Here is a 122,154-nt window from a genome sequence, read left to right as displayed (position 1 = left end):
TTTTTACAAACTGCTTCAGGGGGCGAGCTCAGCCGGAATGCAGGACCTGCCAAAGTGGACACCTGTTCAATTAGCACTGGCATGAGAGTCAGACCTGAAGTCATTTTATTTTTTAATCATGATGAAGTATCAGCCCCCCTGCCAGACATCCCCCAACATGTTGCTCTAACTGTTTAAATAACGTGGCAGTCATTTCTTTTCATTGTTACCATTCTGACAACTTTTTACATTTATAACATCAAAGTCTGTTTCAAATCTCTTTTCAAAATGTCTGTTCTAGTGCACTGGGATTTGATATCTGTCCTCTAAATCACAGGATGTGCGATTTACAAAAATGCTCCGTACCACATCATTGCTGTGTTACCTGTTAAAAATGAAAAGAGAAATTACAGCCACTTTATTTAAACGTGATTGTCGACGTTCGTGATTGTATTAAAAACATTTGCTTCGGTGACTGGTAATAGCTAAATGCTGAGCCTGAAGAGGCCGTACGACGAGCAGAGCAATGAAAACTAGTTAGATATTCCGAACTTGGCTTTAATCAAGCAGGCTCCTTCAGAGGTCACAGACTCCATTCTACAGAAATGCCAGGCCCCTGCACTCTCACAATAGATCTTAAAGATTGAGCAGCACCTCAAAAGTCATTAATAAAAGATACCTGACTGCAGATTGCTTGCGCAGCTACATGTATCCCTGCCTTTAAATTTGAGCCTTGAAATAGTGCAGTAGCGCCACGATTGTCCGTGCAGCCCCTTGTCATGTCAACCTGCTGTGGGCTGTGCTTTTCTGCCTTGTTGTGGTCTAGTGGTGAAAGAGAAGATCTTGTAACCAGGAGGTCCCCAGTTCAAATCCCAGTTCAGCCACTGTGGGACCTTGAGCTGCAATTCGATTATCGGAACAGTTTAATTATTTGAACACCGCTGGTCCCAGTTAGTTTGGATAATAGAGGTTTTGCTGTATCTAGTTAAGTTGAAGTGTACAGTAGTCCATATCTGGGGTGGTACGCCTTGCAAAACAAGACACGCTGTCAAAAGATTACTGAATTTGTAATACAGTAGTGTGCAATTTTCTTAGAACACCTTAAGATTTGTCATTTGAATATCCTTTATACACTTACCTGCATGAATTTTCTGTTCCAGTGGTTTGATTTCACACGCACAACCAGCAGTGGGGTGCTGTAATAAATGTGCGCACTGCTGTGTAATACTGAAATGAAATGTAAATAAGTGCGTGTGTGCATGTTTTTTTCTTTTGCATTTCTTTAATTTGCAGACACAGCATTGAGTGGAAAAGCCCTGATCTGCAACTTTACTAAATGGCACATATAAATTTCATACAAATAATAAAATATGTGTAAGTCATATTTAAAGTGTGCAAGTAATTAAAGGAAACAAATCTGTACTGCACGAATACCTGCTGTGCAGCAAGGATGGAAATTAGACTCCTATTGCATAGAAGTTTCCCCTGTTTCAGGCTTTGCAACGAGCTTCATTGGCCCCAGCCTTATTAAACTCCAGACTTAAAAGGGGGTGGGGGTTAAGTTTCATAACCCAGTTTTAGTTCAGCCTTGCCCTCTTCCCTGTGAATTGCACCACAGCATCGTGCCTGCAAGGAAGGGCACTCGGTCCTGGGTTTCACTTCTCTCTGTGCTATGTTACCCTTTTATAAGTGTCCCATGGTAAAAGCATAGCAAAGTGTAGGCAAGCATTGTAAAGAATAGCAAGGTATGGTAAAGCATTAATAAACATGGCTAAACTATGGTAAGTGCCTAGTGTGAGCATGGGAAACGCATATAAAGATCAGCGATCCGTTCGAAGTATTGATTGTAATCTGTACTGCAAAGAAACATTAAAAAAAGTCTTGCCTGAAGTCTCTTTTTGCTCTGTTCAATACAGTCTGCAGGTTCAGTGATGTTACGTATACAGTGTTTTCCTTGTTTTATATCCAATTCTTTTGTGTGTGCGATTCAGATAAGGCTATTGGCTTCAGCCCTCCCAATTGGGCAAGAAGTGGGGGCTGGAGAAATACTGATCAAAAACAAAACTGAAATAAAATATGAACAACATTGAGGGAATCACCTTTATCTGAAGGCTGGATTTTTAAGGGCATAAGGGCTGCATTGGAACTGCAGGGATGATAAATAAAGACACCAATTCTATAGCAGTTTGAGCCGTTACTTATTAGTTTATTAAGATGCACCCAAGCTTGTTAACTGTACACTGGGGCTAATCAAGCTCGCATTAAAACAGGGAATGGGTGAAACTGCTATTTCCATCCTTGAAGTGTCGTTTTTGTTCTTTAATGCAAGGGACAAATGTACATCACTCTGACTGCAAGAGTTCTAGATAGAACACTTTGAATTTATAGTGCAGAATAAACCCTGCATCACCTTGGGGCCCTTTCCTTCCTCATACGACCCCCAAAGCATTACATGGGCAAATTAAAAAAGTATCTTAGGGTTCTGGCTGCCCAGGATAATACATATATAAATCTTCCCATCTTCTGTGTAAGAGGTAGGTCTTGCTGGGAGCGTCAGCACTCGGCTACTTCGGAAAATAAATTGGACACTTTCTTGTTAATATTTAAACATTCTGTGGACGGTCATTTGAAACTGTAGAAGAGGTTTTTGTATCCAGCAGCCATCTGGTGTCCCTTATCACTGAAAGGGTCTGACAGTTTATCTTCCTATCTTCCTTGCAGAAAGGGCTGGAGCAGCTACTGGCTTCCTCACAGCAATGGGAGATAAAAGCAGGAACCCACAGGGATGGGCTCCCGTTGCATAGAAGTTTGAGCCATTCCTGGTTTTACTTATGGTTTTACTATTGGCTTTAGCCTGCTTGATTGCAAAGAAGCACAAGAAAACTAATTGCGGGGATGGAAATAAGACTTACATTGCATAGCAGTTTGATCCATGACGCCTTAGTTTAATAATTGTAGTAAAACCGGGAATGGGTGAAACTGCTATGCAACAGGAGTCTTATTTCCAGCCCTGCCTATATACACAGGGTGTCGACACAGACTGAAGACTGCATTGTATAGGATTTTGGGGGGGGTGTGACTGGAGTGTTGCTCGGCAGAGACCGTTTCAGTGGGGTGGGGCTGTGCAGCGCCCCTGTCAGGACTAGACCAGCAGACAACACACTGCCAAACTCCGGACCCCGCTACTGCTGCAAGCGAGACAAAAGGGGAGGGGAGGGGGTCTGGATGTCAGCATTGGCTCTGGCTATTGGACTGTGCTGTGTTGTTTAGGGGATGAGCTGCGTTTGGGTTTACTTGCTGAAGGTTTTCTTCAAAAGAGAGCTTTTGTGAAATTGAGGTGATCAGCCACAAAAAGCACAGGCAGAACCTCATGAATTACACCCTTGCTGGTGTGCAAAATTGATTAAGTGAGGGTTTTTTTTCTTTTGTAAATGAGTTTTAAACTAACCGTCATCTTACCAATAAATATCTGTAGAAGTGCTGTGTCTGAATTTTTCTAGAGAGAGGGGGGAGATTAAACCCCCCATAACTATATATATATATATCATATATATATATATATTATATCACACCGAGCGATATATATACGAGTCACCCTATTACACCGGCGAGCTGTCTAAGAGTTCGGCTCGGTCAGATTAGTGTGCCACTGCTTCTGACTGCTGTGCAATGGGAGTCTTACTGAGGCTGCAGAGTTGAAAAACCTGATCTGATTGCCGTCCCCTCACCTTGTACTGGACTTCAGGTTGAATCAAACTAGGTCTCCCAGAACCAGGTTTCAAGTGACTGTTCCTGAGAAAGTGGCTTTGCGTTTCCTCAGTTTAAGGGTTGCTTTTTAACAGAAGTGTTCCTTTAAGGACTCAATATATTGCTGTTGGGAGTCTAAAGTTGGGCTAATTGTTCGTTCTTTCTTTCTTTCTTTCATTCAGGAAAACCCGGTTGACCAGGACACTAAGTGCCTTCTCTCCTGCCTCCTTCAGCCCCGTCTTCACAGGTAAGAATCCTGCAACGTTTTTAAACCCCGTTAATTCAGCTCGACTGAGTCACCTGTCCTTGTCACGTTACACCTGGTGTCTTGAAAAATCTCACCCTCCACTCTTCCAGTTATTGCAAACCAATGATCTGATGTAACCTGTATGTGCACCCTTTTCAGCAGTCAGCCACACACAGCAGGGATTAACTGCTACATGACTGTAATTCACCTCCGGCTGCTGTGGGAAGAGAGCAGTGTTATGGCTTGATTTAAATAAAATAAAATAAAATAATAAACATGTGAGAGAGAAAGAAACTTACTAGGATTTATCAGACCCTGGTTGTTGTTAGCTGATAATTCATTGAAAATATATTGGATTATTAGAATTGTTAATGCAGTTCCCTTTTCACAGTCTTATCGACTGGCACATGTCTTGAGAGCAAGCCTATCCGCTTGTCAGGATTTCTAACCTTGTCCCCTCCTCTGTATTCAGGTGAGACGGTCTCGCTGGTTGACGTGGATATCTCTCAGAGGGGGCTGAACTCCCCCCACCCCCGCTGTGGGGGGGGGAGGAGGCGGGTCTCGGCGTCGGAGTCGGACGAGCCATGCCTAGGGACAAAGTGGGGGGCCGACCCCCAAAACCGAGTGAGACGTAATCGCGTGTTCGTTACTCGACCCGTCGACAACGACGACACAGAACAGACAGACAGAACATTTCTAAAGATTATCTTGATAGGGAACTACAATGTATGAGACACATAATAATAATAAAAATAATTATAATAGTAATAATAATAATCATTGATCATCGAAACTTTGCATTCTGAGGGAACGTGTCGACAAAACTAGGTAAAACACCAAAATGTTCCTCAAAATTATCTATGTTCTGAGTGTGTTGCCTATGCACACTGTGGCTCCTCAAGCAGGTGTGAAAACCTGGAATAGGTGACACTGCTGTGCAATAGGAGTCTTCTTTCCATCCCAGCGTCTTGCACATGGTGTTTTAATGTCTAGTGAATAGCTGAGTGTTTTGGTGCTGTAGCTGAAGGAGGTAAACAGAAGCTGGTACACATGAAATATTGACAGGACCTGCTCAGGGGTGAAAGGGTTGCCGTGGCTGCTTCTCGCTTCTGCTAGTGCGCAGTTGTTTTGGGTTGACCGTGGCTGCATCTTTATTGTGTGTTAATTCCAGTTGTGGGTTTATTTATTTATTTATGTATTATTATTATTATGTTTATTTTGTTTTTTTTTAAAGGCTTAAATGATGATTTGGAGTTAAAAAAAAAAAGCTTTGATTCTAAAAACTCGATTTGTTAAAGCAGTAAGGAATTCTGCACGAGCCACACGTTGAAATGAGTTCATTGCGGGCTGGTGTAAGCGAATGCCTCTGTGCCCTAGCTTTGGACTTTGTGTTTTTTGGTCAATTATAATTTAACGGGAGTCAACGCCATACCTTCAGTGTGCTAAAAATCGAAACCTGTCACTGTGTGAATGTGTGTGCGTGCGTGCGTGCGTGCGTGCGTGCACAAGCAGTACTGTATGCAGGTGTTTGCTTTGTGTGCGGGACAGTCTCTCCCCCTGCCTGCCTGCCTGCCTGCCTGCTATCGCTGGGTTAATAGAGAGGGAGAGGGAGAAACCATTTTGAAAGTGTGATAACATTTTTTTATTTCATGTATTTATTCATTCTTTAACTAGGAATACACCCATTGAGACTGAGGTCTAATTTGCAAGGGTGTCCTGGAGAGGACCAGCAGTAATTTCACAGCACTATTCCCTTCTCTTACTTGTGGTGGCTGTAGGCTTTTCAGCTCCGGTCATGGGAGCAGAGTGTAGGGCTAGAACAATGTAATCAGAATGTTGTTAATGAATCGCGATTGTTAATTAATCGTCTTTCTTACAGTTATCTAAAACTGAAGTGGATTAGCAACACTGCTAGCAGGATTTTGGGTTCCTCGCTAGCTCTTTTCCTGCATACAGCCCTACTTATCCTAGATTTGCCCATAAAGAGAATCTGGGAGGGCGGGGGAAGGGGGTGATAGTGTTAAATAAGGTCTATGTAATTTAACACAGGGGGGAAATTACTGTGTCCTCCCCTTTTATGTTGGGAGAGAGAGCAGTGGTACAGTATGATTTTAAAAAGGCAGTTTGCAGAAAGCAGACAGGTGGAAAAGGGCAAAAGAAGGAAAGAAAGAAAGATCTATTAACTAGGAAGACAGACATAATTATAAGATGCGTTTTGATACTTGGTCTATTGAAAAGTGATACAAACACTCGTTTTAAATGTTTTTTTTTTTTTTTTTTATTTAAATGAAAATCCAAAAGCAAAGGTAGCTGCTCCAAGGCTCTAGCCGTGATTTTGAAATTGTGAACTCTGTTCTGTTACAGATGATATAAACGGGCCGCAGCCTGGGCCTTTCCTAGCGGGCTCTATGGGGGCCTCCCTCCAGTCTCTCCCTCTGCCTCTGCCTCCTCCTCCTCCTTCTCATGCCACCATCCAGCATAGCCTCAGCCTCAATGGTAAGATTCTCTAACGGGGGTAAATACATAAATAAATAAATAAAGCCAAAGCACCGCCACGAAGGCAGGAAGCACAACGCTCCGATTTAGCAGATAACAGAGAGTTTGGCTCCGCGAGAATGACTGGCAGCGTGATTTTCTGCTGAGTTCTGTACAGCAGGGCTGGAAACGGGAATTCCATCGCAAGCTGGATTGACCCAGGAGTTTCCATGTTTGAATTCCAACGCTGGGTGCAGTCCACAAGGACGCTGCCAAAGAAGACCCGCCAGCATGCGGACTGCCTAAAGTTGAGGGAACACAAACCTGCTTCTTCAGGATCAGAGGCTTCCAACCTGGTTCCAGGACACCTTTGCTGTATCAAACCCCCAAGTCTCCCCTGGTGTGCCGTGCAGTGGCTGAAAACACAAAGTGGCTTTGTGTTCCCTCAGCTTTAGGGACGTTGCCTTGCAGATCTGGGTGACTTGGTCCGTAAATTCTCTTCTTGTCTTCTTGGCTTATCAGGCTTTCTGATTCAATGTTAAGAGTTCTAGAGGGATGCTGCGTTGGCGATCGAATCTGAACACCGTGGTGGGGGGAGGGGGAATCTCAATGACCAGGGTTTGCAAAGGGTTAACATGAGTAAACTACCTTTTATAAAAGGGTGGGGAAAACCACATGTCCTGCATCTAGTCGTGTGTGTGTGTGTGTGTGCGCGTGTGTGTATGTGTGTTTATGAGTTTATTTAAACCACTGTAGAGACTAGTAGACACACTGACAAAGGCGTTTACCTCAAGGTTCGTTACTTCATTTTTTTCAGTATTTATGATTCATATGTTTTTTTTTTTTAATTTATTTTCTGTTTGAACAGAAGACGCTGAATAAAGTCTTCTGCAAAACAGCTAGCTATCTTAAATCCCTGCAGACACAGGTGCTGTATTACTGGCTTGATTGGACTCACGCAGTAAGTCCTGGGCCAGTTTCACAAACCACATCACTTTCATTTTACACAGGAGAAAGAAAAGAACATGCATGTGTACAAAGCCATACTGGGTTCTGTCTTTTCACTCTACCGTTTCATGACTCTGAAACTGTGCAGCGATGCGTCAGAATGAATAGAGTCTACTATCTAGCACACCCCAGCTCCGGGGTCACCCTGGGGTGGCCCCCGCAACAAAGGAATGGACCAATCAGAGCACAGCTTTAATGCACATGGACCAGCAGGGTGAAGCCGTATCCAAAATGAGGAAAAAATCATGTATAAATAGTGTGATGACCTTTTGTCACAAAAATTATAAAGATGCAGATTTGAATGACAGTGTATGGGAGTCCAGACCGTAGCAATTTTTTTTTTTATAAGTTTTTTTTTTATATATAGTTTATATTCGCATTGCTTCTGTGTCGCTTCTAGTGACAACCCTGTTGTTTTGACAGAGAGGCTCAGTTTACGAGCTGCTGTTCATTAAAGCCAGGAGAGTAGGGTGCTTTGCGTTTGCTTTGGCTTTATTGTCAGGGTGGAGGTGTAGCGAGAGATGGGATTGCCTGTGGTGGGTGTCTCTTACTCAAGATATGGGTGTTGTGTGTTTTTTTTGGTTTTGGTGGTTTGCTGCAGTTGGGTTGCAGTTTGAATTCATTTTTTTATTTTGATGTTGGAGTGGGATCCCAGCTCTGGTCCTCGCTCAGTGTGATGAGCTCCCTGCCAGTGTGTGGTCTCGCTTCTTTTTGCAGTAACGTCAGCTTCAATGCAGGGTTATCGTGGCACAGCAGTTCAAGCAGCTCAGTGCTTTACTCTGAGCTTGGTGCCTTTTTTTGCTAGACTGTGGGAGTCTTAGTTAATTCAGTTTTGGAAAGTCAACAACTTTCCAATTCTAAAAATAAAATTCTTGTGACAAGTGTAGGCTTTGCATCATTATAAATCCTTGGGTTTATTTATTTTTTATTTTGTTTTAAGTTCTAATCACAGAGTCACGCCTGTGTGTGTTTTTTTTTTTTGCTCGTTTTAGACACGTTCCTGAGGGCGCTGCCTCGCTCCTCCTCTTCCTCCTTGCAGGGAGACGTCCAGCCCCCCGCCACACAGCCCCCCCCTGCCCAGGCGCTGCACTGCCCGCTGAGCAGACCCGACCCCTGCAGCTTCGCAGCCAGCCTGAGGGAGCTTGAGAAGGTAAGAGAGAAACAGCTGCCAGGCCCCCAGATAGGTAGATCAGATAGATAGATAAATATAGCTATATACACAAAGATATAGATGTAGACATAGATATAGATAGATAGATGGATCTATGTAGTAATTTTAAGAATGCTGACATTTTTTAAAATCTCATTTACACTACTTATTTTGATAGCACTAGTTGATCATAAACAATTACATCAATGATTGTGGCGGTTGGTGGGGTGGGGGGTGGAGTATACACTGACGTGCACCGACCCCCACCCCCCCCCCTGCAGTGTGGCTGGTACTGGGGTCCCATGAACTGGGAGGATGCGGAGATGAAGCTGAAAGGGAAGCCGGACGGCTCGTTCCTGGTGAGAGACAGCTCGGACCCCCGCTATATCCTGAGTCTCAGCTTCCGCTCGCAGGCCATCACCCACCACACGCGCATGGAGCACTACAGGGGTAAGCCTGGGGCTTTACTGAGGGACAGGGGAACAGGGCTGGGCATTGCAGAGGAACAGGGGGACACAGCTAGGGTAGGGGTGGGTATTACTGAGGGACTGGGGAACAGGGCTGGGCATTGCAGAGGAACAGGGGGACACAGCTAGGGTAAGCCTGGGGCTTTACTGAGGCACAGGGGAACAGGGCTGGGCATTGCAGAGGAACAGGGGGACACAGCTAGGGTAAGCCTGGGGCTTTACTGAGGGACAGGGGAACAGGGCTGGGCATTGCAGAGGAACAGGGGGACACAGCTAGGGTAGGGGTGGGTATTACTGAGGGACTGGGGAACAGGGGGACACAGCTAGGGTAGGGGTGGGTATTACTGAGGGACAGGGGAACAGGGCTGGGCATTGCAGAGGAACAGGGGGACACAGCTAGGGTAGGGGTGGGTATTACTGAGGGACTGGGGAACAGGGCTGGGCATTGCAGAGGAACAGGGGGACAGAGCTAGGGTAGGGGTGGGTATTACTGAGGGACTGGGGAACAGGGCTGGGGGTATCATTGTGGGTATTACCAAGGCAGTAGGGAATAGGACTGGGGTGGGGTATTACTGAGGGACTGGGGAACAGGGCTGGGGGTATCATTGTGGGTATTACCAAGGCAGTAGGGAATAGGACTGGGGTGGGGTATTACTGAGGGACTGGGGAACAGGGCTGGGGGTATCATTGTGGGTATTACCAAGGCAGTAGGGAATAGGACTGGGGTGGGGTATTACTGAGGGATAGGGGAGCAGGGCTGGGCATTGCAGAGGAACAGGGGGACACAGCTAGGATAGGGGTGGGTATTACTGAGGGATAGGGGAACAGGGCTGGGCATTGCAGAGGAACAGGGGGACACAGCTAGGGTAGGGGTGGGTATTACTGAGGGATAGGGGAACAGGGCTGGGCATTGCAGAGGAACAGGGGGACACAGCTAGGGTAGGGGTGGGTATTACTGAGGGATAGGGGAACAGGGCTGGGCATTGCAGAGGAACAGGGGGACACAGCTAGGGTAGGGGTGGGTATTACTGAGGGACAGGGGAACAGGGCTGGGGGTATCATTGTGGGTATTACCAAGGCAGTAGGGAATAGGACTGGGGTGGGGTATTACTGAGGGATAGGGGAGCAGGGCTGGGCATTGCAGAGGAACAGGGGGACACAGCTAGGATAGGGGTGGGTATTACTGAGGGATAGGGGAACAGGGCTGGGCATTGCAGAGGAACAGGGGGACACAGCTAGGGTAGGGGTGGGTATTACTGAGGGATAGGGGAACAGAGCTGGGCATTGCAGAGGAACAGGGGGACACAGCTAGGGTAGGGGTGGGTATTACTGAGGGATAGGGGAACAGGGCTGGGCATTGCAGAGGAACAGGGGGACACAGCTAGGGTAGGGGTGGGTATTACTGAGGGACAGGGGAACAGGGCTGGGGGTATCATTGTGGGTATTACCAAGGCAGTAGGGAATAGGACTGGGGTGGGGTATTACTGAGGGATAGGGGAGCAGGGCTGGGGGCTATAAGCCCCTTTCTTTAACCATCGGTTGGGTAGATAAGACTTGGGATATCGCTGTGGGATGTGGGGGAGGAGCCTGGCTTGAGGAACAGGAAGCAGTGTGATGCCCTGTGGGTGAAAGTGTCTGAGGTCCTGAGGGCTGGCTTTCATGACATCCCCTGTAAAGTGTAATTTGTGGTAAAGTATGCCCTTTGCGGGGTGGATATGCATTTTGTTATTTAGGGCTCTGGGGTAGCGGTAACTATTCCTGTTTGCTGCACACAGCAGAATGTTCTCGAGGAAGGCTGAAGTAAACAGCTGAAATGTTATTTTGAACTTTTACAGCAGTTTATGTATACGCCATATATTTTTAAGAGGCGTCAGGCTGAACAGTATTGCTAATATTTGCAGTAAATATAAAACTGCGTGCGCGTGTGCATGCGCACGCGTGTGTGTGTGTGAGTGATTGTGCGTGTGCAGTGTGTTCCGAACATACTCTGCATGTCGTAATTTGAAAGTTGGCCAAAAGTATATTAAAGTTAGAAAAAACAAAAAAAACAACATTGACAGCTTTCTGTGTACCCTTACACAAGCTTACCATCTGAATTTTGCATGGTATTTTTGCAGTTTTTCCAGTGGTGATACTTCACGTTTCCCATAGTCTGCCCTGGTTTGCCATGTTTATTCATTTGCTTTACTATACCTTTACCAGAGAGAGAGAGAGAGAAAGAGAGAGAGAATCAAAGACAAGACTTTTTTTTAAATAAAATGCTAAAGATTACAATCAGTGAGAACTGAACTGGCATGGATTAACCAGAGACTAGTTATTTAACTCCTTTTATATATTCATAGACTGGGGGCATTCGCTTCAGAATCAGTGCCTTATAGGTCCACACTTATAACAGCAAGACATTTCCATGCACACCAAGATCTGCAACATGTAGCTGTGTTATTTACAGGTTGACAGAAAGGCATGGTGCTGTATCAGCATATAGTGTGGCCCACAAAAAAAACCCTTGATGTTTAATTCTATACACACCGAAACCTAGGAAGTGCAATGTCTCTAGTTGTTTATTAGACTGTCGTATGTAGGAGTGTGCAGTGCAGAACGCAGGATATTCTGTACACAGTACATACTGCTCCCACTTTGTGTGTGCGTTCATTTGATTGTGTGTGTTTGATTGCGTGTGTGTTTGTTTGCGTGTGTGTGTTGGATTAATTGTGTGTGTTTGATTGTGTTTGTGTGTGTTTGTTTGATTGTGTGTGTTTGTTTGATTGCATGTGTGTTTGTTTGATTGTGTGTGTGTGTTTGTTTGATTGATTGTGTGTGTGTTTGTTTGATTGTGTGTGTGTGTGTGTGTGTAAGTGTGTGCGTGCGTGCGTGCGTGTGTTCTTCAGTGTGAGAGGTCTAGGCGCCAGTCGATTCTGTGGTTTCTTGTTTTGCGGGGTTCTCTCGTTGCCTCTTCCTGTCCCTCTGTTGCTCATTGCCAGTAAAGCCTGAGCTGTACGGTCAAAGCCTGGCCTATCAGCTGTCGTCAAAACCGCAGGCTGTCTCTGGCACACAGCTGTCCTTATTACATCTTGAAATAGTTCTCAGCATTTAAAGGCACGGCTTTTCTAAATGGGACTACATGCTGCTTTCATCTAATGATCTTTTTTATTTTTAGCACTCTGCTGTACAGGCCAAAAATAATCCAGGCATGCTCAATGACCAACAAAGCAACCTCAGTGTGACCGAGGGGTCCTTCAACTTGGAAAGCCATGACTGAGAGCCAGAGGAACTAGAGAAAGGGTGCTCCCTCTAGTCCAGGGCAGGCCTGAGGCATGCAGACTGAACTGCTCCCTCCCTCCCTCACCCCCCTAAGAGAAAGGGTGCTCCCTCCAGTCCAGGGCAGGCCTGAGGCATGTAGACTGAACTGCTCCCTCCCTCCCTCACCCCCCAAAGAGAAAGGGTGCATAAAAAACAATGTTTTCTCTCAGTTCCAAATAAGAAGACGTTTCCATGTAGCCCAATAAAACTGCCCAGACGATGCTATCGCTCAATGTTTTAGTCATCAGTCAAAACTCTGTATGTTTTTTTTTCTACTTTGTTTTTCATTATTGCCTTTAATCTTGCCTTTCATTGCTTGCTTGGGGGTTTTCTGATAACGAGTGCTGAATTCCACCCACTATCGACCAGCTGGAAAACTTTAAAACATTTTTATTTATTTTATGTAATAAATGTGCCTCTACAACAGTGAATCCTACCCACCAAACTTTCAATAAAAAAACACTTTTTTGCTTTGTTAAATTTAAAGTTTAATATTGATCAGACTTCACCAGACTGAACAAACCGATGCAAAACCAAATCTTCTTTACATTTAAAACAAAACATATATAAATACATTGTATTGTGTTGCACTACCTTGCACTATACTTTCTGTCTGGTGTTTGTGGTCAAGACCTCTATAACAGTAAGAAGATGAATCAACCATCAGCAATACTTACCTAGTTGTAGATCATTTCTTGGGCTAGACTACAAAGGGTTAAATATTTAAACATTGATTAAAGATGAAAAACAATCCTAAACAGTGTAGTATGCTTTACTAGACTTTTATCCAAAAATGTCTTGCGATTGTAAATAGATTTTTCACCTTTTTTTCTTCAAAAAGTTGAATAATTTCTAGTGTCTTGATGCTTTTGTAAAATACTGTATTTTCATCAAGTAAAACATATTTCTGTGTTTATATATATATATATATATATATATATATATATATATATATATGGTGACATATGAAAGACGCAAATACATGATGACCTCATGAGCTGGATGCTATTATTCCCCCATATAAAGCAATGGGACATTTCTGTTTTAAATGTTGAATGAGAAATGTATTTATTAGGTGTCTAAAACTCCTTTTGGTTTTTCCAGCAGTTTCCAGTATTGAAAGGGTAAAGCAGGTTTGTAACTGTGTATCTATGTATCTGCAGGGACCTTCAGCCTGTGGTGCCACCCCAAGTTCGAGGACCGCTGCCAGTCGGTGGTGGAGTTCATCGAGAGAGCCATCATGCATTCCAAGAACGGCAAATTCCTCTACTTCCTGCGCTCCAGAGTTCCCGGTAAGCGGGAAGAACGAACATCCAGGGAAAACTTCCCCGGTTAACGCTATCTATAAAATTCAGTATGTTAACATAACATTACATAGTGTGATGCAAAGCCTTTGGCCATAGCTGTATATTGTTGTTTTGTTGGTGACGGAAAGCAGAATTCTCAGAAAGAGACGACTCTGCTCAGTGCTGTGTGTTCCTGAGCTTCACAAACCATCACTCTGCTTGTTTTTTTCTGGGGGGTTTTCTGTGACGTTTCTGTGACGTTTCTGAGACTGTTCTGCCCCCCCCCCCCCCCCCCCCCCCCCCCCCCATCAGGTCTGGGGGGGGTGGGGTCACTGCCCCCCACCCCAGTCCAGCTCCTATACCCCGTGTCTCGGTTCAGCAACGTGAAGTCCCTGCAGCATCTGAGTCGCTTCCGAATCAGACAGCTGGTGCGGGTCGACCACATCCCGGAGCTGCCCCTGCCCAAGTGAGTCAGTCTGTCTGTGTGGCAGTGTGTCTCTGTCGCGCCCTTTCTTTCGTCCTCTCTCTCTCTCTCTCTGCCTCTGTCTGTCTGTGTCTATCTCTATACCTTTGTCTGACCTGTCTGGGACAGACTCTCCTCTCCTACCTTTGGAAACTGACAGACTGACTGACTCTTACCTTTGTCTGTCTGTCTGTCTGTCTATCTTTCTACCTTTGTGTCTGTCTCCCTCTACCTTTGTCTGCCTGTCTGTCTATCTCTCTACTTTTGTCTGCCTGTCTGTCTAGCTATCTTTGTCTGTGAGTTCATCTTTGTCTGCCTGTCTATCTCTCTATCTTTGTCTGTCTGTCTATCTCTCTGCCTTTGTCTGTATGCCTATCTCTCTATCTTTGTCTGTGTGTCCCTCTACCTTCGTCTGTGCTTGGATGCCAGTGCTGCCACCCATAAGTCCTCCCTCCCCCTCCCCACACACCTTCACCTTGACCTCCCCTGACCTGTGCTCTCTTGCGCCCTCTAGGCCCCTGATTGCATACCTGCGGAAGTTCTATTACTATGACCCAGAGGAGGAGACGCATCTCTCTCTGAAGGAGGCTCGAGGCAGCCTGAGTCCAGAGCAGGAGGCAGAGGCCCAGACGTAGAACCGAAGGGGCTCTGCAGCCTCGAGTGAGTTCAGGAAACACAACTTTGTGGTGTTTTTTTTTTTCTTTAAAGTACAATGATTTAAAAAATACTAAAATACAGAGGCATTGTTTTTCAAATTGTGTGCATGAATAAACAGAATGTTAGCTATATCCACTAAAACAAACAGCAATAGCGTGCCTTAGAATTGTTATTGTCTGATCTCAAAGAAGGAACAGGAATTACTACGGCCTTTACCTCGTACGTTCTGGTAACGTGCAGCAGCTGGTGTCCGCTTTGAGACTGCTGTTGAATGGAAAGTAGGTTAACGGTGAGATCTGTACAGTAACACCCACTGAAAAGAACGAATAAGTGACTGCAATTCATTATTCATTTTGATACCTCTTGTGCTGCGATAACGCACCTGAATAAAGGAACCAGAGCTGCGTTTACCTAAGAAATGATCTTGCTATGATTTTCATGCGCTCATTTTTCTCCTGGCCTCCTGATAACGGATCCGCTCTGGGTCTGTGTTAAGATTCAGATTTATGCTCTCGTATTCACTGGGAGCCCTTTAAACGCTGCAATTTGGCAGGGAATTGGTGATGGGTGGGTGGCAGATTTAAATGAACCAACTTCCTTTGTGAAAAGCAGTGGTTGTAATACGCTAGACTGTGTATACAGATTGCTGTTTCAAACTGAATCCAACGCTGGGGAAAAGAAAAGGAAATCTATATGTTTGTGTCTATCTATCTATCTCTCCTATCTGTCTATCTATCTCTCTATCTATCTATGTTTTGCATCACCTAAAATGTTATGATTATATATATATATATATATATATATATATATAGATATATATATATATATATATATATATATATATATATATATATATATATATATATTAGTTATAAATATATTATATAAATGTTCCCTTGTAATAAGTCGTCGAAAGTAACCTGAGATACTTCCGTTAGCGTTAGTAAAAGTATCGCTCTACGTTATCAAGTAAGATATAGCGCGACGTTTTATAACCATATATATATATATATATTATATATATATATCGTATATATATATATATATATATATATATATTAATAAACGTGGTTAAGAGACGTAGTAAAGTATTAACAGTAAATAATCATTATAAGATCAATAAATAATAACGATAAAAAATCTAAATAAAACAATTGAAGAAAACAGCAAATGAATAAGAATAATAAACACAAAATTACAACAACAAGGGAAGTAGACCCGTCTCTTAATACGGCGCCTGCATGAATTCCCTGTTCTGCAAACATGCATTGTGTTGCAGGTTCTGTATTTCCCCACGCTGTGGCGCTGGTTGTCTCTTTCGATGCCTCTGGTTCTGTATTTCCCCACGCTGTGGCGCTGGTTGTCTCTTTCGATGCCTCTGGTTCTGTATTTCCCCACGCTGTGGCGCTGGTTGTCTCTTTCGATGCCTCTGGTTCTGTATTTCCCCACGCTGTGGCGCTGGTTGTCTCTTTCGATGCCTCTGGTTCTGTATTTCCCCACGCTGTGGCGCTGGTTGTCTCTTTCGATGCCTCTGGTTCTGTATTTCCCCACGCTGTGGCGCTGGTTGTCTCTTTCGATGCCTCTGGTTCTGTATTTCCCCACGCTGTGGCGCTGGTTGTCTCTTTCGATGCCTCTGGTTCTGTATTTCCCCACGCTGTGGCGCTGGTTGTCTCTTTCGATGCCTCTGGTTCTGTATTTCCTCACGCTGTGGCGCTGGTTGTCTCTTTCGATGCCTCTGGTTCTGTATTTCCTCACGCTGTGGCGCTGGTTGTCTCTTTCGATGCCTCTGGTTCTGTATTTCCCCACGCTGTGGCGCTGGTTGTCTCTTTCGATGCCTCTGGTTCTGTATTTCCCCACGCTGTGGCGCTGGTTGTCTCTTTCGATGCCTCTGGTTCTGTATTTCCCCACGCTGTGGCGCTGGTTGTCTCTTTCGATGCCTCTGGTTCTGTATTTCCTCACGCTGTGGCGCTGGTGTCTCTTTCGATGCCTCTGGTTCTGTATTTCCCCACGCTGTGGCGCTGGTTGTCTCTTTCAATGCCTCTGGTTCTGTATTTCCTCACGCTGTGGCGCTGGTTGTCTCTTTCGATGCCTCTGGTTCTGTATTTGGCAGCTGTGGCGCTGGTTGCCCACGTGACTGACATGCTTGATGATTTTTCTCTCTTTAGGTTTGGACACTTGTTCGTTTAAAACTTCCACTGAAAGACTAGCTTTGGGGGTGTCGACTGGACACAGACCACAATGGATAGGAGTGGACACTAGACTATCCTGCTGTGAAGACCACCATGCAGAGAGAGGCCATGGCCCCTGCCACGCTGGAGCCAGTTAGGGTCCTGTGGTCCTTTTTCCGTTTTACAAGCAGCTGTCATCAGTCTCACTGATGGGGTTGACATGGTATTTGATCGCTACGGTAACCATGGCGAGGAATAATTCTAACCCCGCCCCCTTGTCCCTTTACCCCTACTCCCCCAACGCATGCACTGGAATTGAGGTTTCCCTTACATTGATCTCCCCAGCCTTACCAGTCCCGGAGAGACCTCCCTCAAACTGGAGTGAACTGGTTAAACTGGGACTGCCGCAAACTGGAGCTGAGCTGAGCTTGAAGACTTGAAAATGAATAATAATAATAATAATAATAATAATAATAATAATAATAATAATAATAATGCAGGTTCGAACTGGTAACTCTCACTGGAATCTAAAAAGGACTGGAGTATTGCTTGTTAATGTCGTAATTTTTCCTTTTTGTTTTGAATTTGTTTTGTTGTTTTAAAAAAAAAAAATGGGGCAGGAGGCTGGAGAATACAATGTAGCGGCAAATTGAGTTATACCATTTGTGTGCATGGATCCCAGAAAACATTTGGGTTTAATTTATTGATTTGACTAAAACAAAAAGTGAAAACCAAACTGGGGTCAGTCTTGCCTGTCTGAATAACAGGGTTCAGTACAGGCCTTTAAAAAGAAATTCCCTGCTACTGTTAAGACGATGGTACCCATCAGCGGTTCAGAGTCCAGATTGCTTTTAATAAGGGAGGGGCTTCTCTTCAACTGACGCCCTGAAATGCAAAAGAGCAATGTGGGGCTACCAGCAAGCCTGCATCTACAGGCCTTGTTGCAGAAGGAGTATCTTTAACGTCAGTTAGATAGATTACGTTTACAATTGGGCATGGTCAAAATTCAAAGGTACAGCCCTGCACACAGTCACGATAAAGAGTTTGTACAGTTAACATATGTGTTGACTGGTGAAATACATTTTAAAGCTGCTGCACTGTGTCCACTGTTTGTCATTTCGAATCTTTTCACAAAACAAACGTGTAACAGGAAAGCGTAATATCAACAGTGAAATAAGAGGCCCGTTGCATAGTAGTCTGGGTAAAATTGCTACGCAATTGGAGTCTTGTTTTCATCCCTGCGTGTGGGGATTAACCCATTAAAAACAGTGTTGCCAAAAACATTATAGTCTTCTTGAGTTTTATAAAAGGAGTCCTTGAATTAGTGCTGGGTCACTGCACAGCGAAGTGCAGCACAATTACGCACGAGAATCACCGTGACCATACTAGAAATGAACTGGGCTGGGGAATCCACACGCATGCACAGAATATTAAACAGACAGCGCGAGGATGGGTACCATCTCTCCTCAAGGAGAGCCATCGTTTTTTTTTTTTTTCATGGACACGATTTTAGAATTAGGACAGATTAATTAATACATGAGGCACATTGCTTAGTAACTCTGTGACACTGTAGTGTTGAGGGTGGGTTACTGGTTTTTAATCTAAGAGATTAAATATATCAACAATGAAGAAGAAAAGTAACTGATCAACTGAAAACTCACTATTAATAACCAGCTATTGTATCAGTTTATTGATTTACTTTTCTTAAGTATTTAGTATAAATCTGTTTGCTGTTTTTCAATGCTCTGTACCATATATATATATATATATATATATATATATATATATATATATATATATATATATATATATATATATATATATATTTATATATACTGTGTCAGGAACACAAAAAATGTGAAGACTTTAACAAAATCTGTTGTATTAGGATACATCAGACCACAGGCCCTCCTTCGCTGGATGAAAGAAGCAGCTGTTATATATGGTATTGTAGGGTCAGGTTGCTTATCTGCTCTATTTGGGGAAGCGACTTTGCTGTGGGAGATGAAACTGCTGTTACTTTAACAAGACAGACTGTTTTTGATGCATTCATGTTTTGATGTATTCTTTGCTGATTCCCTGTGGGGTTTTTGTTTCTTGTTTTGGCTACTGCTTTGTGGTGTTTGAAATGTAAATAGTTGTTCTATAAATACCAAAAAAGGAAAATGCAAAAAAAAAAAAATAAATAAAAAATAAGGGGGGGGGGGGGGGGGGGGGGGTAGGGGTAGTAGTGACTCGTTATCATAACTGCTGTGGGATCGCTTGTAAAGATCTTGTACGTTTTATTTTCATCTCTGAACATCCAATGTACTGGAACAGAAAAAAGTGAAAAAGTGCAGTGTGTTTTCAGATAAAATAGGCTTTCCGTTTTTTTTGTTTTATTTATTTATTTATTTATTTTTGGTTTTTAAAAAAATAAATACTTACAAAAATCACGGTGGAATGGGTCATTTTTATTTAACTTCAGTTTGTGCGGATCTTTGTTATGCTGTTTTGTTTATGCAATAACAAGTTTGACTTCCTTTTTCAGGTGATGAGCGGTTTTTTTTTTTTTTAAACAAACTTTGCATAAGAAAGAGTTTTGCATTACTCACTGCGCTCTGACTGGTTATCATATTATTGATGATAACACAATGAATAATCCCCTCTCAACACCGAAACCCTAACCCTATGGTGAGCATCCTGTACTGCAGCCGTTACACATCTAAGGTAGTTCATGTTTGGCAGTGAAGAAGCGTTGTGGTTACTTTAAAAAAATAAAAAGCCTCCCGGAGGTGCTGACTTCTTCAGCTGTCCTGACAGGAACATTTCGTGGTACATTTGTAGGCCCTGCTCAAAAGGAAGCGGTTCATTTTCCCGGTTCACTTCAAAAAAAATTCTGAACAACTCACCGGGCTTACGTGGATAAAAAAAAAAAAATCGTCCAGTCTTCATATTTTATATGGGGGCATAGGGAAGACGCAAATACATGATAGTCTAATAATAATAATAGTAATAATAAATCAATGAAAAATATATCTATTATGTGTCTAAAACTACTTTGTTTTACCTATTGGGAATATTTCATGCCTGACACTCACACAGAGCAAAGTGTCCTGCCGGTGTGCGCTTTGCAGCACAGCGCAGCGAGACACGGGCTTTGATGGATTAGATGGCAAATCATTTATTTATAAGAAGTTGCAAATAAATAAATAAGTAATGTGCAGACCTGCGACAAGTAAACAGCTTCAATTTAGATTCCAAAAGTAATCTGTAAAACAAAAACATACCCAGGTAAAGACTGCGTGAAACAATAAATGATTTATTTATGAACAAAAAACCAAACAGGACTCGATCGGGTTCAAGGATAAACACGCTCGTGTTGTGCACCCGCTTGGATAGGAGTAATTCAATTCCAGCAGGTTCTGTAACCGGCAATGTATCTAATAGAATCGCGTTTCAAATAGGAATGCCACTCCTGAGCCCTGAGGCGCAAAAAAACGGGACCTCGGAACAGAGAGGGGGGCGTTAAAAGATATATTCATCCAGTAGGAAACGGTGATAATATTTCAATAGCATTGAGAACCGGTTAATATTGTCGTTTCTTGTAGTGATGTTGGATCCTGATTTATCTGCTAAATTTATGATGCTGGCATTTAGTGTCCCGGAATTCAAACGGATTTAAACGCGACCCGAAGCAATGACAATACACCGCCCTCTGGTGGTAACAGACACAACTACAAGAGCTGGCTCGACCTCCCGGTGCAGAATGCACATATAGGAATCCATACAGAATGCACATATAGGAATCCATACAGAATGCTCATATAGGAATCCATACAGAATGCACATATAGGAATCCATACAGAATGCACATATAGGAATCCATACAGAATGCTCATATAGGAATCCATACAGAATGCACATATAGGAATCCATACAGAATGCACATATAGGAATCCATACAGAATGCTCATATAGGAATCCATACAGAATGCTCATATAGGAATCCATACAGAATGCACATATAGGAATCCATACAGAATGCTCATATAGGAATCCATACAGAATGCTCATATAGGAATCCATACAGAATGCACATATAGGAATCCATACAGAATGCACACATAGGAATCCATACAGAATGCTCATATAGGAATCCATACAGAATGCACATATAGGAATCCATACAGAATGCTCATATAGGAATCCATACAGAATTCTCACATAGGCATTCATACAGAATTATCATATGGGCAGCAGGCAATGGAAAAGATTTCGTCAGCGCGTCTGTGTTTAAATCGTCCTGAAAGGGTTACAATAGAGGCGACAGGCTGTCTAACTGATACAAATAAGAAACGTTTTATTTATTTATTTATTTTAGCATAAATGAATTCCTTAAGATACACAAATAATTCTTTCTAAAATGCATTTAATACAGCTGAGAGTGACGCGGGTATCACGAGGAGGAACAATAAGGAGGTTAGCATCGTGATTTATTTGTGAGAGTCACCAGGACTCTTGTACCATAAAGCGTTACATAACACGGCGGTATTAAAATAGACCGCCAACAGCCAGAAACAGCGCGCATGCTGCTGTCTGATCCGGCACGCAGCCAATGAAACTATAGCACTGTTACCATGACGACAGCCCCCCATGAATACACGAACGCGGCAGTGTTCCTCTTGATGGTACCGCTGTCCATTCCTGGGATGAGATTATATTACATTCAGGATTGGGTGGCTGTGCTAATGATACATCCGCACAACAATGCAATATTGACAGTTCCTAAGGCTAAAGGAAATACTGCTGCAGTACAGAGACACACACACACTGAGACACGCCTACCCTACACACACACACTGAGACACGCCTACCCTACACACACACAGACTCACTATGTGTGGTGTGTGACTCTTGTGGGATGTGTGATGGGATGTGTGAGACGCCTCACCTACACACACACACTGAGACACGCACACTCATGTGTGGTGTGACTCTGTCTGCGGATGGGGATGTGTGTGTGGACTCTGTGGAGGATGGGACCCACTGTGTGTGACCTCTGCACAACACACACTGAGACACGCCTACCCTACACACACACACTGAGACACGCCTACCCTACACACACACACTGAGACACGCCTACCCTACACACACACACTGAGACACGCCTACCCTACACACACACACTGAGACACGCCTACCCTACACACACACACTGAGACACACCTACCCTACACACACACACTGAGACACGCCTACCCTACACACACACACTGAGACACGCCTACCCTACACACACACACTGAGACACGCCTACCCTACACACACACACTGAGACACGCCTACCCTACACACACACACTGAGACACGCCTACCCTACACACACACACTGAGACACACCTACCCTACACACACACACTGAGACACGCCTACCCTACACACACACACTGAGACACGCCTACCCTACACACACACACTGAGACACGCCTACCCTACACACACACACTGAGACACGCCTACCCTACACACACACACTGAGACACGCCTACCCTACACACACACACTGAGACACGCCTACCCTACACACACACACTGAGACACGCCTACCCTACACACACACACTGAGACACGCCTACCCTACACACACACACTGAGACACACTTGGAGGATGGGACGTGATGGACACACTGTGTGACTCTGTTGCGGATGGGATGTGTGTGTGTGACACTGTGCGGATGGGACCTACCCTACAAACATGAGTGCGGATGGGATGGGTGTCCTGTGAGAGACACACCTACCCTACACACACACACACTCTGTGTGGATGGGATGTGTGTGTGTGACTGAGAACACGGCTGGATGGGACACACACTGAGACAACTGTGTGACACTGGGTGTGGTGTGTGGTGTGTGTGTGACTCACACAGGGAGGGTTGTGTGTGTGACTGATGTGACTGTGCGATGGGATGTGTGTGTGTGACACTCTGTTGAGGATGGGATGGTGTGTGGTGTGACTCTGTGCGGATGGGATGTGTGTGTGACACGACTATGTGTTGTGTGTGTGGACCACACACACACTGAGACACACACACACACAGAGACACACCTACCCTACACACACACACACACACACACCCCTACACAGACACACCTACCCACACACACACACTGTTCTCTGTGTGGAACTGGATGTGTGTGTGTGCTTCTGTGGGATGTGATAGTGTGTCAGACACACACACACACACACACACACTCACTCTTTTTCACTGTGACCTTCGACTCCAGGTGGCTGGCGATTGTTCCCACGGCAACGAGGTGGGGAGAAAAGGAACTGTGGGGACCAGAGATAGCTTGATACAGCAAGGTTGCCTCAAACCGGTTTGCCCAGTCTTTCAAGCCACTGTTCACCTTCAGCAACGACAAAGAATGAGTAGAAATGACATCACAATGGATGTGAAATACTAGCACCCTGCTTCTTACTTCAACATATTTGCACTTCTGGGATTTCCCTTCAAGGCTCACTTGCTGACCCATCTGATTAGAATCGCTACATTAAATATATACAAATTGCAGCTACAGTGCACCACAGTTAAAGCCTAGCATAAGCATGGGAAAAACAAAAACTGCACCTGCACAGGGAGAGCACTCATCTTTTATTAAATCGCCATTAGAGTGCGTTTATTAGTGCTTTTTACATACACTTTCGATTACAGCCCCGCAATGCTAATCCTCGTCATGCAAGCTGCGTCTAAGTTCTTGGGTCTGTGGCATCATCGACTGCTAACGCTAACAGAAAGAGGCCATTTCGACTACAATCGCATCGTATTTGGTCTGAAAGAATTTTGGTCTCAAGCCATTTCTTGAAAGGAGAGAACAGAGGTCACTGTTTATCAGTGCCTGCGCGTCTATGCATCTGGCGCCCTCTTGCGGCGCAACCATGACTTGCAGTCCCTTCATTTTAGGTCGGTAAATGACAACGGAGTAAAAATATTTTAACAAGAAAAGTATTCCACTCTGAAGAATACACACACACCCACACACACACATATATATATTCTATTAAAATAACTTTGTAACACTTGTAGGTAATCCAAATGTCTAGTAAAATGTTAGCATGCTGTACATTTCCCGCGTCGACAAGGCAACGCACATGTTTTTATTATCTATGTGTATATAATTTTAATTAAGCCACTATCATCATGTTTACCATGTTGATTTTCGATATGTTGATGTGCTTTCACTTTTCATCAATACATCAATCACGTTTAAAACGGCAAATTCTTGATTACTTTAAAACACGCCCCTCGCTGGAAGACAACCGCAATCTGGTTGGGTATACTTGGCTGTCAGTTATTTCAAACAGACCAATGGAAAACGGTGTTTACCTCCCATCCCGCCTTCCTTCTTTCGAGCTGGACGCTGTCGATCATTCTAATTGAAAAGACGTCAACATTTTCCGTAACCAACCAAATTGCGACGACGACTTAAACCCGCCTGCTTCTCGCCCTGGATTGGACACAGGTGACGTCGATCCAAATTTGAGTGAAAGCTAACTCAGCACTATCATTGGATGGAAGAACAGTCTATCAAAATAGACTAGCTTTTAATTGGTCGCCATCCTATCAATCCGTTCCCCCTTGGCCCACCTTTCAAAGCCTTGAACTCGGTATTCTATTGGATTACATTGACGTCAATCGCTGAAATGCAGGCTTCGGCGCAAACTACTGGTTCGCTTCTTTTCAATCACCGGTCTTCTCTTCTCCCATTGGCTAGCTCTGTCGTCACTCGGGCAACCAGTCGCTCCGGGATTGGCCCCCGTGCGCGGGCGGTGTCTGTCGCTGGGTCGCTCTCGGAGGCTAACGGTGAGCGAGTGTCGTCATGAGCGGTGGGTAGGAATTAAAACGTTGGTGTTTATATTACAATTGACTTCGTAAAAACAATTGTTGTATTTTTTGGGTGTTTTTTTTTTAAACAAAACATAGAGTTGCTTTTATTTTCGGCTATCCTAAAACATCTGTGAAAATACCCGTGTGTAACAGTTCCCGCTGCGCGTTTCTGTGTGCTGCTAAGTTTATATATCATTCTGTGTTTTGGGTTTTTTTTTTTTTTTTTTTTTTTTTTTTAATACATGGACGACTCTGGCAATTTTACGCGAATTAAAAATAGCACTAATAAATACTGATAATAAAATAGCGTGTTTGGTGTCGAGGCGAACTGAATGCGTTACGCGTGCGTGTGGTAGTGAAGGGAGCGTTGCAGTCCAGGCGTGCTCGTTGCATCTCTTTTATTGTTGTATAATGCGATGGGTGTAAGACGCTGCAGTCTCACCGTCGTTTCCCTTGCAGTCTCTATGGCGGTGCTCCTCATATTTGATGGCGGCGCTGTTTCTGGTCTAAACTACTGTACTTTAAAGGGGCAGGCGCCACAGCTCGGTGCACGGCGCTGTAGTACACAAACTAAAAAAAAAAAAAGATCTTGTTGCGTTTCTTTTTCTTTGTAGTTTGTTAATTGGGAAAACCTTCCGTGACAAACGGTGAATAACCACCTGATTCGGAGTAGAAGTTTGCCAGTGATCTTGCGTAAAATACAGAGAGGGTGTTCCGTATTCGGTGAAATGTTTAATTGCAATGTTTTTGCAGTCGTTGTTACCGGATTATACTTTTTTTTTTCCTCCGTTTGTCGTGCCTGTGTCTTGTAGAGGAGACTGTTTTATTTTATTGGTAGCTGTAAACCTGCTTCCTGGTTTGTGACTTTTTAGATTACGCTTTTGAAACACGAGAACCGCAGTTCTGGCCAAACGCTTTGCACCACCAGTAATTTTAGGATTGACACATAATTTAAATAAATACTAATAAAAACAACACATGAACATCATTTAAATCTTTTATTTAACGTCATGTGATCAGATAAGCTACATAATGATATTGCAAAAGTCTACCCACAAGCATAGTACAGTTTCCTGTTAGATTTTGAAATGTAGTGTTGTCTTGTTTTTTCGAAGTACAGTATATGATGGATTGGATAGTGGTAGTGGTAGTGGTGGGGGGGGGGCACTAGCAAGCGGTATGCAATTCAGTTTGTAAGGTGACATTATTCAGCCGGTTTCATTCGTTAATTCTGTATATAGGGTGATGAAAAACTTTTGACCATATCTGTGTATCATGCAGCATCAGAGAACGTTTGTGTTCCTAGCAAATTAAGCTATAATCAAAGATGATTGAAATCAATATTGGACAGTAAAGTACGATGTTGGGGTTGAATAGCTAGCTGCATTTTTGTTTCCCCGTAATCGATGTTTACGGGTTGCTAGAAATTGCATAGCTGTTTTAAAATAAAACCTTGCATGCGCATGTTGACAGTTGCCAATGCATTTTGGTGTTTGCTGTTGTGTGTGGTGTGGACATATATATATAAATATTATATATAATATAATATATATATATATATATATATATAATAATACGTATATATATGCATATATATATATATATATAATATATATATTATTTGTATATACTACTATGTATGTATGTATGTAAAATTAAAAAAAAAAAAACACACCACAAACCAAATTCCTGAGCAGTAAAAAGAGCAAGTGCTTGTGTGTGAAGAAACAGCCCCTCCGAGACCAGCACGTTTTAAGGAGATGCATGTTATCTCTATACCAGGGGTGTCAAACTCTAGTCCTTGAGGACAGCAGGGTCTTCTGGTTTTCATTCCAGTTTCAAGCGCTCAGTTAACAGAACTGAGTATTTGTTCAATTGGACATATATTTCTTTTTTTTTTTTTTCAAGGTCTTTACAGATCATGCCAGGGTTGGGGGTTAATTCCTCTTTCTCAATTCCAGTTCTTTTTTTAAAATCATTTCCCAACTCCAGTTGGTATTCTAGAGACGAGATAATAACAGTTGTGATTGTTCAACTGCTTTCACTCGAAGCCTATTTAATTGGCTCTAACAGGCGGTGACTTCAGTTGAAGTAATCTGTTGCCACTGTGAGAAGCTGCTTCATTTTGTACCAGAATGTTGCTAATTGCATTTTTGATTGCAGTGGTGCGTTGGGATTGATTAAAAGGGAATTGGAATCGGGAATTGATCCCAGTCTTGGATCGTGCTGTCTTTGTGGAATCCACAGACACTGGATCAAATGCTTCGGACCCAGAAAACTAAACTTAAAAAAACCCCAAAAAATCCTGCAGACAAACACCAGTCACGTAGTGTAATCTTAACGAACTCATATTGTTTAAACATGCGTAATAGTGCATTAGGGATACACACATCTCTGCTTGAAACAGAGATAAGTAAGATTGTAGGTCAAACACATTTCTGTGTTTCTGACGTGCTATAGTTACCGTACCACAGGAAGCCAGTATCTCTTTAAAAGCTGCTGGTTCAGCGCATTTCCTCCCACATGTTGTCTTCAAGACTACCAGATATATCTTTCGAGGCTGCAGGAGAAAAAAAAAATCTGATAATGTCCCTCATTTTTTTATTAAAAAATAAAATAAATGCCAATTTAACTGAATTGCAGATACTACTGTATTTCTGTTTTGAGATAGTAGTGCTCATGTTTTTGAAAGGATGTTGTGAGAGTGTGTGTAGGTAGGTATTCTCTTTAGATTAATTTCTGCTGACCTTGATGTTTTTTCTAGACGGTTTATCATTTTTTTAGGAGGTTGTAGCCCATGCAATGGCCCGTTAGAGAATGTAAACAAGCGGGACTGTTAATAGCGTCTTTTTGATATGTATATTTTGGATTTTTTTTGTTGCAGCTTAAAAGTGCTGTGTCAGGCTTTTTCTACATAATTTATAAACACCCCTCTGGTAGAATTTGCTGGTGACCTTTACCTCCGACCAAGCACTTTGATTAATTCACTGCCATGAAATATGGTACAGAGCTGGATGGTATCGGTCAAGTCCTGTTTGTTTAGTAGTGTCTCCCAATAAAAAAAAAAAAAAAATGAAAAAGCCAGATTTTTTTGCTTTTTAATCACTGTTGATCATCAAAAACCTCTAAGCTCTCAAACTGTTATTATTATTATTATTTTTTTTTTATTATTATTTTTTTTCCATAAAAAAAAAAAAAAAAATTATTATTTTTAAAAATGGACTTGAACGACTAATGTGGAAATGGAACCTTGAGCTTGTACGTGCACAACTTGACAAAGCCATTTCACATAAAAAAAAAAAAAAATATATATATATATATATGTGACACACTTTAAATGTTACACTTGCAACGTTGGCAATTCTCATTTGCCATTTCTTGTAATTGCAAACTGATCTGCCCTCCTGAGTCAGCGAGCTGCTCTCTGGTGCATTGTGCTGCTCCGCTTTCATTCCACTCATGATTCTGCCTCGCTGAGCAGCCTGTGATTTTTCCATCGTAAAGCAGGCTTCAAGCAATTAAAAAAAAAAAAAAAAATTCATACACAGTCTTTAAGCTTTGTGTAAATTGCTAGTATTTTAAAACCAGTACTGTGAGCTGAAATGGAGACAGGGTTGTGTTAAAAAGGGAAATGTACGTGCCTGTGCCTTTCCGGTTTATTTTAATTTATCAATAATTCTGTTGTGATATTATGCCTCTGCTCAGTGACTGTTGAGGTTATTTTTCAGGGATTCATCAGAGAGGTTACTGTAGATTACTCCTGCTTAATGCAGGGAAGAAAATCAGACCCCCGTTGCATAGTAGTTTCTATCTATTCCTGGTTTTAATCTGAGGTTAATAAGACAAGCCTCAGCTTGTTACCTGTACACGCTCAGGCTAGTAAAGCACATATAAAAACCTGGCATGGGTCAAACTGCGTTGCAATAGGAGTCATATTTCCACCCCTGTGACACAGGCTTTGCTTAGTTTGTGTTTTGTAAGGTTCCACACATATGAGTCAACTTTTTCTTTTTTTCCCCCTTTTTTTATTTGGTTGTGGGTTTGCAGACCAACAGGATAGCATGGCAGCCACAGCAGCTGTAAGCCCTAGTGAGTACCTGCAGCCGTCTGCAACAACAGCACAGGTATGTAAAAAAAAAAAAAAAAAAGATATATATCATCAATAAAAAGTTGAGAATTCCACAGCAGTTCTGTTTTTTCTTGTTTGTACATCCAGGAAGTTAATTTAATACGTTTTTTCAAAGCCATGGTTGTAATAATACACCCCCCCCCCCCCCCCCCCCCCCCAAAAAAAAAAAAAAAAAATCTAAAACAAAACCCCCAAAAAAGTAAGCTGGTAAAAGGAAAGTTGAAATTTTGTATGGTTCGATATTTTATTTTTAAACACTGAAACTCAAAATGATCAAGGTGACATTGGTTTTATGTTGGGAAATATTTTTAAGAAAAATAAAAAACTGAAATATCTTGCTTGCATAAGTATTCAACCCCCACACATTAATATTTGGTAGAGCCACCTTTCGCTGCAATAACAGCTTTAAGTCTTTTGGGGTAAGTATGTACCAGCTTTGCACACAGTGTGGGAGTGATTTTGGCCCATTCTTCTTGGCAGATTTGCTCCAGGTTGTTCAGGTTGGTTGGACGACGCTTGGGGACCGCAATTTTCAAATAGTGCCACAGATTCTCAATGGGATTGGGATCAGGACTTTGACTGGGCCACTGTAGGACATTCACCTTTTTGTTCTTGAGCCACTGCAATGTTGCTTTGGCCTTGTGCTTGGGATCATTGTCCTGCTGAAAGGTGAATTTCCTCCCAAGCTTCAGTTTTTTTAGCGGACTGAAGCAGATTCTCTTGCAGTATTTTCCTGTATTTTGCTCCATCCATTCTTCCTTCAATTGTAACAAGATGCCCAGTCCCTGCTGATGAGAAGTATCACCACAGCATGATGCAGCCACCACCATACTTCACTGTAGGGATGGTGTGTCTTGAGGCATGGGCAGTGTTTGGTTTGCGCCACACATAGCGCTTTGAGTTTTGGCCAAAAAGCTCTATCTTGGTCTCATCTGACCACAAAACCTTTTCCCACATCACAGCTGGGTCACTCTCATGCTTTTTGACGAACTCCAGACGTGCTTTCAGATGGTACTTTTTGAGTAACAGCTTCTTTCTTGCTGCCCTCCCATACAGGCCAGTGTTATGCAGAGCTCTTGATATGGTTGACTGGTGCACCATTACTCCACTCCCAGCCACTGAACTCTGTAGCTCATTCAAAGTGATTGTTGGCCTCTCTGTGGCTTCTCTTACAAGTCTCCTTCTTGTTTGAGCGCTGAGTTTTGAGGGACGACCTTTTCTTGGCAGTGCCTGGGTGGTGTGATGCAGCTTCCACTTCCTGATTATTGATCCAACTGTGCTCACTGGGATATCCAAACACTTGGATATTATTCTGTACCCTTTCCCTAATCTATGCATTTGTATTACTTTATCTCTAACTTCTGTAGAATGCTGTTTGGTCTTCATTTTCCTTCAGATTTACAGCCTTACCAATGATCCTTCAACAGTGGGTTTTTTTTTTATCCAGAAAATGTGACTGCAACTTTAATGGTTCACAGGTGGAGGCCAATGGTAAGGTAATTGTGTCCTCGTTTGGGCAATTTTTTTCATTGGTACAAACTGGGAGCTTCCACAGCACAGGGGTTGAATGCTTATGCAAGCAAGATATTTAAGTTTTTTTTATTTTTCTTTAAAATGTTTTCCAACATAAAACCAATGTCACCTTACAGTAATTGATTCTGAGTTTCAGTGTTTAAAAATAAAATATCAAACAGAACGAAATTTCAGTGTACCGTTTGTAATTCAGTAATATGAGAGAATTGGTCAGGGGTCTGAATACTTTTGCAAGCCACTGTGTGCATATATATATATATATATATATATATATATATATATATATATATATATATATATATATAATGCTATATATTAGTAAATATAAGTATAGTGGTAATATGTATACAGGGTCGTCATATGTCCCGGTTTCCAATTAATTTTCAAAAAAGGTTAAAAAAGTTTTAGTTAAGGGTTCCAAGTTGAGCACGGTAACCAGGGCAAAATGCAGAGTTGTCTGTAACAACTTCCAACACATTGTTGATCAAAATGGAAATTGGCAGTATTCTGTTAAAATGAGCTTCTCGCAGTCAGTGGCAACAAATGACTTTAGTTAAAGTTGCTTTTTGTGAGTCATTTAAACTGGCTTCCAATGAAAGCAGTTGTGTTACTAAAATAGCGTTTCCAGTTCCTTCAAAGGAATTGAAAATCAGGAATGGATCTCAATCCTTAATTGTGTTATATGTTGTTTAACAGTAAGTCATGGGTTAATAATGTGAAACAATAACTCTGCATGTTATTAGAGCCGTAGGTGAGCTGCCAACCTAATTATTATCATTTTATAAGTCTGTGCGTGGAAATCTTTGCCTGTGTCAGTGCATTTTTAATTTATTTTAACAGCAAGATTCCCAGCCCTCTCCCCTTGCTATGCTGGCAGCGACATGCAGTAAGATAGGACCTCCTGCAGCTCAAGCCCCAGCAAGCACCACACCAGCCCAGCCCGCTACCAGGAGACTCCACCCCATCAAACCCGCCCCCATTGCCCCGGCGCCCCCTAAAAACTACGGCTTCCTGTCCGCCAAAGGGAACGTCATACAGATCCCCGCGGGCCTGGGCGCCTCCAACACAGCCGGCGCTCCCCTTGTGTTTACCATCCAGAACCCTCCTGTGCTGGGCAAGGGCACGGGCTCCAACGCCAGCATCCAGTACCAGGTGGTGCCTCAGTTTCAGACGGCCAGCGGGCAGACGATACAGGTTTCCGGCGTGCCCCAAAGCGGGCACAGCCAGATACAGATCATTCCCGGCACCAACCAAGCCATCATCACCACCACGCAACCCCCTCCCCCCGGAGCCCAGCAAAAGACAGTGGCTATCAAGCCCTCGCAGAAGGGGCAGAGCTCCGCCGGCATGGTCAAGCTGCCCTGTGGGTTAACGTTGCCCCTCAACAGCTTCATCGGGGACGGAGGCACGACCCAGTTCATCACGGAAGCTGCTCCCGTTTCTCCTGTTAAGACAACAAGGAGGTCTAGGAAGAAACTGGCGGCGACACAAGCAGTAGCCATGGCTCAGCCTCAGCAGCAGCAGCAGCAGTCTATGGCTGTAGCAGAGCAAGTGGAGACCTTGCTGATCGAGACCGTGGGAGATAACTTCATCCAGGTAGGGTTTGTATCTGTTAGTTTATGCGTCGCTATCGTTACCTGTTTTTATATAGATAGATAGAGAATTTAAAAAAAAAAACATTTTAACCTCTTCTTGCATAAATATTAAATAGCTTGAAAAAAGAACTAGATTTGGATACTTATTAAATAAGTTTTTCAGTGAAAACATTTTCAATTTTTTTCCCCCGTTGCTTTGTATGATGTATGTAGGGGAGGGTTGGGGTGCACTGGGAGCTGTGCCATTCTCAAATGAGGCTGTCATCCATTTGCATCTTCCGTGTGTCCCTATATAAAAACTAGAAGAGATTTTTTAAAATGTATTCCCATATGAGGACACCATGCATGAAAGGGTTAAACTGTAAAATACTAAATGGCGTCACTTGGAGTGAGAGAACTTTCTGTAAATCTTCGTTGATATTGGTCCTAAACCACGGTAAGAAATTCTGCGCATATTTGCTGCCTAACTTTTTGCATTTTGCCAATTTTTAGCAGTGATTCAGTGCATATGGTTCAAAGATGGCGCCTTCTTTTTGTATGTGATCCATAACTGGGATGTAAATATGAGTCCTGTTGCATAGCAATTTAATCAATTTTTGGTTTTATTATGAGTTTAATAAGACACACCTAGCTGAGCTTGTTACCTGTACACTGGGGCTAATCAGGCTTGTAATAGAACCTGGAATGGGTGTAACTTCTATGCAATAGGAGTCTTATTGCAAGCCCTGCACCTGGTGGATATCTGCCTGCTGCTGAAGGGTAATCGTGATTACTTGGTTCAGACACGTCAAAAATACATGGATTGCTCATACTAGTTACGTTGTTTTTTTTTCCTTTGGAACGATTCAATTAAAGTTGAACAAAGCTGTGCCGTGCATGCGTACATCAGAGCAAACAAGGAGCCATTTTCTCAAAATCGACTGGGCAAAAAGTTTTTGAAAAAAGTAAATGAATCCTTTTTGATTGCCTGTTCATTGTTCTCTCTCTCTTTCTTTGTTTCTTTCTCGCTCTTTTTTCTCTCATCCCAGGCTGGAAACAACTTGCTGATCTTGCAGAGCCCCGGATCGGGCCAGCCAGCGGTGCTGCAGCAGGTCCAGCTTCAGCAGCCTCAGCAGCAGCAGCATGTGGTCCAGATCCCACAGCAAGCCCTCAAGGTGGTGCAGGCTGCCTCCGCCACACTGCCCACAGTGCCACACAAACCCTCCCAGAACCTGCAGCTGCAGACCGCAGCAGAACCAACTCAGGTAAGCTGGGGCTTCACCTTCTCTTCCCCCTCACTGGAGTAATGCATTGTGTTTAATGTTAACACAGGGAGGGAAACAGACCCCATCCCTTGACACTTTCAACAGTGATCCATATGGTTCTAAGAGAGCTCCTTCTTCGTATGCAAGTCAACACTGGGAGGGAAATAAGACCCCCATCACATATCAGTTTAATCCATTCTTGGTTTTACTATGACTTTGAGAAGACTTAAGCTTGTTACATGTGTTACCTGTGCCTGTATACTGTGGCATTAAAACCTGGAATGGGTGAAACTGCTATGAAATAGGAGTCGTATTTCCATCCCTGCAACATGCCATGATGGCTGAACTAAAACCTGTTTTTTTTCTTTTTTAAATAACTGAGCAACAAATAAGCAATGGCTAAACTGGAAATAAGTTAACAAGACACAATTAGACAAAACTGTAAAAAATACAGTGGTAAAGTATTTTTTTTTAATAAGGGTGGGGTTTAATGAAGCAATTGTTAATGACTTTGAAGTTAATTCAGCGTATGTTTCTCTTACACCAAGGTCCTTATTAAAACTGCTTCTGGGGAGTGGCAAGCGATTCAGGTGCAGGAAGCCACCCCGATGGCCAGCTCTGGAGGCGTGGGCACAACGCTAAGTCTTGCGTCCGGGGGCGGCAAAAGGGGGGGTCCCGGGGGACGGAAAGAAAGGACCTTCCCTAAAATCGCCCCAGCCGGGGGGCTTATCTCTCTGAACACATCCGCGCAGGGAGTGCAGACCATCAATATCAACGGAGTGCAAGTGCAGGGTCTGCCCGTCACTATCACCAGCGCTGGAGGTAAGAGGCTCAGCCAGGAGTGGATCAAACTATGCAACAGGAGTCTTACTTCCATCCCCGTGGTTAATGGCTATGTCTTGTAATACAGTTGTTTTTGTGGCTTTAATTTTAATAAATTGGAACTACAAGTACAATAAAAAAAAGACAACCTGTAATTTTTTTATGTCTGATTTCTTTAGCAGGACAGCAGCACCTGACAGTCCAGACAGTTTCTGGAAACAACCTGACAATCAGCGGTCTGAGTCCCACCCAGGGGAACCTGCAGGTGGAGCACGCGCTGGCTCTGGAGATCCAGGGGCAGCCCGGGGAGAAGAAACGACGCATGGCCTGCACCTGCCCCAACTGCAAGGACGCGGAGAAAAGGCAAGTGGTACCAAACAGGGATGGGGGGGGGGGGGGGGGGGGGGGGGGGCAGTCTAATTATGAACCAAACAGCAAATCCATGCATTGCATTGATGTATAGTAGGTTGCAAATCTCTATACCAGATTGCACCAAAGTTTCTCTTCCACACCTGGTGTCCAAAACACTGTTCTGAATTGCTTAATCGAACCAGTTAACCCTCCAGCCAGTCCCTGGTGATGTAGTCAGTTATATAATTGTACTTGCAGTGGAATGGCACTTCCAGGGCTGTGATGAAACATCCCTGAAATAGCTATTTTTGCTGTGTCAGTTAAGGTGATTGTGACAGTAGATCTGATTTGGGTTCTGCTGTTTATTGGGTTAATGGTGATGATAGACTCGCTTTTAAGAGGGGTAAGTGAAAAATTTAGGTTGTTAAAGCTCAGGTTTGTGTATCACTAAATCTAACAAACAGTAGCAGCTGTCTTAATTCGAATGAGTTTAAAAAAAAAAATCTAAATAGCGTTGTTTTTTCAAGCCCATGAGAAATCTAAATGGCTTAAACATTGTAGAGCCTTCCTTTAGATCAGGGGTCTCCAGCCCTGGTCCTGGAGAGCTACTGTGGTGGCTTGTTTTCTTTTTAACCAATTTCTGTTACTTAGTTAAACCAAATTATTGGCTTAATTAGTGCAGATTAACATGGGAGTTTTGGTGTTTTTTTGATCCCCCCCCCCCCCTTTTCTGATAAATAAATTAAGCATGTCAGACATGCATAACCCCTACCATGGTCCGAAAGATGTAAGCATCACATTTCACATGTACAAAAACCGCTCTGCTGGAAAATGTAATGAATTAGTCATAGAAAACGCTTTTATCCAAAGCGACAGACTAGGGGGTGAGCTATGCATCAACAACTGCTGATGCTAATGCTTCAGAATCACGTATAATAGGACCTTGGTTTTATGTCTCATATAAAGTTGTGATACCAGTAAGAAAAAGTTACCAAAAAAGCTGTAGCGTGGATTAGTTTTTAACACCCGGGTTGTTTTGAATTTTCCACAGGCCGGGGGAGCTGGGAAAAAAGAAGCACATCTGCCACATCCCGGGGTGCGAGAAGACTTTCCGCAAGACTTCTCTGCTGCGGGCTCACGTGCGTCTGCACACGGGGGAGCGGCCCTTCGTCTGCAACTGGGTGTTCTGCGGGAAGCGCTTCACACGCAGCGACGAGCTGCAGAGACACGCCAGGACGCACACAGGTCAGTGTCTCCTCGACCCCCCCTCCATCCCGCGCTTCCAGCTTCACATGACTCCCAGTGTCCCACAGAGGGGGGTGCATCTATCTTTGAAGTTGACCAGATCCGACCTGGCAATACATTTTTATTGAGGGACACGTATGTCTCTTGTACCTTAAAGGGTTCATGGTAACACAAAATGAACTTGTCAGTCGTTTGTGTTATATTATTATTATTATTATTATTTGGCAGACGCCATCTTTATTCAAGGTGACTTACAGGTGTTACAGGGCAGTGGGGTTACAATGCAAGATTACTATTTAAATACTGTGTAGTTTACAGTAAGTGCAAATAATGCTGCTAATACAATAGGAACTAGTATGCAACAAGTTATATCTACAATGACATTGTAGTGCAAGGATAGTGTTGGCTGAGGATCCAGCGCGTGGTGTGTAGGTCAAGAGTTTCTAATGCTGTATATTTATGGAAATGCAAATGGATTAACCCAGTGAGTGCCATTTTGAGGACAGGTAACTTTTGAAGTTTTTTGGAGCATTTTTACTGACATCATGTAACAGTTTTTTAATTATCTCTAACCTATATTATGATAAAAACTTACTTTTTTAATTGTTATAAAATAATTTTAAAAAGTTTTAAAAGATATTGCAGGGATACGTTCGACAGTGTAGGAAGCTAGGGAAAGTAGTGTGTTGTGTCTTTTAAACCCCACAGTTCAAACTGGTATCATAAAGGCGTTGGCTTAAAGTTTCTGTAATGGGACAGAACAACGGTAACATTTTTTTTTTTTTTTTTTTTTGGTTTTTCAGGAGACAAGCGCTTTGAGTGCTCACAATGCCAGAAGCGTTTCATGAGGAGTGACCACCTCACCAAGCATTACAAAACTCACATGAACACCAAGAACTTGTGAAACGAAAAATATATATATAATATATTTTTTAAAGAAAAAAGAAAAGAAAAACAAAACAAAAAAAAAAAAAAAAAAAAACGGGGGAGAGCAACAGAGAAAGCAGTGAAGAAGCATCCGCAATGCGTTACTGGAAACATTTGGAAAACCCTTGGGAAGCCAGCGGTAAATTTAACTATTTTCAAAGTCGTTCGAATCAGTAGTCCACAAAGAAATCAACTTTAGTTGAATCAAAATAGTCGAATGATTTTTCCTTTTATCAGCTTACTTTTTGTTTTTTTTTTTTTTTTTTTTTTTAGATTTTTTTTTTTTTTTGGGGGGGGGGGGGGGGGGAACCATATATTAAATGTTGGTGGCAAACATGACTAAAAACTTATTAAATTAACTTCCTGGATGTACAAACAAGAAAAAACAACTGCTGTGGAATTCTCAACTTTCTAATGATGAGATATATATATAATTTTCTTTTTCTTTTTCTTTTCCAGTCTTGTGTTTTTCAACTGTCTGCAGCTCATCATCGTCCAAATTACAGATGCTCTGTTTTTTTATTTAAAAACTCACGGAACTTTTTAATATGAATGCCACCTTTTATTATTAGTATGATCAGTTAAAACCTGGTATTCAGTCTCTCCTAACTGTTTTCCAGCTTTTGAGACAAGGCTTAATGCCCTGCCCTGTTGGAGAACTGATTTGCCTTGTGGTTCAGACTTTGCAGGGTGACTCACCTGGAGGTCCGTGTTTTATTCTGTTTGCTGTTAACTGTAAGAAAAACAAACAAAAAAAAAATATTAATAATAAAATACAAATGATGTATCTCTATAGTTGAGAGTGTCGCCCAACAGTTTGGACTGGGCAAGGTTTAAACTCAAGAGGATGGACTATAAAGTTCTGTACAGTATAACTGTGTATTTCAAGAAATGCAACAACATGTTATATAGCTCATTCCTACTTTGTATAAGAAACGAATTAAAGACCTCTTTTAGATGTCCGTTTTTTTCTATTGATAAAAAATATTTGCCTTAGATAAATTGCACCCCATATTAAAAATAAATCTGTGTATCGTGAGAACAGCTTTCCTAGTTTATTTAACTTTTTCTATTTTAATTTAAAAAAAAATATATATATATATATATACACACACACACACACCACAGTACTGTGCAAAAGTTTTAGGCAGGTGTGAAAAAATGCTGTAAAGTAAGAATGTTTTCAAAAATAGACATGTTAATAGTTTATATTTATCAATTAACAAAATGCAAAGTGAGTGAACAGAAGAAAAATCTACATCAAATCAGTATTTGGTGTGACCACCCTTTGCCTTCAAAACAGCATCAATTCTTCTAGGTACACTTGCACACAGTTTTTTAAGGAACTTGGCAGGTAGGTTGGCCCAAACATATTGGAGAACTAACCACAGTTCTTCTGTGGATTTAGGCAGCCTCAGTTGCTTCTCTCTCTCCATGTAATCCCAGACAGACTTGATGATGTTGAGATCAGGGCTCTGTGGGGGCCATACCATCACTTCCAGGACTCCTTGTTCTTCTTTACGCTGAAGATAGTTCTTAATGACTTTCACTGTATGTTTGGGGTCGTCATGCTGCAGAATAAATTTGGGGCCAAGCAGATGCCTCCCTGATGGTATTGCATGATGGATAAGTATCTGCCTGTACTTCTCAGCATTGAGGAGACCATTAATTCTGACCAAATCCCAAACTCCATTTGCAGAAATGCAGCCCCAAACTTGCAAGGAACCTCCATCATGCTTCACTGTTGTCTGCAGACACTCATTCGTGTACCGCTCTCCAGCCCTTCGGCGAACAAACTGCCTTCTGCTACAGCCAAATATTTCAAATTTTGACTCATCAGTCCAGAGCACCTGCTGCCATTTTTCTGCACCCCAGTTCCTGTGTTTTCGTGCATAGTTGAGTCGCTTGGCCTTGTTTCCACGTCAGAGGTATGGCTTTTTGGCCGCAAGTCTTCCATGGCCACTTCTGACCAGACTTCTCCGGACTGTAGATGGGTGTACCAGGGTGCCACTGTTTTCTGCCAATTCTGAGCTGATGGCACTGCTGGACATCTTCCGATTGCGAAGGGAAGTAAGCATGATGTGTCTTTCATCTGCTGCAGTAAGTTTCCTTGGCTGACCACTGCGTCTACGGTCCTCAACGTTGCCCGTTTCTTTGTGCTGCTTCAAAGAGCTTGGACAGCACATCTGGAAACCCCTGTCTGCCTTGAAATTTCTGCCTGGGAGAGACCTTGCTGATGCAGTATAACTACCTTGTGTCTTGTTGCTGTGCTCAGTCTTGCCATGGTGTATGACTTTTGACAGTAATCTGTCTTCAGCAACCTCACCTTGTTAGCCGAGTTTGGCTGTTCCTCACCCAGTTTTATTCCTCCTACACAGCTGTTTCTGTTTCAGTTAATGATTGTGTTTCAACCTACATATTGAATTGATGATCATTAGCACCTGTTTGGTATAATTGTTTAATCATACACCTGACTATATGCCTACAAAATCCCTGACTTTGTGCAAGTGTACCTAGAAGAATTGATGCTGTTTTGAAGACAAATGGTGGTCACACCAAATATGGATTTGATTTAGATTTTTCTTCTGTTCACACACTTTGCATTTAGTTAATTGATAAATATAATCTATTAACATGTCTATTTTTGAAAGCATTCTTTACAGTACTTTTTCACACCTGCCTAAAACCTTTGCACAGTACTGTATATATAGTTTTATTGCTGCAAAAATGGTGATGTTTGGGGTTAAAAATCAGCATATAAAAGCCATGGGATTGTATAGTAAATGTTAATGAGTCCCATTTAATAGCAGTTTTAAGACGCGCCTCGGCTTAAGAAACATTGTCCATGTCACCAGCTCTGTTATGTACAAGCTAAGTTTCTGCTGGTCAGTGTTTCTGTGTTTGGAGTGAAGTGTTCCTGTTAAACTCGGATTCAAAATTCGGAAAGAACGTACAAAAGCATGGTGCAGAGTTGTATTTCGAGTAGGGGTGGCAGCAGATGATTTGAACAGAATGAAGACAGCTGTTCAGTGCCTGGCATTTAGGATTCTGTTGATAAGCTCAACATAGCCAGCCAGGTGAAGGCACATTTTTGTAAAACAAAAGAAAATAATTCTGTTTTGAGAATTCTGCTTTCACGCAAGCTGCACAATTCAAGTCTTGGAATGGCAGCAAGGCTATTGTGAAAGCCAGGAGCGGATCAAACTGCTATTCAATGGGGACCCCGTTTCCAGCTCTGTGTGGTCCATTTAAGAGTCATCGGAGCTGTGTCTGTATCATGCTTAGGAAAAATAGAAGCTGACTTTGTATACTGTCAAACTTTAATAATAATTGTGTCTCTTTGCAGTATGTATGTAGGGATTTCATTTGGTACTTAATGATTTTATAACACATTTCCAAGAAGACAATGAAAAAAAAGTTAATTCACTTGTTCATTCTTTCTTCAGTCCCCCAAATAAGTTATTCTGTACATGTTATATTTCTATGAAAGCAATTCAAACCATTCTGGTGAAGGACTCCTAGATAGGAAGGAAAAAAACACAGTGAATGAATGTTTAATTATTAACATTTGTTTTTGCGGGCAATATATATATATATTATATATATATATATATATTATATATATATATAATATATATGTAATATTTGGGGTTTATATATAATATGTGGAAAGGGGAAACAAGGGATTTTAAAAGTAGTTCCCCTAAAAATTTCATCAAATGGACAAGAATCGGGTCGTTGTAAAATTTTCGTCCCTAAAAATTTACAATTATTTATTTTTTTAATAAATACAAAACACGTCTCTATTCCCACAAGTAAGCAGCACAATTGTACAATGAGCTTAATTGTTTTGAAGGGATAAATTTCCTAACAACCAGTGCAACATTTTCTTCCTCTTAAAAGCAAAATGAAAAAAAAAATGAAGTAAACTTTAAATAAACCACAGTACCATTTAAATAAATGAAGAAATTCAACGTTGTCTCGTTCCAGTTGTCTATCTGCACAGTTCTGGGTGCAAAATTTACAGTAGAGATTAACCACAGCTCGTGGTCCTAATGTGTAATTCCTTCAGACTAGAATCCAGCAGTATCTGGGACTGGCAGTCGCTGTTTCGTGGACGTGCAGCAGCTTTTGTTTGTCTGCTTTTAAAAACATAGCTTTCTGGATCTAGAGCTAAGAGAACACAAAGCCACTTTGTGGCTTGCAACTTGGTTTCATGAGAGGTTTCAGGCCCCTGCGTGGCACACGAGGGGAGACTTGGGGTTTGATACAGCAAAGTTGTCCCCAAACTAGGACTCCTGGAACCAGGTTTCAGCCACTGGTCTTGAAAAAGTGGCTTCGCTTTCCCTCAGCTTAAGTGCTAAGTAACTTTTTTTCCAATTTTTCTTGTTAAACGCTGGCCTCTCTCCACAATAAGCTGATTCAAATGAAATGCAGATCCAGAATATTAACAACAAATTAACAAAACGAAAATGTTTAATTCTAAATTAAAAAACAGTTTTATGTTATACTTAAAGCCGTCAATGCCAGCACGGCCATCTTAAGGTAAGTAGCTTTTAAATGCTGCGTCGCGTCAGGACATGTGATGATAAAGTGTTTAGATGGTGTATTTTTGACTGGTGTGAGCAGGGTGAACATTTGACTCATGTTTGCTGGACCAGTTCATGCTTTTCAGGTCACACCCCAATGCATTCTGGTAAGTGTAGTCCTGCTGAGACAGGTAACGTACTGGAATGCATTGGGGTGCGCGTTGAAAAGCCCGAACTGTCCCAAACTATCCTAGTGTACATGCAATCCTGTGGTCTGTCTCTGCGTACAGGTAGGGTAGGTGGGGCTGGCAGAGTTGAATTGTCACATGATGTGAACGGAATATGGAAAGCTGTTTAGTGTCCGGCATTTAGGATTCTCCAGACCAGGGTTTCTCAACCTCAGTTACTTAATTAAACCCTTAATTAAACTAACAATGCGCTTTAATTAGACCTTTTTAATTGTTCTCGGCTCTTAAAAAAAAAAGGTGCTGATTTCAAGTTACTGATAAAATTGTGTCTTTAACTTGAAATCTCCCAACTGTTTAAAAGCTGAAAACAATTAAAAAGGTCTAATTAAGCTAACAAATAGTTCAGTTTAGGGTCTAGTTAAGTAAAGACACAGTGGGTCCCCACAACCAGGATTGGGAAGCCCAGCTCTAGAAAAGGTCAACATGGCCAGCCAGACGAAGACCGATTTAGAGAAAAATTATATGAAATCAGAACTGGAACATCCAAACTCAGAATCAGTCGGTTTTTAAAGAAACAACTTTTCCCTTCAGCAGTGATATCAGCTCTGGCTCTTGAGATGTATTCTAGTCACAGTCTTTCCAAGCAGGTCCTAAATTAGTCAATTGCCTCTTAAAGCTAATGTAAATGGCAGCAAACTGGCTTGTCAACAAAGTCTTCCTACTCTGATAATGCAAAAAGCAGACATTGTACATAATTTGGGACAGTGTATAGTCTGTAGGTAGCAGGTTCAAATGTGTTTGGTTAAACTCATAGTAAAACCAGGCATGGATCAAACTGCCATACAATGGGAGCCTTTTGTCCATCCCTGAAACGTGTATGTTGTCAATTAAAAAAAAAAAAAAAATCAAATCAACTACCATTTCACTGGACACACACGTGATCGTTTCAATTCCAGATTTTAGTAACTTGGTGTTTTTTGTAGACTCAAGAGAGTGGGCGTGTCCTGCGTGCCGTTAATCGAGGCGTCACAACATCACTGTCAGGGTAGTGGCGGATTGTGCTATTGCCAGAAATGATAGAGGGGTGGCGTGTTTTGTACCATGGACAGATTATCGTTTTTTTAAAACAAAACAAAACAAAAAAAAAAACACACCTGTAAACTGCACTTCGTGTGAAGACCTTAATAAATCTGCTCCAATGTGAATCTGATCGCATGATTGATTGATTGATTGATCAGTCCCTGAGGAACGCAGAGCTGGAGGCGACGTACAAGGAGAAGGACGTGTCGATGCCCGGTGACTGCAGCGAAGGTGTAGTACAGAGAGCCGTTACGGCTGTTCCTAGTCGTCGAGATGAAGTTAAAACCACTAACCACGAAGGGTTAACCGGCGATTAAGATTGCTGTGTGTCGTATCGTAGCAGCGCCCACCGGCAGGGACTGTTTCTCCTCATTGCTCTACAGCGAACCCTGCTGGCCAGTGAGCTCAGCGCTCAGAACCAGCACCACACCAAGTGCCAGAACGCATCCATCTACCCGCTTAATCCTTTACAGCCGAACCCTGCAGACGCAGGGCTACACTTTGGGACTCAGGTCCATCGCAGGGCACCACAGACACAGGGCAATTTAGAGTGACCAATTAACCTGAACAGCATGTCTATGGATTGTGAGAGGAAACCGGAGTACCTGGACAACATGCAAACTCCACGCAGACAGACTACCTGTGAGGTAGCAGGCCGAACCACTGCGCCACCGTTCCGCCCGGTACCAGAACGCACTGCGACGCATTTAAAAATCTGGAACAGACGTGATTGTCTGTCATGGAAAGGCGTCTTGTATTGTGTTTTTTATGTTACTAAATGGTAAATAACAAAGTTAATCTTGTTTCGTTTATTCTGTGTGTGTGTGTGAAACTTGAAATGAAAATGTGTGCTTGTTTTCACAGGCATGTTCGTTGGGTGCAGTGCCTTATGCTTCCAGTAGAGGGCAGTAAGATGCAGGTATATACGGCTCTGGGTTTTGGATGCCCGGTGAAGAGGCAGTGTTTTTAAAAAAATGCTTTCATGATGTCATCGTGAGTTGAGTTTCTGTGGGCACGGTTCAGTTACTGTTCCCTGGGTCTCTATTCAAGTTTGCAGCAGCCAGTGACTGCAGTGTTTTGCATCTCGTATTTCACCTTGCTTGTAGCCGCAGGGTGCGCACATTGCTGACTGACACTTGGTCCTGCTAAGTGGCTGTAGAGTTTTACGTTATGATTGATTACGTGTTTTACTGTTTTTTTTTTACTCTGTATTTCTTGTGTGTTCGTGTTTTGCATGCTGCGACGGTGGCGAGTCTCTTGCCAGGTGGTCAGTGGAAATGAGAATTTGATCTCAATTGACTAATCTATGATAAATAAAGGTTTTGTTTCGCTGAAGCAAGAAATACGCGCTCAGCTTGATTTCGAGGTAGACACGGAACCGAACACTTACTTAAAAAACATCCGTTTTTACCACCCCAAACTGAAAATGCCCACAAACTGGCGCTTAGATTGAAGCTAGCTGGTTAATGAATCAGCCGTGTTTGCGAATCGTCATTACTCACGGCTCAAGTGATAAAGATTATATGTAGCATGTAAGAATCAACAAAAGCCAGAAGACGCCCAAACAAACTACACTGAACAAAAATATAAACGCAACATGCAACAATTTCAAAGATTTTACTGAGTTACAGTTAAATTAGTAGGCCCTAATCTATGGGTTTCACATGACTGGGAATACAGATATGCATCTGTTGGTCACAGATACCTTAAAAAAAAAAGGTAGGGGCGTGGATCAGAAAGCCAGTCAGTATCTGGTGTGACCATCATTTGCCTCACGTAGCGCGACACATCTCCTTCGCATAGAGTTGCTCAGGCTGTTGATTGAGGCCTCTGGAATGTTGTCCCACTCCTCTTCAATGGCTGTGTGAAGTTGCTGGATATTGGCGGGAACTGGAACACACTGTCGTACACGTCGATCCAGAGCATCCCAAACATGCTCAATGGGTGACATGTCTGGTGAGTATGCAGGCCATGGAAGAACTGGGACGTTTTTAGCTTCCAGGAATTGTGTGCAGATCCTTGCAACATGGGGCCGTGCATTATCATGCTGAAACATGAGGTGATGGCGGCGGATGAATGGCATGACAATGGGCCTCAGGATCTCGTCATGGTATCTCTGTGCATTCAAATTGCCATCGATAAAATGCAATTGTGTTCATTGTCCATAGCTTAGGCCTGCCCATACCATAACCCCACCACCACCATGGGGCACTCTGTTCACAACGTTGACATCAGCAGTTGAAATCGGGATTCATCCGTGAAGAGCACACTTCTCCAGAGCACCAGTGGCCATCGAAGGTGAGCATTTGCCCACTGAGGTCGGTTACGATGCCAAACTGCAGTCAGGTCAAGACCCTGATGAGGACGCCGAGCACGCAGATGAGCTTCCCCGAGACGGTTTCTAACAATTTGTGCAGAAATTCTTTGGTTGTGCAAACCCACAGTTTCATCAGCTGTCCGGGTGGCTGGTCTCAGACGATCCTGCAGGTGAAGAAGCCGGATGTGGAGGTCCTGGGCTGGCGTGGTTACACGTGGTCTGCGACTGTGAGGCCGGTTGGACGTACTGCCAAATTCTCTAAAACGACGTTGGAGGCGGCTTATGGTAGAGAAATTAACATTCAACTCTCTGGCAACAGCTCTGGTGGACATTCCTGCAGTCAGCATGCCAATTGCACGCTCCCTCAAAACTTGAGACATCTGGCATTGTGTTGTGTGACAAAACTGCACATTTTAGAGTGGCCTTTTATTGTCCCCAGCACAAGGTGCACCTGCGTAACGATCATGCTGTTTAATCAGCTTCTTGATATGCCACACCTGTCAGGTGGATGGATTATCTTGGCAAAGGAGAAATGCTCACTAACAGGGATGTAAACAAATTTGTGCACAAAATTTGAGAGAAATAAGCTTTTTGTGCGTATGGAAAATTTCTGGGATCTTTTATTTCAGCTCATGAAACATGGGACCAACACTTTACATGTTGCGTTTATATTTTTATTCTGTGTATTTTGGGTTGCCGTTCGTCATTTCTCCTGACTGGGAATGCCGGCAAGTTCTGGCCCAGTGAGGCGTGACGGGTAACCATGCACAGTGTCATGTTTACAGAGGCTATAGTGAACCAAAGCTGACTGCTGTCATTAGAAAGAACGGAAAGTTATTCCTTCACGGGTATACTTACCTGAAGCATGAGTTATCAGCAGCCGATTCAGAGCACACAGTAATAGGAGTCAGTGAGTCAAGAAGAAAGCTAATAGTTTCCCAATCTGTTTAGAACGTAAAAGGGTGTGTGAAAGATTGATGAGGAGGCACGATCGGTGGAATGTTTTTACCTTGATGTTAAAAGAAAAAAGTTTCTTCAACATGGAAGCCTGGATGTCTGCCAGTTTTCTTCAGCTCAACACCAACAAACCTGAACTTCTTCTAGTAGGATTGAAAACTCAACTCAAGAGTCTCAATATTGCTGCCTTCCCCTGCTGTACAAAAGCCTTGGTGTGCATCTGGAGAGTAAACTCTGCTTTGAAGCCCAAATCTCATCTGTAGTCAAATCTTCCTTCTACCACCTACGAAACATCTCAAAGGTCCATCCCTCCCAGGTGCAGAGATGTCATGCATTTATCTCCTCTCGACTCGACTCCGGCTACTCTCTCTATAGTAGTCCCGTCACGCACCATAAACCGACTGCAGCTGGTTCAAAATGCCACTGCTAGGATCTTTACCAGATGTAGAAAACACGATCACATCACACCCTGTCTTGCCCAGCTGCACTGGCTACCTGTAAACTTGAGGATTACTTTCAAAATTCTCCTACTTGCCTACAAGGCCCTTCACCAGAGAGTCTCTCCAACCTGCTGACCCGCTATGACCCTGCACGCAAGCTGAGATCCTCTGACTCTGGACTGCTTGTTATACCCAAGCAAAAGCACACCACACTCGGAGAGCATGCTTTTAGCTTCATGGCCCCGACTCTCTGGATCGCTCTCTCAGCTTTAGTGCGTGCAGCTCCCACAATCACTCACTTCAAATCATCTCTCAAGACCAACTTGCTCTCTCTTACTTTCAAAGTAAACGTTACAATCTTGTAAAGTGCTTTGTGATGGTGGTCCACTATGAAAGGCGCTCTATAAAATAAATATTGATTGATTATTTCAAAAACCAAATACTGCTGGCATGGTTCCTGTAAATCTTGTTGCTGTTCTGACTTCAGAAAAAAAAAAAACACACACGCAATAGGAAGCCATGTACTTATTATTATTTATTAATTTTAGTAACTTTATGCATGTAACTCCGGTTTGCAGCAGGACAGCGTTGTGCAGGCAAAACTGCAGGGAGTGATGGAACTTTGGTGCAAATCCACATTATGTTTTTGTAAACGTTTCTGTGATGTCACCCTTTGATCAGTTAATTGGTTTACATTTCCAATTAAACTGAAATCTGGATTTGTGGCATAGAATCGCCAAACCCACTCCAGTTAATTGCTTATTTTAAAACGTCTTACAAACTCAAAAGTACTGAAATTGCAAATTCCATTGCTAGCATAGATGTCTAGCAGAGTTTCCCAGCCCTGGTCCTGGGGAGCCCCTGTGGCTGCTGGTTTTCAGTCTAACTGAGCTGTCAATTACTGAACTAGACCGTTCATTGAACTGATTGACCAGGGCTGGGAAACCGTAGACTGGTGTATTTGTCAGATCAGTAGCTATCGACACTCTCATAGCAATTCTTAATGTGTTAAATAATACATCTATTTTCTATGTAATGTGTGGTATTCAGCAACGGCATTGTCAATGAATATCAGTCAGAAATGTTTCAAGTTGGATAAACAAGTCGAAACACTTAGCATTGTTTATCATGTACAAAATGGACGTGTCGGCCTGGCTTCTTAAATATATTAATTTACACTTGAGAACTCTTTTTCTGTGGTGGCATAATTCTATTCTTCACAAAATCGTATTTATTAATTTTATTTTATTTATAAAATACATTCAACAGTTTTAAAAAGGAAAGTATTCCTGGTATGCAACAATTCATTGACAATTGAAAAAACAAACGATGATCAAAGACACCATTGTGTACATTGTACAAAACTATTCTTAAGTAAAAACAAACACTTTTTTTTTCTTGCACTGACAAAAACAAAATATGTGCATCTTGTTCTTACAAGCATGTTGTCATTCGAGCCTCTATTATAAGAGTTGAAAACGATTTTGTGAACTGCAGCCTCAAGTTAATGACTCCAGATTGTCTTTAAAGAATAAATCCTTCACCGTCATGCAATGTGACCTCATATATATATATATATATATATATATATATATATATATATATATATATATATATATATATACACACACACACACACATATCTCGAGGGAAGATATCAGAATATCGAGAGTATATTCCTCCCAAAACATTTTTGTAATTTCTCTTAAAAAAAAATTTTTTTACTTTATTTTTTCAGTTTGTATGGAAGGCTAATGTTTCTTCAACTCCACATAATACTAAAAAATAAAATATTAATATTATTATTATTTTTATAGGAACTATCGATTCTAATAAATAGGATTGTTAATCGACCTTACCCAAGCCGAGAACGGGCTTGTGAGTTGTACAGTATAATTTACAATCAGTCTGTGTCAGACTACGTTTCTTAATTTTAACATTTTGTCTGTAGAGGACCCATGTAAGAGGTTGCCCTCTAGAGTTAGGGATGGGCCATTTTACCTTAATTTCATTGTTACAAAAATAAATATGGTGGGGTCCCTGAATTCTGCTGTTTGTGTACTGTTTATTGTTCAAACTGAAAAAAAAGAAAGTTATGCTGTCAATTCATTTTTCTGCATGAAACAAACTAATTAAGAAATGCTACCATTATAGCCTGAAGAAACCTTACAGCAAGCAGCTCTTGTGCAGTCTAGCTTTGCTTGTTCACATACAGCGCTTGCAAATGCATTGATGTGACAGAATATATCATGCTTTACCATCCCACCAATGTCAGCACCCTACCATTATAGCTTCCCACTGCCCGTTTCTGCCCAGCCATTGTGACATCGAAGATCATTTGGTAAAAAACGCAATTGCTCTAGAAATACCATGTTTTCTGTCAGTCCAGTTAAAAAAAAAACCCAACTAGAATTTCAGCTTTGACCACCTAATCCAACCCAGGCTACAGTAAGCATCATGGTCTCCTCTCCTGGCCCAGTCACGTGTGTGTGTGTGTGTGTGTGTGTGTGTGTGTGTGTGTGTGTGTGTGTGTGTGTGTGTGTGTGTGTGTGTGTGATATCCAAATGCCAGCTTACATGTCACCAACATTTCACGGTTACTCCGTGGAGTAATGACAACACACTGCGGTTCGGTACAAAATTCCGTAGATACTCTTTTAACACATATATGTGGTGTGTGCTATATATATATATATCTATATATATATTATATATATATATATATATATATATATATATATATATATATATATATATATATATATTCCAAATTGTGCTTTTTTTTTGGGGGGGGGGGGGGGGGGGGGGGGGGGCTTGTTTTTTTCTGTTATTATTATTATTATTATTATTATGACTGCTATCTGCAGGTCAGGTGTGAGCCATGGTGCGTCTTTCGGTCTGGGAGCGTGGCGGTTCTATTTCTCCTCGTTGTGGTTTTCGCTGTTCGTGTTTTCGGGGAAGAGACTGGGGTTTTCCGCCAGCGAAGCTCGGACCTTTTTCTTCTCCTTGAAGCGTCCGGAATGCGACACCTTTACGTGCCGGCCCTTGGTGGCCGACTTGTCAACAATCTTCTCCAGCCTCGCGTTGAACTGGCTGTCGCCGGCGCTGCTGCCAGCGTCCTTGTTGCCGTGGTTACTGCCGTAGTCCGCCGGGATTTCGTACAGCACTTTGGGCTGCGATGTCTTCCTGCGAAGGAAGGTCAGCTTCCACCAACTCTGCGAGGAGGACGAGTCTGCCATGACCATGCGGGGCGTGTCCTGGGAAAATAGGCGTGGAAACGGTCGAAAGAAAGGTGAAGAACCTATAAAGTAAATAAACAGTAAAGACATAAATAATCTTTATAACCTCTTATTTTTATTTTTTTTTAATTTTGAGCATATTAATAACAGTGGAAAAGCACGATATTATTTTAATGTATTTATTTATGTAGGCTTATTTATTTATTTATGTGTTTGTTTGTTTATTTATTTATTTTGCCTGGAGCAATGGTTACAATTTATTTATTTATTTTTTAACAAATAAAAATAGATCCTGGAAAAAAAAAAAAAAAAAAAAAAAAAAAAAATGTAATGCAGTCTACACAAAAACGTGTCTGTTTGGTTCTGTTCATATACGCCCTGCATAAAAACAATATAATACAACCTGTCTATAAAAGCGTGTTTACCCAGTACTGGTACAGACCCCTACACTGCGATTAAGTGCGGCCAAGTTCAAGTCGGAGATTTTGATATATTATATAGGCCGTTCAAAACATATGCCTGCCTGATTCTTCAACAGCAACAGCGATTATCAGCTCTCTGTCAACACTCCATCTAGCTGGGACCGTTTTGCATTTTATAATCGCCTTTTTTTTTGTTGCCCTTATTCGTGAATCATTATATTTGCAGCGGCGCAGTTTGTTAATGATACAAGGAGTACAAATACTTTTCCCAGTCATCCCATTCCAGAAAAATTATCCAGGAGTTATTTATTTATTTATTTTTGGTACAGTACACAATTATAGGCAGTCATTGTACCAGTTTTCAATGTCATGTACTCTCTATAATGGTAAACACAAAACAGAAGAAGGTGAGTTACAATTTATAAGGCATACCAACTGCAAAAAGTGTGTTAGTGCAGGGGTCTCCAATCCTGGTACTGGAGGGCAGGTGTCCCTCCTGGTTTTTGCTCCAACCGTACCCTAAATTACTTAATTGGACCAATTAAGCTCCTAATAAGTAATTTAGGGTACAGTTGGAACAAAAACCAGGAGGGACACTGGCCCTCCAGGACCAGGATTGGAGCCCCTTGTGTTAGCGTATTCCTTTTATGTATACTGAAAACTGTATTGAGATTGTAATAAAATAAAAATAAAAAAAAAACAGAAAAAATTGTTAATAATAATATTTTTATGATCAAGAAAAGCCAGGTTTGTCGCCAGGCCACAGGCTGTTGTGCGTTAATAGTTAACGCTAGCTGCCTACGGCTTCAGACTCCCAAAACACACTAGCGTATATACACCAGCACCCCCTGCAGGACAGTTTGAACATAACAGCTCATTAAAAAACAATGAACCCTCACAAGAAGCGATTGCTTCTGCCCATTCTAAATCGGGAAATTCGGTTCAGCCAATTAGAAAGAAGCGTTGGCAAAATTCTTTGCACCTGTTGTTTTTGTGCATACAGTTCTCTCGCCTGTCTGTACTTTCTCATAAACTCTGTTTTCCGGTACCCCTTTTAAGGTTTTTCCTTCGGAGCGAAGGCTTGCAAGGAACTACTTCAATACTAACTGTACTTGCGAGGGGGAGTTCTGTGTTTCACCCAGAATCAATTTCTTGTGATGTTCTCACAGTCAGTTGCCAAGAAACACAAATCGCTAGACAGCTTTAACCTTGCTCCTGGTTAAACATTGATTGCATTTAATGCACACAGCGATGGGGAATCATTTAAATTGTCAACTGTTTTTGGTGTGATAATGCATGCAGAATATTGTATAGAGTGCTGGAATTGAAAACAAGGGAACTGATCCAGACCCCGACTGCAATAAGAGGCTTCTAATTGGACAGTACAAGGACTGGTTTTGCACGATAGACCCACGGCTTCACCAAGCCCACATTAACGATCAAACCAGTCTGTAATTGTTGGCAGTTGTTTGTTTTATAGCATAGCTATAACGACAGTCCTTAGTAATCAATCAGGAGAGAATTACAGCGAATGGATTGCTTGTTGTAATGTAATGCGTTGCCCTTATTGGCTGCGCAGGATAATAAACCCTGTGTTTCCAGGATACTGTGGCAGCAACTGCTTTTTTGTGTCGTTATATTTTTACAGGATGGATGTAAAGCTATTAGAAACAAGCCAGGAGTTATGCTGACGAGTTCAAAACGTAACATCTAACCACAGTTCACTACAACCAACAAAAGGATCTGTTTTTACAGGGTTCACAAAATAAAATATTTTTTAAAAAAGCCTTAAAATAGCTACTCTTTTATTGTAGTGCAACGGTTAGGATTGGTCCGGTCCGGTCTTATTCACTTGCTGCCATATAAGTGTGACCTTTGCTCAGCAGGAATTTTTCTAAATGTCTGCTCTAGTGCACTGCTAGTGTAAGGATTATTGCTCACATTGTCAAACTGGTAACAGCCCTTATGTTTTTCTTCTTTTTTTTTGAAAAGCTCTTCCTGCAGTGATTTAGTGGACAGATTTTAAACCCCAGTGCACCATAGTGGACATTGTAATCAGTGTAAAAAGTTGTCAGGATGTGAACAATGAAAATAAAAAATGACAGGTACGTTATTTAAACAGTGTAGCAACACTTGGGGATGTCTAACACTATATTTAATTCTATAAACTAATTCTCCCTAAACAAGACCTTTCCTTACAGGATCTCTTTTTAGTCATGCAAAAAAAAACAAAAAAACACGCTATCCAAACACGCGAGACACAGTTACAGAGTGCGTTGTTTGAAGTATATATAAATACCGCCCCCAGGCTGCGCAAACTAAAAATAGCTGGTCAAACCGGATTTCTGAATAATCCAAAAATCAGAGGTGCAGATAGTTTAGAAAATTGGTTCTAAACTGTTTTGAAAGTTTAGCACCAGAAACCCTGCTGGTGCTAAATAATCAAACCCCGCCCTAATAATCAAACCCCGCCCTAATTCATCCCCCCTCCTTCCACTGCTCTTCAATGAGTTTTTAATGTGTTGTGGGTGAGTGTGGCGGGTCATGAGAGTAGTGCAAAACCAATGAGAAACTAGCATCATCTATAGTTGCTAAAGAATAATAATTAACCATGTCTACTGGCGCCAGAATTTAAGGTTGCTATATAAGGCACCCTATCTAGAATCTAGGGTATTAGCGCCAAATTTGCACCCCTGACAATAATGTAGCATTTAAACATGACAGTGCACAGTGTAACTTTAACAAGAGCTATTCGGCTGCAGTGAAAAAAAGACCATATCTAACATTAAAGTAATTATTAAGCGATGCACTGTTAATTAATCAATGTTTTGAAACATATTTATTTCTTTGAATTTTTTTGAAATTGTTAGCACTGCTTCCCCCTTTTTTGTTCTGAGAATATCAGTGTTTTTTCTCTTTCTTTTTCTTTCTTAACATTATTTTGGTCTAGGCAAATATTTCAAATTCAAATACAGCTAATCTGCAGCTTCCTGGTACCTTTTGATGTAGGTCTTGTTTGATTGACGCCCCGGGACACAGGAACTACAACACGGCACGTGATAAGGAACCAGGAAGAAGATGCTTCTGTTGTGTTCCGCAGGCAAAGAGCCAAACCATTTCAAACAGGGGAAAATGGGCACCAGTGATAATACCCCTACAAAGAGTGAGATGCAAGAAACTGGCTTGTTATCACTCCTTAATACAATATAACCATTATTAAATAGCTACCAGGTAACTACCTCTGGGTGATTACAGTATAATGAGTTGCATTTACCTGGCAATTATCGTGGAATACATGTAACTCTGTAACAAAAAGCCAGTTTCATTGGGGGGGGGGGGTAATTACTTGAACCCAAGTCCTTCTCTGCACTGCAGCCTGGTCCTCAAACCACTGAGCCACCCCCTTGTGCAGAAGCCTGGACAGAAAGTAACCAAATAGTGGCAATGAACACCGCAGCTCTAATTAAATGAGACCCGCTGGGCTCCAGCTCTGTGTGATCATGTAACAGAAGAAGTACTGCTGATCGAATATTCATGAGCCAACGCTCTATTAACTATTAAGAGGTTAAACAAAGCGTGGAACCTAGCAATTTCACTGAGGGTATGAGCCCATGTGAATGTTTTACTTCATAAACACATCTCAACTCTCAAAAATTCATAGTGAGATAATGGGAATATTCCATTGAAATGTGCGAGTGAGACTTCTAAAATTGACACCAAAAAAGTTCCTAAAATGAATGAGACTTGACATACACACATACATACATACAAACATATGTACATGCTACTTTGGAACTACTCTATTGCATCACATACTATAATATAGGTACATTAGAACTAAACAACATGATGTATGATGCTAGAGGATTTAGACAGATCTATAGCATATTATACCATCATGTTTACAATATCTGTGCGTAACATTCTTACATAAACATAAACATCGTCCGTAAAATAAATAAACACTGTCGGACTCACCTGTTTGTACAAGCTCCCCTCTGAAAGATCCCTTTAATCCTTTGCTAACTGAGCCACCGCTGAGAGTGTGTTATCGGCAGGTTTAGCTATGCAAAGTCATACTCTGCATATCACTGATTGCAAACTGAGATCAAATCGTTTGCCGACATGCTTTTCTATTTGTTTCAAAATCTCAAGGTCTCCTTTTTCTTTCTTTCTTTTTCTTTCTTTCTTTCTTTCTTTCTCAGCCCCTCTTCACCACTTTCCTTTGCCCCTCTGTACTCTGAGAATCAGGTGTATGCTAGCAGGTCATTGACTCTGTCTGTGAGGGTGTGTTTGAATGTCTCTCTTTCTCTCTCTCTCTCTCTCTCTCTCTCTCTCTCTCTATCTCAAGTTGAATATTAAGCCCTGCCCTTTGTGACTTGAGTAAATATTAGTGAAGGTTATTCTCAAAGAAGGTCCCACAGGTGTTAACGGTTGTGAGTTTAGAAGCCTGTGTGCATACTTTTGCACATAATTTGGATGAACTGTGATGTTTTTGTGTCTAAGGAAATAATAACAATAGTGTGTGAATGCATAGCTGAGCAATGACTAGGTAGAAGTAAGGTAGAATAGAATAGCACTTTGAAAGGAATTGTTAATACTAAAGGCTATTAATAAATGAATACTGGAAATTCAATTCCATTTTTTTTTTAAGATTGTTCCAGGCGAAAGCAAAATATCTTTTTTTTTCTTTTAACTTTATTCTAAACAGTACTGATCATCTACTTCCACGCTGAGATGAGGCCTGGCTGTATTTGAGAATACAGTGAAACTTTGATTATCCGAACCCCTCTGTTATTTGAACCCCTCTGTTATCCGAACACCTCTGTTATCCGAACCCCTCCGTTATCCGAACACCTCTGTTATCCGAACAGCCCCTTGTCAACTGGTCCGGTTGTGTGCTGTGCTCTTCTGCTCTGTTTGCAAAGCAAAGGAGCTAACCAGCCCTTAGTTCCTGGCATCTACAGAATGATGCAGTGCTGTGGGTTATATACTGTATTTACAGGCAAAGGGGTTAAATTATGTATTTTAGGCAGTTTCTTGATTGGAAAAGTCATGTAAAGAAAAAATGTCAGTGTCATAAATCGACTATCAGAACAATTTGATTATCTGAACTACCCCCCCCCCCCCCCCCCCCACCCTTGCCCTGGGGCTCTCCCCCTGGGACGGGGTTAATTGGATAATAGATGTTCTAATGAATTTGGTCTTCTGTTGCTAGTTAAATATTAACCAGGGGAGGGGAAATCTGAGTGGAGAGTTTCGTCTTGGCGCGGTTGCAAAGGACGTGCTATTGTTACCGTTTCTGTTGTGCTTGTGGCTGATAGAAAGTTTCCTATTATAAAAGGGAAACTTCACAATTCAATTCAAACGGCTCAAAAGTAAAATCCCTGATACTCCCCCCCCCCCCCCCCCCCCCCGGAATAGAAAGCGATAGCGATCAAGACTGGAGAGATTGGAAATGTGGGGTCCCGGTCAGTGCTGCTCACACCGTTTCTCTAAATAAGGAAATTAAAAACTGTCGTGATCACAGCAGCTAAAGGGTAATTGAAGGACTCAGCCAGTCCCTTTATCAGCAGCTACATCTGTATATTCTGTGAACCCGGTTTAATAAAAGGCAGCAAATACTAAACAAGCTCAAAGGGACCTTTCTAAAAGGTTCTTATTGTTAAAGCACAGTACAGTCTATTAAAGCACAGTGAAAGGGAAAGTATAGGTTAGCATTGCAAAGCCCAGAGAGGTATGATAAAGCATGTCAACAAAACCAGGGTAAACCATGCTAAAAATAAATACAGATTTACTGCAGCATCATTATATAAGGGGAGTGCTAGCAAGAGTTTTTTCAGCCTCACTCACCCATTTTTGCCTAGCCTCATAATCTATAATCCATAATATATATATATATAGGAATGTAAGCACAGTATGGTTTTTAAAATGTATTTATTTTAGCGGATGCTTTTATCCAAAGCGTCTTACAGAGACTAAAGCAGGGGTTTCCAACCATGGACCTGGAGAGCTACTGTGGGTGCTGGCTAATTTTGACTAATCATTGGCTTAATTAGTCAAAATTAACAGGTGTTCCAGATCTTTAGTCACATACGATGTAAAGACACCTATAAAACCTGCTGGATAGGGGATCTCCAGGACCAGGGTTGGAGACCCCTGCACTAGAGGGTGAACTATACATCACAACTGCAGCTGCAGAGTCATTTGCAATAGGACCTCAGCTTTACGTCTCATCCGAAGGACCAGAAATAATAAAACATACAACAATAATAATCTGTGTAATTGACCCAGCATATGAAACAGGAGGTTAAGTGACTTGCTCAGAGTCACGCAGTGACTGAGCTGGGATCAAACCAGGAACTTCCTGTTAACAAGCCCCTTTCTTTAATCACTGGACCACCAAGCCTATATATAGTAATATAAGTACAGCATGTATGTTGTCTGTGCAAGTGCAGTGTATGAAAGCTGATCTGTGTGCACAGAGAGAGAGGGTGACACAGGAAAGCCAGCGAGTGCTTGCAGAGATTTGCATTGCCAGACAAAATCGCAGGCAAATCACAGAAGTCTCACAGAACCCAACGTGAAGTAGTATAGAAATTATGGAAATACAGTGCCAGTTTTGCCAGGTCAGAAATTCAGAGTGGAATCGGCATTATACTGTAAAACAATTTCAATTTGCTCATCTGCATCATTGTTAGATAGAGAGGTTTGAAAGGAGTTTTAACTGCAGTAATAATAATTATAGCAATAATAATAATAATAATAATAATAATAATAATAATAATAATAATAATAATAATAATAATATTTTTAATACATCCAACCACAGCCACTAAGAGCAGCACAAGTGCCAGCCGAGAGACAGAAATGCAGGCGGCGGTTTTTGAGCAGCTACAGTGCTGTGTGAAGGGTAGGGTGACCAGACTTGCCTGTTCCCATAGACAGTAGCTGATACGTGTCAGGACTGCTTTAAAAAGTTCGACGTGTTCCACATCTGCTGAGTTGCCATCGCTGACAATGCTGCTCTTGGCTTGGGGTTGTGCTACCATTATAATGCACACTTCGCTACAACACCCTGATATGGGTCGTCCGGACCTGTTGTTGCTAGGAATAAAAAAATCAAGAATATTGAATGCCCACATTTGCACAACACCTAGCATCAATACACACAATACCGCAAATCATCTGCTTGTATCTCTTACAAAGGAATCTCGCTCCGCCGTGTGTGTGTGTGTGTGTGTGTTTGTGTTGGAGTGCACTGAGATTTTTTCTCAATGAATGCTGCGATCGAAACTCAGTACAGGCTGAGCAGGTTTTGAGTGCAGTTTCTCTCTCCTAATTTACCCTTGAGTATCTTACCTGGCTACCATTAACCCCTAAACACACTTCCAGCCCTGTGCAGAGTCTCAGAGCTGGAATGTCCCGTTAGAATTTCCTGGGAATGGTTCCTTAGGCAGGCCGGGGAAGCTAGACCGCATTTCAATTTGTCATTTCAAATTGGGTGGAAAACAGGTTCAAATGTATTCCTTTTTTTTTTTTTTAAAGCAAAACAATGTTGCAGATGTGAGCTGGCTGCCTATCACCTGAGCCTTATTGTCCACAAATACAGTCTGTGTGCAGTACTAATCATATTAAAACATGGTGAAAGCATGGCAAAGCCCACAGTGGAGTGGGAACCATGGAGAAAGAATGGAGGATGAATGCAAAAATGCTACAATACTGTTTTTATTTATGTTTTATGTACATATAATTAATTTTATTTCTCATGATGCAATAATTTGTTCTGTCAAAAGCAGGATCCACAGTAAGATAAAGTTGTATGGTTCATTCGACTATTTGTCTAATTTCCTTCTAAAACAAACAAAGCCATCCTTTGAACTTTACCCAGCTGAAAGGCTGCTGTGAAAACACAGCAGCAGCAATCTGTTCCACAGACACCCAAGAGCGGGTTCACAAACATTACAGCAGAGTGCATTGAAACTCAGACAAACAAGAACAACTGAGAAAGACTTCAGATCGAAGAGTAAGCCACTGGATTTGTCGAGCTTTGTTTTCGTATTTAGAATGTAAGAACATAACACAGGGACTAGAAAAGGCCATCTAGTCTTTTTTTTATATTCCCAGTGTTTGAGATCCCACTACTTCACCTGGCAGGCTATTCCACGCATTTCTAACTCTGTGTAAAACACCCTTCCTTCTGTTCTAAACTCACTTTCTCCAGTCGTTGTTCTTCTCTCTGCAGGGGTGCTGGAACTAGGGGTGCTGGGGGTGCAGGAGCACCCCCTTGGCTTTACCTGGCTTCCATCATATACACGGGTTACAGTTTTGCTCAATGGCTTTCAACACCCCCACTTTAAAAATTGTTCCAGCGCCTCTGTCTCTCTGTGCTAAATTTCAAGTCGTGTCTTGGGTTAACTTTATCTAGACGATTTATGATTTTAAAGACTCAATCAAGTTCCATCTTTCACTTCTTTTTTCTAAATTGAAGAGTTCTCATTATTTGAACCTGGCCTCGTAGCTCATGTCATGAAGTCCTGGGATCAGCCTAGTTCTCTGCACCGTCTTGAGTGAAATGACTTTTTTTTTGTACCAAAACAGCACACAGCATTCTAGGTGGGGGTCTAACTCATTGTATAATCAAAGACACTGAGAAAAGCCTGCCATTTACTGTATTAGGGTTATTTCTAAAAGGTACATAAGTGTGTGTGTGTGCATTGCATCTGTCTGCCGATCATTCAGATCTTCCTTTTCGGTCTTGTTTTTTCGAATCAGCAATGACAAGTCAGGCGTGAGGCTTCAAGGCTCAACAATTGCCAAGTTTGCACATTGATCTCCTTTTGGAATTCGCACGATCAGTCGTGATAAGAGACTAACCCCAAGCCTGCACTGCAAACAGTGTGTGAAAACGATAGCTACAAACCAGCAGGCTGCTCAGGGTACAGGAACCGCAGCTCTGCCTAGAACGAGATAGAGGAGATAAGGAGTTCTGCAAACACTCCCAAACAAAAGGTATGCACACAAGTGTGTTTTTTTCTCTGGCAAATGCAAACAGGCAATTTTAAAAGATTTCTGGAGATGAAAGGTCTGTTTGCATATGCAGGTTTCTCCCTACAATAGATTGAAAACCCAAGTTCATACATTGCTACTTAAGTTCCCATGTGTAAAATAAAACCTTATAAAAGCTTACCACAGTAAAAGCACAGCAAAGTGTAATAAAGCACAGTAAAGCCTAAGTAATCACAGTATGGTAAAACATATTATTATTATTATTATTATTATTATTATTATTATTATTATTATGTGTTTATTTAGCAGACGCCTTTATCCAAGGCGACTTACAGAGACTAATTATTAATAACCATGGGGAAAGCATTGCAAAATGACCTGCAAATATAGAACTGTTGCTAACCGAAACAGAATGTGTGATATGATAAAGAGCAGGTTTAACAGCTTGACTGTTTGCAGTGCTTACGCAGGAGATCTGAGGAAGTCAGAACCTCCGGTCACCGTTTTTTTTTTTTTTTTTTTTTTTAAAGTAACCAGAACGCTTCTTCACTGCCAAACATGAACTACTTTAGATGTGTAATGGCTGCAGTATAAGATACTCACCTTAGGGTTAGGGTTTCGGTGTTGAGAGGATTATGCATCGTTTTATTACCAATAACACGATAACCAGTCAGAGCGCAGTGTCCTGACAGGACCATTTGGTGGCGCGTTTGTATGGAGTGCTGATTGTTCCAGCACTCAAGCCGTTTTAATCTAAACTCTGGATGTCTTCCACATGAGAAACATCACAATGTATGAAAATTACGGTTTTATTATTATTATCATTATCATTATCGTTAGAATCACTTTCAAATCCAAACCAGCTTTGCTAAAAGCGGTGGCGCGCGGTGAGGAGGACTGCAACCACTTTTAAGATGACATCATTTTTCCCGTGCGCATAGCAATTAAATAAATCAAACACATTAATGTAGTCAGCTGTGAATGTGAAACACGTGCTGCTGATATAACTGTACTACTGACACTGAAGTTGCATTCTTCTCGCTTTCTTAGCGCAGATACCTAACAAGTTTTGTTTTCCATATTCAGTAAGGATAAGAATTTGCCGCCCTGGGTGTTTGCGTGTGAATGTCTCTAAGCGTTATAATTGGCGTTGAAGAAATCCTTGCCACTGTGGTTTTGTTGTAGTAATTTCTAATTACGGGTTTGGCCTTCCGTTTGGTATAATTTATGTTTGTGTTGCAAAGTCTCTTGTACTGAACAGATGAGTTAACATTTGAAAGGTTTGCGGTTTTATTTTGACGTCAGGAGTTGTTGGTGCGCTACTCTACAGTTGCGTGCCTTGCTATGAGGCAGTGTGGTCCTGTGATTAAAGTCCAGGGCTTGTAATCAGAAGGTCCCCAGTTCAAATTCCACTTCTGCCACTGACTGACTCACTGGGTGTAACCCTAAGCAAGTCACTTAACCTCCTATTGTAAGTGACCCTGCATATAATGCACAGTGCACAGCCTGTCTCTGTAAAGCGCTTTGTGATGGTGGTGCACTATCAAAGGCCTTATATGCCGATATTATTATTATTATTATGATGATGATTATGTTTTCTAACGCACGGCCAGCATGTGTTGTGCCCGGATGCGACTCGTTACCTAGGCAACCCGATGCCACTTTGCGCGTTGCAGGCCTTGACCAGCAAAACAAGAAGTCTGGGCAGGCGAGCAGGTTACTTGCGTCACATCACTTCAAATAACAATAAAAAAAACTATAAGGGACAGCGGTTCAGCTTCCAGTGAAACAAAATAAATGCACTTTTATTATATAAAAAAAAAAACGTTTATTGCATTTAGTAATTGCTACCGGAACTGTTTTTTTTTAATCCTCAGTACCGTCAATTCCCTTGACAACAGGAGAAGGCAAACCGAGTCTCTCATTTCTTGGCTGATACCGCCGCCTTGTGGGCATATCGCAGAAGCGCGTCTTAGCCAGATTTTCTCTTTATATTGATAATTTTCTCTAATTTTGTTAACGCATCACACTTAGCGAGCCAATCCACACACAGGCGGAGGGCAGGCGCGACCCCGGGACCTCTTGCACCCCGATACCGCTGTGTGCTGGTCTTCAGGTGCGATTACAGCACCTACCAGCCCTGCTGCTGCCCCCTGCACGCAACAGTTATAATATCGAGGCATTAAAAAAGACTGCTAGTGAAAATGTTTGACATGGAATTGTGCTTTCTTTTAATATTAATTAATTCGGCGCGATTTGGGTGTTTATAATAATGGTTGACGGGAATACAAAACCACATGAACCCTCTGTGTTCCTAAATTATGAAAAAAAAACGAAAACAATGGTTCGGTGTTGTTGTTTTGTTTATATACAGTAGTTCTGCAATGTGAATAAAACTGTTTATTTATTTGGTATTATATTAATAATATTATACAGGAACAGCGCACAGCAATTTCAGCTTGAGCTGTACTCTGTGAAGCTCAATTGCTGATTGGCCGATGTGAAACCGGAAAGAACGATTTGGCAATCACAAAGTGCCTCGATTTTCATTGGCCATTATTGAGTTTGCTTGTTTTTATTGGGTGTAACCGTCCGTAACTGCTCTCTGATTGGCCGAATCGTCCACCAAGTGTTGACGTGTCGGTTTTAGTGTAAATAGAGGGCTAGACAGAGTTTGTCCGAGTGGGGTTTGCAAGGCAGCGGTCTGATCCTGCGTGTCTGTGTATATATTTATCAGGGACAGGTGCGATGCAGGTATGTACACACAGAAAAGCTTGTGTTTGGGTAGCGATGTTTTAATAAATAATAATGAAAAAAACAAACAAACCCGGACGTGGTCTGCGCGGTTTAAACTCTCTAGGCCTCGTCTTTCACAGAAGTATTGCTGTGCTGTGAACAGTAATACTCTAGTGTCGACACTTCATTTTCCATTTACACCAACTCAAGTTGTTACGCCAAGACTGCATTTGTCATACTTTATTTCCATTAAAAAAGCACAAAAAAACAAAAAAAAACAAACGACGTACGTGTTAATGTATGCTTCTTATAGATATATATGAGAGAAGCGCACGGGTGTCTGCGGGTGAGTTAGCTGAAGCGCACGGGTGTCTGCGGGTGAGTTAAGCGCACGGGTGTCTGCGGGTGAGTTTGGAGAAGCGCACGGGTGAGTCTGAAGCGCACGGGTGGGTGAGTTAGGAGAAGCGCACGGGTGTCTGTGGGTGAGTTAGCTGAAGCGCACGGGTGTCTGCGGGTGAGTTAGGTGAAGCGCACGGGTGTCTGCGGGTGAGTTAGCTGAAGCGCACGGGTGTCTGCGGGTGAGTTTGGTGAAGCGCACGGGTGTCTGCGGGTGAGTTAAGCGCACGGGTGTCTGTGGGTGAAGCGCACGGGTGTCTGCGGGTGAGTTTGGTGAAGCGCACGGGTGTCTGCGGGTGAGTTAGGTGAAGCGCACGGGTGTCTGCGGGTGAGTTAGGAGAAGCGCACGGGTGTCTGCGGGTGAGTTAGGAGAAGCGCACGGGTGTCTGCGGGTGAGTTAGCTGAAGCGCACGGGTGTCTGCGGGTGAGTTAGGAGAAGCGCACGGGTGTCTGCGGGTGAGTTAGGAGAAGCGCACGGGTGTCTGCGGGTGAGTTAGGAGAAGCGCACGGGTGTCTGCGGGTGAGTTAGGTGAAGCGCACGGGTGTCTGCGGGTGAGTTAGGAGAAGCGCACGGGTGTCTGCGGGTGAGTTAGGAGAAGCGCACGGGTGTCTGCGGGTGAGTTAGGAGAAGCGCACGGGTGTCTGCGGGTGAGTTAGGAGAAGCGCACGGGTGTCTGCGGGTGAGTTAGGTGAAGCGCACGGGTGTCTGCGGGTGAGTTAGCTGAAGCGCACGGGTGTCTGCGGGTGAGTTAGGAGAAGCGCACGGGTGTCTGCGGGTGAGTTAGGAGAAGCGCACGGGTGTCTGCGGGTGAGTTAGCAGAAGCGCACGGGTGTCTGCGGGTGAGTTAGCAGAAGCGCACGGGTGTCTGCGGGTGAGTTAGCAGAAGCGCACGGGTGTCTGCGGGTGAGTTAGGAGAAGCGCACGGGTGTCTGCGGGTGAGTTAGGAGAAGCGCACGGGTGTCTGCGGGTGAGTTAGCAGAAGCGCACGGGTGTCTGCGGGTGAGTTAGGAGAAGCGCACGGGTGTCTGCGGGTGAGTTAGCAGAAGCGCACGGGTGTCTGCGGGTGAGTTAGGAGAAGCGCACGGGTGTCTGCGGGTGAGTTAGGAGAAGCGCACGGGTGTCTGCGGGTGAGTTAGGAGAAGCGCACGGGTGTCTGCGGGTGAGTTAGCTGAAGCGCACGGGTGTCTGCGGGTGAGTTAGGTGAAGCGCACGGGTGTCTGCGGGTGAGTTAGGAGAAGCGCACGGGTGTCTGCGGGTGAGTTAGGAGAAGCGCACAGCAGTGTTTTTGAAGACAGCGCTGCAGAGATGGATCACTGTTTCAACGCACAGAACTGAATTCCGGTGCAGAATTAGGAACCTATGCGCCGCAGCTATGGATACATTAAACGCTTGTGTGTATGCTCGGTTTCGTAAACTACTGTCTGTTTGCTTGGTAAAAACTGCGCAAGTCGACTAAACAAGCGTTTACTGTGGTTTTATAGACACACTTTATGGATTACTACAAAAGTAACATGTCTCTTGTTTTGACAGGGGTATCAGAATTTACCCATTGACATCCAGACCAGCAAACTGCTAGGTAAGGAGCACTCTCTACAAAGTACTGCACCATTTTCAAGAGGAACAAGCAAAGGAAACATCCGCTTGGTTTTGTGGTGATCGCTGGTTTTCTATGTCTCTGTGGATAGCAGTGATCCACACAAACCCAAGCAGCTGTTTCTTCACAGAGACTGGGGGTGGGTTAACAGTGCATGTTCCAGGTTCAGTCCCAGTTGAGCCAGTATGAGCCAGTGGCTGAGCTGGGATTGAACCTGGAATCTGATGGCTCTCCAAGTCACCGACGTGCGGATAGAGCTTGATCTGAATGCTCAGTAGCGTGTGACTCTGCAGTGTAACAGAAACTTTGCTGCTGTTTCATGTCACCATGCAGACTGGCTGGTAGACAGGCGACACTGCAATCTGAAGTGGCAGAATTCGGTCCTGCAAATCCGTGGGAAGATCAACACAGCCATCCAGGACATGCCTGAGAACGAGGAGATCAAGAGGCTGCTCTCCGGGTCTTGTGAGTATAGGGCTGCCCTTGGGAACGGTTACCCCAGCCCCCTATTTGTGCACTGCAGTTTCCCCCTCTGCTTTTTAACTGTACGTTTACTGTAGTTTACCTCCAGTTTGATATGTTTATTAATGTGCTTTGCCGTACTTCCCTGGTCTTCCCAATGAACAGTGCTTCCCGATGCTTGACCATGCTTTCACTGTGCTTTATTACACTTTGCTGTGGAGAGAGCGCTGGTTCCAGCATGGTTTATACACGTTATCAAAGAGGGGCCGGAAAAAGGTTTGAACTTGCTGTGTATGTGGATTTTAATACCGGGGGATGTTTGATATGCTGGGTCAGTTACACAGATTATTATTATTATTATTATTATTATTATTATTATTATTATTATTATTATTATTTCTGGTCCAGGAAAGCCAGGGGAGAACCCTAACTCAGCAGCAGCAGTTGTTGATCATGCATAGTTCAACCCCTAGTCTCTGTAAGTCGCTTTAATAAGAGCGTCTGCTAAATGACTAAATGCTTTTTATTTGCTGTTGCAGATATCCATTATTTCCACTGTTTGAGAATAGTGGAAATCCTTAAAGGAACAGAAGCCACCTCAAAGAATATATTTGGAAGATATTCTTCCCAGCGGATGAAGGTAAGCGGATCAATCTAAATTAATTGATGCATTTTTGTTTTAAGTTAATAAATGAAGGAATTAATTCAGCAAGCTGCAGACTTAAACGCTCATTTCCAAAGTCTGGCTGCGTAGGATCAGTGGTTCTGAGCTGCAGTGTGTTTTTGGGTGATAGAATTGAACACCAAGCTTGTATTCGTCTGTTTACCCAGCATTGTTGTTGTTGTTGTTATTATTATTATTATTATTATTATTATTATTATTATTATTTCTTCTTTTTTTTTTTTGTATAGGATTGGCAAGAAATCGTGTCCCTTTACGAAAAAGATAATGCGTATTTAGGTAAGCATCTTGTAGAGAGCGCTTCTATTGACTCTGACTTCAGCCACTCTTGATTAAGTGCAGCTACGGCCAAAAGGTTTGCATCACCTAGAATTTTAGGATTGAGATGTAATTAAAACAACTGGGAATCGATTTTAAAAAGGAACTGGAAACAATACTGCAATTGAAAAAAGGGAACTGACCTTTAACCCTGAGACCCCCTACACACACACACACACACACACACACACACACACACACACACACACACACACACACACACACACACACATGCCTGTACACGTCTTACACATACACACACACACCCTACACACACACATGCCTGTACACATCCTACACACAACACACACACCCTACACACATGCCTGTACACATCCTACACGTACACACACACCCTACACACGCACACACACACAAACGCCTGTACACATCCTGCACACACACACACACGCCCGCACACACCCTACACACTCACTCACTCACACACACATACAGCTTTTAACAGGTCTTCCCCCTACCCCGTGTCTGTGTCTTGCTGTAGCGGAGGTGGCCAGCCTTCTGGTGCGCAACGTGAGCTACGAGATCCCCTCCTTGAAGAAGCAGCTTAGCAAGAGCCAGCAGCTGCAGCAGGAGTTCAGCCGCAAGGAAGTGGAGTGCCAGAACGGAGCCGCGGTCATGAGAGAGAAGTTCCACAGCTCCTGCAAACAGTATGGCATCATGGTGAGCCGGCACACTTGCACGCAATGGGAGTGTTATTTCTATCGCTGCTCTCAATTCATATATCGCAACATATATTGAGTACTAACGTATTATCAACGTATCAATTGCTGTCAGTTACTGATGGTATTCGATTAGGGAATTGATTGCTGTTTGCAGGTCTGTGTACGAATATCCCCTCCAGTCACTGCACGCATCTGTTTTATAATGCATGGATGTATTTTTTGTTTCAAAGTTACGGCAGAGCAGCTTCTCGAACTCCGTAGAGTTCACACGCAAACTGTGTTCATATTCCTAAAAATGTCTCCACCTGAGTTCTCGGTCCATTCATAATTGATCCAGTTATCTGAACCTTAATTGTTCAACACTAACTTTTTGTTTCCAGGTCTTTTAGCCAGTGGTGATTTACCTGCAGGATTGTGTGTCTCCCATGTTCCGCACGTTTGAGCTCTGCTGTGTGTTTCTCAGGGTGACAATGTGAAGAGGGAGCTGCTGGCCCTGGTCAAGGACCTGCCTGCCACGCTGGGGGAGGTGGGGAAGGAGACCAGCTGTCTGTCCGAGGCCATCCAGCTCTACGCAGCCTTTGGAGAGTTTGTGTGCGACTGGTAAGCACGCTGGGAGGGGCCGCCCTTGACCAGACCTGGGTTCAGTTAAAGTTATAATTCCAATTACAGCAGAATTGTGTGATGAAGTTGCAACAGCAAGTACAATTACAATGCTCTTTTGTGTTGAATTTTGTAATGACAGTTACAGTGATGCTGCAGTGATTGCAATTATAATTCCAGTTGTACAAAAAAAAGCATTAAATGTGTGCTACATAACCCAAGCAATAAATCACAGGCACAAATACAGAAACAATGACTCTTGTCACTTTTTAATTATTATTGTTTTTTTTCAAACAAATTGGTGTCCGCGGAAAAAATTGGTTGAAAATATACAAGAGTGATGATGGTATCTGCAGTTGTCCAAGGATCACCTCTACCACAAAAACAAATAATGTGGGCGATGCATCTAGGAGGTGGGGTTGTATGGTGTTGTAAAAAGCTAGTTGCAGGAGAATGATTGTTAAATCGATCCTGTTCCTCTGCGAAAAGTTCCAAATGGAGGCCAGACACTCAAATCTCCAACTCTTTTTATTATTAATTAGTCATTTTTAGCTGACGCTTTTATCCAAAGCGATTTACAGCGCCTAGGGGGTGAACTATGCATCATCAACAACTGCTGCTGCTGCAGAGTCTCTTCCAATAGGACCTCGGGTTTACGTCTCATCCGAGACCTGCAGTGTGCAGGTCTGGAAACGGAAGCTCTCTCCTCTCTCTCTGCAGGTCGTCCGAGCCTGGGCTGCCCTTGCTGAGACACACCCAGTGCCGGGGGAACACCACTGTGTACGAGTGGAGGACAGGGAGCCCCCCCTCCCTCATCGAGAGACCCTCAGTGGAGGAGGAGGGGGTCTCTGCCGCTGAGGACTCGGTAAGCAAGCAGGCTGGAAATCTCAACAAGAATTACCGCAATTCTTACCCGTGCCCTGTAGACGACCCTGTTCTGTTTCATATTTAACAGCAGGCAGAAGGAATGGAAATAAGATAGATGCATAGCGGTGTGATCCATTTCCTGTTTTACTAGGGAGTTTAATAAGACACACCAGAGCTTGTTGCCTGTGTCTGTACGCTGGGGCTAATCAAGCTGGTTTTAAAACCTGGAATGGGTGAAACAGCTGTGCAGTAGGAGGAGTCGTAGTTCCAGCCGTGGCAGATTTACATACTGCAGCCCCTTATTCAGCTGGGACTGAAGCAGGCTTCCGGAAGGGAGATGCAGCTTTTATATATTGCAAGAAATATGTCTGACGTATTTCAGATGGTCTGTGTCTGTGCGTGCGTGCGTGCATGCGTGCACGTCTGTCTGTGTGCGTGTGTGTCTTAGTGCGTGTGTGTGTGTGTGCACGTCTGTCAGCCTGTCTGTGTCTGTGTGTGTTAGTGTTACACATTGCTTGAGGTGCTGTGCGTTTGCTCAGGCCCCTGTGCCTGTTTGTTGGTGACTGATTGCCCCGCTCCTGTATTGCAGATTGACTGGGGGGCTCTGGGCAGTGATGGGCACTCCGCCTCTGATGGGATTGATTATGGGATCTCTGTAGCGGATGGAGGAGTGGACTGGGGGATCAGCTTGGAGCCGGGCACCATGGTAGCTCAATTATTAATAATAATAATAATAATAATAATATAATAATAATAATAATAATAATAATAATAATAATAATAATAATATTAATAATTAATTTATTTGGCAGACACCTTTATCCAGAGCGATTTACAGGATTACAGGGCAAGATTAAATTACACCAAATGGCAGCGTTTTAGCCAAGATCAAGCTGCACCCAGACCCATTGCATAGCAGTTTGAGCCATTCCTGGTTTTACTGTGAGTTTAATCAGACCACACCTGCATGAGCTTGTGCCTATAGGCACTGTGGCTAATCAAGCTCATAGTAAAACCTGGAATGGCTGAAACTGCTGTGCAACAGGAGTCTTTATTCCACTCTTGTCATTTGTATTCTTATTGTAAGTTCTCTGTTCTTAGGAGGCAGGGGATATAGACTGGGGAGAGGAGGCTGCCAGTCCAGTGGAGATCGAAGTGGTGGAGATGGGCACCAACTGTGAGTTACTGATCTTTTTAATATGAAGTATTTTAGCAACAGACACACAGGCGGCATGGAAATCAGACTCCAGTTTCATAGCAGTTTCACCCATTCCAGCTTTTACTACGAGCTTGATTAGCCCCAGCATGTATAGGCAACAAGCTCAGGTGGGTCTTGTTAAACTTATAGTAAAACCAGGAATGGATCAAACCGCTATGCAAGGGGAGTCTTATTTTCAGTCCATGCACAGTGTATATGGACAATCCCGTTTATTTTGTCCAGAAGGTGGCAGTGTTCTTATTTTTTATTTTATATTTTCTTGAAACTCTTCTACTTCATCCAATTCTGTTTGAGAGAGATGGGGTTAGTCTTACCTATTATTTGTTTATTTATTTATTGCCTTCATCACGTATCCCCAGTAGCGATTTTACACCTGTCTGCTTCAAAAGTTTTCGTAATTCTTTCATCGTTCAGTCTTGTATTAGATGTGGTATGTGTATATGGATATTGCGTGGTACTTTTCTTTTTTTAACCAACATACAAAGCGCTCTGAGATACCGTGGTATGACAGGGCGCTAAATAAATAGAATGCATTGAAATTGAGCTGCATTAAAAAATAAAATGGTGTTGGGTGTCATACTGCTCACTGCCACAAGAGGGCGCACATGCAGCCTTGGCCTGGCCCTGCAGTAGCTGCTCCAGCACTGCTGTTAATGTCAGTCTTGGTGTAACTACAGCAGCGCCACTCTCTTTTGACAGTCTGTGAAGCTGCTGGAGAATCTGCAGGACTGCCAGGAGGAAGTGTCCAGCAATTAGACCAAGCTGTGTGTTCCTGGCCTCCAGATTAGAGTCAAGCTGAGACTGTAGACATGTAATTTGGGTTGTCAAGTTCGCTTACACAGTGGAGCGCTGGCAGGGCTTGACTTGAACTTTGATTGTATCATCACAATGCCTTTTTTTTCTTGTTTCTTCCGTTGCATGATTTCAAAACGAACATCACAGCACAGTCAAAATTATACAGTTACCCCATTACGCAGTCTTTAATGCACAGAATTACCACCACCAGCTGTAATAATCTTCGAGACTCCAAACCTTCTGAAAATACCAAATAATTCTACATTTATAATTTACAGAAAAAGGCTAGGCTTAATATTTCTATTTCGCTTCGAATCTGATGAGAGATTCGATTAGCTGTGCAAATAAAGATAGCTGAGAAGGGTTTTTCGGCTCTCAAAGTTATAGCTGGAATAAAATCTTCGAGTCCCAACCAGATCACATTGTGTGTGTGTTTGTGCAGCTTATTCTGCAGCCATGCATGGTATCAGTAAGGGGTACAAGTGATCAAAGTAATCAATTTCAGGTTTACCAGTCTTTTGCCCCCAAGTCAGTCCTCCCTTGTTGATTTGTTTATTTGTTTGTTTGTTTGTTTGTTTTTGTTTTTGAGGTCCAGGCTGAGGGGGGTGGCTCCCCTCTCCTACGGGACTGAGAGACGATCTCTTGGGAAACCCAGAGACCAGGTACCAGTTCATAGATGAGCTCATGGAGGTGAGGGCTTATATATATAATATATATATATGACCCCACACACACACACACACACACACACACACACACACACACACACACACACACATATATATATTATATATATAATGTGTATATATAAAGTTGTTATTTCAAAGAGCTGTATGTGTAACATGCCTTTGTCAAAGTGTGTTTGAAAACAAACATTGGAGGTATTTATAGGCTCTTTGATGCCATGGTAACCACACATTTATTTATTTTTGAAATCTAATGTCGTTTTATCTAATACCCAGTCCTTTAGGAATTGCTATTTCAGTATAGCTAGGTTGTGCAGGTGACATATGTAGGTACTGATGCATATCAGTAGGTTTTGAGTAAAGATCTGTTTTAATAGATCCAGGATCAAGTTTAACCAAAGATTTTGTCCACCTTAAATCCACCGAAATGGTGCAAAACCTTTGGCCACAGCTGTCCATCTCCCCTATGGGACGATTTATTCTGTTTGTCGGGTAAAAAAAGTTGCCCTGCCAAAACTTAAATAAAAAAATACAGTAATCCATCGCATCTCCGCCTTCACTGTTTATCTGGCATGATCACGCTCTTCGGCAGCATTACTTTATTATTGAACAGAGAAGATTAGTTCAGAGACCGTAGATCCCACCAGAGTTTCCGTGCACTGTGCTGTATGTACTCCTTGCTCTGTCATTGCTGGTAGTGTCACGTGAGCTGTTCAGTGTGTTGATCTGTAAATAAACCCTGTTCGCCTGCGGGGGGCGTATCAACTTCAACCTCCGTCTCGATTGTGCAGCTCGAGGTGTTCCTGACTCAGCGGCTGTGTGAGATGGGTGAGGAGGGGGACGTGCTCTCGATGAGTCAGTTCCAGCTGGCCCCGGCGGTGATTCAGGGCCAGACCCGGGACAAGGTGCTGGGGGTGCTGAGCCTGGTGAAGGGGCTGATCGAGCGACTCACCAGCGTCAGGATGCAGCATCTGTTCATGATCCAGGCTTCGCCACGGTGAGAGAGCCGGGTGATTCACAGCGCCCGCAGAGCTCAGACACTGGGTGCATGAAGTAAGTGAACCGCTCGGAGCGCTGGACGAACACATTCAACAGTGACATGCCCAGTTCTGCACCACCTGAGCAGCTCGGAGCGCTGCAGAGCGGATTTCACCTGTGATCCAAGTGAGCAGAAAAATTCTCACTCTGAGCCTCGCAGTTACTTAACGCACCCAGTGTCTGCCAGCACAGTTATATATATATATATATGTGTGTGTGTGTGTGTGTGTGTGTGTGTGTGTGTATATATATATATATATATATAGTGCATGTAAATCGGTTTTGAACTGGAATCGACCCTATTAAAGTGTTGCATTGTAAAAGCATTAACTCTGTCGGACACAAGGGACACATTGACTGGCTGAGCACTGCTGAATTAACTTACCATTGAACCCACTCCTAAAATTAACTTAACAGGGACAACACACGCTTAAAGCTGTTTTTGATTCATTATTAAGAAGGAAATAACACACCCAACCCTTATAAAGGTGTCCCCCTAATAAAAGCACGGCAAAGTGTAAGAAACCACAGTGAATACATGGTAAAGCACGGAGAGGTCTGGTAAAGCATAAGGAAGCATTGTAAAGCACAGAGAGGTCTGGTAAAGCATAGGGAAGCATTGTAAAGCACAGAGAGGTCTGGTAAAGCATAGGGAAGCCTTGTAAAGCAAATTATTTATACAAAACAGTACAGTATGGTTTAGGTTTTTAATCGAGATTGCTGCTCGTTTTTAAACCAATCTTTGACAAATGTTCGAACTGCACCTTTTTAATTGTAGTTTAACTTTAGCCTTTAACCAATTTGAGCATGTAGAAGTTGCTGACGACCAGCGTTAAGTATTCAACACTGTGCAATGCACCTCTCTCTCTCTCTCTCTCTCTGTCACGCTCTCTCCCTTTCCCCCCTCGTCTGGGCAGCTATGTGGACCGCGTGACTGAGCTGCTGCATCAGAAGCTGAAACAGGCCGACATCCTGGTGCTGAAGCAGCAGGCGATGGCTGAGAGGAGGCAAGAGGCGCTGAGGGAGCAGGGGCAGCTGGAGCCCAGAATAGACCTCCTAGTTCAGAGGACCAAGGAGCTGCAGAAACAGGTAGCGCTGAGCTGAGCTGGGAGACCCGTGTGTGTGTGTCTGTGTCTGTGTGTGTGTGTGTGTGTGTGTGTCTGTGTCTGTGTGTGTGTGTGTGTGTGTGTGTCTGTGTCTGTGTCTGTGTCTGTGTCTGTGTCTGTCTGTCTGTGTGTGTGTGTGTGGTGGATTGCCACATTCAGTACATTGCAGACCAGTTTAAGATAGTCCAGGATTATTACTGATTGGGGTCTGCAATACCAACCTTAACATACCCTTAATCCTGCTGGGTTAAACAACTGACTCCTATTGCATTGCACAAATAGCTACTGCTGAGCTGCACTCGTAACCCTTGCAAAAGTATTTTTGCAGTTATGCTTTTCCCTTAGTTTACCTTGCCTGTTTTTTTTACAATGCTTACTGATGCTTTGCAGTGCTTTCACTGTGCTTTATTACACTTTGCTGTGCTTTTACCATGATAAACTCGCATAAGGAGACCTGCAAGAATGATATTTTATTTTCAAACTTGGGGGGAGAATGGGTCACACTTTCAAAGCATTTATTCTATGATTTAAGTCCTATTTTTTTTTCATGAGGTAGAACATGTTGATATTTAGAATTGAAACAAGTAATATAATCTGTTCTGTGGTGCACTCTGAAGGTGTTTGTTTCCCAATTTTATAAGGTGATTTTTCTCTACATTTAAAAAAAAAAAAATAAATGTGAAGAGAAACATGGTCCAGTGCCAATGTAACTCTGATCTGCTCTGGACCAGAAGTTTAAAACTTTTTAAGGGAGGCAGGTTCAATGTATTGCTCCTGAGTGGGATATGTTCTAAAAACAGTTCTCTGTGTCTTCCAGATCGAATCAGACCTCTCCCAGCGATACAATAACAGAGCAGTTAATCTGATGGGAGTCACACTGTAACTCTCAGCACTGCAAACCAGGTGTCTCTGTCTCTGGATGCCACTGTTTTCTGGATCTGCCCTCATTAACTGTTCTGCCTCAGCCTCTATGATGTTGTTATTTTAAATAATTCAATAAATTATTGTATTTTGATCCAAAATAATAATAATAATTAGACTGTATGTATTCAGTGGTGGTGTGGTTTTGTTTGTAACTGGATACTGGATGATATTTGACTGCCGGATCATTACACTGACAAAGGCACGAGTCCAAACATTTGTCTGCTTGACTAAGAAGCCAGATTGATCAGCCTGTACCCTGAAAAAGCCACAGCAGGGATATTTTTCTAGAGACTTTTACAGAACTGGGGAATCTGTCTTGTTTGCATTTACCACCCATTCCTGATTAGCCCAGGATTACCCAGATACAGAAGTGCTGTGTTTGTCTGTGTGTCTGTGAGGTTGCTGCACTTTGAAAAAAAAGTTTTTAAAAAAGAAAAGTTACATCAGAAAACAGTTCTATAATCACTCCTGCCCCCACTCTCTGAAAATCTTTATAAACCATTTCATTTTGTGCCTTTTTTTAGCATTTAAATGTGCATCTGAGTCACTGGAGGAGTTGCGCTAGGGCTGATGATTAAAATGTAAATGTTTAGCTCACAGCCGTTTTAAAATCTATAAATAAATAAAACGAACTGTCAAGCTCTTGCATTCCCTCATTAGCAATCAGAGATAGAGAGAGGAAGAGGAAGAGGGCAAGTAAATTAACAGCAAGTTCCACTCTCTGTCGGCACATTCAAACTCATCCCAGCACAGCGTGTTACCCACAAAGTGGCTTCGCGAATGTCATGTCGCTGTTGGGCCGAGCCCAGACAGCCGATTAAATATCTGCGGTTAATTCTCTGAGCGCCGTTTCATTAAGATGGGCTGTGGCAAGCCCCATCTCCGCACAGCCGGGGACCCGCGATTTTACAGAAATCCAATCTTTGTGTTTACAGCTCTGCTCGTTTTCGAGGCGCTGCAGAAGACGTGCACAGGAACACCATTGCACAGCACGTCTGCTTTCTTACACGTGTACAAATCCACCCACCCCTCCGGCAGCCAATTTGGATAACAAGTCAGGGCTATTAAAACATGCACAACTGGATTGCTTTTGGAATATGCATCTCACTTTGCGCCGAGCAGCCAACCACAGAGTTGGGCTTCTTGAGGATTCTTCTTTATAAGACATTAAAGTTATTGCAGCTAACTAAAATTATTTATTCATGATGATTTGTGTATGCATTCGGCAGACGCCTTTATCCAAGGTATTACAGGGCAGTACAGGGTTACAATGCAAGATTAATATTCAAATAGTTTGCATTAATACTAATAGAATATAATATGAAATAGGATGCAACAAATTAGGATCACAACAAGTTTTATCTACAGTGACACAGTAGTGCAATAATACATTAGCTGAGGAGCCAGTAACGTGGTGCCGAGGTCAGGCAAGTCCAGTGTAGAGTAGGAGGGGTAGATCTCACCATTGTCCATGCCATGCACTGTGTTATCAAACATGTATTTTCAAATGTCATCTACTGCCCTAGGGTAAAGAAATCTGTTTCCGCAAAGCCAAGGTTGCGTTGAACATTTCTGCCTCTGCGAGAGGGCGACTGAATTGTGGCAGTGTGACATGACGGGGTCTGGAGCCGTTAACTGTATCAGTTTAGCAACGAGCAAAAAAGTGGAAATCACAGGCAATAAATGAAATAAATAGATTATAAGTAATTAACACACAGTAATAATAGTTAACAGATACTCCAGCTGTTGCATTTCATAGTTTGAAATCATTTTTAAAAGTGGTGGAGAGGGGCTAGAATGTGAGGTATATTTGTTTGTTTTGATGTAGATAAATACATGTGTGGCACTGCACACCTGCACAGGTACCACAGTCACCTCACCTGCAGTTTCCTTGACAACCTAGTTTTTAAGTCGTGGACTGCAGTACCTTCTTTGAACGGTAGCGGTGCTCATTTTATTTTGTACTTTATTATTATTATTATTATTATTATTATTATTATTATTAAATAATAATAATAATAATAATAATAATAATAATAATAATAATAATAATAATAATAACCTTATCAATTTAACAGCAACAAAAGCTACCCTACATTGGTTCAGAACTCAGACACCTCTATACCTGCTTTGGGTGAGGGTGAAGGTGGGGTGGGGGGGGTCCCTAATTGCGACTCTCCTGCCTTCTTAACAGGGTCGGAGACCCAGGCAGTTGTTGATCAGAGAATGAGCAGTGGGGTCTGTGTGCGACTGGAAAGAAAAGGTTTGTATAGCTGTTGTGTGAGAGTGTGCTGGTCAGGGAAGAGCGCTGGAAAGAAAAGGTTTGTATAGCTGTCGTGTCAGAGTGTGCTGGTCAGGTAGGAGCACTGCTTCTCATGAACTGACTGAGCGAGCGAGCAATCCCTGAGTCGCTGAGCCACACAGACCAGACCCTGAAGCAGGTGGAAATTGTAATTGTAACTGGGCAATTCGTAATCCATCGCAATTACTCTGTGGTGCAATTTGTAACTGTTTAGTTGCGCCTTGGCGCACCTGTGTAATTGTAATTATAATGCTGATCGATTACAGTTCAAATACGCATTTGTCATTTGATCATTGTTCTTGTATTTTCAACCGCTTTTAGTGTTTGAAAAAAAATTCGAAGTTATCTATTTCTGTGCTTGTGCCTGTGATTATTGCTTTGGGTTATTTAGAATAAAGAGAGTAAAGATGGTAATGTGTGGAGTTGTTCATGATACTTTTTAGTGTGTAATTGTAATTGTAATTACTGCAGCATAATTGTAACTGGAATTGCAATTGAACAAAATAGCATTGAAACGGAAACGTCGCCTCTTCTTTTAATACAAATGCTTTAATACACCTCAAAATGTGATTACCAATCTCATGAGTAGGGTTCATTCCCCTGGTCTAACTAAAAATTTCTAAACCAGCAATTTTGTATCGTCTTGGTCCTTCCAATAACCAGACTCCCAAATCATGCATTTCACAAACACACACAGACACACACACACGTCATGCTAATAAGATGTATCACTACAAGAGATTACAAGACACACGAAGAGTACAACAGCCTATCACACCCAAACAAGGAATGTGTCTCCTCCTTATCCGTAACTTTCCACCAGCCTGCCGTTGGATGTAATGGAATACGCAATACTAAGCATAGCAACATATAACATAGGAAAAAAAAAAAGCACCACCATATTTTCTAACACCGCTAATAGAAAGACAAAGAAAAACAGAAAAAAGTGCGCTGTCTCTTTAAGCAGCCCAGGTAAGCAGACTGCCTGCCTGGTTTTATTTTAATTTCATACCACAACGGTTTGATTCATGGCAGCGTGGCCCTGGCTTTGACTCCCGTAACGACTTTCCATCAAAATGAAAAGTGGAATGACACCCCTCATTATTCCTGCTGCTTGTTATCGCAGTCCAGAGGAGGGATAGCCGCGCGGCTGCCTTTCAGCGCGCTGGGACAGTGAGTGATGGCCCCTATTAATCACCCTTCTCGCGGAGAGACGAGCACTTTTGCTGGGAAACAGATAAGGTGTTATGAACTGTTTACCACGTTTGCTATCAATTAATGTCAAACATTTCAACCTCTGCTTTTTTTCCCCTGCAGGAATGTAAACGGAATCTCAATTTCTTCTTGTTCTTCATAGATGCTTCCTATACTGTATCAAGCTGATTCTACTGTTAACGCAGCATGGTGGTTTGGCAGTGCCACGCTGGTTTGGCGGCGCCACGCTGGTTTGGCAGCGCCACGCTGGTTTGGCAGCACCACCCTGGTTTGGCAGTGCCACGCTGGTTTGATACGCTGGTGGCGTTTTTTGGTTCGAAAGTTCAAGTGTCTGGTTGCAGGTTTTCATTCCGTAGATTGACCCCTAACAGGTTTGGCGCAGGTGCAGTCTGCTGCTCTCGGTCTCAGTGAGAGAAGCCCTCGTCCACTTTGAAAAAAACGGACAATAGTGGAAACTTCAAGGGTAGCATAATATTCATGGCAGAATCCTCTTCATTTGGTTTGGTGTTGGGGGTTGTTTTTATACCAAGGGTCATTCTAGCTAATTCCTCAATGCCTCAATTCTCAACTGTTGTGCATTTCCATTTGCGATGCCAATCTCTCAGGACATGTTGCAGCGAACATGTACAGCACTTTCATTAAATAAAAAACAACAACATCTGGTTCTGTATTAGGTTGTTGTGTTGTACTTCCTAAGCCATTTAGCTCGGGCACAGCAGGAACAGTAAGCCAAGAACATTAGCCATTAACAGCATGAGCTAAACCAGTCTAACATCCTTTAGATTGAACATGGTCTCCTGTCCCTCGTTCAAACTCACCCCCCTCAGGGCTGGGGATAAGGTAGAGTATGTGGGCTCTGTGCTGGGGGGTATTACTGGACCCAGTAAAGTGCTCTTGAAACACTCCCTCCTCCCGCAGCCTCATATTTCTCCATTACTGGAATATTTAAATACCTCTTGTACTTCTATTAAAAAAGTTCTGCCCTATTTACCACGCTGGCTATCAATTACTGTCAGCGCTGTGCCCTGTCTCTACCCTGGAAAACAGCGGCTTGGAAATTCATTTGTCAAACTCCCCCAGAGGCTACGCTTGACTGTGTCCAAAAAGGACAAACTGGCTTGGCTTGGCGGCAGGTGGAAATGAAAAAAGTTACTATGCAAATTGGTGCTTAATCTGCAGCAAGACGCCAAGGTTTGCAGGAGCAGGCCCCATTACTCCTTTTTAGCCTCGATTAACTGGCGATTGTGGATTGCGGGGTTAACCCTTTGCTCGCCCGCCAAGTTTTCAGAAATGGCACAGCCGCGCACTCGTTGGCGGACACACAAAAGTCACACGTTCATTTTAAAGAAATCTTGCATGCATATCTCCTGTTTTGTATGCTTCGTTTTTAACTCCAAGAACTCCATTTCCCAGCAACCTTTGGAACACCCTTCCAAACGCTGGGTTACCTGGCTCTTCCATGGTTCCGTGCATCCAGGAAAAAGACAACAAAATAAAAAGATGCCGCTGCTTCCTGGCACGCAAACACTTCCTGTCACGTGCTGTCGGTCGGTTTGTGATTAGATACCAGGAAGAAACAGTTTCATGTATTTTTTTTTTTTAACTCGGGTGGGGACAAACGTAATATCCTGAATGAAAGTATGAAAAAGAGCAAGGAAAACCTGAAAGATCTCAAGAGAAGGAAAGAAATGAAGGGCGGTGATAGTGCTGTATGTGCTAAATAAGATTTGAAATGGATTCTAAAACGCTGGCTAGCGCACCTTGTACAGCGTAGTACCTGCAGCTGTGACCAAAAAGCACTGAGAAAGACAGCAGGCTGCCCTAAAAGTAGGTCCAGTCTTCTCACACACCAGCACAGTTCTGTGGTCACCAACGCACTGTTAATATTGAAAACTAGCATATCCAACCGCAGCACCCACCTTTATAACAGTGTATCTCTCTAGCATATCCAACCGCAGCGCCCACCTTTATACCAGTGTATCTCTCTCTAGCATATCCAACCGCAGCGCCCACCTTTATACCAGTGTATCTCTCTCTAGCATATCCAACCGCAGCGCCCACCTTTATACCAGTGTATCTCTCTAGCATATCCAACCGCAGCGCCCACCTTTATACCAGTGTATCCCTCTCTAGCATATCCAACCGCAGCGCCCACCTTTATACCAGTGTATCGCCCTCTAGTGGGCGTAGAGAGAAAAACACCTTTAAGCCACATAGTGTGGGAGTTTTAATATCACAGATAACCAATGCTTTCTTCTACTTCTTTTTGATTCACTCAGGAGTTAATTTGCAGATCCCATTTGAGAATAAAACAGTTTCAAAATGGGGGGGGGGGGGGGAGTCTTGCAGGGGATATCGCCAATTGCCAACCCTCTTCTTTAACACTGAGCAGAACCAGACTGTGCCACGTTGACACAAATACACAGATCCACAGCACCATGTAATTTACACTGTATACACCACAGAGTGACATCACAGTTCAGCCGATTAATCACGCTGCAGTACAACGAATGAGCCGACACCGCACTGCCTTTGATTAACGGAGAAATCCTGACGCTCCCTGTCATGCGTACAAACACATAGGCACACAGACCCCCACACCCACACCCACAGACAGACACGCAGACACACACACAAACAGACGCTGATGTATATGTATCCTGTGTTTAAAATATATATATATATGTTTAAGTTTTAATAAAAAATTATTTTTTATGTTTTTGGTCTAATTTGTTCAAGGTACGTATAAATTGCATATTCTTCAGCTTGACTTATTTTATTTTTGTAATTTTTTTTTGGAAGGGGGAGGGGGGGGTAATAATTTTGAGTATTTATGAAAAAAATGTTAGATGTACGGTACTGCACACCTGCACAGGTACCAAAATCATAATCACATGGCGCTCTCGCCTCACCTGTGGAGGTTAAATAAAGAATGCTTTTATAGTTCCGGTGACTCTCAAACATCCTTAGACGTTTAAAGTCACTTGCACACTGATCGTAATAAGAAACGTAAATATTAATAATATAAATAAAACCACGACACAGCTGTTTGTAATGACTTCTCACTCCAGATATTTGATACAACAAGACCCGACACGAAACGAGAGTGACGAAGTGGACAGGACAGTCATGGGTTTGTATTATTTTTTTTTTGTTTTTTGTCAACTCGGTTTAATTTTTTTTAATAAAGCGGTCGACTGACAGATTTAAAGTCTTGCTTATCTGTGTCATCAGCGGTAAGTAGAAGCGATATGTTTGAATTTTTTAAAACACATACATCCGTCATACAGATACGTGTTCCATAGATACGGCGCAACATACAAAGATGTGATTAATGTAGCCTGCTTACACGTGATGGGAATGCATAGCAAATTGTAATAAAGCACAGGGAAACTCTGTAAACACAGAGCGCTCCTTTATTAAATTAAAGTTTCCCACAGCTGAAGCATGGCATTCCTTAGCGTAATAAAGCAAAGCTTGTAAGCGTTTGTAAAGCACAGAGAGGGAGGGAGAGCGAGAAAGACAGTTCCTTATTATAGTTTCCCACAGTTAAAAGCATAGTCAAGTGTAATAAAGCAGGGTGGAAGCATGGCAAAGGGCAGGTATAGAAAAGCATATTAAAAGACTTGGCAGACCATAGTAAACTGTGTTAAAGACACAGTATAATCATGGGAAAGTTTAATCACACTGTATAATTACCCTACAAAGACCACCAACCTATATTTATTTATTTATTTACGCTTTATGTTAAATTTAAAAAAAAAATAGTGGTTGAGATTAGGAATTAAAAACAGCTAGTGTGGTTAGCAAGGGTTTACAGATTAAAGATCAATTACCGACTTCTGAAGATATTATCTATTATATATATATATATATATATATATATATATATATATATATATATATATATATATAATATATATATAAAGACTTTGAAAACTTTGATACTATTAAATACGGATTGGGATAAAAATATATCTTTATTTTTATATAGAGCCTTTCATATTGGACCACCATCACAAAGCACTTCATCAAATGGTGATATATGTATAGGTTTTCCTCTTAAATGAATGTTAAAATTTGATTTAGACAGAAAAGCAGGGAGAGAGAGAGAGAGAGAGACATCTGATTATTTATTTAAAAAAATAAACTGCCAATGTGCAAGTCACTTCCATCGCTGAGATGTCTTCTTTTTGTGTAATTTGGCCTGCTCCTCAGACAGATAGCTTATCAACGGGTTGTTATATCATGGGATGGTAAGCTGTTTGCTTCTTGCTGTGTAATGAGGATCCGCCCCCCCTTACCCCCTTTCTTAAATGGGTCCCTGTAGCTCCCTGCTTTCTTTGCCCAAGGTAACGTTTTACCTGTGCGTTGTGAGTGGGGTGGTTACTCCAACCAGGACAGTGAACTTGTTTGTGAGTGAAATTCGATTCTGGACTCTGCTTGCTGTGTTAATCAAGCTGTCAATCAGGCAATCCATTTATTATTTAATTAGACAAGTCAATCATTTAATAATTCAGTCAGTTCAGTTACCTAACCTGTGAATTGGTAACATCTCTGTTTAGCTTAGCTGCCCTTAGGGTTTTATTTTCTGGCCAATTTTGTTACACTGAAAGAAACTCATTGCAATGATTTAATATATATAGCTTGACTCTGAGATGCCTTCTTCATTCTCTGCGCATCTGATTGATTTGAAAATAACACATAAATAAAAGGTTAGCTCTTTCCTTCTCTGCAATTCAGAGGGGCTTGTCGGGAGAACAAGAGAATTCATTTCATTGTCTTGGCGCAGCGCTATAGAGACCACGACTGGGCCAGACTCTCGTGCAGTACCGAGCTCCTTGGCACACGCATATATAACGTTCTAAAGTGAATTTTTGGAATCTTCAGGACTCAGTGTTCCAGTCCTGCCACCTTCCATTCTATAAACGTCACATGGGAGGCTGTGTCTGCCGCCCACCCCCTCCCTCTAGTGCCTGGCTGGCTGCCGTCCCTGATGCTACACACAATGGAAGTCTGCAAAGTGGTAGAATCATTTTCACTTTCCTGTGCCTTTTTACCTAGCTTTGCTTTACCATGCTTAATTCTCTAGACCTGAAAAGGCCTTGGGATGCAACGTGGGTGCAAGGTGCCGCTGCAGACATATAAATATGTCCCACATCAGTGAGCCCCAGCCTGCAGGATTAATGAAATAACATGAGCACATGACTGCTGTTAGGTGCTTGGGGTTGTTTTGGGTGTGATGCTGCTGTGGTGTAATACTCTGAATCCCAGATGCACAATTTAAAGTGAACTACATTTCTTTTTCTTTTTTTTCACTAAGTTGAAGTATACAGACACATTCGCTCTATCTTTCTTTCAATCTGTCCTTCTGTTCATCTTTTATTTGCTTTGCCTATGTCTTCTTTCTTTCCTTTCTTTCGCTGTTTTTCCCTTGTCTGTCTTTTACTCTTCGGTCCATCTCCTTTCTTTCTTTCTTTCTTTCTTTCTTTCTTTCTTTCTTTCTTTCTTTCTTTCTTTCTTTCTTTCTTTCTTTCTTTCTGTCCACCCCCTCTCTCTCTGGCTCTGACCCAGGCTGGCAGATGAATGGATCTCTTTGTAATCTCACACAGCTGCCCGCTTGACCCAGGTGAAAGTTTCCGGGTCTCATTTCCAGCCCTAGAGGCCCCTGCAGATGTTCCCAGGTCAAAGGTCAGGTTCCCAGCCTGAGGTCATGAAGACACGATCCTAAATAAGAATGAAGGAGGAGGGAGGAGGGGGTAACTGAATTTGAATTAGTAAGCATGTTTTAGATTGAAACTCCTTTTGTTAAATTAGTGTTGTTTGCACAATGCCATTAGAGACCATTGCAGCAACAGAGTTCATGCAAAGTTATTTTCATGTTACGCAAAAGCAACATGTGTAATAAAGCATAGTGAAATCACAGTAAAGCATGGATGAGCATTGTAAAGAGTGGCGAGGTGTGGCAAAGCAATGTTAATAAACATGTCAAAACCAGGAGGGTCTATGACAAATGCATACTATAATCATGGGAGTGCTGTGCAAAAACACAGGGGTAAACTTTTGTAATGGTTCTCTCCTTTCCTTAGTAGGTAATTGAATTTTATAAACCAGCATTAGTCACAGGCATATCTTTTCATCAGTCCTAGGAGGACAGAAGCATATACTTTGAAAGAAAAGTTACACTCTTGTGTTTTCAGTAGGCTCAGTCCAGCTGCTCTGGACCCCAGCCTCCCTCCTCGTCTGGCTGTCTCTGATCTTCACAGCACATAGCTTGCCTCTGTGACCTGCTGTAAATATAGTAACCTAATCCCCTAGACAAACAGACCCCAGCACTGTCCCATCTTTAAGCACTTGGCCTCCCAGTCTCTGACTCCCCCCCCAACACCCCCCTCCACTCCTCGACTTGATCTTTCTGTAAAAGACATCACTTGTTTGATGAGAGGTTTGTCAAACCCCCCCTCGCCCCACTCCTCCGCCCCACCTCATTTTACACATATTATATAGTCAGTGGCGTAACTTTGGTATCAAAAGTGGGGGTGGTGGGGGCAGTTTCTGTAGCTGGTGCATGCATGAAGATTATTCTATCTGCAATAATAAAATATGTTACATACAGGTGTAACAAGACCAAATTTATGTCTAATTAAAAGCTCCAAAGACATTCCTGCGCAATCATTCAACACAATAAGTTGACGGCACACTATTGTCATGAGTGATGAGTGTGGTTTATCTGTACTATTCACTTCTGAGTCATGGAATTACGAAGGCATGGCTTCGGCCTTCGAAGAGCACTGAAGCTCTGCTCACATCGGAGCCTGGATCCAGGACCCATAAGCACAACCAGGTCCACAGCGAGTGTGGCATAATGCAGATTTAATGAGAGGGATGAGAACTGCCCTTGAAAAACATTCTAGAAACATTGAGGTTTCCCAACAATTGAAATATTTGAGATAAATACAGTTTTGCTATTAATGCTAGTACTGTATTGGTATAAGAAAAAAGGGTGTTTAAAAAGTGTTTTCAGCTTCCAGACGCCTAAAACATGCAGCTGTAGCTTGAACCTCAAACCGCAGTGTATCGTCGATGCTGTAAATAACACCAAGCTCCAGACAATGGGTTTCAGACTTTAAACCTGTATTTGCTTACAGGCAAGAACTCAGCTTTACTGTGATGAATATGATAATGGTCGTGATGGTAAATGTTTAGTAAAATGTGACCCAGCGTGAGTTTGTGGAACATTTATAAATAGAGATGCGAGAGTCTGTGCAATGTATTTAAACATGCACAATAATTTAGAATCAGTAATATACCTTCATTGATTTGGTATTATAATTGTGTAAAAAGTTATTGGTAATGTATTTAGTTTTTATTAATGTATTTATTTGCACAAAGGTGATTTTGCTGTTTCAAGTTTACTGTTTCAATTTAAAATGAAAAGTTTCACTGTAAGTAGACAGAGGCGTCAGTGTGATAACAGTAAATAACCTGAGTGCTGGTGAATTACAAACTCAAACCATTGTCCTGTGTTTTGGACACAGCAGCGCAGCGCATCCTCCTCTGTCTTTGTCTATTCGTTTGCCATTTTCCCTGAACATTACTGGCTGTATACAAATTTGTGAGTCGGGGTCTTTAAACTGCGCGCCTTGTAACTTCGCTTCTCATTGGTCAGTTTCCCTCATTAAGGTGTGTGCAGCTCCAGGATTGGATCAGCATTATGGATCAGTGCAGCCTGATCCAGATAATCGAAGTAAACAGCATCTCATGATCCGGCTCCAGTGATCCCAGATCCAATCCCAGTTTTCTTTTCTTTGACTTCCATACTGACTAGTGATTATACCAACACATTATCTTGAAATAAAGGTTGTAGTACTCCTGCAGAGTGTGTGTGTGTGTGTGTGTGTGTGTGTGTGTGTGTGTGTGTGTGTGTGTGTGTGTGTGTGTGGTGGGGGGGGGCATTTCCCCATCATTGAGAAAGTGAGGGGGGCACGTCCCCTGCGCCCCCCGTGTAAATTACACCAGTGTGTGTAGAGTGTTGCAATATTCGGCCCCCCTTTTTCCTGGAGAAAGAAAAACAGAACACTGTATATTGCATTTGATTGTGCAACTTTGATAATGCTTGTAGACTGGTGCTTTGGAGAATGACCATTTATTATTATTATTATTATTATTAAAAAATTTCTATAATTGTTAGAGATAAAGAATTGGAATTAAAAGTTCGCTCTAATTTCGTACACTGTTGTCGTCATTATATTATTAGTTACCCACAACTATAATTGGTACACATAATAATAATAATAATAATAATAATAATAATATAATAATAATAATTTTACTTGAAATATATATGTGTACTCTCGACTACGAATGTACTTGATCTCGTGCTAGTAACACGATCATTACATTACATGGTGACAATACACACACACACACACACACACACACACACACACACACTCCCTGCTTGGTCTCCTCTGTGTCCCACTTTAAATCTGCTGGCAGTATCTGACACTCCATCATGGTGTCACCTCGTGCTCACCTCGGGCGCCCGCAGCGTAATCGCACGTCAAAAACACATTATGCTCGCAAGATTGAGGAGCTAATGGGCATTATCTCGTTGCTGCAGCGAGTCCTCACACTCCAGTCGAGGGGACCGGGAGAAGAAAAGAAAAAGACAACAGTGCTGACCTCGGTACGCTGCATACTGCCTGGCAGAACAGAACTGAACAGAGAGGCAGGCTAGAGGCTGTGTGCACTGTGCACTCGTACTGCAGTAAACATGGGGTCTGCATTTTATTTAAAAGTAAATCCAACACAAACTTTTTCAAATAGTTTTTAATCATACTTTATTTTATTAAGAAAAACAGGCATTACATTTTTTTTTTTAAACAATACAAACTGTATGCGTTGCATCTGTGTAAAAAGAATTAGAAACTTCACATCTGTAGTGACTGAAAAGGACTGGCAAGAGTTAAGTCTTTTTCTTCATTTTTTTTTTTCCAGCAAAGGATTTTTCATTACCTTCTTAAACTTGACCTTGTGACTTGCCATTAACCCAATCAGTGCCACTGCCTGACCATTCTCCCTCTCTCCCTCTCTCCCTATCTCTCACGCTCTCACACTCCCTGTCCCTCTCTCTCACGCTCCCACACTCCCTCTCTCTCTCTCTGCACATCTGGGTCACAGAATACCCCCCACTCTCTCTACGCTCCGCTCGCATCTCAAGATAAATGTGTTGTTGTAAACATCAAATGAAACGGCTTAATTGGGTTTTTTAAAGAAGAGAACCGAGTGGCTGGTGGCAGTGAGAGATAGAGAAAGGAAAAATAATAATATGCTTTGAAGGACTAAAAGGTGATAAATGAATTGTTTGTGCCTCGAATGCTGTGCTATTTGACTGCAAACACACATTTTTGGTTATGTGGTGATTGCAAAAGGGTCTCATGTCATGTAAAGCGCTCTTTCTATAGCAAAAACTTAAAAATCAACGGTTTCATGACCAGCCAACATGATTTCCTGGCTGGTGGAATCACAAAACCATGTGATACAAAGGAGGCACAGCAGTTTATTAACTCATTAAGTGCCATGGTCTTTATTTGAGGAAAGGCTAAGGTTTGCAAAGCTGATGGAAAGCAATGTGCCCGCACCCTTCGGAATTTGCTTCCAAACGCTGTGTCTCCCATGATCCCAGAAACTGGGAAACCATGCTGTTGTAACTAGCGCTGTCAAAGCAGGATGAAAAATACACATTTAGCCCCTTTTTTTTTTGCCCGGTTAAATCACGTCTGATAAATGCGTCAGTAGAGGGAGGGTAAATAGGGATTGATGCTCACTGCAAACACATTCGAACCAGCACAGGGAGAGGCAGAACACAAGACAAATATGAAAGAGAATTATAATGGGAGGGGGATTATCATTTAGTTTGACTCGATATGTCTTTATCGCCTTTTCTACTCAAGGGGTGGGTGGGGGGGTGGTACTCGTCTGCCTGCCTGTTATCGTCCGCCCCCCGCCCCCCCGGTAAAAAAAAAGAAAATGGAGCAAGACCACATCACCTCATTAATTTTAGGGAGGGAGGGGGGAGAAACGAATGTTTTGAAGAACGATAACCCTAAACGACCGTCCCTTCCTGACAGCACCAGGCCTGCCCCCTAACTGCAGTGCAAATTCAGAACTCGCTGAAAGAACCTAGACCCCGTTGCCGAGTGATGCTTTTGGTATTTAAAAAAAAGAACCCTTTTTATTTCTTTCCTTCTGTCCATGTTTCTACCTTTCTTTTTTCTTTCACTTTTCCTTGCCTTAGTCATCATATCTTTCTTTGTCTCTTTTGCTTTCTTTATTTCTCAACCAGTTGCTTGGTAGATCACTGAATTAAAACACAACTGATCACTTAAACAACCCAATGCTGTAAGAGTCTTCATAAAGCAGAAACAAAAAGTTTTGTTGTTGTTGTTGTTGTAAACAGTACTGCAGTCATCCCCATGAAATCATGAATTAGGTAGATCCCTACTAATAAGACCTGCCTTTGACTGGCTTGTGTCTAACTTGCATTTTGTTTTACACTGTGAATTTTGGGCAGACAAGATAAAAAAAAAAAAAAACTAAAAAAAAAACCTGTTCCACGATAAGTGTATGGAAAAGCAACATTCAGCACAATTTGTCTCAGTCACATTCCCAGGCTGTTAAAGAGGTCGAACTTTGCAATGCGTTAGGAAGCCCTCGTCTAGGATATTGTGTGCAGTTCTGGTCACCTCGCTACAAAAAGGATATTGCTGCTCTAGAAAGAGTGCAAAGAAGAGCGACCAGAATTATTCCGGGTTTAAAAGGCATGTCATATGCAGACAGGCTTAAAGAATTGAATCTATTCAGTCTTGAATAAAGAAGACTAAGCGACGATCTGATTCAAGCATTCAAAATCCTAAAAGGTAATAACAGTGTCGACCCAGGGGACTTTTTCAACCTGAAAAAAGAAACAAGGACCTGGAGATTAGATAAAGAGGCATTCAGAACAGAAAATAGGAGCCACTTTTTTACACAGAGAATTGTGAGGGTCTGGAACCAACTCCCCAGTAATGTTGTTGAAGCTGACACCCTGGGATCCTTCAAGAAGCTGCTTGATGAGATTTTGGGATCAATAAGCTACTAACAACCAAACGAGCAAGATGGGCAGAATGGCCTCCTCTCATTTGTAAACTTTCTTATGTTCTTATAACTGCTTGGTCGTCGATTATTCTGCTTATCGGGGAGTTCCTACCAGTTTTAAGTTTTCCGTTGAGGGCTGGGAGTTGCCAGGCGGCCTGAAGGTGCAATCAGAGAGTTGACCTCGATCAATCTCACTCTGGACTCATTTAACGGCAACACAGGGCCCTGATCCCAGAGGTGAAGAAGGAGGGGGGTGGGGGGTTGTTCCTCACCAAAAGATTTAAAAAAGGGATCAAAACATCCCTTTGTATGTCTGAGGGGAGGCTGGCTCGCTCCTAACAGCAGAACTGACCTTCAGCCTTCCTACAAAGCTGTTGATAGGATCTGAATAATTAGCGCTGGAAATCACAGCGCCGGGAAAGACCAGCTGGGAACGAGGGTGTGTGCGCGTCTGTGAATGTGTGTCTGTGTGTGTTGTGTGTATTGTCTGTGTGTATTGTCTGTGCGTGTGTGTCTCTGTCCGTGTGCTCATTTATAATGCTTGCTGGATCAAGTCCCTACAAGGAAGGAAACTGGCAAAACCTACCTTTCAAGGACACAGGCCAAGCCCTTGTAATGTTTAAACAGATATTTCAAACATACAAATACAGCTTTATTTCCTTTAGCCCCTGTAACTTTGATTATTGTATTACTGTGCTGATCCCTCCCCCAAGACCCCTCTGGACTAAGATTTGAAATCTACAGTGTATGGGAGGGAGTCAATGCAAAGTCCTCAAAAACACTACAAGCAAGTGTGTGTGCATGTGTTCACGTGTGCACTTGTGTGTGTGTACGTGTGTGTGTGCATGCGTGCGTGTGTGTGCGTGCACGTGCGTGTGCATGTATGTGTGTGCACTTAAGAAGAAGAACTCAAAATGTCAAATAATGCTACATTTTTTGCTTCAGTGTAAATTTTTCTTAACCTTATTTATATATTTATTTATTTATTCACTGGCAGGATTGAAAAGGTTAAAAGAAACTTAACAGATCAATCAATTAAATGACTTCGACCCAAAGTATTTTAAAAAAGTCGGCTTTCAAAAAGAGGTGTATTTTTAAACTCGGCTCTGACTCCTGTCCTTAATAAACAGGCATGCACATGGCAGATCACAGGAAGTATATCAATAATATGCGTTTGCAGGGGGGTGGGAATGCAACGAGACCTCTACCGGAAAGCTTGTAAAGTCGCCTGCCGCACTGAACTGGTGGTAACTCTTGAGGAACTGTAGGTGTTGGTTCATTCCCTGTTTGATCTCCGGTTGCATCCTGCTCACGCAGCTCACACAGCCAGCAGTGCAGTGGATTTATCGCCTCCTAAGTAAGTTTAACCCAGCATTGACACAGCCCCCCTCCAACTAATTGCTCAGGAACTTATTAGAAACAGACTCCCTGCCTATCAATGGTTCAGGGTCCCGCGGCAGTGCTCTGCTTTACATTAATGCAGAATTCCTCTGCGTGTTTCCAGAGCTCCTCCACCGGCTGGCCTGCCTTCTGCGCTCTCTACTTTATTATAGAGAAGGCCTTTCCGGCAGTCTAGTTTGTGTTCTCTTTAGGTTCAGGGCTGCCCTTGATTTTCTTTATGGGGTATACACATTTCAAAAATTGTCCTTTTTATAAGTGCACCATAGTAAAAGCAAAGCCAAAATAACTGTACCAAAGCCAAATGCAGAGTATACCCATTGGAAAAGCACGGTGAGACTGCAAAGCTGCCTTCCAAATTTTCAGCATTCAATTTTCATGCAAGTATTTAGACTGAATTAGGTTACACCAGACCTGTGGCTGTTTGGCATCTGAAAAGTTGCTGCATTGGTCAAATCCATAGTCTGGACCATTCTGGGACACCACTGTACCCTCCCCTCCGATCCTCTCCTTATCAAACCTGCTGTGTAAAACAGTCATATTTATGTAGTTGTGCTTGTATTGGAAACTTTCAGTTCTGCCAGATCTCTCACAATAAATGATGTATTTACTTCTTAGCAGAAGCCCTTATTCAGGACGACTTACAGTTATTACAAAGTGTTACAATATAAAAGTGTCACATTGAAGAATATCACATAAAATATCACATTACAGAATATCACATTACAGAATATCACATTATAAAATATCACATTATAAAATATCACATTACAGAATATCGCATTGCAGAATATCACATTATAGAATATCACATTATAGAATATCACATTATAGAATATCACATTATAGAATATCACATTATATCACATTATAGAATATCACATTACAGAATATCATCACATTATATCACATATCACATTATAGAATATCACATTATAGAATATCACATTACAGAATTATAGAATATCACATTATAGAATATCACATTATATCACATTATAGATCACATTATAGAATATCACATTATAGAATATCACATTATAGAATATCACATTATAGAATATCACATTATAGAATATCACATTATAGAATATCACATTACAGCATTATAGAATATCAGAATATCACATTATAGAATATCACATTATAGAATATCACATTATAGAATATAGTGTTAGAATATCGCAAGTGTAATTAGCATAGCGTATCTGTTTATTTGTAGTGTAATATATCATAGTGTAATATTCTTATAGTGTATGTATTTATGTGTAATATCTTATAGTAGATATCACATATAGTGTATATCTTATAGAATATACATTATAGTGTAATATCACATTATAGTGTAATATCTATATAGTGTAATATCTAGATAGTTATAGAAGATCGTAAGCATATCTTATAGTGAATATCTTTAGTGTAATCGTCTTATAGTGTATATATCTTATAGCGTAATATAGAATATCTTATAGTGTAATATCTTATAGTGTAATATCTTATAGCGTACGTCTTATAGTGTAAAATATCACATTATTTCGCACATGCATGATATCACATTTAGAAATTACAGTAAGAATATCCATATAGCGTAATCACAGTACTTTATAGAATCGCATATCCATAGAAATCGCATATTTACAGAATATCCCATTAGCGAATATCGCATTGCAGAATATCCCAATAGATATAATCACATTGATCGAATCTCACATTATGACAGCGGCATGTCTTATAGCGTAATATCACTATGTATAGAATAGTGTACATCTTATAGCATATTGCAACTCATCACATTATAGAGATATCACATTATAGAATATAATATCGACTATTGCAGAATAGAATATCAGTAAAATAATATACATTCAGAATATCGAATTCAAATTATAAGAGTAAATTCCAATAAGAGCTCATAGTGAGTGATATAAATGGATAGAATATCACATCTATAAGAGTAAAATCACATTAAAACGTATCAGTAAGTAGTTAGAATTAAGAGCATTACACATTAATATCACATTACAGTTATCACATTAAATATATCACATTATAGAATATCACATTATAGAATATCGCATTATAGAATATCACATTATAGTCGCAGAGTTGTCACATTATAGATAATTTTAGTTATATAGATAATACATTAGAAATCAGGCCCAGAGCATTATAGAAATAGTTCAAAGTTAATTACAGACCTGTCGTTGACAGAAATTAAGAATATTAAGTATAAATAATTAGTAGAATAGCGCAGTTCAATCGAGATATCGGAGATCATTAGGAGAGAGTAATATTCCAAGAAGAAGCTCATAGTGTTCGTTTGCAATAAGGGGTTGCTGTAGTGATTTAATTGCTCATAGGAATTCACAATCTTAATTCTCTCATCAAACTATACCTCGTACAAGTCAGTCCATGTTCGACAGTTTAGAATATAATGACAGTTGAGTGCAGGTATATGGAGGATGCAATAAGGTGTATAAGAGAAGTTCAAATCTCTTATTGAGCAGTGCAGGTACAAGCTGATGCAAGTACTGGTACAACTGGGTGCCATATAGTCCAGTATAGTGGAGAGTTGAGAGGTTTACAGAGGATGTCTGAACAGGGGCGTCTTGAGGAGGCACGGGAAGGTGGTCAGGAACAGCAGTCCTGATATCTTTATTGAAAATAATTACAATCAAAAGGGGTAAATTAATTCATGTAAAAAAAATTCACGGTCAATGAGCAGTATACTCATAAATCAATCCAAACTACTTTGAATTAATTGACCGTTTTCTGCACCGTGCTCTATGAAGCTGGTAAACCAAAGCACATTGTTGAACTCTCTGTAATCTCCAGTATTCGAGTTAATAAAGCCCCCTGTCACACCACACACGCCAGTGAAACACATTATCTCATTGGCTACTGGGCATTTGTTTGGTCTGCCAATCAGAATTAAGCCTGTCGCTGCCTAATTGACAGACGTCTACACGTTTCCCACAAGCTTACAATGTGACAGGCAGGTTATGTAAGCAGAAGGAAAAGAAGCTTTCTTTCCATTTGTGCCAAATAAACATCACGTGTCTCCATTAAAAACAAAGCCGCACATTGGCTTTAGAGATCCACGTTAGTGGCCTCCCTCCTTGTAAATGAAAAGTGTAAAGCAGAACCGACTCATCTGAACTGGTACCCCCCTTACTCAGCGCAAAGCTATTTTTTTTAACAGGCTGTCTTTCCCGGCAATCTCAGTCAAGCTGCTCTAATTGTAGTCCCAAAAGACCACGTTTCTATATTTTGAATTAGTCCAAATTAAAGACCCAAGCCTTGTCTGAACATCGCCATCTGTAATAACATAACAGCCTGCGTACGAACGAGAGTTGAGTTAATTCACGGTCACGCCACACTGACAGTAAATTGTATCGTGCTGTTGTTTGAAGTGTAAGGTAGCACTGTAAGTAAATTAACAACGGCACAGGGCCGGTCATATGGCACGGCAAGCGAGGCGGCCGCCTATAGGGGACGCCGCGCTCAACTGGACTGCGTGAGATTTACTGTGCTGTTACGCTCAGGGGTGCAAGTTTGTTGCTATGGTGCTAGATTCTACCGCTAGGATGATTCAACGTTACATTCTGGCGCGAGGAGAGATGTTTAATTTTAATTTTAATTTTTAATTCCTTAGCAGACATATATGATGACAGTTTCTCATTGGGTCTGGACTACTCACATGAGCCAGGCTCCTCCACACACACACTGGAGAGGGGGTTGGTGTCCGGTAGGGAGTGTCACAGCTGTGCTGCTATTACAGGCTGCTGTGAGTCTTGGCATGGGTGAGAGAGATGCGGCAGAATTAATGTTTTACAAAGCATTGCAAATATGGGTGTGATTAGATATGGGGTACATATTGTTAACTGTTTACTGTAACACAAAACACTAAGACTGAATGATGTGTGTGCGTGGGGGTGGTGATAATTTAGCACAAGTAGGCTCCCTGGTGTTAAACTTTCAAAATAGTTTAGCACCAATTTTCTAAATGATTTGCACCCTGCCGCTGTAGCTGCAGCTCATCATGTCAGCAGCTCGCAGGTATGACCCCAATGAGAAAGCTGCAGAACATGAATGAAAACAGAGGAGCCGACTGATCTTTCCAGTGAGTGCAGCTTTTCCAGGCTGAAACTGATCAAGACTTTGTGCTCAACGATGAGAAAAGATTGTCAAATTTGGCCATATCGTCAAATGAGAGTGAAGTTGGCAAGAATTTAGAATATTCAAATTTGATAAAGGACTTTGCAGCCACTAAAGCTAGAAAATGTCTTTACTATTTATAGGGTTAAGTAATTTAGAACGCAATTTCGAATGCCAAGGGGTAATTTGTAAAAACACTTTGTATAAAGTGGCATTGCACACACAGTGTCAAGTGTCAAAGAGGGATTTTTTTGTTGTTCTTATTATTTTATATTTATCTCTGCCTGGTTATTCTCGCCGCTGACCTGTCAGAACTCATTTATAGTCGGACATTACAGTACTTCTCAATAGGCCTACTGGGGCAGGGTCATTTTAGAAAAATGTTTGAAGTAGACTGGCATTCTGAGTGCTTTGAAACTGTGAATTATATAAAATGATAAAGTCTAAGAAACAAACTGAAACACGTGTTCATTAACATTGTAATATCATTCATATTATTTACCGTATATCGTAACGTTAGTTTATGTAGGTGCATATGATTGCATGAGGCACCTCTATACTCACTTTAAGACATGGTTGCTAATGTAGCATTCATTTGATGCTCTGGACCCTGCACTTAATCATCAGTGTCTAGGACCCCGCACAGCCTAAGGCCGGCCCTGCAGCAGTAGGTTTGGGGCACTTTAATTAAACCTTAACAAGTATGACTTAACAAGTATGAATACATTTTTTATACACTCTTAAACGAGATGCATTGTATTCCTTGTTCCCCAACCCAATCTGAGGGGACGGCCTGGTGATGAGCCCCCAGTCGGCTCTCCCTTCCCCAGGCTCCTGATAGCAAGACCAGGCCCAAAATCCTGATGCTCCTCCCAGGACTCTCCGTGCCACAGCTGCCATATGATTTGCACGCTGTCATGGTCGGCAGCGTTCTAATTACCTTAACAAAGCCTCGCTGACCAAAGCCACAGTGCTGCATCCCCAGAGAGCGGACCGAAAGGGACCTCAAAGCTATACAATACAGATACTATATAAAGTAAACACAAAAATAAATACATTTAAAGTAATGGTAAATGTACACAAAATACGACATAAATACAAAAGTTTTTAGGACGTTTGGGACATATATACTAGAAGTGCATCTCAATCCATGCAAAACTTGTCATGATTTAGTGAGGTCATGTCAAAATCAAAATAAAATCTATCAGAACACAATTTACATCTTTTATTTTTAGATTTGAGCTGAGGTAATCGCTTTAAAGCATTTTTACAAGGACCAATTTATGCATCAGTGTAGGAAAGTATAGATTTTTTTAAAAAACTTTTATTAGTCTGATGAGCCCAAATAAAACTGGTCCACATTCTACCTATATTTGTTTTTAAATTTCACATGCATTTTTATGTTTTTCTAAAATGCTGTCCCTCCTCCCCTCTGTTAATTTACATATTTAAAATGAGCTCATAGGGAGCCCTGCTTCAGTTTCATTAACCCTCTGCTCCCTTCTTTTTCCATTCTGGTTGCTGTATTATGGCTTTGGTACGTTATCACAACTGGAAATGAAAACCAAAAACAAACTGCACAAAAAAAACAAGGGGTCTGGCTTCAGGGGAAAGCAGAAATAGACACAGTAAAAAAAAAAAAAAAAAAAAAAAAAACCTTGACCCAGATAAATATGACTCATCTACACAGGGCAGGGAATTAACACTGGCGATGTTATCTTAATAACAGGTAGATGTCTGCAGCTCTTCCAAAAAGAAAAAACTAAGCTGTCCTTGTCTCTCTCTCTCTCTCTGTCTCTCTCTCTCTCTCTCTCTCTCTCTCTCTCTCTCTCTCTCTCTCTCTCTCTCTCTCTCTTTCTCTCTCTCTCCCCCTCCCTCTCTCTCTCTCTTTTCATTCTTCCTTTCTAATTGGAGGGATCTGGATCCTCCGCCTCTTGTTCTGACTCTATTTTTACAGCCCACCCCCTTACCCCTTCCTTGATAAGCTGGATAGCTGGGGTCTATGCAATCATTATCTGAGCTATCAATCACCGCTGACAGATCCAGGCAACATAAAAAGGAGAGAGAGCAGCTTCCATTAAAATCAGAGCCCCCCCACCCCCCTGTGCTTTGTTTTCCTTTCAGAAGACAAAAACAGACTGACAAGATAGAGGCCTGGACATTAATCAAACCACTCTGTGGAACAACCTCTTCCTCGTGATAATAAATAAATTCCACTCCCCTCATTGGGCAGCGAGGCTAATTTTTATCTCTCTCTCTCTCTTGCCTGTGCTTTTTCTCTCTCTCTCCCTCTCTCTCGCTCTCTCTAGCTATCACTCTCTCTCTCTCTCTCTCTGCTTGTTTTTTTAAGGGTCCTCATCTGCTCGTTCCCACAATTCCCCACAGCCCAGTGGAAAGCAGATGTTAGGTTGCAGAAAAGCGAGGCAAGGCCCAGGCTGAGGAGGCCCAGTAGGCCTAGGTTACCGTGGCAACCGGCCTAGGCCTCCTGTTGTCAATGCATGCCTGTCTTCCTCACTCATTGATTACCTCCATCTCTTCAGCACTTGCCATACGGCCTACACTGAGATCGGGTTTCTAATGCGGTCCCAGAGGGAGAAGGGGGTGGGGGGAGGGGGGTGTTGTTTTCTCTCCTCACTTTACACAACAACAACAACAGCCTCAACTAAATAAGGAAAGGATAAACGGTGTCCTCAATAAAAAAGAAATTAAAAAAAGGAAGAAACAACGAAAAAGGCTAAGGCAGCATGAAAATGGCTCTCAATGGATGACTTGGTTTCTTATTCAAAGGGCATAGAGAGGGAGGGGAAAGGGGGATTGTTAAAAAGAGAAGCCCAATAAACCAAGCTCACCTCGAACTTGTAAAAACAAAAAAAACAAAAAAAAAAAACAGAATGCCCGGACTTCATGCAGCCCTTTTTTCTTTTAAAATTTAAAAAGGCCTCAGAGACATAAACTGTTGCCTCTGAAATTCACTCCCCGTGCAAAAAAAGCTGCCAGTGTCTGCTGCTGTTTATAAAAATCTAAACGACTAACATTGCTAAACGCAATTTAAAACTGCTTTTAAAAAACAACTGCTACTTAAGCTCAGATAAAGTTGTACCAACCCCCCCCCCCCCCCCCACCCTACCCTCGTCCTCTGCAACCCCCCATCCCACGCAACCACCCGTCCTGTCCCATCCCAGCTCAACACCCTCCTTGAACACAGCTTTCCAAATCCAATTTATGCATCTTGCTAATGCCGTTGCAAAAATAAAAAAGAGATCCAAATGACAAATAAATGCTGCATGTAATGACGGCGCGCTGTGCGATACCGTGTTTTGGCGTGTGTGTGTGTGTGTGTGTGTGTGTGTGTGTGTGTTACATGCTGTTGTGTGAGGAGGGAACGTGTGCTGTATTTTCCTTTCAATGTTCTTTGCCCAGCAGGAGCGTATATTTATAAATAAGATATTAGATCTCAAAAAGGGGGTGGGGGTGATATTTAATCTCAATTTACTTGCCCACTGGTGGTATATAAAGCTTCCGCTTCCCTGGTGCTTGGCTGCGGAGAGGCCCGGTGTGAGCCACAGGCCTACAGCTGGTGACACCGCGCGCCCTCTCCACACACAATCTGGTGGACAGATTCAGCACTCTAGTACCACTGCAATGTTCGTACTCTCTCTTTTTCTTCTTCTTTGTGAATATATATCCTCAGAGCCTGCATTGCATTGTTTAGGATTCACATCCTATCCTTTTATTTAATGCATTATGACTATATTTAATGTGTTTTAATTTTTTTTTTTTGTATTGAATGTGCTATGCCCTGTTTTTCACTGTATTTAATGTATTATGTATTGTTCCTCACTATCTAAAGGGCTTTGTGATGGTGGTTCACTGTGAAAAGGCATTCTATAAAATAAAGATTGATTGATAATATAAATATAAGTTTATGTAAACTACTATTAATTAGAATTAATACAGATTTAAAAATAGAAGTAAAAATGATGTCACACTATATAGACCATCATTACATCAGGTAACTAAATTATGGATTTGAATATAAACAATAAGAGGTAGTTGTCATGCCGTCACAATCCTATAAATACCTCCAATGTTTTGATTCAAACATATGCTCCCTTGAGAAAGATAATTACAATGTATCAAGATGTTGGGCAGCTGGCTCTTTCAGCAATATATATTAAAAATAATTTTTCTTTTTCACAGTGTGTCTATATATTGTCACATACAAACTGCTGTGTACCACGAAGAATAATTGATTTAAAAAATTCTATCAGCCCTTCAGCCGGATGGAAAAAGCAGTCCTGTAAACACGCTCTTGGTATAAGCAAGTTGTCTTAGATATGTACTTTTTTTAATAGGGTACTGAGAATTCAAGGAAAGCAAACAGCTCTGTATTCAAGAAGATTCAGGATACAACATGATACTCATCAATCACTAGAAATACTTCATGAAGAAGAAAACTCGCTATTTTAATAATTAGCTACAGCGTTTCAGCTTCCGCCTTCTTCAGAGAGCTATTTCTATCGTGCGATCCGAAGGTGAAGACTAAACGTTATTAAATTATTAAAATAGTGAGTTTTCAATTTTATATTTATATAAAATATTTCATATATATATAATATATATATATATATATATATATATATATATATATATAATATTATTATATATATATATATCTTGCAGACCGCATTTGCAGACACTGGTGTACGAGGCAATGCATGCACACACACCGACAAGCACTCGTTTTTAATAGTTTTAATAATAATAACAGACACGTGCCAAGGATCCCTCTTTTTTTTAAGGAACACGGTGTCCTCAGTGTTAGCGCTTGAAAGAAAGGAAATTACAATGCATTTTAATACAATATTGTCAAATCTCACTCCCGGAATATTATTTGTATTATTTTTTTAAATCTCACCCACGTCGATGATCTGACTCTGTAAAATGAACAATGCTAATAACTGCAGTAGATATGTGTAAAGCATGATACAGCAATATGTTTAAGGACATCTAACGTGTTTTGGTTTTTTTTGAACGTACACTTTATGTGTACTCCTTAATTAAATTCTCCATAAACGTGCTTTTACAAATTCCATTTATTTATTTGTTCATTTATTAATTTTTTAGATGTGTAGTGTAGATGCCAAGGACAGAATGTTACTGCAAGTGGATGACTTTCAGTGAAACGACAGTTAGATTGTTGCTGGTAGCCACCTTGAAATATAAAACCCCCGATCTTTATAAAATCAGATGAAAGGGGTCAGAAGTGAAACTTCTCTGCAAGCAGACGCTGTATTAATCGATTTCCACTAGACTGATGCTTATCGTCCCAGGCTTTGGAAAGAGTAGGCTCTTAATTGAAGCAAACAAAAAGTCAAAATGAAGAAATATAAATAATTGCTGTGTTAGAAAAACTTGTGCGGCAGGCAGAGGTCAGACTGCATTTTTCACACTGCATTAAAAATGCATGTGAAATAAAAATTGAAAAGAAATGTGGACCAGTTTTATCGGGGCTCATCAGAATAATAATACCTTTAAAAAATCGATGCGTATTTTTGACGCATAAATGGCTAAATGTCTTGATAGTTTTATATTATTCAATATAATAGTCATTTTGGTTCCTATTTTCAAAATGTTTACGCCAGTCTTTACTTAACTGCAGTTTTTTTTAAAGAGTACACATTTAGATTTGACAAAGCCAGTACCGAGCAAATTAAGGACTGCGATCCAGTTCTGAAGCTGCTCCTTTCTGAGTTTTGTATAATTTGCAAGGAAGTTTTCTCCTTGCGCAAAATAGAAGCTTGTCAAAGACTGAAGTAAATATGACTCTCTTGTTTCCTCTTACAATGTTTCTCAACTCCCGTTATAAAAGCGACCACAAAAAAGGGTAGGTTTGATTACAGACCGCACTGAAAAAGGGTAGGTTTGATTACAGAGCGCACTGAAAAAGGGTAGGTTTGACTACAGACCGCACTGAAAAAGGATAGGTTTGATTACAGACCGCACTGAAAAAGGGTAGGTTTGATTACAGACCGCACTAAAAAGGGTAGGTTTGATTACAGACCGCACTGAAAAAGGGTAGGTTTGATTACAGACCGCACTGAAAAAGGGTAGGTTTGATTACAGACCGCACTGAAAAAGGGTAGGTTTGATTACAGAGCGCACTGAAAAAGAGTAGGTTTGATTACAGACCGCACTGAAAAAGGGTAGGTTTGATTACAGACCGCACTGAAAAAGGGTAGGTTTGATTGCAGAGCGCACTGAAAAAGGATAGGTTTGATTACAGACCGCACTGAAAATGTTCGGTGTTTTTTTTCTCCGTACTGTAATCAGCATTTATTTCTTTTTTCAGACATGGAAAGAAAAAAAAAAAACACTCAATTAAAATCCTTTAGAAAACAACTTATATGTCTGTGTTATTTATTTATTAATTTATTCTGGGTTTCTCTTTTAAATGTTTAGCCCCTCGTATTTTTGCAATTGTACTTTTCCATTGGCGATGCAGCCCTGTGCATTTACTATAGTTTATTATTAGCGTTATTAACATGCTTCAAGTTAACTCGTTATTCTTTGCCATGCTTGCACTGTGATTTATTACAATTTGCTGCCCTTTCACTGTGGAAACTTTTATAAGGGCTATAGTTTACCATGGTTTGTTTTTTAACACGGTTTACCAGACCTCTCTGTGCTTTACAATGCTTCCCTATGCTTTACCAGACCTCTCTGTGCTTTACAATGGTTTCCTATGCTTTACCATACCTCTCTGTGCTTTACAATGCTTCCCTATGCTTTACCATACCTCTCTGTGCTTTACAATGGTTTCCTATGCTTTGCCATGCTTTCACTGTGCTTTATTACACTTTGCTGTGTTTTTACTAGGGGACACCTGTATAAAGGTTGGGTGTGTTATTTCCTTGTCTTATTGAGAGTGTGTTGCGCCTGCTGAGTTCATTTTAACACAGACTGCAGGCATGGGCTCAATGTTAATTGAGAGGTGCTTTCCCATACTGCAATCAAAACCATAACCCTTCAATCAACAGATAGCCTTCCCAGTTTGGCTGTAACCTTTTCAATGAATAAACGGGACAGTTATTGGACAGAGGTGAGGCTGGGGAGGGAGTGGTTATGAAGAGATAAGAAAGACATGTGTTCCAAACACCCCCCCACTATCTCTCCCTCCCTTTCTCTCGCTCTCTCTTCCTCCCTCCCTCCCAAACCTCAAGTCTCCCCTGGTGTGCTGTGCAGGTGGCCTGAAACCCAGCCTTCTGAAACCAAGTTCCAAACCGCAAAGTGTCCCTGTGTTCCCTCTGCTGTAGAAGAACTGAGTTTCTTATAGTTCTGTGTAGAAACCTTAGAATTCTTCGGCATTCCATGTAGAACCCAATGGCTTTGTCTGGAACCCTTGTTAAAATTTCACAAAGAGCCATTCCAATTATGCAGACTGAACACCAGATGACAGCAGTTATATTAGCCCTAGTAAAAGTTCAAAGTGTAGTAAAGCATGGTGAATCAGTGGGAACTATGGTCGGGTAAATAAACTATGGTTAATATTTGTTAAGCGCATGTATAAGCTTAGGCATGGGAAAAACATGCTTACCATGCAAATGTGCCTTGGTATACTTAGATAACTGATGTAATGGGTTTAGTATGACACCAAAAGTTTTGTTATGGAAGACACTCGGGATTCCCATAATGAGAAGCTTCATATCAAACCAGTAACTGATGAATTGAAATTCGAGAGAGGGTTTATTGTAAAGAACTGTGGGCTGCATTGTCTGACTGTGACTCTTAGCCAGCGAGTATGGGTTAGAGTATTGGATTTAAATTCACACACTGCTTTCCAATGCAATATAGTAGGAATTCTATCACATAATGAGATTGATTAATGCGACTGTGATGCTGTTTTTTTTAATGCAGGTAGATTAATAGAGGGGTAGAGGGTTAGATTTTAATAACACAAAGACATGGGACACTGGATAATTACTGTATCCAGGAATTGATCATTGATACTGCATAATGAATAGGTGTTCATTTCAATGTAATTCAAAAGGAATTCAATAATAGCCTAAGTCACTGTTATAAAACCAAAGACTAAAGCTCCAGGTTGATTTTGTTTCTCAGTTTTTATAACACTGGCATGGAGTTGTCTCCCATTTCAAAAAAAAATAAATAAAAAAAATAATAAGGACTCCGTTAAAATAAGTTTTCATACATAACTACATTTCAGTTACCTCCAATATTTAAAAAGTACTACCATTTAAACTCTCTCTCTCTCTCTGTCATAAATAGAATGTTTTCTAATTGAATATATTTGAAGACGTCTCTCCCAGCCCTGTCGATCTTGCCATTGTGCAGATTGCATGGGACGCATCGGCTCCATCAGCATCATAAAGGGAATTGACATGTCAGGGTCTGTGGGGGTCAGAGGCCACAGATGTGACCACCAAAGGGGAAATCAAAGTAAATGAATGGCATTGAATCTCATTTTGCATCTCTCTCTCTCTCTCTCTCTCTCTCTCTCTCTCTACTCCGGCAGAGAGAGCAGAGAAGTTTCTCTCTCTCTCTCTCTCTCTCTCTCTCTCTCTCTCTCTCTTTCTATCCCAAGGTATTGAGCATTTTTGTCATGTTTTAGATGTTCAAATTCAGTGGTACTTCCTGGCAGTGCTTGTTTCAGGAGGTCGTGGTTAAAGTCCAGGGCTTGTAACCAGAAGGTCTCTGGTTCAAATTCCACCCCTGCCACTGACTGACTCACTTGTCTCCTTGTGAAATCAATGTCCTATTGTAAGTGACTCTGCATATAATGCACAGTTCACAGCCTACCTCTGTAAAGTGCTTTGTGATGGTGGGCCGCTATGAAAGGTGCTATATAAAAATAAAGATTGATTGATTGATGATAATGATCGATATTATTGGGGGATGGATGATGAATAATGACCCCCTGATTTTTGGCGAACACTGTCATATTATATACGTATGTGTATATAATATATATATAATATATAGATATATATATATATATATATTATAATATATATATATATACAACATACACTCACACACACACACATTATAGGAATCTTTTGTAGACATTTGACAAGATTCATACAACAGGTATTTTCTATCATTCTTTCTCTCTTTGTATCTTTGTTTCTCAAATGATAATTAAAGCAAATGCTTCTTCATCGCTGCTGCTATCTGGCTCAATGTGAATCGCAATCAACAAAAACATGGCTAAACAGAATAAACAGAAATGTTCCTTGTGGAAGTGAAACCCTGAGACAGGCGTGGTTGTTATTTTGTGGGCTTACGGAGCGGCCGTCATGCATTTGGTCTCGCTCTACCTGGGTCAAAGCATGTCGACCCACATCCTGAGGTGGGTCGCTGGGACCCGGGTACGACCCAGGTACATGGTTCTACATGCGCACCCTTGTTGAACACTTGGGTACATGTACCAAAGTGGATTTACGCACCCTGACTGACGGGTACCTGACAAGGTGTTGACCACTGCCGTGTAACACTTGGCCCATGTACAAAGTGTGACGCACCCTTAACACTGGATTGCAAATGTGGGATTGTGACCCGGGTACATGGTTTCACACTGCGTGGGATTGTGACCTGGGTACATGGTTTCACACTGCGTGGGATTGTGACCTGGGATTGGACGTCCTCAATGTAACCAAAGTGTCACACCTGACGCACCCTAACACCGGGAACCATGGAGTCACAAAGCGTGTGACGTAACATGGTGTATTCTTTGTATGCTTGTATGTGACTTATAAGAACATAAGAACATAAGAAAGTTTACAAACGAGAGGAGGCCATTCGGCCCATCTTGCTCGTTTGGTTGTTAGTAGCTTATTGATCCCAAAATCTCATCAAGCAGCTTCTTGAAGGATCCCAGGGTGTCAGCTTCAACAACATTACTGGGGAGTTGATTCCAGACCCTCACAATTCTCTGTGTAAAAAAGTGTCTCCTATTTTCTGTTCTGAATGCCCCTTTTTCTAAACTCCATTTGTGACCCCTGGTCCTTGTTTCTTTTTTCAGGCTGAAAAAGTCCCTTGGGTCGACACTGTCAATACCTTTTAGAATTTTGAATGCTTGAATTAGGTCGCCGCGTAGTCTTCTTTGTTCAAGACTGAACAGATTCAATTCTTTTAGCCTGTCTGCATATGACATGCCTTTTAAGCCCGGAATAATTCTGGTCGCTCTTCTTTGCACTCTTTCTAGAGCAGCAATATAATTTTCACAGTTCTCGACGATATGGGTAACAAAGTGAGACCGCATGGACCCAGTTGGGACGGCGTACAAAGTCGTGACGCACCTAACACTGAGCTCCGAGGTACAAAAGTGTTTGACATGCGTGGGATGACGTGGGATTGTGACCCGGGTACATGGTTTCACACTGCGTGGGATTGTGACCCGGGTACATGGTTTCACACTGCGTGGGATTGTGACCCGGGTACATGGTTTCACACTGCGTGGGATTGTGACCCGGGTACATGGTTTCACACTGCGTGGGATTGTGACCTGGGTACTTGGTTTCACACTGCGAGGGATTGTGACCCGGGTACATGGTTTCACACTGCGTGGGATTGTGACCTGGGTACATGGTTTCACACTGCGTGGGATTGTGACCTGGGTACTTGGTTTCACACTGCGAGGGATTGTGACCCGGGTACATGGTTTCACACTGCATGGGATTGTGACCTGGGTACTTGGTTTCACACTGCGAGGGATTGTGACCTGGGTACTTGGTTTCACACTGTGTGGGATTGTGACCCGGGTACATGGTTTCACATTGCGTGGGATTGTGACCCGGGTACATGGTTTCACACTGCGTGGGATTGTGACCCGGGTACATGGTTTCACACTGCGTGGGATTGTGACCCGGGTACATGGTTTCAGACTGCACAGGCTAAAAAAGCAGCTAAGTGCCCATTCAAATCTGATATGTTATACGGTTTTCGGTCTTTTACAAATGGTTTTAATTAACTTCATCATATTTTCCAGTCTTTTACATCACTGTTAATGTAATAGTATGCGAATATTTATCATATGCAATATGTCTTGTACTCTTTCTGTACTTATGCAACTTTGCGGTGGACTTCTCATTTTGTCTTTGTCATAGTGAATTGTTTTTCTTTCTTTTTAGAGAAGGCAATTGTCCGTTTCCAGTTAAAGTTTGCAAAAGAAAAAAGTATAATTAATGGTAAATGTACCATCAGATCGCAATTGAATGCACCTGTACCAAAATCTGACAGCGTACCACTTTCAACGTGACGACATATCGCTTTCTGACATTTCACAGGCCAGGTTTTGGTGCACATACCACATTCTGACAACGTACCACTTTCTAACGGTACACCGCAACTCCGGATTTTCATGAAATCAGTGGTAGAGTTTATTATGCAAGGCAGTATGATGGATTAGTAAAACCAGTGTCTGGGACCATTGCTGTCGGAACTGTTTGACCCGTTTTTAGCAGGCTGACAAGATTGCCAGCTCCAGACTGTTCTAAAAAAAAAAAAAAAAAAGTAAGGTTTTTATTCATAATAGAACCCCACGCATTTTCAAATCTTACTTAGTTTTTTTTTTCTTCTTTTTATTAGCAGGTTAAACAACAGTGTCCCTGGGACAGTGTGTCCAACCGAAACAGCAGGAGGCTTTATCACACGTCAACATCAGAAGCGAAAGTTCAAAGATCACACTGAAAGGAATCCATGGTAACCACTGAGTAAGTTTTATTTATTTTTTATTAAAACAGTCTTCACTTATTGGCGCGTTCTCCTGTGTTTTCCTGGAAAGAAACTGGACACTGACTCAAAATGTTCTGCTGGCTTTGTAGAATGGCTCTGTATTTATATGTCAGTGCTCATCGAAGCTGTGCGCCAGCAGAACCCGGAAGGCTGCAGTAATGATGTCTTGGTAGCGTGTGAGCTGTGCCTGTTGCTATCTCTGCTCTCGATCAGTCTCTGCGTTTGTGGTATCATTTATTACGTGTCATTTTATTTTACATTTTGTAAGTTGATGTTAAATGTCAAGAGGGAAAATGTAATCCTGCAACTGTCAAACTTTTGAGAAATACACAACATGTGCCTGTGCCCGCAAAGCTTGAGGCCCAGTGATATACTGTGTGTGTGTGTGTGTGTGTGTGTGTGTGTGTGTGTGTGTGTGTGTGTGTGTGTATTTATATATATATATATAGATATACACACGCACACACACACACACCCCCTAGATATTCCCTTTGCTTTTTCTCTTCAGTACAGCACAGCAAATCTACTTAGCGGTGTGCAGGGCTGATGTCAAGACTCTGGAGAATGACAGAGGTGTTCAGCTGTCCTTCATTTCGGGAGGCTGTGGTTTTCTTCTTAGCCTCTTGGCTTCGTTTTGGAGTTTTTGCCTGATGTAGCCTTTAATCTCGGCATCAGTCTTTCCGGGGAAAAAATGTTGCACTGTTCCTGTAAACACATTTTTAAAATGGAAAGAAAAAACATGAATTCCTGTATGCAGCATTAAGAACACATTCTGTAAAAAAGCGTGGAACACTGGTGTAGGGGTGTTATAAAATGACCTAGCTTGACCACCTCCTAACCTGGACTATTGAGTCCACTATCAATAGATTGAAAGGTAGATTAAATGTCATCACTTCAGACTAGGAAAAAAAGAAAGATGGGACTTGATTAAAGTCTTGAAAATCCTGAATGGTCTAGATAAAGTTAGCGCAAGTCACTAGTTTTCATTTGGAGGTCAATGAATTGCCCACACTGGGCGGGGAACACCAGTGAGCTCAATCTTGACCTCCAGATCACTTAAACAGAACCTGCATGCACATGGGCCTGTGTGCTGGTGACCCTCCAAGCCTGCTGCTCGTTCAAAGTGGTATGAGCTCACTTAGTATGGCCTGGACTTCGTCTGCTGGGAGGGCTGGCTTGGGGCGTCCCTTTTTGTTGTAAACGATTCCGGAGATGGAGTGGGACGCCAGGCACTCCCTCTCGTACAGCCCTCGCAGGAGGTCATTGGTCAGTTTCTGAGCTGTCGCAGTGGTGTTGCAGTGGTCTAGAAGATCCTGTGTTATATACTAAAAGAACATTTTAAAAGAAAAAAAAAGCATTGGGATTTTTGTTTTACATATATATATATATATGTGTGTGTGTGTGTGCATGTGTTTATATTCGCAAGAGGTGAATTAACAAGTAGTTTTCAAGAAGATTTCAAACAATTAAGATGCAGTTGCCTTATTTTCTTTAAACCCACAAATAAAGCTGAAATAAAACAGAGTTCAGTACCTCAGGGAGAACGTACAGCCTTTTCCTCTGCGACTCCGACTCGGTCAGAATCCCCTCTCCCGGACAGGCCTGTTGGACCCACTGCCCGTTGACCACGGCATCAGCTGGAGTCACGGCCAGAATGAGTGCCTGCTGATCGTCCATCTGAACGTCCTGCATGTCGACGGCAGCTGGCTTGGTGTCGCCGCTCGCCCACGTTTGAGTTTTCTCGATCAGAGCCTCGATGTTCCTGGCTAGCTTCCCGCAAGCTTTCAGAGACGCAGGGGGGGGGGGGGGGGGCAGGTTACAATCTTGTACCAGCTGTACAGAGAGCTTTAAGTGTCTATACAAAGTAACTCTGAACAGGAATTGGGGTACATACAGGGCAGTGTAGGGGTATCTGTGTATTTACCTGTGAGACACCGTATTTGCTCTCTCAAACCCTCCATTTCCCTTTGCATGCACAGAACCATTGCGATTAGTTCGGATTTAGACCTTGACTGCAGATAATCAGAGTCCTGTAAACAGTAACAAAAGAAAAGAAAAAAGATGAACCAACTGCTTGTCAGCATATTTATTTATTTTAGTTTTTAAAAGGCGCATTGTATTTGTCAAAAGTTGCGGGTTACCTCTTTTGTGGAGTCACAATCAGATATGTTATCCAGATTGTTTTCTTGTAAATCAAATACCTATAAACAGAAAAATAAAGAAGATCATTAATATTTGGAATTTTTTTTTTTTTTTGCGAGCTGATATATAGAGGTTAGCAAAAAAGTTCAAATACTTTTCCAGAGGGATACTCAAACATTACACAGTGATTTACTGATTGTAATTCATTCATGGAATTTGAGACTCAAAATATTCAGCAAAGTGTGTTCCAGACAATGACCCACACGAGTCATCATTTATCAGAATGTTCCACTGGAAACACCTGCCAACCAAGCACCTACGAGCCAGCGACTCAAACTATGCATTATAAAATACAAATTGAGGTATCGATTTGCATAAGAAATTGCTCATGTCATATAAGGGACAACCTGTTTACACCAAATGATGTGCTACATATGGCAAGTGTTTTAAAAAGAACAATTCTAGTTTCATTGTATGATAGATATATATATCAGGTGTATATATATATATATATATATATATATATATATATATATATATATATGTGTGTGTGTGTGTGTGTGTGTGTGTGTGTATGTGTGTGTGTGTGTGTACAACAAGACACTTTCTGTCTCAAAAAACAAAACAATAGTTAAAGTCTTAAAAAAAACACAGGGTACTGTACAATTACTGGCCCAGTAAATACATTGAAACCAGCACATACAGAATGCATATATAGAACCACACAACAAATATATTGATTCTTTTTTTTTTTCTTTTTTTTTTTTTAAACCAGCAACCCAGGCTTTTTACTTTCTTTGTTTTGCAAAAACAAAACAAAACAAAACAAAAAATCCCCATCGGTACAGACCCCCGTTCTGGGCTTGTGCAGGCCGGCGGCTGGTGATGAATTTCCGTCCGCTTTCCCCCTGGCAGCCTGCATGTTTTTCCTTCTCTTCAGCTGCAGCCCATGCTGTAAAACAGTCAAGCCCTCTTTAATTGCAATCTGTCCTCGTGACACAATAAAAAAAAATAATAATAAAAGCATACAAAAAGGGGAGAAAACCTGGCAGCATTGCATGGCGCACGCTCTTACCTCTTCTCCTTCTTCTTCCTCGTCTTGTTGTTTTTCTTCTTCATTTCCAGGGTCCAGAACTCGTTTTGCCTTCGTTTTCCTCCTCATTCCTTTCCCATTATTTTTCCGCGGAGGAGAGTTGTCTGCTGATGCATATTGCACGGGTTACGCTCCAGACAAAGTCTGTGACCCTTACTGCTTCAAGGAAGAGAGGGGAAGGCTGTATCGGTCTCGCTTTGCCCTACTTACAGCCCTGCAGAGCCTTGTGAAAGAAAGGCTCTCAGGCGGTTCCCAGGCTTTGAAATTAAAGAAAACGGACTGTGAACAACATACAACGCAGCACCGAGGATGATAAAACGAACTGTAGGGCACACAATCAGGCTGTAAAACAAAACAAATCAAAAGCGAACGAAAATTAAAAACAAGCAGCTTCACAGAGGAAGGAATATACTGTGTTCCTAGCCAAGCAGAGAGACTGCAACAAAAACAAGTAGAGTTTGAATGCGGATTTAAAAATAGAAATCATGTAAAAAAAAAAAAGAGTCTGAGAGGGAAGGCTTTGGGTCCTGTATTGAGGCAAATACAGATGTTTCAGAACATTTTTAACAGAATAAAATTAATAAGAAACTACCCAAAATAGCACTTGCTGTCCTGTCATGCAGCTTACATTGGAACTGCTATTCTCATGTGGATTTTAAAAAGTACCAAATAATAATACAAACAAAAAATAAATAAATAAATAAATAAAAATACTGACTCCACAATTGTTGTTGTTGTTGTTTTTTAACCCTAACAAAGCAAACATCAGCCATCTTGATCACAGCCATACTTTGCAAATTGCGCTATAAACACAGCGGCGCTGTAATTCCAATTGAATCCCTTTCCTTGCTATATTAAATATTTAAGCAACATATTTAAGTAACGCAGTAGAATCTAAAATGGTTCCTGTACCCAAATCAGCATGAAGTTCAACATCTACTCTCAGGTAATGGAAATGAAATCTGTAATGAAAAAACCTGGGTGGTGCATATAAATAAATAAACACACATGCACACAAACGCTCAGCCTTTTCAACAACAACAAAACACTCTATATATTAATGTCTCTGCAAAGCTGAAAAATAGTTAACAGCAGTCATAAATCTCTTCTTTCTGACTTGATCGCTAATAATTATATGCAGAATCTTCTTATATTTTGCTTTTAAAAACCTTTTATTAGTTATTAAAACAAAACATGACACAAGGTGTTTCAACACATTGTGTATCTTAATACACTATATAGATAGATAGATAGATAGATAGATAGAGCTATCCATTATATATACAGATACATGTACACAGACCACACACATATATAAAAAAAAATCCTATCGTCTTATTCCTGTTGTTATCTTTTCATTGTTTTCAAAGCCTTCGATTTCAAAGAGTCATAAGGATAAAAAGAAGCTCGTTCAGCCACCATGTTGGCCTTTGCACTGTTGTGAAATCGTCACGCGGTGAATAAAGTATATTTTGTGGGATGGTGGCAGGAAAGCAGATCTCTTTCACTGCCCTTCGATCCTGGGCCACGCATATTATCTTGAAGATCGTTTTGTGAGATTTTATTCACGTTTTACACATTATAGCAACATTTATGGACCCCAGAACAAAATAATTTAAAGGGTAGTGTGTGTGTGTGTTTTGGAGTAGTAAAAATAAACATTTTAACATTAAGTATTTTTGTTATATAGTCTGTTGTGCACTCATCAACGCTGGACTGAGTCCATAGATCTGATTTTCCTTAAGATAATTTGTAAAACCTTATATACTCAATTTTGAGTGAACCACATAAAAACAAAACACACTGGATTTATAAACACTTGAGAACCAGTCCCAGATTTAAAAAAAAAAAAAAAAAAAATATTAAAACAACTCTTTAAGTGAGTAGCGGGGTTCCGAAAAATATAGCCCAGGTGTTGCTACACTGTTTAAATAACGCACCTGTCATTTTTATTTTCACTGTTCACATCCTGACAACTTTTTAGCTTCTTATTTTAAAAGTCTCTTTCGAAGCTCGTCTCAAAATGTCTGCTGTAGTGCGGTGCTAGTGTCAGGATTACTGCCCACATTGTCACAGGGGTGACACAGCGATAACAACGGAACAGAAAAGCTGGGGCACATGTTTTGTTTTTTTATTTATTTTTTATTTTTTAATCGCTCTTTCTGCAGCGGGACAGACATCAAATCCCAGAGCACTAGAGCGAACATTTTGAAAAGAGTTTTGAAACAGACTTTAATGTTATTAGTGTAAAAAGTTGTCGGGGTGTGAACAATGAAAAGAAAAATGACAGGATCATTATTTAAACAGTTGTAGCAACACGTGGGCTTTATTTTTCGGAAACCCGCTACTCTTTAATTTGTGTTGTAAGCATTAGAGTGAACCACACATTCAAACTAGAATACAGACAGACTGCTAGCACGAAGAAGGGTGCATATTTACAATGCACAGACTCAGCACGAAGAAGGGTGCATATTTACAATGCACAGACTCAGCACGAAGAAGGGTGTATATTTACAATGCACAGACTCAGCACGAAGAAGGGTGTATATTTACAATGCACAGACTCAGCACGAAGAAGGGTGTATATTTACAATGCACAGACTCAGCACGAAGAAGGGTGTATATTTACAATGCACAGACTCAGCACGAAGAAGGGTGCATATTTACAATGCACAGACTCAGCACGAAGAAGGGTGTATATTTACAATGCACAGACTCAGCATGAAGAAGGGTGCATATTTACAATGCACAGACTCAGCACGAAGAAGGGTGTATATTTACAATGCACAGACTCAGCACGAAGAAGGGTGTATATTTACAATGCACAGACTCAGCACGAAGAAGGGTGCATATTTACAATGCACAGACTCAGCACGAAGAAGGGTGTATATTTACAATGCACAGACTCAGCACGAAGAAGGGTGCATATTTACAATGCACAGACTCAGCACGAAGAAGGGTGCATATTTACAATGCACAGACTCAGCACGAAGAAGGGTGTATATTTACAATGCACAGACTCAGCACGAAGAAGGGTGTATATTTACAATGCACAGACTCAGCACGAAGAAGGGTGTATATTTACAATGCACAGAAGATCAAACACAATTTTTTTTAAACTTTAAAATGTAGTGTCTGGGGGGGGCTCAGCACGAAGAAGGGTGTATATTTACAATGCACAGACTCAGCACGAAGAAGGGTGTATATTTACAATGCACAGACTCAGCACGAAGAAGGGTGTATATTTACAATGCACAGACTCAGAAAGAGAAACACACACACGTACAGACTCAGCAAGAAGAAGGGTGTGCAGTTATGCTTTTGTAAATACTGTCACGATAAAATACATTTTATAGCAATAATAACAACAATTACTGTATTTGGCCAGAATTTATTTATTTATTTATTTTTTTCGGGGACATGATTTTTTAAGTGTTACCTTCAGATAGATAGATAGATAGTTAGATAGACAAATATATTTTAATTTTCAATATTTATTCAAAGTCTTTTACGTACATGTTGTAAAAGCAAAATATAATATCCATCCAGTAATAAAACAAAGTAACCAAGTAAACAAAGTAATGTCGTCCTTATTGATTTAAAACACACACACACACACACACACACACACACACTGACACACACACACACACACACACACACACACACACACACACACATTGTTGGGATACCACCGACTATACAGTAAAGTATAGAATAAAACAGATAGCTAGATAGAGTTCAATGGTTTGGTATATGAAAAAAGAGATGGGGCGGTCCTGGGAAGCTGAATGGGTTTTAATTGACCAGAAGGGACTCTGCTCCTGACCTTTGACCCCGCTGTCTCCCAGGGAGCCTGTAATTTTTTTTTCTTTGTTGATTAACAGGGCTGGCTCCCAGGCATGTCTGGAAAGCAGGAACCTTAGGGAATACAGATATCAGAGCTGCACTGCTGAAAAACTGCGCCTCCCCCCTCCCCTATCCCTGCCCCCCTGCCTCCCAGCCTTCTATAGACTTTAGCTGAGGGTTTTGTTTTGTTTTGTTTTGTTTTTAAACTGCCTGTGTTTTGTATCTCCTGAGTTATCATTCCTGTGCTAATACAGCGGTCTGAGTTTTGTTTTAGTGGCTGGTTGTCTTGTAGGAAAACAAATTCCAAGCTCATTTTAAAATGAATTCCAGTCCCTTTGCAGGAATCGGGGGTTGGTGTCTCTTAGAGGGGTGACGATTGTTGTGGTTGTTCCACTGTTTTCATTTGAAGCCAATTGAATTGACTCACAAACAGCGACTTCATTAAAGTAACGTGTTACCGCTGTGAGAAGGTCATTTTAAAAGAATGCTGCTAATTGCCATTTTGATTGCAATGACGTGTTGGAATTGATTAAAAGGAAACGAGGATGGGGTTTGGGAATTGATTTTAAAGGGGAATTGGAAATGGACAACAGTTATTGATAACCCTGGGCCCTTCCTCACTGGGAAAGATTGGGTTTAGCTACGATTTGCGGGGAGAAGGGGACGGGGTGGCGGGGCGGTGCAGGTATTATTATCAATGTGGGGACAAAATTTGAGAAAATGTCCCACAAAGATAGTAACTCCTGAAACAACGACGTTGTGGGGACACCCCCACTTTGCAAAGCACCTTTTTAAGTAATTTAAAAAAATACAACTTGTTCAAAAATTGAGGTTGATGTATTTCAACAAAATATTTAGTTTGTTATCAACTTTCACCCTGTGTGGAGTTTTGTCTGACTGGAGTGGAGAGTCAATGAGAAGTGCCCCAAAATATAGGCATGCAAACATGTGTGTGTGTGTGCGTGTGTGTGTGTGTGTGCGTGTGCGTGTGCGTGTGTGTTTTCTTGTGCTGTTAAAGAATGAATTGTACTTCAAGCACAGCCCCAAACAACAATTGCCATTACAAAGTACAGCAATGACAGCGGCGTAGATTCTGATTTAATTTCGAGCCCAGCGTTAAATGCAATAATGCAATATGGCCTTTCTGTAGCGGTGTTCTTGATAGGCAACTTTTAAGAGCTGGTTGCAGGCAGCTGCTCGTTAACTCTGGCAAATAGAAAGAAAAAAAAACTGAACTGAGTTTTAAAAAAAGGGATTTCAGCGCCCTTAGTCAGGGAATTCCACACTCCGGGAGGATAAAGGCTTTTCTGCCCGTTGATCCGAGCTTTAAAAGGGGGGAGATTTTTAGCGCGTCAGCCGCTTCGCAAACTGGAAGCGCCAGAGTTTGTGTCGATCACAGATGTGTCTGCTGGCGTTTCGTTCCTTACTTTTTTATTATCCCCCTACAATTCACAAAGCAATTCTGCAACTTTCCACTTTTCTGCTGGGTTTAGTAAAAATTTGCTTTTATCACTGTGGTGGGCTCAGTTCAATAAAGGATAAGAACTCTTTCAGAATTTCTCTTAGTTGCAGAAAACAATACAAGATATAAGTTTTTTTTTCTTCGAATAAAAATTCAATTTTTTTTTTTATATATATTATTAACCCAGCCCTGTGGTTTTTACTTGTTTGGGGGTTTATGGACTGCACAAGTAAACTCTAGTATAAACCCAAAAAAGTTTATTACTGATTTTTTTTGATTAAATATAAGCCGGGAGAGTATTCACAACATAAAAAAAAATTGACATTTAATCAATTCCCAATTCTAGTTCCTTCGAAGGAATCGGAATCGGGCATTGACGTTTTAGACACACGAGTAACTGTTTTAATTGTTCCTATGCTTTCCTTTGAAGGCAGTTTAATTGACTGACAGACTGTGACTTCATTTCAAGTAATTTGCTGTGCCCGTTGCAATTGTGATCAGTTGTGTGTTGAAATTGATTAAAAGCGACTGTGAACTGGAATTGAGAAACAGAAACTTGATCCCAACCCTGGATAGAACCTGGGAAAAACAGCCTTGTTTTGTGTTGTGCTTTTGCTGGTGTTAAAATCGACCTCTTCTCAAACCCAAATGGAGCGCCTACACCTTTAAGATTCACTGTGAGTGCTCCCATATGTTTAATAATAAATGCAATCAGTTTCCAAAACCTCAGAAAGATAAATGGTTCTTTTTTGTTTTTCTTTCGCTGGTAACCTCCAAAAAACAAGTCATGAAATTATCATTTATTTATATTACTTGTCAAAGTTGAGATTGATCGCAGTCAAGTGATTATGCACAATTATTTTAATTAGATTGTTTGCTTTTTAAAGCACCATGCGGGTGGTTTTAATTAAACACAGCGAGCCATGCTATACATCTTGCATGTAGGTTGTTATTTATGTTTTTGTGTATTTTATTTTTTGCTAAAATGTTCAAGTGCATTATTAAGCAGGGATGTCAGAATGAAGGATTCTCCAGGTTCGTTCTTGTTGCTTGGATTCCTTTTCAAGTTTGTTTTTTTTTCTATTTATTTTTTGCCTTGCATTTGGAAAGTCCTGCAGAATCATGCGATTTAAATCTGCTAAAATGTACAGCCTTGGTGGTAAATTATAAAGAAATCTGGCCAGAAAAGAAATAACATTTTGTTCAATACATTAAAACTTCTATTATTCAAAAAATAGTTTTTTTTTTTTTTAACATGACTTTCCCTCCTAAAAAAAAAAAACAATTCATCCCTTTACCTGTATATATACCCTACTGCATTACACTCTTCTGAAGACACCATAGATTGGGGGCTGGTTAGTGCCTTTGCAAACAGGGCAGAAGAGCACAGCACACAACAGGACCAGTTGACAAGGGGCTGTTTGGATAACAGAGGGGTTCGGATAAGAGAGAGGTTCGGATAACAAAGGGGTTCCGATAACTGGGGCTCAGATAATATTACTCCACTCTTTTATTTTCAATGGTGTTTACAGTACTGTAAAACAAAAGTTTATACCCCGTGGTTCATTAACTCATTAAGTACCTTTGTTCTCATTTGAGGACAGGGTACTTTGGAATTTTTTTGGAGCATTTTTAAACTGGCATCATCTACCTGCTATTTTAAGTTTCTTTTTGAACCACGTTGCTATGACAGCTTCACTCTGATGTTGTTGACTGCAGATGTTAACCCTAAATGCAAAGTATCACAGCTTTGTTAAAACGATTCTGGCAATTAAACTCGTTCCTGTAAATATGAAATCAAACCAAATAAGTTTAAAAACAAAATCTCCTTTGGGGTGTAAGCTTGTAAAGCCGCAATGTTTCGGAGGACAATGGACTCGGGACAAACCCTCCTCAGTTTTTTCAAGGGTCTGATCTTCAGACATGCCTTGCAATTAACAAATTAAGGGCCCTAACCCTAAGAGCCCCCCGCTTTTCTTTACAGGCATCAAGCGTGTTGAAACCTGTGATAGCCACGGCCACTGGTGTTATTAATTAACAGGCTGCTTTTGCTGAGTGCCACAAAGGATGGTACTGCAAGCATCACACATCGCATGCCTCTCCGATCGCTGTTGATCTCTGTTGTAGTGTTATTTTATTGAATCTTGTCTATTTAGGTATCTCTTTGTATTAGTGTTGCACTATTGAGCTGTACCTGTGCCAGCCCTGCCTGCTAGCGCAAAGTGAACTAAACAAAACAAAACACAGGGTTTGGGAGACAGGAAGTGGAGGGGGGGGAATCAAATTCAAGTATATAACCAGGAAGAATATTTCCACAGGTAATGTCATATGTAGCACCATGTCATAATTCAACAAAATGACAACAGCTTTGCATGGTGGTGGAATTCATACTGAAGCCTCAGTGTGTGAACTTTGCAAAAAAAAAAAAAAAAATGCAAACTTAGATTTAGCTCTTCACTGTGTAATTCTCATCGTCATGCCAGCGTCTCTGCGGCGTAACAACCAATGATATCCGCTGTGCTGTCCGGCAAAGTGCCTTTGAAATGCACAAAGTTGAAGAGGTACTATTTATTAATTAATTACAGTTGTATACAAAAAATACATATCAAGAATTACAGTACAGTTAAGAGCAAGATACAGAATACAATGACTTCAGTCCTAATAAGAGCAAATACAAAACACAGTACAATTTGATATTGGGGCAGTTCAAGAGCAGGTAACAGTGTTGATAGTTACATCAGGGCTAGATACGAGTGCAGATGAAATACAAGATACTACAGATTGGGTTCAGTGCACGAGTAAATACAGTAAAATAGGGAGCAGATCAGTGCAAGTTAAAGTGCATTAAAGGCAGAGTGCTGTATTGTCCAGAAGGGAAGAGTTGAGTTTTACGGGTGTTGTCTGAAGAGGTGTGTCTTGAGGAGGTGTTGGAAGGTGGTCAGGGACGGCAGTCTTGACATCCGTAGGAAGGTCGTTCCACCACTGCGGGGCGAGGGTGGAGAAGGAGTGGGCTCTGGAGGCAGGGGAGCGGAGATGAGGTACAGCCAGTGGGGGTGTAGGGAGAGGTGAGGGTCTGGAAGTAGCTAGGTGCAGTATGGTCAAGGCATCGGTAGGCGAAAGAGTCTTGAACTGGATGCAAGCAATTATCGGGAGCCAGTGGAGTGAGCGGAGCAGTTGAGTAGCGTTGGAGAAGCGAGGCAGAGAGAACACCAGGCGAGCAGCGGAGTTCTGAATGAGCTGGAGAGGATGGGTGGAGGACGCAGGGAGGCCGGCCAGGAGGGAGTTGCAGTAGTCTAGGCGGGAGAGTACTGGGGCCTGGACGAGAGAAGGTAGAGAAGAGTTTCCGAGGGTTGTTAGTGGAAGATTGGATAATAGATTGGAAATAGGAGAGTTTAGCAGAGGAGAGGGGAGAGGAGAAGCAGGAGAGGAGGGAGCGGTAGAGGTCCAGGCCAGCAGGGAGATTGGCTCTCTTCCATTTCTTTTCAGCAGTGCGTAGTTTGTTTCTTGCTGAGCGGAGCACAGAGGAGATCCAAGGTTGGGGATGGGAGGGGTAGGCAGGTTGGAAGATGAGGGGACAGAGGGAGTCGAGGGAGGACGTGAGGAAGGAGAAGAGGGTAGAGGTAGCAGATTCTACAGAGAGTTGGGAGAAAGAGTCGATAGGAGGGAGGAAAGAGAGAGAGCGGTGGAGGCAAGGACAGAGGGGGAGAGAGCGAAGGTTACGACGGGAGGTGACAGTGTGGGTAGGTGGAGTAGGGAGATACAAAGAGATGAAATAGTGATTGAGAGGTCCAGGGGGCTGACAGACAGGGCAGAGGGGCAGCAGGCCCTGGCCAGCTTTGTGGGTAGGAAGGGATGGAGAGAGAGAGAAGTTGAAGGAGAGGAAGGAATTTAGGAAATTAGGAAGGAAGCAAGGAAATTAAGGCAGTTGGGAGGCGACGGGTCCGCGTACATCATAACGTACAAATCAGCATAATGGCAAGGGTAATAGTATAAAGGCTGCTTGGCTGAGCTTCAAGTCATTAAGCAATAAGACCCAACGCTGGGGAAACGATCAGGGTGTAAAAACACCAGTAAGTTGGGCAATCCCAGTTTAATCAAACCAAGTTTCTGTTTCTTATTTTTCTCCATACTGCACTCAAGTATTTTAATGATTGTTTTCCACGCACACAGCAGAGGGCACAGCAGCGGGCATTGCCAGCGCCGTCTGAACCAACCATATCAAGAGCTTTTTTAAGGTGTCGCTGTTGTGGACCGACACATCAAAGAGATCGGTTAGAATTCGTATTCATGAAATGAAACACTCTGTCATAGAGGTTTGTTAACGTTGTGGGTGGCCGGGGAACCAGAACAGATTTATAGTTTTTTTATTAAGAATCTCTTGCTGTTACATACCAGTGCTGTTAGTGTTGTAGCTCTGCCAGCAAATTGTAGGTTTGTATTTTGTAAGTTCAATTTTAAAGGAAGCATTATAAAGTAGATATGAAACGTAGCCTGATACACCTGAGACCATATATATATATATATATATTATATATATATATATATAATATATATATATATTATATATATATATATTCATATATATATATATTTATATATTTATTACAAAGATCTGTGATATATATTACTGTCGGCTAGAGGCTCTACCAGACAAAGGAAAATTAAATGACTGTTTTCAAATGTGGGGCCCCGTTTATATATTTATTACAAAGATCTGTGATATATATTACTGTCGGCTAACTGTAGGGACTTTAAAATAAAACACACAGTAGAATCACATGTGGAAAGCAATGTAGCATATTGTACATGGTTAGGCTCAAATGCTTCCGTTTGGCAACCCTCCACCCCACCCCCCATTACTGGTATTCTCTAATTCTCTATCAACTGGTCTCTATGGGTTTCAGTGAGGAATCTCTCTCATCTTGATCAAGAACAACAGGCAGATTGAGTAACTTTGTCTTAGTTTTCATTCTGAGATCTGCACCTCCCTGTCACAATAAAATAAAATAAAGAAAGGCAGGGGCAACTGACAGGGGCCCCACTGCTTGGAATATAGAGGCGACTGAAAGGGGTGCCCTACTCAGAATACAGAGGTGACCGAAAGGGGCCCCCTCTCAGAATAAAGAGATGATTGACAGGGGCGCCCTGCTTGGAATATAGAGGTGATTGACAGGGGCTCCCCGCTTGGCATATAGAGGTGATTGACAGGGGCACCCTTCTCAGAATGTAGAGGTGATTGACAGGGGCGCCACTGCTCAGAATATGTCATGCTTACACACACAGGAGTCCTGGCTTATTGTTATCTTGGGATGATGTGGCTTTTTAAAAGAAAAATTGAATTGTCCAAGAAGGGGGTGCAGAAAAGTGCCTGTGTGGGCATCAGAGTGAGCCAAATCGGAAAGGTTTTTTTTTTTAATGAATCAAACACAATGTAGCATTTGTGTCATCTTCATAAAGGCTATTTGACATTGCAAAACCATGTGCATGATTCTCTTCACTTTAAAAACCTGACACGCCCTGCAAATACATATTCCTGACATACCTGGGCAGCCCCTGACACAAAGTGTCTCTGATTACTGTGTGTTTCCATGGTAGTTACTGAGTAAACACACGTGCCTTTACACATAATTGCAATGTTATTATCAGAGTTCCAATGGACTGAATGTGTAAATCATTTTGCAGATATAACCCTGACCCTAACCCTAACCCTAATATTTATCTGGCAAAAAAGATTTACAGGAGAAGTACATTGTAGATACTTCGGATGAGACATAAAACCGAGGTGCTATTGGAAGGGACTCTACAGCAGCAGATGTCATGAATCGTCCAAGCCCTAGGCTCTGTAAGTCACTTTGGATAAAAGCATCTGCTAAATAATAAATAATAATAATAATAATAATAATAATATATATAATAAATAATAAATATAATATATATTTGTCAAACCATTTTGTCAAATAGTGCTTCTACAATTCACAAATGCAGAAAAAACATTTACGGCTGTGACTCTCACACACAGACACACACACACTGACACACACACACTGACACACACACACACACACACACACACACACACACACACACACACACACACACACACACACACACTGACACACACACACACACACACACACACACACACACACACACAGACACACACACAGACACACACACACACACACACACACACACACACACACACACACACACACACACACACACACACACTGACACACACACACTGACGATGACGTTGCGTTTGAATTGTGACAAATGTTACGACAACGTGTTAAAGGTGTCTCTGTCACGTCAGTCATGAACGCGCTTGCGAAGGATTACGTGTGCAGTCGCACAGCGTCGTGTCACGCAGCCTTTGCGAAGCCTTTTCTGACGGCAACGTCTTGTCCAGCTTCAAGTAAAGCCTTACCAGTGCTTGCCGCGCCCTGGTATAAAGTGGATTACACTAGGGTTTGATGATCCTACATTAACAGCTGTGTGGTTCAGTGCGTTATGAATTACTTTCCACTGTAACGAATGCACAATGGCAGATTTGTGGAATGCGACACTTGCTTAAAACAAACAAACAAAAGGAATCTTCCAGAAATCATTATCTTTCTGTGGCGCGTCTTGCGCTCTAACGCCATCTGGTGGTGCTGAGATCTACTGCAGTAGTTGTTTAGGTCAGCTCACAGCAGGCTGCAAGTTGCTAGTGTGTGCAGTGACTCTGCGTGACTGCCTGCTGTAGCTGCACTGGATTTCCTTTGAAATACTAATACAGACTGAAACAGAAGTGTACAAACCGCAATTTGATAAATTGCTTACAGCCCCGATCATGGTATCGTTTATAAGCCAACATCTTCCAAAAAGATGTCGTTGTGAACTCAGGGCAGGTCTCTCGGTATTGGGGGCCGCTCGACCTCTGCATGCGCTGCCATTTCTCAAAGAAAAGAAAAAAAAAATGTTTACAGCAAAGGCTAATCGTCTGAGGCTCAGCGGAGATTAGACTAAGAATCTGGAGCATGCTGAGCCTCTTCCCAGGGACAGGGACAGGGAACACGGCTGCTGGATTTTTTATTAATGTGATTAATGGTTCGTTTTTGTTTGGATCGCTCGGAAGAAAGAACCCCCCCCCCCCCCCCCCCAAAAAAAAAAAAAAAAAAAAAAAAAATTCTTTCATTCTTTCTGTCTCTCTCGCGCTGTCATTCTGGGAAAGCAGTCTGTGAGGCAGTGAGAGTTTACAGGGGCGGCTCCCCAGCCCCGCTGTGCGCAGACAGGTCTGCCAAGTCAATTTCATTTTTGGCTGGAGACGGCTCTTTCCTTTGGCATGTTTGTTTCGCCTTGGTTTTCCGCCCGTATATATTTCAATCGGGACTATAAACGCTCTCATTTCTAATTTCACCACAATCTCCCTTCTTCGTATCTCTCCAACCTTGGCATCTGTCCATCTATCTGATGGCTGAAGTAGCCATCTGTACACAGACTGCCTGTAACAGCCAGGTGACTCGACAGCGCGCATTGACAACTCAGTTAAACTCTGTGGTAGCCCTCTGCTGGCCAGTCTAGCGAATTGCATCAAGCCTTTTCTTGTCTCCACTGATCTCAGAACTTTGTCAAGTCGGGTCTTAAAGGATCTTAGCGATTCAGCCTCGGAAACATGACTAGGCAGCCCATTCCTTCCCCCTCAGCCTCTCTGTGTTGTTTATAAAAGGAAGATTAAAAGCTGTTAGATGCACAGTTTTTGGAGCACATTGGAGCCCATCGTTATTTTTATCCCCACTAATTCAATTGCAACTTTCTACGCTCGCCCCTTTATCGAACAGCAGGAGAAAGAAGCACATGCTTTTCCCACAGTTACACTGTGCATTCACCTGTAGCTTACGCTGCTTTGCCATGTGCTTTACCACACCTCTCTGGGCTTTACAGTGCCTGCGTGCGGGTGAGTAACGCAAAGCGCTTGTGAGTGGAGCGACGCGCAAGGACTGGAGGCCAGTGATACCCGCTCAGCTCCACGGGGACCTGGGCGCAGCAGCCGCTAATAAATCTACACCAGCTTGGTTTATTTATCTCTTCCTGCCGCAGCAGCCATGGCCTCTCGCTTTCTTGATTGGCTTCCGTTTCACAATATTGGGGAGGGGGAGAGGGCGTTTTATTTTTATTGAACCTTTTCTTGACTCTTAAGTAGCACTTGCCTTGCAGTGTTTACCTTGAAGGAAGACGAGGAAGAAGGGGTGAAAATAAACAACTGCCCTCGTGAAGGAATTCTGTGTGTGTGTGTGTGTGTGTGTGTGTGTGCGCTGCAGGGCAGGGAAGGAGGTTAGGAGCTGGTGCAGCGTTGTTTGTAGAAGGGAAAGCGTAATTCATTATTCGCCAGTTCTGTTTGGGCAGATGGCGAGTTAAACCGACCCAAGCAGGCGGGCTGTTTATTTGGAGGGGGTGGGGTGGGGTGTTCTCTTCAGGAAGCTGGTCTGGGGGGGCATGTGTGTGCAGTGCCTGCTTTCCAGAGCTGATTGCCTAATGCACCAGCCCTGCCTGCGGCTCTCTGTGACATTGAGAGGATGCAGGAGCACTGGCCGCCAGTAGAAACGCTTTCTCTATCACGGGTTTACCACTGGGTCAGACAGAAGCGTGCTGCTGTACCCCGGTCCTCATTTAAGGTGCCAGAACCTCTGAAAACAAACGTGCCAT

General features: G+C 41.8%; 5 protein-coding genes across 12 annotated transcripts; 3 read left to right on the top strand and 2 right to left on the bottom strand.

Annotated features, from left to right (window-relative positions):
* Positions 1 to 6,269: 6,269 nt before the first annotated feature.
* LOC121324817 (suppressor of cytokine signaling 7-like) lies at positions 6,270 to 17,671 on the top strand. Its single transcript, XM_041267020.1, has 7 exons — positions 6,270 to 6,469; positions 8,449 to 8,606; positions 8,888 to 9,056; positions 13,537 to 13,667; positions 13,992 to 14,125; positions 14,637 to 14,782; positions 16,945 to 17,671. Exons 1-6 carry the CDS (start codon positions 6,382 to 6,384, stop codon positions 14,755 to 14,757), a joined length of 801 nt encoding a protein of 266 aa, XP_041122954.1. The 5' UTR covers positions 6,270 to 6,381; the 3' UTR covers positions 14,758 to 14,782; positions 16,945 to 17,671.
* Positions 17,672 to 24,722: 7,051 nt separating this feature from the next.
* On the top strand, positions 24,723 to 36,718 carry sp2 (sp2 transcription factor). Of its 5 annotated transcripts, none has more exons than XM_041266683.1 (8): positions 24,723 to 24,817; positions 28,866 to 28,942; positions 31,321 to 32,076; positions 33,104 to 33,319; positions 33,868 to 34,141; positions 34,324 to 34,504; positions 35,544 to 35,737; positions 36,541 to 36,718. In XM_041266683.1, exons 1-8 carry the CDS (start codon positions 24,811 to 24,813, stop codon positions 36,639 to 36,641), a joined length of 1,806 nt encoding a protein of 601 aa, XP_041122617.1. In that variant the 5' UTR covers positions 24,723 to 24,810; the 3' UTR covers positions 36,642 to 36,718. The 5 variants fall into 5 exon arrangements, with proteins under 5 accessions (XP_041122617.1, XP_041122616.1, XP_041122618.1 ...); XM_041266682.1 differs by having other exon boundaries at positions 34,321 to 34,504; XM_041266684.1 differs by having other exon boundaries at positions 24,788 to 24,835; positions 34,321 to 34,504.
* A 12,262-nt stretch (positions 36,719 to 48,980) lies between these two features.
* Positions 48,981 to 54,171, bottom strand: LOC121324038 (proline-rich protein 15-like protein B). 4 transcript variants are annotated; one of them, XM_041265430.1, is made up of 4 exons: positions 53,814 to 54,170; positions 53,110 to 53,251; positions 52,833 to 52,989; positions 48,981 to 49,475 (listed from the first exon to the last, which is right to left on the bottom strand). In XM_041265430.1, the coding sequence occupies exon 4, from the start codon at positions 49,417 to 49,419 to the stop codon at positions 49,090 to 49,092; it is 330 nt and encodes a 109-aa protein (XP_041121364.1). In that variant the 5' UTR covers positions 49,420 to 49,475; positions 52,833 to 52,989; positions 53,110 to 53,251; positions 53,814 to 54,170; the 3' UTR covers positions 48,981 to 49,089. The 4 variants fall into 4 exon arrangements, with proteins under 4 accessions (XP_041121364.1, XP_041121365.1, XP_041121363.1 ...); XM_041265431.1 differs by lacking the exon at positions 53,110 to 53,251 and having other exon boundaries at positions 48,981 to 49,431; positions 53,814 to 54,171; XM_041265429.1 differs by lacking the exon at positions 53,110 to 53,251.
* A 7,302-nt stretch (positions 54,172 to 61,473) lies between these two features.
* Positions 61,474 to 74,909, top strand: cdk5rap3 (CDK5 regulatory subunit associated protein 3). The gene is made up of 15 exons (XM_041266605.1): positions 61,474 to 61,598; positions 63,508 to 63,553; positions 63,905 to 64,036; positions 64,573 to 64,673; positions 64,946 to 64,994; positions 65,536 to 65,714; positions 66,180 to 66,316; positions 67,037 to 67,181; positions 67,773 to 67,889; positions 68,285 to 68,360; positions 69,652 to 69,673; positions 69,830 to 69,887; positions 70,675 to 70,880; positions 71,839 to 72,010; positions 72,845 to 74,909. Exons 1-15 carry the CDS (start codon positions 61,593 to 61,595, stop codon positions 72,908 to 72,910), a joined length of 1,512 nt encoding a protein of 503 aa, XP_041122539.1. The 5' UTR covers positions 61,474 to 61,592; the 3' UTR covers positions 72,911 to 74,909.
* Positions 74,910 to 104,899: 29,990 nt separating this feature from the next.
* LOC121323786 lies at positions 104,900 to 108,615 on the bottom strand. The gene is made up of 7 exons (XM_041264997.1): positions 108,138 to 108,615; positions 107,913 to 108,014; positions 107,062 to 107,121; positions 106,845 to 106,950; positions 106,454 to 106,701; positions 106,059 to 106,245; positions 104,900 to 105,625 (listed from the first exon to the last, which is right to left on the bottom strand). The coding sequence occupies exons 1-7, from the start codon at positions 108,222 to 108,224 to the stop codon at positions 105,498 to 105,500; spliced, it is 918 nt and encodes a 305-aa protein (XP_041120931.1). The 5' UTR covers positions 108,225 to 108,615; the 3' UTR covers positions 104,900 to 105,497.
* Between the last annotated feature and the right edge of the window lie 13,539 nt (positions 108,616 to 122,154).

The sequence above is a fragment of the Polyodon spathula genome, chromosome 12 (genome assembly GCF_017654505.1).
Source record: "Polyodon spathula isolate WHYD16114869_AA chromosome 12, ASM1765450v1, whole genome shotgun sequence".
NCBI lineage: Eukaryota > Metazoa > Chordata > Actinopteri > Acipenseriformes > Polyodontidae > Polyodon > Polyodon spathula.
This window is presented reverse-complemented; position numbering and strand designations above follow the sequence as displayed.

What these genes read in the sequence shown, in the direction of transcription:
- LOC121324038 (XM_041265431.1), bottom strand. Translation starts at nt 49,419, where the DNA reads ATGGTCATGGCAGACTCGTCCTCCTCGCAGAGTTGGTGGAAGCTGACC.
- cdk5rap3 (XM_041266605.1), top strand. An exon ending in ATGCATGGTATCAGTAAGGG is followed by an intron (nt 69,674 to 69,829) that starts GTACAAGTGATC and finishes TACGGGACTGAG; the next exon opens with AGACGATCTCTTGGGAAACC. An exon ending in CCAAGGAGCTGCAGAAACAG is followed by an intron (nt 72,011 to 72,844) that starts GTAGCGCTGAGC and finishes TGTGTCTTCCAG; the next exon opens with ATCGAATCAGACCTCTCCCA.
- LOC121324817 (XM_041267020.1), top strand. Translation starts at nt 6,382, where the DNA reads ATGGGGGCCTCCCTCCAGTCTCTCCCTCTGCCTCTGCCTCCTCCTCCT. An exon ending in GCCTGAGGGAGCTTGAGAAG is followed by an intron (nt 8,607 to 8,887) that starts GTAAGAGAGAAA and finishes CCCCCCCTGCAG; the next exon opens with TGTGGCTGGTACTGGGGTCC. An exon ending in GCGCATGGAGCACTACAGGG is followed by an intron (nt 9,057 to 13,536) that starts GTAAGCCTGGGG and finishes ATGTATCTGCAG; the next exon opens with GGACCTTCAGCCTGTGGTGC.
- LOC121323786 (XM_041264997.1), bottom strand. Translation starts at nt 108,224, where the DNA reads ATGAGGAGGAAAACGAAGGCAAAACGAGTTCTGGACCCTGGAAATGAA. An exon ending in ATTGTGACTCCACAAAAGAG is followed by an intron (nt 106,951 to 107,061) that starts GTAACCCGCAAC and finishes TACTGTTTACAG; the next exon opens with GACTCTGATTATCTGCAGTC. An exon ending in GGCTGTACGTTCTCCCTGAG is followed by an intron (nt 106,246 to 106,453) that starts GTACTGAACTCT and finishes ATGTTCTTTTAG; the next exon opens with TATATAACACAGGATCTTCT.
- sp2 (XM_041266682.1), top strand. An exon ending in CACTATCACCAGCGCTGGAG is followed by an intron (nt 34,142 to 34,320) that starts GTAAGAGGCTCA and finishes TGATTTCTTTAG; the next exon opens with CAGGACAGCAGCACCTGACA. An exon ending in ACACGCCAGGACGCACACAG is followed by an intron (nt 35,738 to 36,540) that starts GTCAGTGTCTCC and finishes TTGGTTTTTCAG; the next exon opens with GAGACAAGCGCTTTGAGTGC.